The 144,179-nt window shown below is 38.7% G+C and overlaps 3 protein-coding genes across 3 annotated transcripts; 1 reads left to right on the top strand and 2 right to left on the bottom strand.

Moving 5' to 3' along the window:
- Positions 1 to 69,275: 69,275 nt before the first annotated feature.
- On the bottom strand, positions 69,276 to 95,096 carry LOC127441383 (aspartate--tRNA ligase, mitochondrial-like). The gene is made up of 17 exons (XM_051698743.1): positions 94,351 to 95,096; positions 94,115 to 94,214; positions 93,949 to 94,015; positions 92,650 to 92,751; positions 92,446 to 92,541; positions 91,462 to 91,585; positions 91,331 to 91,377; positions 88,106 to 88,212; positions 85,067 to 85,136; positions 84,186 to 84,365; positions 83,780 to 83,887; positions 81,653 to 81,715; positions 79,754 to 79,906; positions 76,270 to 76,488; positions 76,063 to 76,173; positions 74,715 to 74,790; positions 69,276 to 73,299 (listed from the first exon to the last, which is right to left on the bottom strand). The coding sequence occupies exons 1-17, from the start codon at positions 94,538 to 94,540 to the stop codon at positions 73,103 to 73,105; spliced, it is 2,010 nt and encodes a 669-aa protein (XP_051554703.1). The 5' UTR covers positions 94,541 to 95,096; the 3' UTR covers positions 69,276 to 73,102.
- Positions 95,097 to 95,155: 59 nt separating this feature from the next.
- On the top strand, positions 95,156 to 102,656 carry cenpl (centromere protein L). The gene is made up of 5 exons (XM_051698747.1): positions 95,156 to 95,200; positions 96,077 to 96,236; positions 96,347 to 96,598; positions 98,581 to 99,132; positions 101,286 to 102,656. Exons 1-5 carry the CDS (start codon positions 95,184 to 95,186, stop codon positions 101,358 to 101,360), a joined length of 1,056 nt encoding a protein of 351 aa, XP_051554707.1. The 5' UTR covers positions 95,156 to 95,183; the 3' UTR covers positions 101,361 to 102,656.
- klhl20 (kelch-like family member 20) lies at positions 102,328 to 115,790 on the bottom strand. The gene is made up of 12 exons (XM_051698746.1): positions 115,463 to 115,790; positions 112,339 to 112,705; positions 111,623 to 111,829; positions 109,722 to 109,880; positions 109,400 to 109,494; positions 109,125 to 109,240; positions 107,864 to 108,047; positions 107,504 to 107,647; positions 107,220 to 107,353; positions 106,625 to 106,833; positions 106,424 to 106,530; positions 102,328 to 103,861 (listed from the first exon to the last, which is right to left on the bottom strand). Exons 2-12 carry the CDS (start codon positions 112,672 to 112,674, stop codon positions 103,777 to 103,779), a joined length of 1,776 nt encoding a protein of 591 aa, XP_051554706.1. The 5' UTR covers positions 112,675 to 112,705; positions 115,463 to 115,790; the 3' UTR covers positions 102,328 to 103,776.
- Between the last annotated feature and the right edge of the window lie 28,389 nt (positions 115,791 to 144,179).

The following is a 144,179-nucleotide window of genomic DNA, read 5'->3' as shown; positions in this document are numbered from 1 at the left end:
TTTGGGTAAAAATGCAAGAGTTCTGAACAAATGATTAATCTTAAAGCTCTGTGATTTTCAGCATGTCATGAAAAAAAAATATGAATCACTGAGAATAGATATATTGCGAGTAGTAGAAACAAATCACAAATCACTTTTATTGTCACACAACCATATACACAAGTGCAATAGTGTGTGAAATTCTTGGGTGCAGTTCCGAGCAACATAGTAGTCGTGACAGTGATGAGACATATACCAATTTACAATAAACATGAGAGATAATAAGATTAATAAAGTGCAGTGCTGATGTATTTTAATCATGAGAGATCAAGAGTTCAAAAGTCTGATTGCTTGGGGGAAGAAGCTGTCATGTAGTCAGCTGGTGCGGGTCCTGATGCTGCGATACCACCTGCCTGATGGTAGCAGTGAGAACAGCCCATGGCTCGGGTGGCTGGAGTCTCTGATGATCCTCCGAGCTTTTTTCACACACCGCCTGGTATATATGTCCTGGAGGGAGGGAAGCTTACCTCCAATGATGTGTCTGGCAGTTTGCACCACCCTTTGCAGGGCTTTGCGGTTGTGGGCGGTGCTATTGCCGTACCAGGCGGAGATGTAGCCAGTCAGGATGCTCTCTACAGTGCTGGTGTAGAACCGTGTGAGGATGTGGCGGTTCATTCCAAACTTCCTCAGCCGTCTCAGGAAGAAGAGGCACTGATGAGCCTTCTTCACAACGGCCTCAGTGTGGATGGACCATGTGAGTTCCTCAGTGATGTGGACACCCAGGAACTTGAAGCTGCTGACTCTCTCCAATGGTGCTCCATTGATGGTGATGGCGCTGTGTTCTCTTTCTCTTCTGCTGAAGTCCACCACAAGCTCATTTGTCTTACTGACATTGAGGGAGAGGTTGTGCTCCTGACACCAGTGTGTCAGAGTGTGCACCTCCTCTCTGTAGGCTGTTTCATCATTGTCAGTGATCAGACCTACCACTGTCATATCATCAGCAAACTTAATGATGGCATTGGAGCCGTGTGTTGCCACACAGTCATGTGTGTACAGAGAATACAGGAGTGGGCTGAGAACACAGCCCTGCAGGGTTCCAGTGTTGAGAGTCAGTGATGAGGAGATGTTGCTGCCCATTCTAACCACCTGGCATCTGCTTGACAGGAAGTCCAGGATCCAGCTGCACAGCAAGCTGTTTAAGCCCAGAGCCTGGAGTTTCACATAAAGCTTGAATGCTGAGCTGTAGTCTACAAACAGCATTCTCACATAAGTGTTCTTTTTTTCCAGGTGGGAGAGAGCAGTGTGTATTGTAGATGCAATGGCATCATCAGTTGAGTGGTTGTTGCGGTAAGCAAACTGCAGTGGGTCCAGTGATGGAGGCAGCACTCAGCAGATGTAATCTCTGATTAGTCTCTCAAAGCATTTGCTGATGATGGGGGTCAGAGCAACAGGACGCCAGTCATTTAAGCAAGTGATTTTGCATTGCTTTGGAACAGGCACAATGGTGGACGTTTTAAAGCATGTGGGGACTACAAACAAAGAGAGAGAAAAATGTTGAAAATGACCATAAAAACACCAGCCAGTTGGTTTGCACATGCTCTAATGACGCGGCCCGGAATGCCGTCTGGACCCGCGGCTTTACAGATATTCACCCGTCGGAAGGATCAGGTTACATCCGCCACAGAGACGGAGAGTGAACTAACCTCTGTAGCTTCGGCTGCGAGAGCTCTCTCCGTGAGGTCGGTGTTATTTCCCTCGAAACGAGCATAAAAAGTATTTAGCTCAGCCGGGAGAGAGGCAGCGGTGTTCACGGCACATTTTTTATTCCCTTTAAAGTCCGTGATGATGTTAATTCCCTGCCACATGCTTCTAGAGTTGGTGGTGTTGAACTGTCCTTCAATCTTGTTCCTGTACTGACGTTTTGCTGTTCTGGCTTGTTTATGCTCCTCCGCTTTCCCAGAATTAAAAGCGGAGGTCTGCGCATCAAGTGTCGCGCGAACATTGCTATTAATCCAAGGTTTCTGGTTCAGGTAGATCCATATTGTTTTGGTCGGAGCAATGTCCTCTACGCACTTTCTGATGAAACACGTTACGCTATCAGCGTAAATCTCGATGTCATCATCAAAGGCGGACCGGAACATCTCCCAGTCCGCGTGATCAAAACAGTCTTGTAGCGTAGAGTCTGATTGGTCCGACTAGCACTGGATCGTTCTGAGGGTGGGTGCTTCCTGTTTCAGTTTCTGCCTGTAAGCGGGCAGAAGCAGAACGGAAGAGTGGTCCGATTTGCCAAATGGTGGGCAGGGGAGGGATTTGTAGCCATCCCGTAAGGGAGAGTAGCAGTGGTCCAAAACCCGGTCCCCTCGTGTGTTAAAACTGATGTGTTGGTGGTATTTTGGTGCAACTGATTTGAGATTGGCTTTGTTAAAGTCCCCGGTCACAATGAACGTGGCCTCAGGGTGTGCGGTTTCCTGCTTGCCTATAATCCCATACAGTTCCTCGAGTGCCCGGTCTGTGTCGGCTTGTGGCAGGATGTGCACAGCAGTGATAATGACCGTTGTGAATTCCCTCGGTAGCCAGAATGGTCGACACAGAAGAGAGAGAAATTCCAGATCAGGAGAGCAGAAAGACTTGATAGAATGTACGTTCCTCTGATCACACCAGGATTTGTTGATCATAAAACATACACCACCACCTCTGCTTTTACCTGAGAGGTCTTGCGCTCTGTCCGCTCAGTGCACGGACAACCCCACGGCTTCAAAGGCTGAGTCTGGAATCTCCGCAGACATCCAAGTTTCTGTTAGGCAGATAATGCAGCAGTCCCTCGTCTCTCGTTGGAAAGAGATCCGTGCTCTCAGCTCGCAGAGCTTGTTGTCCAGAGACTGAACATTTGCCAGTAGAATACTGCGTAGTGGGGGTCGATTTGGGTGACGTCTTACTCTGATGAGAACGCCGGCTCTGTTTCCCCTTTTCCTTTTGCGTTTCCGTGGCCGGGCTGCCCAGACAAAGGGCTCCGCTGGCCTGTTTGTAAACAGCGGTTCGGCATTGAGGAATTAAGTCCGGTTTACGGTGTGTAATTGCAGAACCAATGTCCAAAAGTGTTTGTCTGTCGTAGACAATAAGGCAGACAACATCCAAGACAAAAACCATAAGAATTGTAAACAAAACAAACAAAAAACGACAATGTTGTGTTGGAGCTCACAACGCAGAAGCCATACTCGCCACCATCTTGACTCCATCTTGAGACCTGTTTTTAAAAAAATCAACATTATGGATATTTATTAAATAAATTATCATTTTAAACTAAATAAATATATGAATATACATATAAAAAGTGTATATATATTATGTCCTGTCAACACTTCAAGCTTTTCACCATTTTTAAACACCCAATTGCCATAATTTGTTCATTTTAAATGGTCCTGCGGTGAAAAGTACAAATATTCCATGCAGTCTCTCAATTAATATGAGATTATAAAAGCTGCATGCATAATAATTATAAAAGAAATTTTGCTGTATACTGTAGTTTTTGATTGAGTAAAGCATAGTTAGACAGATAGATAGATAGATAGATAGAGCAATAAATAAATATTTCTTTATCCTTCCAAGGACAGACAGACAGATAGATAGATAGATAGATAGATAGATAGATAGATAAGGTGGATGAATATATAATAAGTAGAGTTTTAAAGGTCAAAAGCAGGACCAAGTGTGGCATCTGTTTTTAAAATGAATTGTCCTCCCAATCACGCTCATATTAAGTGATGAGTAGAGGAATATTCATGACAGTGACTGTTGCCGGGAAGCGATGAAGGGTCCTTCTGTCTTTCATTACACGCACAACAATGAATTCATTGGAATTATCATGGAAGCATGACCTTCACTTTCACCTGTGTTCATTTCTGGCAGAGCCAGGGCCCATGGTTAGCAATTACTTCACACTGTATAAGAGAGCAAGCCAGAGTGGAATGCACAGACCCCATCAAGAGGTGACGGGCTACAGAAAATGAATATGAAATGGAAATGCAATTTCCTTTCGGCCAGTTGGCTGACTTGGTATTCCTGACGAATGTTAGGAGATCAAGAAGTCCTATTAGTGCACTCTGATAACAACCCAGAGCGACAGAGGGAGGGGTTGACATTCTGCCAGAGTTCATTTTACAAAGAAAAGCCTTGCAACAAAGTATATATATGTTCTAAATGTTTATCTGTTCTCTTATAGAAAAGTACAGCCAGTATTTTTTTTGAAAGAGTGGGAGCTTTGGGATATTGACAATCAAATGTTCTTGTCTGAGCAAAGAGTGACTTGAGAGTCAATATTCCTTTAATACTGCATTGGTCGGTTTCTTGAGTTAGACTTCTTAGAGCCAAGGTGATATCTATCAAATGCCAAGAAGAATATAAACTCTAGGAGGAAAAATAGAATAAGGGATATAGGCAACAGAGGACCTTTCATGGACAGAGTCCCAGACTGAAGCTATTCCCCATCTTTTCAGAAAGTGTAATGAAGGGAGACGGAATCAAAGAGGTCCAATATTATGCCTGACCAAATGGATTGCCTTTGCAACAAACAAACTGGGGACAGGAAGACAGGGCATGCTTGCAAATTGTATGTTTTCTCTTTCTTTCTTTCTTTCTTTCTTTTTTTTTCTTTTTTTTTTTTTTTTTTTGGCCCTTACTACTGCTCAGATTTTGGCCCGAGTCTCATACTAAACTCATAACCATTGTCTGTTCACCTAAATAATTGCTGAAACCTAATTTAACCTTGTTCTTTGCTAGGGTTGAGCACAAGCCATCTATTTTTGAAGGTTTCTTTGTGATCTCTTATAGAGAAGGTAAATGTGAAACTCTAATTACTTGAACTTGGAGCATTTACATAGTGTATTAGAGAAATTTGTTCTGATGAGAATTTATAATGTGCATTTTGCTCATATGCATTTAAAAAAAATAAAATTTTAATAAACAAAATTTTCTGTCATACTTTGTGATTTAAAGGAATATTCCAGGTTCAAAACAAGTTAAGCTCAATCGACAGCATTTGTGGCATAATAGTGATTACCACAAAAAAATATTTTTGATTTCTTGAATTACTTTTCTTAAAAAAAAAAAAAAAAAAAAAGCAAAAATCTGGGTTACAGTGCAGCACTTAACAATGGAAGTGAATGGGGCCAATCCATACACATTAAAATACTCACTGTTTCAAAAGTATAGGCACAAGAAGTAAACAATATGTGTGTTAACATGATTTCTGTCTGATAAAAACACTTACTAACCTTTTTGGTGCAAAGTTATATCCAATTTTATAACTTTGTTTCCATGACGATGTAGTCAACAAACCCCAAAACGACTCTAAAAATGACAATTTAAACAACTTTACAGCTCAAATAACACACCAGTTTTTACAAAAGAATTAATGTAAGTGCTTTTATAAAATTATAAGCTTCTTTTTTTATGCATTTAAACCCTCCAAAAATTGCCGCCATTCACTTCCATTGTAAGTGCCTCACTGTAACCTCGATTTTTGCTCTTTTTTTAAAGAAAATGAGGGACGAGTCGAAATTTATTTTTGTGGCAAACAACATTTAGCCACAAATGCTGTCAATTGAGCTTAACTTGTTTTAAACACAGAATGTTCCTTTAATGTCATTTTTTTATTTTTTGCACACAAATTTTATGTCTGTGCATCCCTACTTTTCACATATACCATTGATAAAGCTAATTTAACCTTGTTCTTTGCTTACCATTGTGATTACAAGTTTACAATGAGACAAATTTCATCCTGTGGGCCTTGAAGACTAATACAATTAAAGTATACTGTATGCTTTAGGGTGAGCTTGGCCACATTCAGTCAAACAACCTCTGTAATTAAGGTGTCTGCTAATTTGTGAATCTAACATCCACAAATTCTACTCCACACCCTGATAGCACCAATATTTACTCTATGTTGACAGATATTAATTCTTGGGGTGGGGGGGTCACTGCAAGGCTTCTTACTGAGAAGAAGGCTGATGAACTTGTCCTGGATTATCCCGACTCACCCTGTCATCTGGTGAATACAGAGTACGCTGAAATATGGTGTTTTATTAAAAAAGTTCAGGAGGAGCATGTTCATTTAATCCAACCAATCACACAGACAGAGTAAGAGTATATAAAAAGCTGCTTACCTCTACGTAGCATTGAGAGTTTCCGGCATTCAGCCCTGCCCATTGTCCACGAACAGACCCATACAAGTGATTCGGATAATCTGATTGCAACTCCGCTGCAAAGCATTTGCCTTCATCAGAACAGCTCTTCCATCTAAATCATCTAGTTTCAACAGATGCTGCCACAGCAGCTCTTTTGTTTCACAGCATCGACTGCTACCACTTAAGTGCTACTTTTACTCTGTCTTTCCTCCTAATCTCTATTCGCCGGAGCAGATCGTCGCGTGAAGCTGCTTCCGCAACTGGCTGCTTCAACGCTGTACACATGTTAAACAGCTCACTACAACTGTTCATATGTTCTCATCTAAACTTTCCACCCAGAGTGGCCCATTCACATAAAGCTGCTTCCGCAAACCAGCTACTTCGGTGCCTCATACATGTGAAACAGCTTTCTACGACTGTTCATATGTTCTCATCTAAACTTTCCACCCTGAGTGGCCTGTTCCCGTGAAGCTGCTTCCGCAAACCGGCTACTTCGGTGCCTCATACTTGTGAAACAGCTCTCTACGACTGTTCATATGTTCTCATCTAAACTTTCCACTCAGAGTAACACTGTTCACATGAAGCTGCTTCTGCAAACCGGCTACTTCGGTGCCTCATACACATGAAACAGCTCCCTGCATCTGCTCATATGTTCTCTCATCTACTTTTCCACACACAGCGGTCCGTCGTGAGAGCTCGCCTCCGTGAACGGGCACTGCTCCTTTTTCACGTTATTAAAGCTCTATTACAGCTCTATTCGAATGAGTGAAACAAAGATTAGGTTTTTAATTCAACCATCATGTTAACACTCCCCAGCGTTTCAATCCGGTTCTCCCACACAGGTGATTCCTGTCAGCCTCAGCAGATCGTTTAGGGCATGATCCATTCAGCAATTCCGTTCCTCATCTTTTAGCATGAATATTATGATTGTTCTCCCTTCGAGGTGCCCTTCGGAGTGCGATTTATTCCATTCGAACGCAGGGGCAATCATGTAAGAGCAAACTCCTTCTAATCGACCGATGCTCTAAATTACAGTTTCTTTCCAAACCAACGCAGACGTTTTTAGCGCGAGCTTGCTGCCACAGCAGCTCCCACTCTGACCACTCTCAGCTCACCACAGCTATTTACTGCCTCTGTCCAAACAGACACGAGCCAAATTCGGCTCCACAAGAGATGGATCGCACACCACATCCAACTCATTCATAATCAATCCACAAAATGTCTCGCTTCCTTATAGCATCAGAGCTCGCCTCGCCGCGCAGCCCCGTTAACCATGAAGCAACCACTTCAAAAACTTCTATTCATCTCTAGAACATAAAATGAATTCACTCCTCCTGCCCAGGACAAACACTTCATGTAGGTAAACATCTATTTTATTTTACAGTCTTTACCCAAATCATTGGATTTCAAACTCTTAAAAAGCTCGACCATAGAACATAATTGCTCATGACTTTAAAAGCATTCAACAATATGTCATAATCTTACGCTTCACCCAAGTTTTAAGTAACAGGTTTAAATCGATGCCGAATGATTCAGCTTGGCACCTTTCTTATACTGCAATATATTTTAGTTTTCTGTAGTATTTATTGCGAGTCAATATAAACAAGTCATTTTATTTCAATCGTTCTGTAGCATTCATTACAAACTTGTCAATATAAACAAGCCGTTTTACTCACCACACTACTGCAAACTGTGCTCTTATAGTATCTATTAAAACCAACTCTCAGGCACAAACTCCTATGATTTCATATGTCCTTGTCAAAACAAGACTGCAGTAGTCATCCCATACAAATAATACAGAGTCATGAAATTTACATTTATGCATTTGGCAGACGCTTTTATCCAAAGCAACTTACAGTGTACTTATTACAGGGACAATCCCCCTGGAGCAACCTGGAGTTAAGTGCCTTGCTCAAGGACACAATGGTGGTGGCTGTGGGGATTGAACTGGGACTGTGGGGACTTCTGATTACCAGTTATGTGCTGTAGTCCACTACGCCACCTAGTCCACTACGTCTTCCCTAAACAGTCCACCACAAGCTGACATCTCTGCATCAATCAATTTCATTCAAATATCACCTACTCTATGCCCTCATTTCGAACGTTGCTAGAATATACTCACACCAATCACATGCTCTCCCATGGAACGCTGTGCGGTCCCACACCTGAGGATTCAGCCCGTTCATATCACAAACGCACATGCAAGCATGTACCCTGACATTGCCTCTAACGAGGGCATTTTAATTTTCAATCTGCCAACTCCCATCCAGCCCTTCCAATCGCTAGCACACTATCTCTGTTACAGAGGATCGCACTTAAATCCAGCATCTCAAAGAAAAGTAAACTATACTCAAGGCAATCCATCCATATCGGCACCGCAACCGCAGCAGCCTAAAGGCTTGCTAGAGCACCAAATCTGCTTACTTGGCCGGTGGTCACCTGACACATTCAATAGTTACATACAGTTGTGCTCAAAAGTTTGCATACCCTGGCAGAAATTGTGAAATTTTGGCATTGATTTTGAAAATATGACTGATCATGCAAAAAAACTGTCTTTTATTTAAGGATAGTGATCATATGAAGCCATTTATTATCACATAGTTGTTTGGCTCCTTTTTAAATCATAATGATAACAGAAATCACCCAAATGGCCCTGATCAAAAGTTTACATACCCTTGAATATTTGGCCTTGTTACAGACACACAAGGTGACACACACAGGTTTAAATGGCAATTAAAGGTTAATTTCCCACACCTGTGGCTTTTTAAATTGCAATTAGTGTCTGTGTATAAATAGTCAATGAGTTTGTTAGCTCCAACTTGGATGCACTGAGCAGGCTAGATACTGAGCCATGGGGAGCAGAAAAGAACTGTCAAAAGACCTGTGTAAACAAGGTTATGGAACTTTAAAAAGATGGAAAAGGATATAAAAAGATATCCAAAGCCTTGAAAATGCCAGTCAGTACTGTGTGGTTATTTCAAGGAGCACAATACGACAATATTGAACAAAAATTAGCTGCATGGTTGAGTTGCCAGAAAGAAGTCTTTACTGTGCCAATGCCACAAAAAAGCCTGGTTACAATATGCCTGACAACACCTTGACATGCCTCACAGCTTCTGGCACACTGTAATTTGGAGTGACGAGACCAAAATAGAGCTTTATGGTCACAACCATAAGCACTATGTTTGGAGAGGGGTCAACAAGGCCTATAGTGAAAAGAATACCATCCCCACTGTGAAGCATGGTGGAGGCTCACTGATGTTTTGGGGGTGTGTGAGCTCTAAAGGCACGGGGAATCTTGTGAAAATTGATGGCAAGGTGAATGCAGCATGTTATCAGAAAATACTGGCAGACAATTTGCATTCTTCTGCACGAAAGCTGTGTATGGGACGCTCTTGGACTTTCCAACATGACAATGACCCTAAGCACAAGGCCAAGTTGACCCTCCAGTGGTTACAGCAGAAAAAAGTGAAGGTTCTGGGGTGGCCATCACAGTCTCCTGACCTTAATATCATCGAGCAAATCTGGGGAGATCTCAAACGTGTGGTTCATGCAAGACGACCAAAGACTTTGCATGACCTGGAGGCATTTTGCCAAGATGAATGGGCAGCTATATCACCTGCAATAATTTGGGGCCTCATAGACAACTATTACAAAAGACTGCATGCTGTCATTGATGCTAAAGGGGCAATACACAATATTAAGAACTAAGGGTATGCAGACTTTTTAACTGGGGTCATTTCATTTTTTTCTTTGTTGCCATGTTTTGTTTTATGATTGTGCCATTCTGTTATAACTTACAGTTGAATATGAATCCCATAAGAAATAAAAGAAATGTGTTTTGCCTGCTCACTCATGTTTTCTTTAAGAATGGTACATATATAACCAATTCTGCAAGGGAATGCAAACTTTTAAGCACAACTGTACATACAAACCATCTCCAAATCAAGCAAGCGCACCTTGCCCTAATAAAATAAAAGGGGAATGGGTCGCTCACTGTACCTTGTCCATATTTCAGGAGCCTTCCCTTTCCAATGCTGCAAGAGTCCACCCCGGTCGGACCGGAAGCCCTGCCATTTGTACCACTGTGAAGGCCCTCCCACTTACATACATTCAAGGGCTGTCCTGTTCAAATAACAGTGAGGGTCCTCCCATTCGGAGCTGCGAGGGTCCACCCTGGCCGGCCCGGAAGCCCTTCAGTCTGTAACGCTGAGAGGGCCCTCCCACATACAAATATACAAAAAGGGCTGTCCCGTTCAAAATGCAGGAGGGTCCACCCCGGCAAGCCCGGAAGCCCACCCATCCATACCACTGCAGAGGCCCTCCCACACACATACATCAAGGACTTTCCCGTTCGAATCGCAGTGGTGGTCCTCCCATGAAAATGCTAGTGACCTTACTCACATTTATTTGTATCGTGGGCTCTCCCATTCATACTGCTGTGAGGTCCTTCCAGTTTCAGATGCAGTGAGGTCCCCCGTTCGATTGCAGGATGGGCTCGTCCGCTTGAGTGGCAGCTGAGCCCCACACATGTGGGGTTAGCCTGTTAGCTGCGCAGGCCCCTCCCATCGAATGAATTGCATCTGGAGGGATGCTTCAGGTGTGGTCCGGGTGGCTCAGGTTCTCCCATGCCTGGCGAAGCCCTCCAGTTGCAATTACAACAGCTCTCCACGAGAGCTCATTTCTATGTGGCCACAACCACCACAGTCTTTCAGTGTTTCAGCCTAATTTCACTCTCTAATTACTCCCTATCCTGCACCTATTGGTTTCCTATCCCCCAAGTGGACCCTAGTGTGAGGCTTCCTCTGCAAGCGGCTCCGTTTGTTCTCTCTTCTTGGCACCTCTGCCCATCTGGCACACAAGGCTCTGCGACCACCCCCCTTCCCTTCCAGTACGGAAGGGAAGGGAAGTCATTTCAGACTCCATTCTTTTGGGGGGGATATTGTTGTTAAAATCAATCAGTTCCTCTTATTCCTTCCAACACATCACTTGCGCCTCACAAGGCTACGGTGCCAAAGAATTTCTGTTCCGTTTCTTGGCTTCTTTTGGGGGGCATTCGAGCTCAGGTCAAGTCTCGGGCCTCGAGCCCTCCGCCAGGGACCGCAAGCCACATATGTTTACACTGTCCTCACTGCAGAATTACATTAACTTGCAAAGTACTGAAATGGTGTTTCATTAAAGTTCGGGAGAAGCAAGTTCATTTAATCTGACAAATCACACAGCCAGAGTAAGAGTATATAAACAGCTGCTTACCTCTACGTAGCATTGAGAGTTTCTGGCAGCTCACCACCTCTCCATCTCCTCCTATCTATTCTATCAATACTAATCCAGTCTGGGAGGGCATTCGAGCTCAGGTCAAGTCTCGAGCCTCGAGCCCTGCGCCAGGCACAGCAAGCCACATATGTTTACTCAATCCTCACTGCAGGATTACATTAATTTGCAAACTACTGAAAAAACCAAGTGATAAACAGTATAGCTGCAAGAGCATGAAGTAGTGTGACCTTCTCTATTAACAAATAAACTAAGGCAGTAAGCTGTGAATGCCTTCCAAGCAAACAGTCCTTGACTGAGAGGCAATTGAGATTTATCGATTTGCACGATGCTGTCATGCCATTAACTAAGACTAAAGATTTAAGTCATGTGATCTATGAAATGATCACATGACTTAAATGATTTTGCAAGACCCACAAAGCTACCACTTTAACGAAAAATGTAAATGTTATCCAATTAAAACTCCAGCACAATAAGGCAGTCATTAAATAACTTTTTCAGAAGGGAGTCATTAAATGAAATCTGGTAAATGACACTTTATGTATGCCAAAGCACAGATCTCTAATTAGTCATAACCTAATAGCATTGTGGCAAAGTGCTGAAAGGCAGAAAAGTGAATTTAAAGACATGTAAATCAGGATTATGAGAAAACAACCATGTCTTTCTTGTTTTCTACAGATTTTAATGAGAGTTGCAGTCGAAAGTGTCATATCACATGGTGATTGGGTTGATAAGGCTGCCGTATTACCATGAAGTGTCGAAATCACATTATCTCCCTCATATCTCATTCATGACATACAATAGCTGTGAGCCCAGGGGCAGTCATTAAATATTATACAGCCATTTGTCTTCCCGATTTTGCATTGGCCATGTTCTCTCTGTAACGTTCCCCTTGGCTCCTTCCTCATCCTCAATGGCCTCGCTAAAATGGCAACTTCACAAGCCGTAATGATGTCACTGAAGTATCACTTGTTATTTGTAAGTGATAGCAGGCACAGAGTTCAGATGAGATAGATGATTTCAACACTACTTCAGCAATACTAAAGGTCACACCAAACTGTTTGTTCCATGAAACTGTCTCTGCACTAGCAATGTGCTTTCCACCCTGGCATCTGTTTGAACACAGCTCTGTCGATAGACACAGTACTACGATAAGAAGCACAAAGAATGAGTTTCAAAAGGCTAGGCTGAACTAGAGAGATTTGCTAATAAGGAATGTTAAACACTGTAAGATAAAGGTCATTCCTTATATTTTAAACAATTTGAGTGGAATTTGCTAAAAATGAATTTGAGCCTGATTTACTGATTTGGCGTGTTGTTTAGGCACCCGCCCACTAAGACTGTCTTAGTGGGCGGGTGCCTAAACAACACGCTAAATCAGTAAATCAGGCTCAAATTCATTTTTAGCAAATTCCACTCAAATTGTTTAAAATATAAGGAATAATAGCTATCAATCACACACTGCTTCCAAATATTCATACTTCCCTACTATATAGAATGCCAAAAACAGTAGGCCAATGGAGAAGTATGTCCAAATCCTCAGTTGTCATAAAACTGTAAGCAAGAAATACCTGAAATATTTTCATCCACAAATCAGCGCTTAACCACACACATGCCCTGCCCCCACCTCCACAAACCTCCATTGCCCAACTCAGGCCAGGGTGCCATCCAGCCTGCCCACTACTCCCCACCCCCCATTTCTAGAGAGGAAGTCAGCGACAGCCATCTGTGCACCTGGCCTGTGGACCACCTCGAACTTAAATGGCTGAAGAGCTAGATACCAACGGGTGATCCACGCATTGGTATCCTTCATGCGATGGAGCCACTGGAGCGGGCCATGGTCTGAACAGAGGGTGAAGGCCCGTCCCAGGAGGTAATACCGAAGGGTATGGGCCACCCACTTGATGGTCAAACATTCCTTCTCAATGGTGCTGTACCTCGACTCTCTCACTGAGAGCAACGGCTGATGTACAGCACTGGGTGCTCTTCCCCCTCAACCACCTGGGACAACATGGCTCCCAACCCCTGTCCGACGCATCGGTCTGTAACACAAAAGCAAGAAAGAAATCAGGAGAGTGTAATAACGGGCCACAGCAAAGCATAACTTTCACTCGCGTGAATGCCTGCTGACACGGCTCCATCCACTGAACCGGATCTGGTGCCTCCTTTTTAGTAAGATCAGACAGAAGGCTGGTGATGGTTGAATAGTTAGGCATAAACCTACGATAATAGCCAACCCCAAGAACTGTCTTACCTACTTTTTGGTCTTAGGTCTCTGGCAGGCTGCAATCACTGCAGTCTTGTCAATTTGGGGCCACACCTGTCCATGACCCAAGTGGAAGCCCAGATACCGTACTTCCACCCATCCAACTGCACACTTCTTAGGGTTTTCCGTGAGTCCCGCCCGTCTCAAAGACTTCAGGACAGCGCTCAGATTCTGCAGGTGCTGCTGCCAATCATTACTGTAAATGATGATGTCATCTAGATAGGCAGCGGCGTAAGCAGCGTGCAGTCTGAGGATTCTGTCCATGAGCCGCTGAAATGTAGCCGGGGCCCCAAACAAACCGAAAGGAAGGGTGACAACTTGGTGTAAGCCAAACAATGTGGTAAATGCAGTTTTTTCACGGGACATGGGATTTAAGGGGATCTGCCAATATCCCTTTGTCAAATCCAGTGTCGAATAAAAGCGAGCCACACCTAACCAATCGAGCAGTTCATCAATCCGAGGCATTGGGTACGCATCAAATTTAGACACCGCACTGACTTTTCTATAATCCACTCTTCGGAACCAGCACCACTGGGCTGGCCCAGTCACTGTGGGATTCTTCTATTACCCCCATATCTAGCATGGCCTTTAATTCTTCCTGAACCACTTCTTTTTGTGTTCGGGTAATCAGTAGGGATGACAGCGTACCAATACCCCATGGGTAGTTTCGATATGGTGCTCTATGAGATTCATACAATAGGAAGAGGCGACCGAACACATCCGAGAATTCTTTTTGCAACCTCCGTGCACTGCGACGGTGAGAGGTGGTCTCCGCAAGTGACCGAGTGACCCGATCGGTGGCTTTTAAGGTCACCTCCAGCCCGAGCTTCTCCCTCTCCAGAACAACCATCACCAAAGTCACGGGGACCACCTCTCTCCACGGTTTTAGGAGATTGAGGTGGTAATCTGATGTGCTCCACCTCTATCCATTTGTTTGACCTCATAATCGATTTCCCTGATTTGCCATGTGACCTCAAAGGGCCCTTGCCACTTTGCGAGTAATTTAGAGCTTGATGTGAGGAGTAATACTCTTAATGGTGGACTCTATCTCCCGGTGTAAATTCCTGTAGTCGTTCTCCCCTGTTATACAGCTGAGATTGACATTCTTGAGCCTGTAGCAAATTCTCCTGTGATGTGGAGATTCGCTCTCAGGTCAAGAACTTTTTGAATTTAATTTTTATTGTTTGAAGGTCCCTCCTCCCAATTTTTCCTCATAACGTCTAAGACGCCACGAGGCTTACAACCGTACAATAATTTGAATGGGGAAAATCCTGTGGAGGCTTGCGGGACCTCTTGCACTGCGAATAATGGGTTTGAGCCACTTATCCTAGTTCTGAGCATCTTCATGCACGAACTTACGAATCATGTTTTTCAGGGTCTGATTAAACCGTTCAACCAAGCCGTCTGTTTGCGGGTGGTACATGCTTGTCCGAATCGATTTAATCCCCAATAATTTGTACAGCTCGTGTAGTGTACATGACATGAAAGTAGTGCCTTGATCAGTGAGGATGTCTCTCGGAATCCTCACTCGGGAGATAATTCTGAATCCGCAACACCACGTGCTGAAATGTTGTGCAGAGGCACTGCTTCTGGATATTGCGTTGCGTAGTCATTCTAATGGCCTGACGAGGTCCATGACAATTCTTTCAAAGGGGGCCTCGATCAAAGGAAGATCTTTCTTCTCGCCCTAAGTGACCCGTCATTGGATTATAATGAGCCATTTGGAATAACATTTCCGGATGGCTCTTCGGTACTAACAATTGGGTTGTATCCTCCTTTGTCTGAGCATCCTGCGTAACTCGATACAACCAATCCTTAATAATTGAAAAATACGGATATGTGAGCATGACCATCAATCACTTTCACTTGATCAAAGGCGTGCCTAAGGGTCTCGTCTCATGTCTGCTCCAGAGGGAAATCCCCTGAAGGAAATCCTCTAAGGGCTGGGGAAGCGGAGAATTCCCCTTCCCTTACGTCATTCTAATGCAGAAACAAATTTACACACCGAGTAACTTTGTTAGAGGACCCATCCACACAAATTTCCCTCAATAAAGTAGTAAATGCCAGCCAATTTGTACCCAAAATTAGTGGATGGGTGAGGCGGGGACTAACTGGCACCTTGACACTATGCTTTTGTCCCCGAAATTGACTAATGGGTAATCATGAATATCCCCGAGCACACACCTCACCTTCACCCACCTACTTGTATCCAAAGCCTCGGATTGAATCAAGCTTTGGTGAATGGAGGTTTGATTACATCCACCAAGGCTTGATATGTAACCCTCTTTGAACTCATAGGTATCTGGTATGCTCCTGCTCGATCGGGGGCAGCCCGTGGCGTGTCGGGGACCCGGACCAATGTCTCCACCTCTCACGTGGGGCATCGGTCCTGGAAATGCCAAGGATGCCCCCGCAGCTCCAGCAGACCGGCCCAGACTTCGCCTACACATGGGGCAGCAGATTCACCAGCCTGTGGGGGAGAGAGGAGAGGGTTAGGGGAAGGAATTCCCCAATTCCATGGATCAGGAACAGAGGAAGGGGAGGGGCTCGTTGGCCGCCAGATACACCGCTAGATGGTCCTCATCCAACTGGATCACCTCCTCTAGTGACACCAGGCGGTGGCACTGGACCCACTCCGCCGTCCCCTTTGGCAGCCGGGAAACAAACTGCTCCAGCACCACGAGGTTCATGACATCATCAGCGTCGCTCTCATCCTCAGCCAGCACCCGCTGACAGCAGGAGTCACAGAGCTTTTGTGCAAAAGTGAAAGGACGGCCGACCTCACTCAGCGTCAGAGAGTGGAACCACTGACGGTGCTCTTCTGGACTGCAGCTGACCTGTTGCAAGATGGCTTTCTTCAAATGAGTGTAGTCCAGGAGGTTGGCGACAGGCGAGGATTCTGAAGACTACTTCCAGCAGCGAGGTCTCCATAGCGTATCCTTCATCCTTCCTGGGTTTCGGCACCAGTGTGACACATCACTAGCTTTCTTCTTAAGGAGGAAGTGGGAGCCGGTTAAACAATTCAAGTAAGTTTTTATTTTCCACACTCTTTTGCTGTAACACATGCACTAATGGCTTTTCAGCACAATCACACACAGTCAGCTTTGTGTGTCCTTCTCTCTCTCTTTTTTTGGTCTGGACTGCCCCTTTTTATCCCTATCCACTCTCACTGCAAAACACAAACAGCTGTTAGAGATAATACCCACAGGTGGGACTCCTTCCCATTCTCATCTCCCGATCTCGATCTCCATTCACAAATCGGCGCTCGACCACGCCCCCACCTCCACAATAATTTTCACGGTTGTTGTTATTACGTCAAATATTCATGTTATTCCTGGATGAACTCTGTCCAGAATCTATTCATGCCACTCACATGCATAACTAAAGAACATACTCTTTTACCGGCTGAGAAGTGCAGCCTTCATCAAATGCAGTACAAAAAGTCTTGGCCAAAAATGTTAACAGAAATTAAGCTTTAAAATCCAGTTACAGAAACACTCACATCGAGAAAAAGCATGTCAAATGATTGCTCTCTTGGTTATTAGCACATTATAAAAGAGTGTTTTCCAGTGCTCCGATAAAGTGTGTTATTGTGTGTCATAGCGGTTACTTTCAAGCTCCAATATGACATTAAAGAAGCATAAAGGCACCATTAAAGTAGTTCATACGACTTATATTGAAAGTGCATTATACTGAAAGCCATACAATAGTTTTGTGAATCACAAAGGATGCATTTTATTAAAGCAATATCACACGAGCATTAGTGTGATATGGCCCTACATCAGCACTGCTGTGATTCGGCCGCAGGTAAGGCCGTAGGTAATCACAGCAGTGCTGATGTGTGGACATATAGCATGACTGCGAGTGTGATATTGCTTATATACAACAGTTCAATGAACAAGTAAATGTAAAAAAATTAGGGAAAACTGAGAATGGTCACAAAAAAATTAATTTGTCCATGGAGCTACTTTCTTACGTGACAGATCAGAATCTGCCTTTGTTGGTTGAAACCAAATGATGCATCCAAGCCTCTCAAAACTTAACTTTAGAAGTATGTGGGTATTTATCACTTTGTGGGGACCAAATGTCCCCATAAGGATAGTAAAATACGAAATATTTGACATTGTGGGGACATTTTGTCAATCCCCATGAGGAAAACAGCTTATAAATCACACTAAACAATGTTTTTTTGAAAATGTAAAAATGCAGAAAGTTTTCTGTGAGGGTTAGGTTTAGGGGTAGGGTTAGGGTTAGGGGATAGAATCTATAGTTTGTACAGTATAAAAACCATTATGTCCATGGAAAGTCCCCATAAAACATGAAAACCAGTGTGAGTAGTATCACAGCTTGGGCTGTTTCTAACAAGTTATTGGAGAAACAAGGATGTGTGTGTGTGTGTGTGTGTGTGTGTGCATGTGTGTGTGTGTGACAGAAAGAGAGAGAGAGACGGAGCGTGTGCGATTACCTGAGTTAGTCACAACTCTAAAGCAGAGATGCTGCAGCGTGTTAGTCAGCTTTCTGAAGATAATATCATTTTGGTCAAATGCATCCTATGTTCTCAGTGGGAAAACAGCTGTCTGAGCAGGGGTATTCCTCCCTAATTCGCAGCAGCCGGTGCATAGGAGTCATTCGCTATAGAATCCGCAATCTCTTCCACCATTTTGAACAGTATGTCCTCTCAAATGTGGAAACTCTAGTAAGAGGTAAGCACTGGATCGCTTCATGCTGAAGTTGTTAGTTTAAAGCTGTTTAAAGCTATTTCCCAGCTTTAATATTGTAGGAGTAATCCCAGTGATCACAGACAGTAGATGAATGAAAACACTGACGCTGACTCGCACATCACCTCAACTGTCTCATATTACACAGGAAAAAAAATGAAAAGACACACATAGTAGCTCTTTTTACATCTGTGCTGCTCTTACACTTTAGTCTAGAATGCCAAGAACACGAGCAGAGTGATACAAACAGTGAAGCGTCCGAGTGCTGATGTGATGAGACATTAGTACTCATGGAATGTCTCTTGTCCAATCAGATTCAAAGACTGGAACTAACTGTTGTATATAAGTAAATATACAGTCTGCATGCCCACTGCACTTAAGTGAATGAGCGCTGCTCTGTAGTTGACACATACTCATAGCTTTAAGTGCACGCACGGCTCGTGAAAAGATCTACTGTTTTTTTTTTAGCTCAGCTCAAAATTTTATGGGAATGTTCCAACAAAATAAAAGCCAGGGGGTATAAAAGTTGAGGAATTACGAGTGAAATTGTATTATTGTATAATATAACTTTTTTATCATTATTATAATTTGTATTATTAAATTAGATTAATATTTAAATTGACATAGTAATGTGATATCCTATCACCACTAAAATGAACACAAATGATATCCACTATAGAATAGGTGTGTAACAATCCATCGAACTAGATTGATGCATCGATGAAATCATCAATGGTGCAATGTCATCGATTCAGTGCCTAAACATCGATGTATATTTTTTTAAGATGCACCTTTATTTTGATATTCTTATGCCAGCCACATCCGTACGCATCAGGCGATTCAGCAACCTTATGATATTCATCTCGCTTTATAAGCACTAAATATGCTTCTCATGTGGGACACGGATGTGATTTGAAGTGATTGAGTGATTGAAGCCTGAAGTTGCGCTCTGGTCTATCCATGCACACCCATCAACAGGGCCGCAAGCTACGGTGCCAGGTTAGAGCAAAGTGGCTCACATGCATGCTTAAACCGGGCTTCCCTCGATATCGTGGCATAGCCGTGGGAAGTAGGGGTGCTGATGGTGCTGCAGCACCCCCTGTCGGCAATCCAGCCCACCCTGTGAAGTGCTGTCAAAACAGTGTATGCAGGAAAAATGTATGACAATTCTTTAACGTTATTTGAAAACCGTCATGTTCTGAGTTAATCTCGTTAACGAAAGTAATGAAGAAAATTTATAGGGGTATTTTTATGACATAAACGATAACGCAGACAACAAGAAAAAGATTTAGACAAAAAGTTTATGATTTTAATTTAATCTTTTTTACACTTTACAAAAATGTAAGGAGAAAATAATATTGAAAGACATTAACAGTGCACTAACAATGTTTTCAAAAAGAATAATCGAGAAAGAATGTATTAAATAATCCAGGCAAAGTGCTGTGTGAATTGAGCTGATCACCGATAACCTGTCTAAAACACAGAAAATTAATAACAGTCCATAAAATGATCAACAACACCATAACATCTAAAAAGATAATGCTTGCTAATACTTTATACTCTTTAATGCAATTATTTCAGGAGCGCAGGTTTTCACAAGGACAGGTTTCTATGTTGTATATTTTATGATCATTAATCTAAATCTGTAAAAATAGAAATGTTTCAATAAATGTTTATTTTTCTAAATGTATAAATAATTGGTTAAAGTGTTTTATATTTGACTGACACGTTTTTTTCTATAGCGGTTTTATAGCGTTACAGGATATTATAGTGCAAGATTGATTTTATGTCTCCACTCCCCCCCACCCCCCTTTGCAATTTTCTGATTTGATACATATATATACATTATGTGTGTGTATCCTAGGTTCCCACCATGAGCATGTCAGGACTGTAAGGAGTGTCATGGGAACTATTCTATCAAACTCAAATACATGTTATCAGCCACAAATAAATTAGACGGCACAGTCAATCAATGGAGAATGTCATCAGATGTGAAAAGCAATTAAATACCTGGGACCTTTTGAGTGAGTGAATGTTGCTGAATTTTAATGTCCCTTTTTTATCCTACTGGATACCCATAATAATAGCTGTACAAAACAACAAATGTGAGTGTAATCAGCTTATTTTTTTGTCTCCAAAAAACTATTAAGCTTTGTTATACTATTCTTTGACAAAGATTAATTGTGTCATTGATGCTTATTTGACGAAATTGATTTTAAAACTTCACCCAAAACATTTTATTTTATCATCATTTACTCACCCTCATGTCATTCCCAGCTTGTTTGATTTCTTTCTGACGAGAAACACAAAATTAGTTAACTAGCAGAATGTCCATGCTGCTCTTTTCCATACAATGAAAATGAATGGTGGCAAACAGGTGTCATTGGTCCCCATCCACTGTTAAGAGAAAGGAAAAGAGCAGCTTAGACATTCTGCTTTATATCTCCTTTTGTGTTCCACAGATGACAAAAAAAAAAATAAAAATGGAAAGGCATGAGAGTGTGTAAAGGATAACAGAAACTATATTTGGGGGACATATCTCTTTAATCTGTGTGAAGGTGCAGTTCACTTTATATTAAGAAATGTATCTTCCATTGTTGTTAGTCGCAAAATTGCTTTGCTTTTATTTCCAAAATTAATAGCGTGGGATTGGAGGAGTCACATGTCGCTAAAAGGGTTTTATTTTATTTACCCTTTGTGATCCTGGTGATAGCCTAGTACGCATTGTCTGAGACAAATAGTTTTGGATTTCAATGTAACTTTTCAAAAGGGTCAGTGTCAATGTCAGAATTTCTTTTAAATTTTTTTTTTATTAAGGGGCAGTATTTGCCCCCTGAAATCAATTTCAAGAGGCGTTTTTTACTTGCATGTGGGCAGTCTTTTTTTACCTATATAAAACTACACAGTGTCTCATCTATTTATGCTGAATACCTTAACAAAATTGTAAATAATTTAAATAAATTCTCAATCAGAACAGTTATGGCAGTTAATATTAAAATCAAATGAATATCAAATACAAAATACAGTATCTGCATATAATGCACAGCATAGACAGTGCATTATTATATAATAACTGGTGAAGCCATATATTGCGCATGGTTTTTGTTTACATCAGTGTGTTTGATGAGCATTAAAAATGGATTTTCCCTTACCAACAGTAACTGAAAAGATACATTTCATCTCAAAAAGTAGCCTATTTTCTCCCCAAGTTATACTTAAAGCTATTATACTTTAAACAAGTGTTTAAAAAATGTCAAAATTCATCCAATTCCATCATCATTTACTCACCCGCAGTTGTTTCAAACCCACACAAAGCTATCATATGGCTTCCGAAAACTTGTAGCCTAATATAGTACACAATTCATAGAGACTTTTGTTGTGTTTTTTAGCCATTTTATGCCAAAGACCTGTGAAAATTCTTCAGAATATGTCATATCTACTAAACATAAAGTCATACAGGTTTGGAATGACATGAGGGTTAGTAAATATTGACAGAATATTAATTTTTGGGTGAAATATTTCTTCAAATGTACATTAACCTTTACACAATCATCACAAGCTATAAATTGTAGTTTATAAAAAATGTGCAGTTCCATGTGAGATTTATATTCAAGGATAGATTGTATCAAGATGTGGACTTATTAGCACCATTTGCACATGCTTCATGCATGGAAATTGAGTATGGATTAGCCTTGTCAGTCTATTAGTGAAACCTTAATATTAGTGAAACTGGTAGATGTGTATGTAATCCATTATCCGGATGATAATGAAAGTACCCTGGCATGTTTCTTTTTGCCTGGTTGAGAAACTGGACTGAGTCTAAAGTCCATTTCAGTAGCAAGACCTCTATTTAAATTCAGAGGGTTGGAACAAAATGCAACCAACAATATTATTAATGATGTCAGTTTACCCTTAGTGCAGCAGTGCACGATAAATGATATCCCTCCTTTCTAATTTATTCTGTCTGGGCTCCACGGCGGCTCACTGTTTAACACAACATGGAAAGATCTCCCCTGGCTTACTTACAGCCCTGTAATAAAGGTCATTTTTACCTGCTGTATGTGGATTGAATTTGACTCGCCATTTTCCGCTCACAACTCTCAATGGCAGCGCGCTTCTGGGGCACTAAGTGAAAATCGATAGCACAAGCTAAATAAGGTTTAAATCAAGCCTTAATATCTATAATAATTCACCACACCAGCCTATATTATCCGGCAGAGATCGGAATGGGGTGAAATATGCTCAGAGTCAGTTTGTAAGTGGTCTCCCAGTCAGCAAGTGATTGGAACAAAATGGCATCAGTGGGCGTTCTTCCATGAAGCAGTACTGTTCAAACACCATGTCAGATTAGAGCAGGGAGTTCTCTGAATGAATTCAGTCTCAAAGTCATGCAGGGGAGAGCTCAGTTTAAACTGGTTTACCACTGTAAACTTGTAAGTATACCACTGATTCTTGAGATAAGGCACAAAACATGTCTTGCAAGTCATCTTTATGTTAAAAATCAAGAAATTCATAATAATACAAATAAATCTAAAGGAAATGTGTATACTCAGGGCATTTTTTACTTATATTTTTAAATAATTTCATTAATAAATATTTAAATGCATGCTCTATACTTGGAAGCACATGTAACTTAAAACTGAACCTGTCCTCAGCAAGAGGTCACAATGTTAAACTGCCAAACAAAGTGTTGTGCTGAGGCAAAGACACCTCCTCCGCGCTCTTAAAAGGGAAACTTTACATTTGTGAAGGGCACCTTTAGATTTGTGACTGAAAGGGGCAGGGGCTTGCGCCCCTGTAACCCCCGTTCTGTACACATCAGTGAGAGACAGCTTCAACTTAGGGGAAAAAATATTTCCAGAGTACAACACATGGTAAAGATTGAAAAATACTGAGTTTTGTCAACTCCATCATAATTATCAGAATAGTGTGAAAACAGAACAAAACATATTTATCTCTTAACCTCTTAACTGGCAGACCCACCTGAGGGACGGAGTGGACACAGCTATTATAGAGTTAACCCTGAACTATAAAGGGTTAACCACTCCTTTACTGAACACTATTATTAGATCATTAAAGACTTTGGATGGATCAAATTAAAAATAGTATGCTTTTTAACCTGTCTGGTGGAGTTGACACAATTCACAGTAAGATGTAAGTTATGAAGTGAATAAATGTCAATTTTCAGAGAAAATCATTTTCATAAAAACCTGTTCCCTTACATGGTTTGTTTGCTGAGACCTTTGTCTACAAATATATCCATTTTAAATTAATTTAGTATTAAATAATAAAAACTCAAAACATGTTTTGTCCCTTATCTCAAGAATCAGTGATACATTTAATTAGGAAATGTTTCAAAGCGTACACATTAATTTGAAATGAAAATGGTGTTTGATATGAAAAGAAGCTAAATCACAATGGCAGTTATTATTTTCAGGGCTGTTCATCTGCAGGGTGAAGATGACTATTTAAAACAGTCTACCTTATATCATCCTTATAATACATCTGTTACATTTATCATTTCTGGTCTGTAGGTATTTCAGGTATTTTTGTTTTTGTGCTTCGCATATCAGTCACTGTTGGTCTTGTTTGGGTTGTCAGATTCCATGTTTATATCCACATTCTTAATTCACAGATTAGGCAAAATGTACAATATATTACACATTACAACCGATTTAGTAGCAAGATCTTTTCTCTCAGGTATGCTTATGTTTCTTACATTCAGCCAGTAGTCAAATCTCTAAATCAGAGACTAAATAATTGATCCTGCTTCTGAAAACATTACACAGGGCCCAAAAGTTGACAACATGACTAAACGGGTGACCGCAAACCCATAATTTGCTCCACAGAACTCTTTGCTTAAAAACACATGTAAATGGCAGGACAGCTGAGGTTAATATGATGTATTTATGAATTTATATCTGCAAAGCACTTATATGGGATTACATAATGCATAAATCATATCTTGCAAATTATAAATATGATACAATTCTGGGTAAAATTGTCTTAAAAACGTAATATGTAAAAAAAAAAAAAAAAAAAAACACATTTAAAAAATGTTTGTCATTTTCATTTTTATGTTGGGGCCATTGTAAATTTGGGTAGGGCAAGTAAAAAATCTGAAGCACTGGCCCAACCAAGCCAGTGGAAAGAAACCTGCAATGAGCCCTGCGTTAAAAAACTGAAAACACATTTTTCAAACAAAAACAAACATATGGACATTGTCTAACAAAAATAGACATGGGGCCCTCACTTTGAATGGGGCTATGTGAAGACGGGGAGTGAAAAGAGATAAGGTCCAGAAATAATGGGAAATAAGGGTTCGGCAGCCGCGCTTTGCTCCCCTCCTGGATCCAGACGCAAAGGGTGGCTTCCTCTGAACGGCTCACCATCCCTGGAACCGCAGCGTGCGAAGGAAGTAGAGGTCTGCACGGGCCTTAAAATGAAACCCGAACCCGAGCCATACCTGAGACCGTGTGGCCCGACCCTACCCGACCGGAATGATACCGTCAGATTTTAAGCCTGAACCCGACCTGAACCTGAAATTGCTTACTATCTCATTTCTTCTCCTAGCAAGTACTGTTGCAATAGGCTGTATTTTATGTAAGCATATAGGCAACATTCGTAACAGTACTGAAACATTAAATATTCACAGTTTTAACAAGGCACGGCAGCCCCTTAGTACACTAGAGCAGAAGTGAAAAAAAGCATTGCCTTACCATTTATGCGCTGAAACTTCACCTGGAGCAGAACAATCTGAAATAATATGAAACACTTCAACTGTCCCCTCTATGCAGCCTGAACTTGTTTAGAATGTTGAATCTTTGTGACAACTGCGCTGAAAATAATCTAGATGTAGCACAAAGAATGAAACAACCCTGGTGTCTCAGCATGTGTTTTTGACAATTTGAAGTTCTTTTTAACTTGACTGGTGTTTAAAATATGCCAGTCCTGCGCAAAACACTGAAGAAAAAGTGAGACGTGGTGCAAATGTCAAAGACATTCGTCCAGCATGTGTTTAAACAACAGGAAAACAGAACAGATGAGCACAAAAACACATTTGGTGTGAACGGCGCCTAAGTCGTCCAGTTGCACGTGTCTGTGAGTGAGAGCGTGTGCGCGAAACAAGTTCGGTAAGCCTATTTAATTTTTCATTAATTACAAACCTTACCTGAACCTGAAGTCCTACTTGAAAAACTGACCTGAACCCGGCCCAAAACCTGTCAGGTTCTTGAGTCCCGTTGGGCCCAGGTCGGGCTGCAGACCTCTAGAAGGAAAGGCGGCTCAGCATCCTGACCTGTCGGCCGTGACACGTGCTCAAATCCAGTTCTCATCGGGGGTCCGGGGTGCAGGTCCGGCTATGCGTCTAACTCGCACCAGACCCTCCCTTCTTATGGCAGTGGTGATGAGGCTACAATATATTCACATCAGGTGCACCTTATCATCCGCTGCCCAAATGAGGCTTATTAAATTGCACCTCTCCTCTCTCCCACCCACACCCATTGTGAGGCTTGCTAAAGGACGGCCTTCAGAGGCAGGGCGACGATTACGAGAGGGAGGAGTGGGTCGTTCCGGCACATTTTGAATTGTAATCAAATCAAATTGTGAGGCCAGTGAAGATTCACACATCAATAATAAAAAATGCATTCCTGTTGACTGCATTACATTATTTACTTTTGGTGCCACTCAGACAGACACGTGCCGTGAGCTTTGAGACTGGGCAAGCATCAAAGATTTTTAATACACATTATTAAAAGTTGTGCCCAAAACACATTATACGGGTGAGTGTAATGTCACTGAAAAGTTATTGATGTAAATTGTTGCCCTAGAACCCCTCAGTCAACGGAAACAACTGTGTTACAGTGGCCAACTTCATGACCAAATTGTTTTAAATTCAGGACAGTAATATTGCTCATATCACACATACTGTCATATATTGCCGAGCATGTTCATGTCCATTAAATTATACAATGAACCATACAGTACTGCAGTACTGAAGAGCTTGTTTTGACATACAGCAAAAAGAAAAAGAAAAGATTGGCAGTTTCTAGCAGGCTATATGTTTCAACATCATCGTCCTCACACGTCACTCTTCCTACAGGTCAGAACCTGTGGAATGGACAGCGGCAATTCACTAATCTGACAACCAAATACAACAATTTTAACCTGAATGCACAATTCAAATGTAACGTCGACACATACTGTGCATCCCTTAATATTTTTTAAACAGACACTGCGCCCTAACGTTAGAACTATAAAACAGGCAGAGCATAACATTGCCTCAGACTAACCAGAAACAATGACCTATGACCCACAGTAGTATCAATAACACAGATTTGTAATAAATATATTAACTTACCTTTACTTGAACACAAAATCCATATGTCTCTCCTTGCAAATGAAAATCTCCGTCACTTTGTTGTAAAAGTCGCCCTCTTGTTGAAGTTTCGATAGCTTCTCTTTCTCGATTCCCAGTAGGACACCAATGGTTACACTATTTCCATTTTAGCGCTTCATAACGCATTAGTTATGTGAACTTGAACGTGTTGATGCAAAACACAAATCTAGCCTATCAGACAGCGTGACTGAAGGAAGGAGCTTCTGATTGGCTTACACATTATGGTAAGCATGCTTACCTTGGCCCTTTGTAGTTGCATGATTGTAAAGGGCGTGATTCAATTTAAATGAAGGTACAGTGTTGAATGAAAAGACAGTAAACAATGCTTTCAATTTAAGTCAGAGAAAGCATAACATGAAGTGCTTATACCTGAGGGTGGCGCCAAAGTGAATAAAAGTATAAATGTCTGTGCTGCTCTACTGAGATGAAAGATGATGAATTTGAATGAAAATAGTTGTTTATTTTTACAATTATATTTAAATATTTCATAGTATCATTTTTTTTTCACCCTTCTGTTAGGTAAGCAGTGATAACGTTCCTTATATGGACAGCACGTCCCTGCACTCTGTGGACATTTTACCCGAAAACTGGAGCTCACAATTGCCCATACATTTAACAACACTTCCAGCTTCAGTCTTTGAGGGCAGTGGTTGGAATTTCAGTAAGCACTGACTGATTTCAGTAGCAGAAGTTTCGATCTGTTGCCGAATTCACAGTGCGATCACTTATGTTTTAAAACCGCACAAAGTTCACAAAATTAATGTTTTAGGTATGAATGTGTGAAATTTATGTTGTAGAAAACAACAGGAAAGTCTTCTATTTTAAACACAGACCTTATTTTACCTATATAAATTGAAAACTGTTCTTTTAAAAAACATTAGAAATTCCTGAGGAAACCTAGGGCTCAAAAATATTCATTCTCTTCTGGGTTTTAGGATAATGGGAACAAAACTTGAAACGACTCCGTTCCAAGTTTCCAGTGCTGTGGGTTCATTCAACTATAGGATCTGTCATGTCTGCTTTATACTTCAGTACAAACATATAGAATTCAATCTGCTTAAAATAAGCTACACTCTGGCTCTCTATAATGTACCCCACAGAGCCAATTAAGCTGCTTTAACTCTGATGGATGAATGCATCTTATATTGAGATGGGAGGGAGAAAAAAAATCAACAATGGCAGAAGCATTTGCGCCTAACCAATCCCCACTCCCTGGAGTCAAGGCCCATTGAGATCGCTAAATATTTCTCTCCCATCAGATCCCTAAACATCTTAAAAAAAAAAAAAAAGCAGACGGCATCTTTGATTTTCAGCCTCAGAAGGCTTTTACTCCCCCTCGCTCACACCTGTCTGTCTTGGGTTGGAATGAGGGGAGCTCTGAAGTAAATGCCTAATGAGTTAATAGCTCACTTTGTACTGTATATCATGCTTTTAAAGGCTTTCTCTAGCTCCAGGGGCGAATCTACCGGGGTGGTATAGGGTGGCAAATGCCACCCTAAGAAAAAGCATTGCCACCCCATCTGCCACCCCAACATAAGTATTCAAATGTATTAAATATAAATATATTATAGTTGATGTTGACATTGTGTAGGGGTTTATTCATGTCAAACTGCCTTAACACTCACCGAATGCACAAATGACTACAGAACCATAGCGTGATTGATTCATGAGCTGTGTCATCTTGTTCACGGGTGCTCAGGTGCATACTGACGTTTTTTTCTGAATTTGTGGTTGTCGCTGTCTGAATTTTGGAGTTTGCTGTTTTTTTTTTTTTTTTTTTTTTTTTTTAACCAGTCATTAAAAAAAAAAAAAATCTGTTGCACTTTATTCTGTTTTGAATACTATTATGATGCTAGTGATACTTTGTAATACAGCATTTTTCATACCACTGTCTCCTAAGATGATTCGCTTATGTTTTCCTCTTTTGTAAGTCGCTTTGGATAAAAGCGTCTGCTAAATGAATAAATGTAAATGTAAATGTTTTCATATACTGAATTGTCAATAAATGTGTCGGATGTTTCCGCTACAATCATCTCAGTAAATACTGCTTCTCTGTGTAAATGACTTGTCTACGATCGGTTCTGGAAATTACTAGAGGAGTTATTCTGCGAATTTGGCGATAACGCTTTATCTACTTACCTGGATTATCCTCACATGTTTATCTACGATCTGTTCTGAATATAACCAACATATAACCCTGAGAATACGGCTTTCTACTCTCCAGTGCACCTGTCTGTCACCTGTTTGTCTGCGATCCTCCCCAGACACACAAGATAAGTTACTTTGTGATATTCAAGTTTACCATATATCTAATGACCTGTTTGAAACTTACCTGTTCAACTACGAGCTTCTCTGCATGCTCAGGAAATGTGACTTTGAGGACACTGAGAATACTTTGTGTTTGGATATACTTACCTGCTCCACTGTTTATGCACGTGACTCACCTGTGATCCTGTTTGATGTTGAAGTTACCTGTTTGGGCACATGTTGTTTTAGTAATCTACTCTAGTAGATCTGTGCCTTCTACCTTGATTCCCTGTCTGATCCTAGACTGTCTCCAAAGACTGTGTGCTATACCTGAACACTCACCTTGCCTGCTTGCCTGCTTTTTCAGTGTCCTGTCCAATAAACTCCCGCACCTGGGTTCATATCAAGTTTCTGAGTCTATGTATCCTTACAATCCCAAGACTGATAGTGGCAGATGTAGAGATGAAATAACCATATGATATGAAATATTTGGGTGTTTGAATCAGTCATTAAGAATGACTGTTGAACAAAACAGGTAATTTAAAAGAATATTTTACTGTGCATAGCATAATTAATATTGATGAGCTTTGCAGAACTGCCCTCAACAGTACAATTTTCTGTACAGTTTATTTTTATGTAGACCTAACTTTGTGTTATTCTTCGCTTTCAAGTGACTTATTCCAGCTGTTACAAAGGTGATAGGCCTACAGGGCTTTATTAGCAGAATAACATGGGATATGCATGCATTTTCCATCCATGTGTACACTTAATAAAATAAAAAAATTGGCCTGCATAAGGTGGTGACGTTGAGTCCAGATTGCTGGTTCTATATGTGAAGCTTATGAACAAATTTGTAGGTGTGTTTAATAGACAGTGTTTTGGTGCTCTGGAGATATACATTTGGTTACTTTTTTTTTAATTATTATTATGCAAAAAATTATTATTATTTTTTGTTACAAAATGGTTACTATGTGGTTCCTGGAAATGCAACTGTATCGCAAATTCATGGACATTTGTAAAATGATAGTGGTTCCAATTAATGATCTAGTACTTCTTGCACTGAATCTTGGTACCTTAATCCATAACAACTACACATGGGTGCTTGCATTGGTGTTGCCACCCCTCATAGTCCCTTGCCACCCCATAAAAACATTTCTAGATCCGCCCGTCTAGCTTACTAGCTAACAGATGCCAGTGTGGACTGTAGTCGCTCTGCAATAGATTCCTGAATAAATAAAATCTTAAATAGAGAATTGTGACTCAAACAATTAGAATAAACATTTGTGATAGTAAAAGATAATAATGATTAATTATCAGTGCCCCAATAAACTGTGTTGCTGAAAATTATCAGCCAGTGGAAGAGAGCGTGTTTGTTAAGATTTGTAAGATTGTTTTTTTTTTTTTTGTTTTTTTTGTTTTCATTGAAAAGGTTTGTAACGGGAAAGGTAGATTAAACTTATCAGTACATACATATCTAAATATTTAATCAGTTGTCATGAAATGTGTTTGAACAGCTTACCAGCGCCTGAATGGATTTTGCAAAGGACTATTAACGTAAATTTAATAGAGAGGTTTAATTGGCTACAAAATTATTGGACAATTAAAGCTATTGAATTTCGACAACTACATGGCAGAATTGTATTATTATTAATATTATTAATAAAATTATTATGATTATTTTTTTTATTTTAAAGGCTCACTTGCCAAAATTGAGTTAGTCTACACTGGAGCATGGTATGTTTTTAATCTGCTTAGAAAATTGTTGAAAGGGCTGTTACATTCTATAAAAACAAATGTATTCCTCAGAAATTGTCAAACCTATAATTAATGCTTTCTTTAAATCACAGCAAATTTAAAATGAGTAACCTCACCTTTACAACATCCAGTTACTGCAGTGATGTCAGATAATTATTTACAGCATTTGATGTAGTTTTAATATAAGCAGAATTAACCTAAATGAGAGATTTGTCCATGCAGCAAGATAATTATCTCGGTCATGAAAATATTTAGGACCTTTGGATCTCATTACTCTCTCTGCTCTCACCATTTGCCCTTTTACACCCTGGGTTGTATTCCCCTGTCTGCCTCTTTCTCTCACCCTCTACTTTAAATGTTCCTTTTATTCTGTCCAAGCAACAGAATATAGGGGAAAAAAACTTTCTGCAGCTTACCTCAAAACTTGAAATTACATTCTGCACCATACTGAAAATACATTTTATTTTCTGTTTGTGTTCGGCTTTCACCTCATGGCCAGTAAGTTCCTAATTTTGGGGGGTTTTATTGTGAAACTTACAATTCTTTTTATATACTTGCATGAATGTGTGCATACAAAAGTAATAATACACAAAAAAGTTCAGAAAACTACTACTAATAATGACTATTTAAAACCTAAATTACATTGCACTCATTGTCTCAGACTTGTCTATAAAAATGTCTAGAAATTCAATATATGCAAATGCTGTACAATTCTTGTATCATATTATTGTCATTCTCCTTTTAGTCCTATGCTTAGTGTATGACTTGCATTCTTATGGACCTGGGCCTCATTTCCCAAAAGCATCGTACGCCTAAGTAGATTGTAGAATCCATCATACGATTCATCTTAGTTTTGTGGCCTGTTTCCCAAAAGCATTGTAACTCAAGTAGTACTTAAAAATGCTTGTAGATTAAACGAGTGCTCTGGAGTAATCGTACAGCGCTAAGAACAACGTAACGACACAGACTTATACAGACACCTGCAGGACAAATGTGAAATTACACCTGATACAATTTAAACACCTATAGCTACACCTTGTGCTCATTTAATATCATTATACATACGTTTTATTTTATTATTATTTTTAACTAACAAGGCTACTAATAATAATAATAACAATAATAAATGCAGAAATGGTTAATCAATATTGGATGAACAGATAACAAATAAAGTTAAAGCTATCAGTCGAGCCACGAGGGCAAGTAATTGTTGTTGAGCCGTTCCAAATATGTCTGATGGGAGATAGGGCATTCAGTGAGTCAGCATACTCTTGCTGATCCTAGGGTAATTAAACTTTCGGAAACAGCGTGCCGACTTCCTGTGTGATCAACATGCAGATAACACAACTGACTGCATGCTTAATGACAAAAGCTGTCTCACTGTCTAAACTACTGTGCAACCTGTCAGTGATCGATTAGCTCAGTTAACACTTCTGATGCTGTCACTGGGAATTTTGGTGGTTCTGCTTTATGACACAACCTATGCATAATGCAAACTCCATTAAGTAGAAGCTTCTCCCTCAAGATATCAAGCTTGTGTTTCATAAATAGTTGTTTATGTGACTCAACATTGAAAAAAATGTGCACCCAAAAGATTTCCAATTGTCTTAAAAATTATCAAGCCCTCACAGCCTGGTTTTAATTAATGGCAGATTAAATATTTAAAATATCTACCTGAGGGTCCATAACCCTAAGGGTTCTATTCCCATTTAATGCCACGGAAAATGGCAGGAGGATTAGATATGGAGATTAGGCCATAGAGTAATTGCAACTCAAGGAAGAAAAGAATACATAGGCTATATGCAAAAAAAAAAAAAAAAAAATCAATATATGAGGTGTGAGTAAGCTATGGCTGTGGGCTGCACCTGATATAATGTGAAAATTAGTCAAATGAGTCTCCACCACCTGAGAATTCCTAAAGAAGAAATTAATTAATTTTGAACAGTGGTTCTCAATTGGTGGGTCACGACCCAAAACGAATTCACATATCTGTCCTGATATGGTCATAAATGGCAGGGAAGAAACAATGCTAAATTAAAATAATAAAATGCAACTTAACATATAATCATGCATAGTAAGGATAGCTAAATAAACTTTTGAAAAGGAAGGAGGAAATGCTTTCTTTTCGTTTGCTGTTGACGTAAAAGGCAGTGAGTTAAATACAAATTATGTATTGTAGTGAAAGTGTTGGCTCTAATAAGTCCCAAGCCAGTTTTGGAGTTTATTTTTTATGTTATGATGTTGCACCTGTTATCTGTGGCATTAAGTGACAGCGGGTGTCGATGTTCTCTCCTGCATCCAGACACATGCTCTATTCGCTCCACACCTTGCGCTTCTTTCCAGTTAAACAGCAAAGCAAAATGCGAACAGAATGCGCTCATGATATACATCCACTAACATACAGATGCAATCTTCGTTTACTCAAATAAAAAGTTATAATGTTGCGGATAAGAATCCAGAACTTGTAGTAGAGGTGAAAACTTTTCCATGGTACCTATCAGTCATTCTGGCTATTTCCTTACTGATACATGTATTTATCCACTGACTTACAAAATCCTACTGACAGTGTTAGAGATATGGATCTAATACTACTGCATGACGCAGGCAGTGACAGTTTGACTATTTTTACTTGAATTTAATGAGAGTAATTTTAAAATTTGAAGGTCTATGTATTTAAGCTCATACTGTAGCTCAATGTGCATTTTATTCCCTGCAAATTTGAGTCGTGTTTGACGCATATCCACTGCAATAAACATCTCGACTCCTGATGAATAACTGAATATCTTTTTGTGAACCCTCTTGGTTAACAAAGTATTACAAATGGTTACATTGCACATCCCAATATATGTTTATGACTGACTCTTATTCTGTGGCTGGGCTGCTTGTGAGGTTTTTTGAGGCACACTTAACTGCCCCAAACTGACACGGCTCATAAAAACACATTGTAGCAGGGTGAGCAAGTGACAGACACATTGGGTGTGGCGTCAGGCCTCAGAGAGGCATTTATTTGAAATAATCATTTTGGAAAATAATAGGAAAATAAATAATGTTCATAAATGGGTAAAATAGTGTCCAAGGGGGAAAGTGTCCAAAATAAAAGGAGATCTGGCACCCCTGTGGTGAATGGGGTATGTGTAGGCAGGGGTAGTGACCATAGGATGGTCCAGGACGTGGGCGGGGTTCGACAGTCACATGCGCTCCCCTCCTACCGGGACACGAAGGGCAGCGGCTTTTCTGCTGACCTGTCTTCCCAGGGGCCGCGGTGTGTGAGGGGAAGGGTGGCCCGGCATCCTAACCCGTCAGCCTCAACGTGTGCTGTCATCCCCGGCGGCACATCTAACTCGCGTTGGGGGTCCGGGGAGCTGGTCCAACGATGCATCTAACTCGATCTGTACCCTCCTCGATCTGCTCTTGAACCTACGAGGGTGCCAGTGTGTACACACAAGGAGATAGAAGCCAGCTTCCTGAGGAGAGATGTGCTCTGCGTTTTGATGGTAGCATTAATGAGGCTTCACTCACATCAGGTGTGCCTCATCATCCACTGCCTAAACTAGGCTCATTAAGTTGCACCTCTCCTCTCTCCAGCCCACTCCCGAGGTGTTTTTTATTTCCTGAATTGTGCATCCTCATTTCCTCGCTCCCCATCCTCGAGCCCTTGACCTGGAAACCAATCAAAGTCTACCACCATTAAGGACGTATCAATTCTCTAAATGCACCAATAGGAGGCGAGGATAGAGGATGGAGGAAGCTTACCGTGGACGCTTGAGTGAGGAAGCATGGAAGCTTCCTATGTGGAAGCTCCCATGCACCTAATTGTAGGCATACAAAATCATTCTGGTCTCAAATCTCTTTAATTGTTTTTCAGATTTTTCACAAAATTATTCAAATAACTGATTCAGTGGTGTTGTTTTTGGAATGTGATAGCGGTTTATTGGAGATTGACAACACAATTAAAGGTTTTGCTTTGTTTGGGAAATATCACATACACAAAGCAAAGTGTTTGTCAAATGTACCAAATATTAGACTTCTCTACAATGACCTTAAGATTTTTTATAAATCTTTACATTCATTAAAGAACAATAGAAAAGCTGATAAGACATCTTTGCTGTTGAAAAAGATTATTGATAGAGATTCATAATTGTATTTTGGTGCTATAAGTCAGAAGGATATTGTATGATATGTATATTAAGCTGCAAATGATTTATGTATTTGTATTCCCCTGTTATATGTTCCAATAAAAAAAAGAATAAAAAAAAAAAACAAACAAAAAAAACCATTTACTATATATATATATATATATATATATATATATATATATATATATATATATATATATATATATATATATATATATAAAGCTCCCATGCACCTGATGCAGGCATAAATTCTCCTCCCCCTTCACATCTGACACAACAATTTTAATTCATGCTTCACCTTTTCGGTTTAAATAAACCATAATTGTCACATACTTCAACAGTGTATCTTGAATTATTTGGATTTATTACGAATATATTAATAAATAATGTTTCATTAACAATGGCAAGTGCGCCGAGGTACTGCAGCTGTGCAAAAACGTGCTCTGAAGTCATACCTGAGTGAGCAGGACATTTCAATTTACAAATCCATCTAGCTTCGATTCCTCTGTCCTCATTTCCTTTCCTCCATCCTTTCATCTTTCCTAAGAGGGTGGAGCAAGGAATCCATGTAAATCCGTGTGTCATTTGTTCATTTCATATTCAATTAGGGATTCAAAATCGGAAAAACTAAAAACGGCTTATTTCATTGTTCTTTTACAAAACCAGTATTAAAAAACAAATAATGACTTGTTTTTCATAATTTCGATTTAATGCTCAAGTTAAAATAGAAAAATTGGAAAAATAGCCACGGAACACTGTTTGTTTTGTTTATTTGATTTCACTAATATATGGCTTGAATATTTGATTCGCACATATGGGTGGACCTGAAACACCCCTTTCTTCTGATTGGTCAACCTGCTCCATCGTCTTCTCAATGCTGTGAGACAGAATAAAAGTTCTCTGCTGTTTAATTGTTCAGATGAATTCGTCAAAGTTAATATAAAATATATTCTCCAAAACACACACTTATTAAGGTGTTTATTAATCCCTCTCTCTGTATGCCAAAATGTCTTTCACAGTTATCCTTCTTTGTGCCACACAACTTGTTTTATTCATTTATAAGTAGTACCATGCAGTACAGCTGATAAATTGAGCACTGGTGGTCCACACTGCACTGGAGAATCGGCTGCATTTGGGTATGGCATTCGCCGTTAGGGTGACCAGACGTCACTTTAAAACCAGGGACAGTCCCGATTTTACAAACCATGTACCTCGTTACGGTGGACTTACAGTCGGGACACCTTTTGTCCTAATAATAAGTCGAAGGCAGCTATAGATTGATTGCTTTAAATAAGCATTTTAAATTGACATCAGTGTTTCGTGCATTCTTTAAATGAGAAATCATCAAAGAGTTTTGAAAGAATCAAGATGTGGTTCAGGGAACATACAGACTTAACGTACTTGTTTTGCCAGTGAATTATAACAGCTACAACAGTAAATAAAAAAATTATAAAAAATTATAATAACAACAAATAAACTGCAAGATATTATTACATTTAATATTTAATATAAGACAATAAGTATTTACATGGCAGCGAAGAGTACTAATTTCAAGCTCAGATCATTCCGACATCCATGATTTTGAATAGGAATAGGCCTATGCGTAGCATTTACCTACTGGGTCGTATATGCGGCAGTTTTGTGTGCCTTTTATTATTAAACAAATGTGAAGGCTATGTGCAAATGCAGATTTTACATTCACTGGTCGAGCTTTTGAGAGACCAGCATTCATGAACTTCCTTTAGCATAATTTCCATGATGAGCAAGTCCCTCACACCTAAGCTCCCAGAGCCGGGTAAAGTTAGTTTTAGGTTCGATATTTTTTGGGATATTCAGTTTCTCCTACCCACGCTCTCTGCTGGCAGCAAGTTAGTAAAGATTTCGCACACTTAGCTTGATGTTATGGTATATAAATATAAATGTTATATAACTATAATATACAGACATAAAATACTGCACTCAGAACCAAGGATGTAACCACATATTCAGGATTGAGGGGGACCAAATGTAATAATTTAATAATCAACCATGGACAAACCCCATATCAGTAGACTACTATTATGAATATTGGGAGGGGACATGTCCCCCTCAGTGTCTATGGTGGTAAAGACCCTGCTCAGAACTGTCAGCTGGTGTGGCTGAAGAATTATGACTGAAAATGCTCCGATGCACTTTCACTGCTTAGAGTACTTAAGGGACAGTCTGGAACTTCCACTCACTATTAAACACAAACGGTGTCCAATCACTCATTCAGTTGATGTGCATGTTAAACATAAAACATTAAAAGTACACTTTCACATTCCAAAGGTTGTAGTAAGTTCCCAGTAGATAAACTAATTTACGACAGGTGAGATAATTACAGTAAATCCGATAATATGAGTACAGTATTAGGTTATTTTAGGATAAACATAAAAAAAACTAAAATTGTTATTTTCACATTCCAACGGTTATTGTAACTTCCCAGTGAATAGACTGACCACCTGTAGTAAGTCGGTATATCTACTGGGAACTTACTACAACCTTTGGAATGTGAAAATAACATTTTGGTGAATTTAAGTTAATTAATTTTTAAAATAATCTAATGCAACTCATATTATTGGGCGTACTGTAAAAATCTCACCTGTAGTAAGCAGGGTTGGGAGAGTTACTTTTGAAATGTTTTCCACTACAGATTACAGAACACATGCTGTAAAATGTAATTTGTAACATATTCCGGTAGATTACTCAAGGTCAGTAACGTATTCTAAATACTTTGGATTACTTCTTCAGCACTGGTAGATTTTTTCACTTGTTTTGACTATAAAAACTCTGCCAGTACAGTAAGACAAAATACACATGTTAAAAATACATTCTCTGAAAAACCTAAATATCTTATGCAGTGTTGTTTCTAAAACAAGATAAATCAAATCTGATGTTGTTTTAAGGATTTTTAGATATTTTTACAGGAAAACAATACAAAAATTATTATAAAGAATAAGCTTTTTGCCCTAATATCAAAGGTCTTACTAGAAAAAAAGAAATTAAGATCCAACGTGAATTTTCTTGATAAAAAAATATGATCGTGCCTGGTAACGTGCATGTAAAATGGCTAGAAATAGCATTTTAGCTTAGCGTAAAGCTGACAATTTACACAAGGTTTATTTCTATTTCTTTGCTCCAAACTTACTTCTCTGTCTGCTCGTATGAATGTAACACATCATAAGAAAGTGTTTCACCACTGTTCAAATGCACTTTGGATCACATCATTTATATGTATAAATCTTTCCATCTGAAAGGACTAAATATTAAATGAAACAAATGACAATAAAATGCAAAGTAATCTCTTCAGTAATCAAAATACTTTTGAATGTAACTGTATTCTAATTACCAATTATTTAAATTGTAACTGTAGTGGAATACAGTTACTAATATTTTGTATTTTAAATACGTAATCCCGTTACATGTATTCCGTTACTCCCCAACACTGGTAGTAAGTTAGTCTGCCCACTGGGACCTTACTACAGCCTTTGTTAAAATAATGTTTTCGTTAATTTTAGTGATCTTTTTTTTTTTTTTTTCAGAATATAAGTGAATACTGTACACTCATCTACACAGTCATCACTCTGGCAATCTACTACCTGTGAATTTATTTTTATTTTTTTAAATAACAAAGTTTTTTATGAGAACATGCAAGTAAATGGTCAAATAAATGACTGCACTGGCGCCAGTGACGTTTTAGTTGTGGGTGGAGTTTTCAGACGGTCCCATACGCACCATATCCTTTAGACGAATATCCAATGAATATCGAACCTAAAACTAACTTTACCCTGCAGTTAAACATAAGCCTATGTCTTTACAATGTAGGCATATGCTTCAGTAATCTTATGGATGTACGGTTATTTTCGTCATCTCATTTAAAACCATGCCTTTTAGGGTGTGTTCACACTTGTAGTTCGGTACTTTTGGTCCTCTTGGACTTAGCATTCACACTGGCATTTTTAACACCGAACATAAAGATACGAAACAAAAGGCATCAGGAAAAAGTCACAACCTGATTGGACAGCTTTTATGACGTATATTTTGCAACGGAACTTGCCGAACATCTAAAACAATGCTGGCTTCTGGTTGAAATGTGCTCGTTAGATTTATATATGTATATATGGTGGTATTTTTACCAGCTGAGAACAAATAAAGAGCTAATAAAATGTGTAAAGGAGTCAAAACAGCGCCAGGAATTCCTCCGTTGCACACACAAACGAAGATATGCAGCAAGGATGGCTGACAGCGGTTCCGGCGCCTGTACCAAACTGTAATGGGCAACATAGCTCCTATGATGAGAAGAATCAGGTATGCTTGAGGTCAGTATAAGGCAAATTACGTCCTGTTTTTGGTCCGTTTAGACGTCTTTGGTCCATGTTGCATTCATATATCAATCGATCTGCACCAGAGTTCGTTTGGAAGCGGTCTCTGTCTGCTTGTTTGGTGCGCACCAAGGTTCGGATGGCAGCGTTCACACTTGTTCAAATGAACCGCACCATCAGAACAATCGCACCAGAGTTCGTTTTAATCGAACCAAACCTGCCAAGTGTGAACGCACCCTTAAACTGGAGCAATGTCAAAGACAGCAGGTTTATGTGTACTAGGGCTGTCTGATAAATCTGGCTATTTGATGAGTGAAATATCTCAGCTGTAATAAACGTGGAAAGTTTTGGAGAATAAATGGTAAAGAATTTAATATTAACTGAGACAAATTCATCTGAACAATTAAACAGCAGAGAACTTTTATTCTGTCTCACAGCACTGAGAAGACGACTTTGAATGTTGGCCAATCAGAAGAAAGGGGTGTTTCAGGTCCGCCCATATGTGAAGTGGCGTCTTTTCACTAACTGGTGTTCTTCCCGTGGGGAAGACCCACAGAGATGCGCAGTCAGGTCTGTGCTGTCTTTCCTTCAGGAAGGGCTGGAGAGACGGCTGTCTCCCTCTACCCTGAAAGTGTACGTAGCTGCCATAGTAGCTCACCACGATACACTGGATGGGAGACCCTCACGACAGCGCGACCTGATCAGCAGGTTCCTCAAAAGTGCGAGGAGGTTGAATCCTCCTAGAACGCGCCTGATCCCCTCTTGGGATCTCTCTGTGGTCCTACCTGCCCTACAGAGAGCACTCTTTGAGCCCCTGGAGCAGGCCAAGCTCAGCACTCTGTCCCTGATGATGGCCCTCCTGGTGGTGCTCACTTCCATCAAGAGGGTGGGGGAACTGCAGGTGCTCTGTTACCAGCGAATGCCTGGAGTTCGTGCCGGCACACTCTCACGTGATCTTGAGACTCCGGCCCGGTTACGTGCCCAAAGTTCCCACCACTCCTTTTCGGGACCAGGTGGTGAACCTGCAAGCGCTCCTTCAGAGGAGGAAGACCCGGCCTTGTCGTGTCCGGTTCGCGCTCTGCGCATCTATCTGGACCGCACGCAGAGCTTTAAATGAGAGCTTTAGCTCTTTGTCTGTTTTGGAGGACAGCAGAAGGGGAAAGCTGTCTCCGAGCAGAGATTTGCTCATTGGATTGTGGATGCCATTTTCCTCGCATACTAGTCTCAGGACTTGCCGTGCCCCTTGGGAGTCCGGGCACACTCTACTAGAGGTGTTGCATCCTCCTGGGCACTGGCAAGGGGGGCCTCTCTTGCAGACATATGCAGAGCTCTGGGTTGGGCTACACCCAATACCTTTGCGAGGTTTTATAACCTACGCATAGACCTGGTTTCGACCCGAGTGTTATGCGGTAACAGCAGGTAGACCAGGCAGCCAGTTGGGTGTACCACTTGCATTGCGCCTTTCCCCTTTTTCAAAGGTGATAATGTGCGCTTTTTGTCCACAACAGTTCCCTGTTTCGGCGAACTCCAGACACCGCTTTAATTCTTTAGCACTGTTCAGGTGACGAACTCGTCGGAGGAGTGACGCCACCAGGCTCAGTACTCGTGGAATTCCCCTTTTCAGGTGAGCCTGTGTGCTCGGGCTCAGTGCTCCATGTATGGTGATTCCCCCTTGTTAATCCCGTATGATGAGTTTCCACTGTTCGGTTCCCCTTAGGTGGACCCTGTGTTTCCCCTCGTCAGAGCTTTCTCTGCCTCAGCCACTGTACTGCGTACCCTCTCTATAGATAGGGTCCTCCTGTGGTATCATTCCATATGTGAACTTCCCCGTTGGTAAGTCCATGTGAGGCATTCTCCACATGCTAACTCCCTTCGGCAGGATGTGGTCTCTGTAGTGCTCTCCTTCTTGGAGAGGGAAGAGTACTTCCCAGCGCTTTTCTAGAAAAGTGCTCAGTGGGACATTGCTTAACAGCAATCAGTTAAGACACCACCTGTAGCCTCCTTGGGTAAGTGCTTCCACCTCCCATAACGGGACTAGGGAGATGCCTTACCTAACTCTCTGGAAGATCACGACGTGGTTGAGCACTCACTGCAAGGCACGCAGCAGCTTGCCCGTGTCCACTCTTCTGTACATCGTGACAACGACACAACGTCGAGTGAGTGACAGACAGGGAACGTCTTGGTTACTGATGTAACCTCTGTTCCCTGATGGAGGGAACGAGACGTTGTGTCCCTCCTGCCGCAGCGCTGAACCAGTCGCTGACATGGCCGGGACTCTCTATCGGATCCTCAGCATAAATCTGAATGAGTGATGCACGCCATCTCCTTTTATACCCGTATGTCCAGGGCAGAGAGTGGCATGCAAATTCCACTCACCAATTTTCATTGGCCTTTTCTATTTTAAGCAAAGGTGATTGGGGCTCCCAAGATCTAACCCCTAGTGTCACTACATCGACACAACGTCTCGTTCCCTCCATCAGGGAACAGAGGTTACATCAGTAACCAAGATGTTTTCGCTGCTTCTTTCAATGGATCTATGCAAAAACACTACAATCTAGCTAGATTTGAGTACTTTGGAATAAGTTCTACACAGTGTTGAGGTGGAATAAACACCAAACCGGCAGGAGTGCATATTCTGTGTTTGGACTCTTAGCAGCTATAGGGCTAAAGCTAAATGCACAGGCGCTGATCAGTGTGAATGAATGGGCTATTTGGATCATTTATTATTTTATTTAGTGGTTTTAACAAACTATTATATAATTTATGGCAGAAAAATATGATATGTTTGGCTTCCACTGCTTACAATACTTACAATGTAACCATGCATTATACATGAATTTATAATCTGTAATTAATTTTATAGAATGTTTTGCAATAAGATGAGTGACTCCAGCCAGGTCTCCTAAGCAACCAGATTGGCCCGGTTGCTAGGGAGGGTAGAGTCACATGGGGTAACCTCATCGTGGTTGCTATAATGTGGTTTGCTCTCAGTGGGGCGTGTGATGAGTTGTGCGTGGATGCCGCGGAGGATAGCGTGAAGCCTCCACACGCACTATGTCTATGCGGTAATGCGCTCAACAAGCCACATGATAAGATGCGCAGGTCTCAGACGCAGAGGCAACTGAGATTCGTCCTCTGCCACCCGGATTGAGGCGAGTCACTACGCCACCACGAGGACTTAGAGCGCATTGGGAATTGGGCATTCCAAATTGGGGAGAAAAAGGGGAGAAAATAAAAAAATGCAAAAATGTTTTGCAATAAAATAGTGTGTCCTCATATGTGGTTTGAGTGGTGTTTCTGAAATTCTTTTTTTTATTTTTTATTCTGAAATTACTTTTATTCACTCTTGAAACAATGGAATTTTTATTTTGGTACTTCGCCTAGTAAATGTTTGATAAATTTGGTATTTTATCATTTATTTACATGAAATTTGGGACACAACTTGGATTGATGTATGGCTTTAATTTTCTGTAGTTTGTTTGGGTGCTATATACATATATTTATATATTTCTTAATAAATGAAATAAAAGTTTAGTGCATTGCATTTTCATTTCAATAAACTTAAACTTCTATAACTTTTTTTAAAATTAGTTTAAATAACTGATTTTACTTGCACAATAATCTCCCAAGTGTCATCTTTAAAAAGTGCCCAAAATTAGGTCTGTACACTAAGGCTTTTCAAAATGACAGGCATTTAAATCTGAGTATGACACTCTTGAAACAATGGAGATTTGTTGTCATCTTGTTGCCACATTTGGTACTGTGTCTAAAATAATTCTAAGAAATCTGGCATTTTATAGCTTATTTACTTGGTTTACACAACTTCGTTTGATATATGGCTTTAATTTTCTATAATTTATTTTGGCCACCACCTATATTTTTATATATATTTTTTAAATAAATGAAATAAAATTTTAGTACATTGCATTTTCATTTCAATAAACTTACACTTTTGTAACTTTATTTGAAATTAACTGACACTTGCACAATAATGTGTCTTCTTTAAAAAGAGACCAAAGTTAGATCTCTATCCCAAGCATTCAAGAGTAACAACCATTTAAAGCTGTGTGTCAGTTAAGGGGATAGTATACTGAACATTTGTTATTTTGAAGTCAGAGATGACAGAGTAAAGAAATGCATTAAGATGTTAATTTATTAAATGTTCTGGGCTGTGTTTCCCAAAAGCTTGATCGTAGGTACCATAGGCACCAACGGTCTTTACGAGCAACTTGGGCAACAATGCTTATGGTTAACACAGCCCTGAGTGATTCCATTCATTCAGTTGAACGGTTTATCAGACTGAATCAACATGCAAGTTTGTGAGTAAGAGTGAATTATTTAAAGAGGCAATGCTATAGAGTAATTTTTTGAATCTGAGTAAATTTAGCGGAATGAGTGAAAATGACAACAAGAAAGAAGTATTTTTTTTTTTTTTTTTGGTATTATTTGGTGGTACATGTTTTTTTGGTGTTGTTACATTCAGTTTAGACTGCAAGCTCACAAAAACTTTTGATTAGCATGGTCTGAAGATGATCTGAGCAAAATTTTGTGAAAATCGGACCAACCGTCTAGGAGTTCGAAAAAGTAGGTGTAACAAGTAAGGACACCGGGAACTGGATTCTTCAAACACAGATAGGGAACTTTTAATTGACCACTTCTCTGGTTTACAGCTTCACAATAACTCATCAGCTTCACAATAACTCATCAGCTTCACAGTAAATTTCTCAACCCAGTCTCTCCCTCCCGATCTGGCACTGGCATGGTCCTTTTATGCCGCTCTCCCCAATCTCACTACAATTAGAGACAGGTGTTAGTCATAATTTGGCTCAGGTGTATACACCCTTCCCGCTCTCTCTCTCTCGACGGACGCTCAACCACGCCCCCGCTGCCACAGTAGGTTTTCAATTAAATTAATAATGGCCGACAGGAAGTTTGGCCGACCATGACAAATGTGGTATCGTTGAACTCGGCTTGACCCAAGGTACATATCAAGACCAGTGGCATAATAATAGGCTAAATTTATCAAAAGTAATTTTTGACCACAGTGTGGCGCTGCCCTGAAAATTGTTGAGCACCTTCAGGGCATCGTGACAATGACACATACTGAGTTTCTTAACAATATGCCAATGCGTTTGTAAAATACAGCATTTTACAACAAAATTCAAAATGGCCAACATAGGCAAAAATTTGTATAATTCGACACAGTATGCCCCACAGAATCTAAAGAGTCCAGTTTTGTGATATTAGGACAAAACGTTCAGAAGTTATAAGCAAAAATAACCATTTTTTATATCTCCTGACCCGTAGGGGGCACTGCAACGAAACTCTGCAGGAGACCTCATGGCACGTCCGTCAAAGCGTTGTGGAGATACAGCCTCAAATTCAATTTGGCACGTTGTTCGCTGAATTTGTTGAAGCACCATTCAAAAACGGTTTAGTTTATCAAAATTATTTTAATATATTTTTTCCTGAGTGTCTCCAGATGACGCACGCCAATTTTCGTGCAATTCGGATGTACGACCTAGGACGAGTTTGAAAAAGTAGGTCTTTCTGAAAATTCAAAATGGCGGAAAATGTAGTCGGGCAGAAATTGAAACCATGGTATGCCTTCAATTTGGCATGAGCACAGAAATCAGGTGAAAAAGAATAGGACTTATGGTTCAGAAGTTATTAGCATAAACATGAGTAAAATTTTGAACTGTTGGGGCACTAGGGGGTTTGAGATAAAGAATTTGAGATGATATCACTTCAGACTGTCCTCTAACTGTGTGCAACATTTCATAACTTTCCCACAAATGGTTCTATGGGCTGCCATAGGAAATGTATACAGAAGAAGAAGAAGAATAAAAAGAACACTAACAGAAACAATAGGTGCCTACGTACAGTGGTCAATTTGTAAAAATATTTTTAAAGGGGATGGTGTAGTCAAATTATATTTTTTTGGGGGGGGGGGGGGGGGGTCTATTACTTATTAATAAAATGAGAAACCTTTTAAAAATCTAGTTTAAAACACTTATGTCATATTCTCAGAAATGTAATCTTTGTCTAATTTGCTTTCATACATTTTTGAAAAAACTTTATAGCATTTTCTAAAAAAAAAAAAAAACGTTTTTTGTTTTTTTTAAATCTTTCAAATTGTCAGGTGGTGTAACCATTAAGTAAAAAGTATTATAATACTATCTTTGCACCTTGAATACATGAGAGTATAAACAACTTTTCAAGGATTTTTTTAAATTATAAATATTATGAATTTTTGAGTCAAATATATCAAGAATTTTTCTCAGGGTTACACCACATGAACAAAATGTGCCTTTTCATAAACATGTCAAAATAAATATCAGATGTTTTTTAAACATCTTCCTTTCTACATCCGTTGACTGCTGGCATTCCAATTTCTCCCATTCATTTTAATAGAAGTGGCCCACCTATATTAAATAGTCTCAGTACCAGTGTTTATCTCAGCAAACTAAATACTGACAAAACACTGTTATACTGTGTGGTCAACATAAACAACAAAATGGTTACTTACATGTTGGTTACACCCAAAGATTTTGATTTGGTAGACAAAAAGTGTTTTAAAATATGAATCATATTTTAAAACAATTGTTTCACTGTTTATTTTTTTAAGAAATAACAATAAAATATTATTCTGCACTAGTCATGCCAACATTTCCTTTTTCAGGAATTTCAGATTTTAATGAAACTTTGACTTTTTTTTATTTATTCATTTTTTTTACTGTCTCTGGACACCACATCACATTTTTTACTTTAAGCCCCAGAAAAAAATATCAATATGACTTTAAACTCAGCAAATGAAACATTTTCATCATAGAAGAGGTGTATTCAGTAAATGGTTTGTGTGAATTGCATTTTTTATGTATTTTTAATTTAACAGATCAGGACAAAAATGAGCATCACTTCATTGACCCTTAGGACACATGGCCATAATATGCACCCGTTACCCTCTGTAATTGTATTTTATGATGAATTTTGTGAAAAGAATCCACATTATAATCATGGAAAATGGTTTTTATCTAGATCGCTCGCCCACTGCAGACACACATGTTTTCTACTCCATTCTACTACTTGACCATGTTTGAAAGTGCGTGAAACATTTGAAAACTTGTGCCGTAAGATTCATGTGAACACTAAGAAGAACGTGTCAACCCATCACAAACTCTGACATACCTGCCAGTGTTTTCAGAAAACCGGTGTCTTTTTCCGCAGTGGAGAGAGAGCTCACAAGCTCAAGGTTGCCAGATTGCGGGACTAAAGCATCACCCTGGCAGCATATATACACACTGTACAAGTGTCCAGATCTGATTGGGGTATTTCACCTATAGAAATCTGGCAACCTCACAAATGTCGAAATCTAATTCTGACCTGCTAAACGCCATTATTTAAAGTCTGTTATTTATCAAACTTATTAAAATTAAATATGAAATATTTTACTTGCATGATTAGTTATAAGTAATACATGACACAATTTGTCTAAAGGGGTTTGCTTTTTGGTATTTTACAAGGGGTATGCTTTTTGGTATTTCTTGCAACAAAGGGGATGGCATCCCCTCGCATTCCCCCTCAACTCGAGCCCTATAATTAATTGCGCTAAATTAACATGTTAAATCGACAGCCCTAATATATATAAAACAACTCAATACATGATATGAATGTGGGAAGTGTGCGGTGCTAGATATTATGAAAATTGTTCTTAGCCAAATTAGTCTCCACCAGTGGTGTAGTCGGGGCCATACGCACGTATACGCCATATGCTTACTTTTTCCCCAGGGCTGTTTGCGTATAACAACTTCTAAGGATCAAAATTTGCATATACCCTCATTATACCCACTTATTTTGCTGCTTCAGAAGTCCATAATCTACTGTCATGTTAGTTTCCCTTTAACTGTATTGGATGCTGTTTTGTGAAACTGGAGATTCGTTGTTGTAATTGGTGCATTATCACTTGAATTCTACCATTCCCCACCCCTGACAACTGCTGTCACCGCCGTCGTCGACTGAGGGAATTCATGCCAGTGAGTGGAGAGATTCACCCTCATGCTGAAGCAATATCAGGTAAAATTCATTAAAGAGCACCTATTCTGGTTTTTAAATGTGCCTAATTTTGTTTTAAAGGTCTCATACAATAGATTTACATGCATCCAAGGTCAAAAAACACTTTAATTTGTTCATAATTTAAATTGCAGCATTACCTTTTTTTCCCAGAGTCAAAAACGACTCGTTCAATGATCCGTTCTAAAGGATTCATTCTAAACTCCTCCTTTCAGAGAGCCTACTCTGCTCTGATTGGTCAGATGTCCCAGTCTGTTGTGATTTGTCTATCGCTTAGTGTAGTGTTTGAGGGCAGTTCAAAGCTGTTCACGAGCAGCCAATGAAGACTAGAGGCGGGTTTTTTGTTACCAAATTACATAGGTTAGTACAGGAAGTAAGTCTGGAATTACTAACGACTCGTTTCAGGTGTTCAGAATCGGTTCTTTCTTTTGGAAGTGAATAACTCCATTTGTCGTGCACTTTGATTTTTGACTTTTTCACATTCACAAACAGCTATATAACACACTACATGACAGGTAATATTTGAAAAACCATAATAGGTGCTCTTTAACAAAATATGCCAAATGTGCTGTAAAATAAGGAATTGTTCTATAATTAAGGGAAAATTCATACGCGATGCCGTTTGTCCCATATTTTAGTGTTTAGTGTCTGCTAAGAATGTTTCACAAATTGAGAGAAATGGACCTGAAACACACACACCTTTTGTGTGAGTTGTGTGAGATATTGGATGTTGCTTACACGGACGCTACACTTGACAAAAACGGCTGGGGGAAAGATCAGTGACAATCAGTGGACGTCTTCTGTCATGTTTTCTGTCAGAAGCAAGATCATTTTGTCAAAATCATATAGCATTCGAGTGCATGTTAATTGTTTTCCACCATTGGGATTTTAAAACACCAGTAAATGCACCTATTCATGACATGCCATTACATTTTATTGCATGTGTCAGAGCTTGTTCAGGTAGAGAGAGAGAAGAGAGAGAGAGAGAGGTAAGGAAGACTGCATCACTGCATTATTTCAAAATAAAAATACAGTAGTACAGGTTTAGTTAAAACACTTAACATGATTTTCTTACATTTCCCTTATGATAAACACTATTACTGCCAAAACAATGACAATAATCCAATGAGAAATACACTATTTTCATGTTAAGCCTTTTCTCTACCTTTCTCTCTTCTTCCTGGTTGATATATTAAAGCGTTTTAATAGGGGACGTTCACACTGAATGAGTTTTTGCGTACGTCCGTGCTGTTTTTCAATGTTAAGCAGCATCTCGCGCAGGAACGCCTGTAAATATGGGTAATTATGGGTAATATATATACAATATATTTTCTCCACAATTTGGAATGCCCAATTCCCAATGCACTCTAAGTCCTCGTGGTGGCGTATTGATTAACCTCGATCCGGGTGGCGGAGGACGAAACTCAGTTGCCTCCGCGTCTGAGACAGTCAACCCGCGCATCTTATCACGTGGCTTGTTGAGCGCGTTACTGCGGAGGCATAGCGCGTGTGGAGGCTTCACGTCATCCACCGCGGCATCCACGCACAACTCACCATGCGCCCCACCGAGAGCGAATCACATTATAATGACCACGAGGAGGTTACCCCATGTGACTCTTCCCTCCCTAGCAACCAGGCCAATTTGGTTGTTTAGGAGACCTGGCTGGAGTCACTCAGCACACCCTGGGATTCGAACTCGCGAACTCCAGGGGTGGTAATCAGCATCTTTTCTCACTGAGCTACCCAGGCCCTGGTATTTATATTGTTTAATTTCACCCGATTACAATTTTGATAGGCTTGTTAAAAAGAATAAAGACTTTTTTATAATGTTATACTCATCTGTGGTCTTAAAAGTTACATTTTAAATAATTTCCTGTTGCACTGTGTCACTTCCTCATGTCCCAAAATCTGCACATCAAATATCTTTGACAAAAATAAATGCTAAATAATTGGATTTCAATTTTTTCCCCAGATACAGTTAAGAGTTTAGTGTTACATTCTCTCACTAACATATTCATTTGTTGTAAATGTGTAATTTTAACACTGATAGTGGAGGTTTTTTGTGTGTCCCTTGATTTATTGAGCACCCTGTTATGTCATGGTACCATGACCTTTCACTGAAGATATATGTTAGGAAATGACATCACACACACTGGAGGTGGACATCAGCGATTCTGCAAAATTACTTATTTATTACTTAGTTATTTGAAGTTTATAACTCTATTGTTTTACTTATGTTTTCCTTTATTTTCTGGTGTTAGTCATATGTGGTCAAGCATAATGTCCACCCTATTATGGGAAGATATAGAGGAAATTAATATAATTTTAAAATTTCAGTACACAGTATTTATGTTAACATAAAATAATAAATATTAATTTACAAATATGTTTCCTAGATATCAATCACTGACCATGCAGTGGCTCATTTATTCCCTGAATGTCCACCCTGTTATTGTCCACCCTGATGCTGCCCATTTAACTGGATGGACATCTGAATTTTTTAGTAATTTAGCTTGACCGGTATGACTAATACAATCTTTAATATGTCCCTGTAATGATGAAACATGAAGAAAAGTATGTTTTATTTTTCAAAAGTTTCAAAGCCGGAATGTAACCGAATTGTAGGAATGACCATTTACGATATGTACAGAGTTGCAGTTCTGCAGACCACCCCCCGCCAAACACATACTGTACAATTAAATGAGTACTGAAGAAACACTTTTGTCAAAAGTAAATTATAAACAGGCAAAATGTGACCAACACACGTTCACAATTTAGCTTGCTGTTGAGCAGTTTTCATTAATGGTAACCAGAATGGTGAGGAAGATGACACAAGCTCAAGGTTAACCCAGATAAGGTGTGACGGCTTCTGCAGAGTTTTAGTATTGTCTACTATGCCATTCCTGCTGCCAGATTTATGGTGTGAATAGAAATCCGGCATGTCCCCAGGGCTATCGCTCTTACTGTTTTTATATTTTTATAGATTGTCATCCCATTGTAAATCTCAATGAATTAATGCACCTCTCAAATCCTTCCACCGACAAATCAGACCAATATGAAAAATGTCCACTTATTACAGAGAAATAGAAGAGGATGCCTTTGGCAGATGGAATCTCACTGAACTCGTATAACGGATGTCTGGGGTGTTTTCAAAGTCTCCAAATAAATCTGCCATCCATCATCGAGAGCCAGAGAGAGTTGCAAGCGGTAGTAAGGACTGCAGTAATAATTCTTGTTAATCACTGTCAATGAATGGCTGAACTATTAACTATTCATTACCCTTTTCCACACCTCTGAAATTAAGTATTGATGTATCTTAAAACAAAAACATTGCTGCAGGACATAATCTCTGATGGCAGAGCAACGATTCCAGATGCACATCTTCAGTCAGCACGTCCTTTTGGCCTCGTCATGGCATGTGATACACAGAAATACGTTGGCTGATGAAAATACATTGGATGTATTATTTATGCAACTTCACAGAGTAGCACAAGAGAGGCAGAGATTGAAAATGCACATTGTCAGCTGCTGGGATTCCTAGGTTGAAATCAATAGAGAGCAGCACTAACCTGCCACCAGCCCTGATGACTGATTGAATTCAAAGAGGCTGTGAGGCTTAACACACTTCAGAAAGGAAACTGCAGTCTATTGGAGGCATGCAGCGGAATAATATTCCAGTTCTGGTGTGGATGGTTTTCCTTCCCAGAGTGCACCACTCTTACCCATCACTGCTCAGGGACTGCTATCAATGAATAGTCATCAGGATTCTGAAGCGGAGGCCACTTGTTTGCAGGCACCCTGCGCAATCTCCATCTCTTCCCTGCAGCTTTTTTTTTTTCTTTTTTTTTTCAGCTCAGTCTGTTCATGAGTGAACAACCGCAAAAGGCTAATTAAATTACCTCAAACAGCTTTACCAGTCTGAACAGAAGAAGCAGCTTGCATATTAATAAATCTTTTTCTCAAAGTATTTGTGAGTGTATAGTGTATGCAAAACATGGAACCGTCAAGGACAAACTGAAGACACATCCATTTCTCTTTTCTGTCATTCATTTTCCGTAACATCAATGCCTATGCTTTGGCTGCCTTTTGCAGAATGATCTTTCATGTGCTACATATGGAAATTCTCCTTAACATCATAGTAAATTGGACCTTTAGAAATTAAAAATTATTTAATTGTAAATATGTTCCAATACTTTTCAAATGTAAAGTCAGAACCAGAGGCAAAGCTACATGACAACCAAACCAAGCAATTGCTTGGGGCCCCCGTCAAAGGGGGGCCTCGAGCAACGGTGAGGCTGTGAACGTTGTTCATTTGTCCTGGGCTTACAGGCTGAAGCCTCCCTGATGTTCATCTCATATAAATGACATGTAATCTTGACGTAAAACCAATGAATTAGAGATTGCAGCTATAAAAATAAAATAATTTTGTAGTCTATCATCTTCTTTTCCCAATAGAGTAGTCATGTCATTGCACAATTCCCCTACCTAGGCCATTTAAGTCCCCCTTAGAGGAACCCCACTCCTCCCTCCCTCATACAGATTTCTTAACCTGTTGCAGCTGGCTATCAAAAACTGTTGGACAGCTTGTTTAAATGTGAGCCAAATATTTAGATTTGGCCGAGTAGATTAGCCTACCTCAGAGGCAAAAAAATAAATGAATAGATAAAACATGAAATTACACTACAAAAGAGAAGCAGCAAAGCGCAAAGTCTTCCAAAACATTTTTATTTTTATTTTATTTTTTTATAGAAAGAAACAGACAAACTTTGGCAGAGAGTACATCACCCTCTCATGGAGGCTGGTTGCACCAGCTGTGCGTAACAACTTAGACTAGTTTTAGTGTACATGCGTAAACAACTAAATATTTGAGCGTTGCACCATTAAACCATACGTTTAAACTTAATATTCACAGAAGCCTCCGACCGTAGCAGTGGGTACGGCATCACTGTTTATGTGACAGCCTCCAATCCTTGAGATATTCAGATGAAATATACAAGAGAAAACATTGTTTAAAAAAGACTTCTACTGATTCTTCAGCAGGAAACCCATCTAAACGATACACTTTTCCTGTGTGCATCGTTGGGTGTCACTGGCAAGTTTCAACACATACAAAATATATCTGATATTAAAATGAATAAATGCCAGTTTTTCCAGTCTGTTATGTTAGTATTTTTTTATTCTCATTTTAATTTTGCATACAGTTCCTGAATGTTTGCAGATTATTTACATATTTAAATATACTATGTAATATATTTACTGATTTTATTATGAATCATATTTTAATAAAAACTTAATTTATTACCACTGACACTTACGTGAGACAAAAAGGGTTGCACATCAACAGCAACAAAATAAACCTAAAATGCACGGCATTTCAACTCTTCTGTTTACACATTTTAAGGATACTGGATCAATAAATGGATCAATATAACATCATATTTTGCATCTACACATTGCTTTACACCTACAGGTAGCTTACAACCTACTAGATAAGTCATCTGCAACCAAATGAAGTAATGAATTAGTTATAAACTAAAGAGTAGCTACTAAGCTCTTAGTTTGAACTTTACATTCCAACTTAAATGAGACCTTACACAAAGCTGGTGCAACCCTACAGTTAAATCCCCAAACCCGGCCCAGAATGCTCATTCTCAAGCACAAGCTCTCCCTCCTGTGAGCTAAATTTACCGATCAGAGACCCACGTGCAGACTTTGATGCTGAAGGTGAGACTACGATGTTTACAAAACTTCCTGGTTAAGATACTCTCTGATGTAAAATGAAATATTGTCAAAGTATAGGAACACACTACGATAAATGTTGGAATTTAAATTGAATTAGCCATACCTATGGTAATGGGGTAGGTCATTTTCTTGGGGCATGGATGGTGTGTTGTGGAGGCGGATGCCACAAAGGGTGGTTTTGCTTAGGGCCTCAAAATCTTCAGAAATGCCACTGGTCAGAACAAAGGGTCATATTAGAACATACATGTAATGATGCTGGCAATGACAGGCAGATGATGATGATGAAGTGTAAAACCCAAGTGCAGTTTAATACAAATGTGATATCCAAAAACAGTAAATCCAAACATGAACAAAACATAAACATGAACTTGACTTGACTTAACATAACATAACATAACATGACTTGACTTGACTTGACTACCAAACAATGTTACAAAACACAATACCTGACAAAGGACCAAGGCAAACATGAGGGTATAAATACATGGACAAATGTAACAAGACAATCAATGAACAGACAGAACTATAAATAAGATAACAAGAAAATAAACCAATGAAAACAAGACACATGAACATGGAGGGAAACAGGATGATCACATGATTTTACATGGAAACAGGGAATCACATGATATGGCAGGGAAACAGGAAATAACATGACATGGAACACATGACTATAAAACAGGAACTAAACTTCCAAAATAAAAGACATTAACACAAAACATGAACAAAAACACATAAAACCATGACATATCCCCCCCACTAGGGGTGGCTCCCGACACCCCTAAACAAAAACACAGAGTTCAAGAGGGACCTGGGGGGGACCGTGGTGACTTGACGTGGTTACATGGCATGACATGGTAACATTGTACGGCAGGATCCTGACTTGGCCGTGGTAGGCATGGATGCTGACTCGTTGGCTGTGGCAGGTGTGAGTGCTGGACCGTGGAGCAGAGGCAGGCCTGGACCGTGGAGTAAAGGCTTGCTTGTGACATGGCATAGAGCAGTCTGGGGCTTGGCTGAGACATGGCATGGAGCAGACTGAAGCATGGCTGTGACATGGCATGAAGCAGACTGAGGCGTTATTGTGACATGGCATGGACCGTCAAAACATAGTGTGGAATTTTGGACACTTCATGCACTCAGCAGTCGTGGCTTGCTGTAAGTAGTGGAAGAGGCAGAGTTATCTGGCTGTGATGATGGTCTAAAAAAGTTTACACAGAATGGTGCCAAAAACAAAAAACATCCAGTGAGAGGCAGTTCTGTGGTGTGTGTTGATGAGAGAGGTCAACAGAGGATGGCCATACTGGTTCGAGCTGACAGAAAGTCTGTGGTAACTCAGATAACCACTCTGTTCAATTGTAGTGAGCAGAGTAGCATCTTAGAATGCACAACACATCGAACCTTGAGGCGGATAAGCTACAACAGCAGAAGACCACGTCGGGTTCCACTTCTGTCAGCCAAGGCCAAAACTGAGGCTGCAGTGGGCCTACCATCTGTGTGGATTTATCAGACTAGGCTATGTTTTTCCAGTCTTTAACTGTCCAGTTTTGGTGAGCCTGTGCCCACTGCAGCCTCAGCCTTCTGTTCCTGGCTGACAGAAGTGGTCTTCTGATATCACAAATTAGATATCACATTTCTAATAATAAAAAATGTATAAGTACAATTGATATGAGAGAAACTGACTTTTCACACATCAAATTGATTATACAAAAGAGAACACAAATGCAATATTGCACTTTTACAAGTATATAAACTCTTCACAGAGTAACACAGTGTGAAACTACAGCCATGTAGATGGCAAGGAATCATTTTTTTCATAGAGAAACGCAAATGAACCGCACATGCAGAGGTGGTAATTACCCGACATCAAACTATGGGTCTGTTCCAAAACCTAGTAAGCCTCCTCGGGAGGCAGCATTTTAAGACATCACTGGCGCGCTCCCGATGTGAAGGCTGTTCCAAAAGGGAGGTATCTTATTTATTCTCTGTAAAGGAATTTATGTGTGTTAGGAATTAAATTAAACTGTCTGCATGTCTACGCCATTATAAACAGGGAAATTTGGTAGTATAAATGTACACAGTATGGATTAAAGTGCCCACATACCTTCACCATTAATATGTAGGAAAATTAGCGACTTTGCATATCTCCAACAATAATATGTAGGAAATTGTGTAATGGAATTAGCCACGTTCGACCACCATTATAAGAAGGATAAATGATCAGATTAGAAATCTGAATAAAATTCTCCACCATTAAAAATGTAATACAACAGGCTCTTTGTATCCACTCACAATTTATATGTAAGGAATTAGCTTAATATGGGAATTATGATTAATTCACTTATTGAAATAATTAAGGTGTACGTCTGATCACTCGGCCACGCTGAGTTGATATGACACATCTGTTAACCGAGTAATACTATTCTCATGACTTATTGAAAATAATATCACAAATATGTTTAGATATGGTTCGAGCTTCGGAGCGCAGATCTTTTAAAAAATCAAGTAACAAGATTATTTATCAAAATATACCACAGTCAAACTATCTTTGAATACAAACAAGACTTTATTCCTAATCTAAACACATAGACAACATAAAAAACAGGTTGGTGAGTAAATTGTAACAGAAGGTAAATGAAATGATCAGTGCAGAGATATTTAACTTTATGAAGTCAATAGACAATGCCTTGAGAACCAGCGATACTTTTAGAATACATACCTCGATTTTCAATCGGATTACTCAAATGACATTAAAGAGACACCAGCACTTTCAGCAAAAGTTGGAGATGTACTTTGGTTCTTTGGCTCTTTGTAGAAAGTTTTGGTTGTTCTGTCGATGTCTTGAATCTCTGTTAAGATCGTGGATTGGAATGATGAGGCAGGGCTTTGAAGTGAGGCCTCCCGCAAGAGTCGTAGCGCAGAGAAGAGCTTCCTCTGAACTTTACATTCAGAAATTTCCTGGACTCTACATTGTGCGGATCCTGGGCAGTGGGGTGCCAGAGCGAAGCCAGCCGAAGAATGGCTAAGAGCCCAGAGGGAAGAGGGCAAGAGCGTGAAGAGAGGAGAAGAGCGCAAGAGAGAGAGTTCATCCTTGGTGGGAAGGTTTTTTTTAGTTGAGGTTGGCCACACCCTAAAGGTGCCTTGAGCCAATCAGAAGTGTCTTCTTCTGGGTCACATGGTCACCTCTTTCCCTCCTTTTCAAAGTTGCTTTACAATCCTTTGTGTAAAGGCTTCTTGAAATTTTTTGCTCGGAAATCTACATGTTCTTATCATACATTTTATATAATGAAATCAGTGCAAGAGACATGACATCTGTTAACATCAACATTCTCTACATAAACAGGCAAGCATTTACGTATGAAACATGACATTCTTATTAAATTACAGTTATAATTCAGTTATAATGCATGATAAAAATTCCTACTAATTAGTTTGTTTGTTTTAAATACGAATAATATATTTTACATTATGAAAAACATAATTGTCAGGATTATTATCAGGTTAAACTTTGAATGAGCATTCTAGGCACTTTGGCAGATTATATGCAGGATAAAATTACAGTAAAGTCGGTTTTGCGGTTGTGTCAAAGTTCCTGGAATAAGATGAGATGTCCTGAGATACACTTGTATACACTTGAAAAGTTCATTTGTACATTTGAAGTTATGAGCATAGCATTAGTTTTCTGTTCTGCTAAAAAGATAATACAAACAGATCATTTCAAAGAAAGCCTGTTTTCTTCAAGTCTTCAAGCTCTTTTTGTCTTGGGTGAGTTTTTAGCATATGATGGTCAGGCATTCCACAGGAAAAGTCTCATGCTCCCTTAGTCTATTTTTGAAGTGTAAATAGGTTATTTCGAAGGACAAAGGAGTGTCTTAGATTTGGAATCTCATGGTTTCCATGGGAGTTTCTTCAGAAGGCCTTTAAGTCATGTGATGATCATTAATGTTCAGGGCATTCCTGATTTACAACATGGACGAGGAGAAATCTTGGTGTGTCCACAGAACTCTCTTTGTTCTCAAGATGGTTGACACTCAACAGAGCAGCTTTTAATGGACTCTTTTCAGGCCTCTAGCTCGTTTGATCGGCATTAGCAGAGCAGAGTCTTTAATTTATGATGTTGAGGAACTTCCGGTGGTGATCCTGAATTCAAGTAATTTTGCATACCAATTGTTTGTTCTTCTGCCCATAATATACTACAGATGCCTTTTAAGATATCTCGTTTTGGCCACATTTTAAGGTAGCATCATATGTATCTTTCCCCATGTAGGCAATTCCAGAATGCACCGTGATGAGCTTGGCAGAAAAATAAATCCGAGATGGTGGACGAAGCGAGAGAAATTTAGATTATAAATAGATTTATAATCCATTCAATACTGAAAAGTATAGATAACAGTTTAATATGACACAAAACCGACTATTTTACCCAAAATGTGAGTGTCATGCGTATTTAGACTCATTAGAGGATCGCGTAGTTTCCTCTTGTGTCACCTGTATTCAGTATTGGGCAAGCTACTCAAACAATTTAGCTAGCTAAACTACCAACTACTCAACAGAAAAATTAGTTAAGCTAAACTAAAAGCTACACTTCAGAAAAAGCTGTGATACACTACAAGCTATATGCCAGAAGTAGCTTGCTACATTTAAGCTACTTCATTTTTTCCAACTACAGAGCATAATGTCATAGACAAAGCACCTAAAAGACGCATTCACATGATGTTTATCAAAGCCATGATACAGTATATTACAATTTAGTGCAATACAGTATAGGAGCAATACGTATGTGCACGTAAACCCCCCCCCCCCCAAAAAAAACATGTAAATTCATATTTAGACATGCTACCTATACAAACCCATGTGTTCAACATGTAAAATTACTATTTTTGGTAGTTTAGTTTTCATATTTATACTACTACCTCTACAAACCCATACCCGTTTAAAAATAATTTCATTTGTACATTTCTGTATAAAAAAAAACCTCTGCATACATACAATATACTATTCATCTAATCCTGTAATTCTATGTCTATTTCTGTGCTGTTGTATTTCTGTATGTACTGGAAGCTTTTGATAAGAGGCCAAATCCCTTCTGGTGGTATCAGATGGTAATACCATGGTACTTTGATATACAACTATTTATGCACCATTCTGTAGTTGTATAGTGCTTCAAAGTACTTAAAAGAATACCATGTTACTACCACAGTAATTTGATATATGATTACCACATTCAGTGTTGGGGAGTAATGGAATACATGTAACGGGATTACGTATTTAAAATACAAAATATAAGTAACTGTATTCCACTGCAGTTGCAATATAAATCACTGGTAATTAGAATACAGTTACATTCAAAAAGTATTTTGATTACTGAAGAAATTACTTTGCATTTTATTATCATTTGTTTCATTTTATATTTAGTCCTTTCAGATGGAAAACATTTATACATATAAATGATGCGATCCAAAGTGCATTTGAACAGCGGTAAATCACTTTCTTATGATGTGTTACATTCATACGAGCAGACAGGGAAGCTTGAAGTAAGTTTGGAGCAGAAGAAATAGAAATAAACCTTGTGTAAATTGTCAGTTTTATGCTAAGCTAAAATGCTATTTCTAGCCATTTTACATGCACGTTACCAGGCACGATCATATTTTTTATCAAGAAAATTCACATTGGATCATAATTTCTTTTTTTCTAGTAAGACCTTTGATATTGGGGCAAAAATCTTATTCTTGATAATTTTTCTGTTGTTTTCCTGTAAAATATCTAAAAATCTTGTTTTCTTGTTTTGAAAAACTAATTTTTTTCACAGGACATGGGAGTTAAGGGAATCTGCCAATATCCCTTTGTTAAATACAGTGTCGAATAAAAGTGAGCCGCGCTAACCAATCGAGCAGTTCATTGATCCAAGGCATCGGGTACACATCAAATTTAGACATCGCACTGACTATTGATCTTGTTTTAGAAACAACACTGCATAAGATATTTAGGTTTTTCAGAGAATGTATTTTGTCTTACTGTACTGGCAGAGTTTTTATAGTCAAAACAAGTGAAAAAATCTACCAGTGCTGAAGAAGTAATCCAAAGTATTTAGAATACGTTACTGACCTTGTATTCTGTAATCTGTAGTGGAATACATTTCAAAAGTAACCCTCCCATCGCTCACCATATTTATTACCATATACTATTGTATTTTCATGGTGCTTCAAGGTAATTAAAAAAAATACCATGGAACTTCGCTATATTACCACACTCATATACCATTGTATTAACATGGTGCTCCCAGGTAATGGTACATGTTCAAAAAACATGGTAATGTCATGGTATTTTTTAAGTGTTTTCATGTAGGCTAATAAGTGTTTTGATACTCTTTTGGTTGGAAAATTTCTTTACCTGCAAAAGTCGTTCACAAGCTGCACATGTATTGAAATTTCCATCTCGTTACTCAAAAATGTAGTTAAGCTAATAGCATCAATATCTGTAGCAAAGCTACTGCCCATCACTGCCTGTATTGAAATCAGTTGCAAGTTGAGTGTCCCATGTGCTGCACGTGTCGAATCAACTAAATTGCAGAAACTTTCCCTGCTGATTTTTTATTTTATTTTGTTCACCTTTAATAAATATAGACATAAATGATGATGAACAGCAAAATATTTAATGCCATGGATCAATATTTATGGAGTAATCCATTGCGACAAGGTTCTTTTAACTCTCTCAAGGAGGAAGCAGGAGATGGGTAACAATTCAACGTGCATTTTTATTTCCCACACAAACTTCAGAATGCTTTCCAGCTACAACACAATGACCACACTGCTGCGTGCAACTCTCTCTCCCCTCTGATTGTCTGGATTGCCCTTTAAATCCCTCTCCGCTCTCACTGCATACACAAAACTGCTGTTAGAGGTGATTTCCCACAGGTGTCAATCCTTACCATACTCACTCTCTCTTCCTCACTCTCCACAGACATCACTCGGCCATGCCCCCATCACCACATACTCTCATCGCTCGACACAGGCCGGGGAGCCATCCAGCCATTCACTTACTCTACCCCCCCCCCCATTCCTGTAGAGGAAATCCGCAACAGTCATCTGCGATCCTGGCCTGTGGACAACCTCAAACTTAAACTGGAGAGCTAGATACCAATCACCATGCATTGGCATCCTTCATGCAATGGAGCCACTGGTGTGGGGCATGGTCTGAACAGAGGGTGAAAACACATCCTAACAGATAGTACCGGAGGGTGAGAACTGCCCACTTGATGGCCAAACACTCCTTCTTGATTGTGCTGTACTTAGTCTCCCTCATTGAGAGCTTGCGACTAATGTACAGCACAGGGCGCTCCTCCCGCTCCACCATCTGGGACAGTACCGCTTCCAACCCCCTGTCCGATGAGTCCGTCTTCAAGATAAAAGGGAGAGTGAAGTCAGGAGAGTGTAATAATAGCCCACCGCAAAGTGCAGCTTTCACTTGTGTGAACGCCTGCTGACACGGCTCCGTCCACTGGACCGGATCTGGTGCCCCCTTTTTAGTAAGATCAGTCAGCGGGCTGGTGACGGTCGAGTAATTATGCACAAACCTATGATAATAGCCAGCCCCAGGAACTGTCACAACTCCTTTTTGGTCTTGGTTTTGGGCAGGCTGCAGTCGCTGTGGTCTTATCAATTTGGGGCTGCACTTGTCCATGACCCAAGTGGAAGCCCAGATTCCGTACTTCCACCCATCCAATTGCACACTTCTTAGGGTTTTCCGTGAGTCCCGCCCATCTCAATGACTTCAGGGCAGCCCTCAGATGCTGCAGGTGCCGCTGCCAGTCATAACTGTAAATAATTATGCCATCCAGATAGGCAGCGCCGTAAGCAGCGTGCGGTCTAAGGCTTCTGTCCATGAGCCGTTGAAACGTAGCCAGGGCCCGAACAAACCGAAAGGAAGGGTAACAAATTGGTGTAAGCCAAACGGTGTGAAAAACTCATTTTTGTCACGGGACATGGGAGTTAAGGGAATCTGCCAATATCCCTTTGTTAAATACAGTGTCGAATAAAAGTGAGCCGCGCTAACCAATCGAGCAGTTCATCAATCCAAGGCATCGGGTACACATCAAATTTAGACAACGCACTGACTATTCTATAATCCACACAGAACCGGACTGAGACATCACTCTCGGAACCAACACCACCGGGCTGGCCCAGTCACTGTGGGATTTTTTGTGCTCGGGTAATTGGTAGGGACGACTTCGTACCACTACCCTTAGGGTCGTTTCTATATGGTGCTCTATGAAATTTGAACGACCGGGAAGAGGCGAGAACATGTCAGATAATTCTCCTTGCAACCTGGCAACCTCCCTGACTTGTGACGGTGAGAGGTGGTCTCCGCAAGTGACTGGGGTGACTCGATCGGTGGCTTTTAAGTTCACCTCCGGTCCGAGCACCTCCCTCTCCAGAACCACCATTGTCAAAGTCATAGGGACTACCTCTCTCCATGGTTTTAGGAGATTGAGGTGGTAAATCTGTCGTGCTCCGCCTCTATCTGTTCGTTTAACCTCATAATCGATTTCCCAGACTTGCCATGTGACCTCGAAGGGTCCTAACCACTTGGTGAGTAATTTAGTACTTGATGTGGGGAGTGATCTCCCGGTGCAAATTCCCATAGTCGAGTACCCCTATTATACAGTCGGCTTTGACATTCTTGAGCCTGGAGCAAATTCTCCTGTGTTAATTGCCCCAGTGTGTGGAGTTTTGCTCTCAGGTCAAGAACGTATTGAATTTCAGTTTTGCTGTTTGAAGGTGCCTCCTCCCAGTTTTCCTGTAGGACGTCGAGCACGCAGTGCGGTCGATGCCCGTACAATAATTCAAATTCATTCGAAGGGGACCTTGATCAATGGAAGGGGACACAATGGTGCTCTTGGGGTGGCCGGCAGATTCACCAGCTGACATTCACGGCATGTTGCACACCATTTGCGAACATCCCCGTGAATGCCCGGCCAATAGAAATGGGCCATTAGACAGTTCAGTGTTTTTTCATGCCCAAAGTGACCCGCCATCGGATTATAATCTTCGGTACTAACAATTGGGTTGTATCTTCTTTTTCTGAGCATCCTGTGTCATTCGATACAACCGATCCTTGATAATTCAAAAATACAAATATGCGAGTGCAACATCTGGCTGGAGACATTGACCATCAATCACTGTCACTTGATGAAAGGCGTGCCTAAGGGTCTCATCTCGTGTCTGCTCCAGAGGGAAATCCCTTGCAGGGAATACTTTAAGGGCTGGGGAAGACAGAAATTCCCCCTCCCTTATGTCATTCTGATGCAGAGCTGATGTAGACGGCTCCAACTCCCCAGCCAGTGAATCACAAACCACACACCGAGACACTTTGTTACAGGACCAATTTACACAAATTTCCCACAATAAAGCAGTAAATGCTGGCCAAATCTTACCCAAGATTAGTGGATGGGTGAGGCGGAACTAACCGCAGCCTCTACACTATGCTTTTGTATCCGAAATTGAATAATGACTGTCACTAACAGGTAATCGTGAACATCCCCATGCACACACCTTACCTTCACCCACCAGCTTGTATCCAAAGCCTCGGACTGAATCAAGCTTTGGTGAATGTAGGTTTGATTACAACCTAAACACACAAAGGTGAACGGCCCATGGGACCGGGGAATGGTTTTGGAAAAGGAATTCCCCGTTTCCGGGGAGTGTGAACGGGATGAGGAAAAGGGGAGGAAATTGAGAAAGAGGGAGAGAGAGAGAGAAAAGGGCTCGCCGTCCCCCGGATATGCTGCTATATGGTCCTCAGCCAACTGGATCGCCTCCTCCAGTGACGCCGGATGGTGACACTGGTCCCACTCCGCCATCCCCTTCAGCAGCTGGGAGACGAACTGCTCCAGCACCACGATGTTGATAATGTCGTCGGCGTTGCCAGCAGCCACCACTGGCAGGCATCACGAAGCTGTTGTGCGAAGGTAAACGGGCGACCGACCTCGCTCAGCGTAAGTGTGCAGAAACGCTGTGGTGCTGTTCCGGGCTGTGGCCGACCTGTTGCAGGATGGCTTTCTTCAAATCGGAATACTCCAGGAGGTTGGCAACCGGGAGTTGTTTTGCTGTGAATTAGGCTTCCCCAGACAGCAATTGTAGTAGATGGACCGCCCACTGTGATCACGGCCACTTCAGGGCTCTGGCCGTGTGCTCCAAGGCTGTGTGCTTTAGCTCCAGGAAGGCCTCTGGGTCATCCTGTGGTGTCATCTTCGCAAGCATCACATGGGGTCCTGCTGCTGCTGGGGTTATGGCTGAAGCCCGCTCTTGGGGCAGCATGCTCCGCAACACCCGCCGTTCCTCTGCTTGGGCCTGGAGGAGCACCTCGAAACGCTTCTCCTGCTCCTTCCGCAGCTCCATGAGGGCCTGGTGTTGTGCTTGGTGGATGCTGGCGAGGGACTTGAAGACTTCTTCCAGCGGCAAGAACATCATGGCAGCATATCCTTTCGGCACCACTGTGACAAGTTTCTTTTAACTCTCTCAAGGAGGAAGCGGGAGACGGGTAACAATTCAACATGCATTTTTATTTCCCACACAAACTTTCCAGCTTCAACACTAAAGGTAAAAATGTGAATTGCCTATAAATCCAGAAATATTAAAGATAACTCAAAATCTGGTAGCAATTTATTTTACAGTATTGTTCAACATTTACATAATGTAGAATTACATCAACTACAGTAATTATCAATCAATCAATAAATATTTATTTATAAAGCACATTTAAAAACAACCAAGGTTGACCAAAGTTCTGTACAGTATAAAAAGAAAAAAATTGCTATAGGAGATATAACTGGAAACAAGGTAAAAACACATCAAATATTAGAATTGAAAATTCACAATGATTATGGGATAGCCAGAGAAAACAGGTAAGCCTTTAGGACAGATTTGAATGCTGAGATTGAAGAGGCTAGCCTGATGTGGAGAGGAAGACTATTCTATAGTTTCGGACCGGCGACACTAAATGCACGATCACCTCTTTTTTTAAGTCTAGATCTAGGCACAGAAAGTAGGCCAAGATCACAAGATCTCAGATTTCTCAATGGAGTATATGGATGGAGCAAATCAATCAGATATTTGGGGGCCAAATTATTAAGGGCTTTATAAACATACAATACAATTTTAAAATCAGTTTTATTCTTAACTGGAAGCCAGTGCAATGCAATTAAAATAGGTGTGACTGACTCATACTCATGACTCCCCGTGATAAGTCTGGCAGCAGCGTTTTGCACTAGCTGTAATCGGGAAAGGGATGATTGAGAGACACCATAATAAAGCGAGTTGCAGTAATCTAGATGAGAAGTAACGAAAGTAAGAGTCATAGTTTGAAATTTTGTTTTAGATAAAAAGGGTTTAACCTTAGTGAGTAGCCGCAGGTGAATAAAGCATGACTTTACGACTGTACTAATATGTTTATCAAAATTTAGATTGTTATCAAACTGAACACCTAGGTTTTTGGCACAGTCAGTTTTATATGAAGCCAGAGAGCCTAGTTCCAGGTCTACAGCACAATTTTCCTTGGGCCCAAATAGAATAATTTCAGTTTTATTTTCATTTAGGGTAAGGAAGTTACTTTCAAGCCATAACTTTAATTCATTTAAACAAGCCATCAGAGGTTGTAAGGGGTGTTTATCATTATGTTTTATAGGAAGATATAATTGAGTGTCATCAGCTTATAGAGGAAAAGACACACTTATTAAAAATCTAAGCCAAAGGGAGCAAATACAGAGAAAACAACACCGGGCTGAGTATTGATCCCTGCGAAACTCTGCAATTGAAAGGTATACTAGAGAAAGTGTGATGACCAAAATGAACAGTGAACCACCTATTAGACAAATAAGAGCGGAACCACTGTAATACTTTGCCTCGAAGTCCCACTGATATCTCCAAACATGTCAGCAGGACCTCATGGTCAACCAGATCAAATGCAGCACTCAAATCTAAAAGAACTAAAGCCATGGATTTCCCAGAATCAGTCTCAGTAAAAATATCACCTGAGACTCTTAAAAGAGCAGATTCAGTAGTGTAAAGCTTTAAAACCTAATTAAAAAATGTCATGGATAGAATTCACAGCCAGATAAGATTGTAGTTGAATCAGTACAACTGTCTCATTGATTTTGGAAATAAAAGGTAGATTGGAAATAGGACGAAAATTGTACAGAGAGGATGGATCAAAGTTTTTTTCATTTAATTTTTTTTAGATATGCTGACACCACAGCATGTTTAAGGCAGTTTGGAAAAGAACATGTAGATTAACATTTGTTGACAACCAATAACAGACCGGTACCAACCATGTCAATGATTTGTCTAAGGAAATTTGGAGTAATGATATCCAGGGAACATGTGTTTGGCTTTAGGTGACCAACAACTTCTCTAATTACTAGATACTAACCCCTAACCTTAACCCATATTAAGTACACTGTAAGTATACTGAAAGTGCACGTACTGTAATCTAGAGTACTTGTTTACAAGTATTTAAGGTCTTTTGACCTGCGCAATTCACATCAATCAAGCAAACATCATAAAGAAATTGAAAAATCTCTGTTTCCATCCCTCTATTTTCGACATAATGTATTCGAACTGCACCGTAAAACGGTGCATCTGTGAGTCTCTGCAAGCAAAATCTTGCTTTCTTTATTGATCCTCATTCTATTTTGGTAACATGGCTCTCACTGATCAACATTTCTCCTTTCTTACCAAACCAGTCAGCATCTCTCCAAATCAGACATTTTGGATGTATTTGTTGTTGTACTCAGATTAATTCAGCAGGCATGCACTGAGCAGCAACTCCCTTAGTGTACCACGAAACACAAACTGCTTCATATTGATAGAAAATGACATCAGGAGGCCTGACAGACAATCTATTATTCAGGTCACAATGCAACTTGATGGATTTATGGACAGAGGACAAATACTCAATCTCTTTTGCCAGAAAGATACACAGCTGATATCACTGACTCCATGTCAACAGCAGTGCTGCTAGTCTTGTTACAGTGGAGTCAAGTGTCACTTGGGAAGCACGATCATGACTGCAAACATTTTGGAACTTACATTCAGTCCAGTATTCCAGAGTACATTTCGATATTTGCATCTTAATCAACTAACAGTGCAAATTGCGGAAGAACTTTTAAAGGGATAGTTCACCCAAAAATGAAAATGATCTCATCAATTACTCAACCTCATGCCATCCCAGATGTGTATGACTTTTGTTCTTCAGCAGAACTCAAATGAAGATTTTTAGAAGAATATCTCAGCTCTGTTGGTCCATACAATGCAAGTCAATGGTGACCAAAACAGTGGTTAAATCCAAATCTTCTGAAGCAATATGATGTTGTATGGGTGAGAAACAGATCAATATTTAAGTCCTTTTTTGGGGGGTAAAATCTCCACCTTTGACCAGCCCCAACCAGTAGGTGGCTGAATGTGAAACTGAAAGTCAAATCAACACCACAATGTGGAAGTCAAAATGTAGATTTACAGTAAAAAAATAAAAATAAAAAGCATCTGGAATATTTTTTATATAATTGTATCTAATAATATTATATATAATATTGATCTGTTTATCACCCACACCTATCATATCACTTCTGAAGATGTGGATTTAACCACTGGAGCCTTGTGGATTAATTTTATTAAATTATGGATTAAAGTGCTGGTCACCATTCACTTGCTCTGAGGTCCAACAGAGCTGAAATATTCTTCTAAAAAATGTGTTTGTGTTCAGCAGAAGAAAGAAAGTCATACACTTCTGGGATGGCATGAGGGTGAGTAAATTATGAGAGAATTTTTATTTTTTTGGTGAACTAACCCTTTAATTTCTGAGAACTGCCTCAGAATAGCAGTATGCTAAAGCTAATCTGGGACTTTTCAAGGCTACAGTTAACTTCCTGAGACATCATTAATGCAATCTTCTTCAGTCCCTTGGCAATCTGCCAGCAAGCCTCCCTTAATGAGTTTTAATAAATACTGGATGGCTTCACACTGCACTGCACCTTTAAATAATTCTCTTCTATTGCCTTTTTGAACCTTCATGAATTTGTTCTCTCCCAAAGGATATGAAACATACGAAATCTTCCATATCACTGTAACATCATGAGTCAAGCCATCAGTGCTGAACCATAGTGAATGTCTCATTTTCTTCTAAAATACAGGATAATACTAGTGCTACACTGCAAAAGCATTATCTTAACAAGTAGCCTATCTTTGTCTTCTCTCTCTCTTTTTGATTTTCTTTTTTTTTTTTTCTGGAAAAGAAGACAAAGGCTTGTTCAGAATATTTTTGTAGTGTAGAAAGCTGGCTAGTTTTTAGACTTTCACAGATTAAATCCTGTGTTTTTCATTGATAGGTGCTTAATTGCAGCCTGATATATCAGCAGTACACTTTTTCTGCTCACAGCACTAAAGTGATTTCTGCTGTGCCTCAATGTACTGTAAACCCCTGAATCAATCTAGGATATCAGCCTCAAAGACCTCTAAATTTATCTCATCTCTACTAATTAAAAATTCTACAGGGACACTGCTTTGAAGGCCAATTTCGAAATATTTGAAAATTTGATACAGGTTCCTGGAATTTTTCAAAACAAGATAAATTCAGTGATAACAAGAATACCTGCCTGAATAAACTAAGGGGTCAGGGTTTGGCTTTTTAGCTTCAGCAGTAATCTCCTGCAGGACGATGTAGTTACTACACCAAAGCATCTCTCTCCATTACTGGCCATTCAGATGCAGGTTTTTTTTGTTTTTGTTTTTTGCAAAGAAAATAATTTTATTATAGGCTAGTAGATATTTTACTGATTTTTAAAAGCATGAAATAGGCTTATGTTTTTCCCTGTCTGCTGCGAGGAGTTCTAATACAGAGTGATCAGTCACATGGCATCTACGGCCAGGGTTGGGTTACTTTTTAAATGTATTCCACTACAGATTACAGAATACATGCTGTAAAATGTCATTTGTAACGTATTCCATTAGATTACTCAAGGTCAGTAACATATTCTAAATACTTTGGATTACTTCTTCAGCACTGGTAGATTTTTTCACTTGTTTTGACTATAAAAACTCTTAACAGTACAGTAAGACAAAATACACGTTAAAAATACATTCTCTGAAAAACCTAAATATCTTATGCAGTGTTGTTTCTAAAACAAGATGAATCAAATTGATCTTGTTTTAAGGATTTTTTGATATTTTTACAGGAAAACAATACAAAAATTATCAAGAATATGATTTTTGCCCTAATATCAAAGGTCTTACTAGAAAAACAGAAATTATGATCCAACGTGAATTTTCTTGATAAATATGATCCTGCCTGGTAACGTGCATGTAAAATGGCTAGAAATAGCATTTTAGCTTAGCATAAAGCTGACAATTTACACAAGGTTTATTTCTATTTCTTCTTCTCCAAACTTACTTCAAACTTACTTCTCTGTCTGCTCGTATGAATGTAACACATCATAAGAAAGTGTTTCACCGCTGTTCAAATGCACTTTGGATTGCATCATATGTTTAAATGTGTGGCAGGGTGGGGCGGGGCCATGATTCCGCACACCTGGCCCCTAATTAGGCTGTTTAAGCCCTAGAGGGATAAAGGCCACCGAAGATGGCAGTGCGTCAGAGAGGGTGTTATGGGCAGCTGCCCGACACCTGTGTGTGTTTGTCTTTTTGGTTCAGTTTCTTATTAAACTATTATTTATATTATCAAGCCGGTTCTCGTCACCTCCTTTCCCTCAATCCCATTACAAAATGTTTTCCATCTGAAAGGACTAAATATTAAATGAAACAAATGACAATAAAATGCAAAGTAATCTCTTCAGTAATCAAAATACTTTTTGAATGTAACTGTATTCTAATTACCAATGATTTAAATTGTAAATGTAGTGGAATACAGTAACTTATATTTTGTATTTTAAATACGTAATCCCATTACATGTATTCAGTTACTCCCCAACCCTGTCTACAGCTCAGGTGATACATTCAAAAACAAAAAATATTTCCGGAACGGAGAGCATATGCAGCAAAGATGGCAGCAAATATGTCGCATACTTCCATTGAAGCATGCACCAGCTGAGCAACTGCTATTGAGATGAATGGGAATGCTAATGGATTGCTCTTGGATATACCAACTTGGATTGAACCTTCAAGATATACAAGATGCATTTTTATTATATTGACTCATAAATGCATAGCTAATAACGACTAGTTCTATATGTTCAAATATAGAGGTTGAACATGTGCAACTCAATTTCCAATGCATGACAAAACACGTGAACTTTGACTTCGAAGCCACTAATTGTTTGTTGTTCAAAAAGTCTTTGTGTTGACTTTCAAGCTAGGGGCAAAAAAAGGAACAAAACAGTGATGAGACCTGTGAGTCACACTTTCGTGGAAATAAATTATGTGTATCTCATGGGCAAGGCAACCTATATTCCTTGATTGACAAACAGCAAAAAGCACAAGCCAGTTATTTCTTTTGGATCTAGTCTGAGTGCTTTGAAAAACAGCCGTTTGAAAACATAAGGTATAAAGGCAGAGAGCTCATTATCCCCCACCATGTTTGCGAGTTACCTAAAGGGTCTTCCCTTCAAATCATTTGGTTTATTCTCCACAGAGCATGGTCCCCCAAGATTACAAAATAGGCAGAATTACACAGAAACAAATTAGGGATGCCTAAAAGCATCCCAGCTGGATTCCATTATAATTATCCTTCTTCCATAGTCACAGAGAGTTACAGTACTACAAGACTTGCAAACTCAATGTAGAGGGGAAATTCAGTGTCCTTTATGTGACCTTTTCTGTGTATTTGTATCATGCACAAACTAATGGCCATTTTGGCTATTTAGGCAATCAGAGAAGATGTGATACACCAGAAGGAAAGCTCATAAGTTTCATGTTAATTTACACTAAAAGGGAATGTCCACACACACAATCAAATCACATACACAGCTACTAGACTTTCTGTTGCTTAGTCCGTGTAAATATAGTTATATGGACTTTCCACCATATTTTTCAACGTAACATGGGCGTGGCCATTTACAAACTTGGATGTTGGCCGCTTGAGCTATCAGCCATCTCCAGCTAGTTTAAAGATTCAAAAATACTAAATTTAGCAGCTTTATGCTGCTGGCAGCCAATGAATGTCATCATATTATTTTCATTCATTATTATTTTTTATAAACACATTGGTATGTAGCGCATATTGTTTTACAGTTTATCGCTTTTTTCCATCCATTCATCACGTGCTGTTGCACAGGCAGACAACTGCTAGACCATGGGAACTATCAATGAATGAGAGATCAGGTGCTAAAATGGACAGTCATGGCTACCACAAATTTAACACAACCAGACGAGAAATAAAGAGAGCAGAAAACAAATGCAAAAAACATCTCGACTTAGTGTGCACTCTTATTGCTTCTTCAACAATAACTGCACCAAAACCGCACCTTGTTTCATCTTGGCAAAATAATAAACTCCTTATTTTTCCAGAGAACATTCTCTCTTTCTTTCATGGCTATTTTAGCTTTTTAGGCAATCAGAGATGTGATACAACAGAAGGAAAGATCAGAAGTGTCGTCCATTTAGCAGCTTTTGATAAACATGCAGATTTTGCATTCATGGCTTGTGAAAACATCGACTTTGAAAATAAAGAAGGTTTTTGGACATAAATATGAATGGAGGTTTACATGGAGGCATGAAAATACTGCAAATACTTGTTTACTTCCCTGTTGCAAAATAGGGTGGATAAATATAAGAATATTTATGACCATCTTTAATATAGATAGTTTACTCAACATTCTGAACACCATTCACTTGCATTGAATGGACCAACAGAGCTGAAATATCCTTCTAAAAATCTTCTTTTGTGTTCAGCACAAGAAAGAAAGTCACACACATCTGGGATGACATAAGGGTGAGTAAATTATGAGAGAATTGTAATTTTTGGGTGAACTATTCCTTTAGGCTTGCATACAGTACATTTAATTTTACTTAGTAAAAAAAAAGTACAGCTAGGCCTATACAACTCGGTACATCAATACTGATTATTTTAATGGCTTTGCAATGTAAGCATCACAATAAAGTACGTAAATACATTAGTATGGTATTGTACACATTATTAAGCCAGTCTTAAAACGCAACACTCAATTTCAAACAATACGTTATACATCCTTGCTCTCTCTCTATCCATCAAGTGGTCTTTGGACTGAAAGAGCTTAAAGACCCCTGTTCTAAAGCTTTAATCGAAACATCTACCTGCATCGCTGTTGGATGTGGGCAGTTATTTCAAAGTAAACATGTCCATGACTGGAAGCGGTGAGTGGGTACCTAAGAGAAAAAATAATTAGTTGAACAGCAAAAGCTGTATGTCATACACAAAGAATGGTGTTCACAGCTTGGCGGCCTTTTTCCAATCCAACACAAATGTCTGCTTCAAACTAACACTACCTGGGCATGAAAAATGAGAATCTGCTTTTGCAGATAAGGCATCACTGCAAAAACTGAAATTTATTTGGTATGTCTAGTGTTGGAAAAACATGTAAGATATGGTATGCGTGCACGCTGCCTCCACCGCAGGTCATCTGGATGGGGGGAAAGAGCATTGAGCAATGTAAACACTTGCAATGGAACAATGCTGCCCTCTACTGAAATATTCACCCACTCTCACAACCCACCCTCTCTACGAAACTAAAGCATAGAATGCATGGAACACATTTTCATACATCAATGAATTTAATGAAAAAAATTATACTTGAAAACACTAATTATAGAGCATGTTTTGATGAGGATGTACACCACCGTTCAAAAGTTTAGGGTCACTTACTCATTCTTTATTATTTATTTTATATTAATAGTAAAGTCATCAAAACTATGGAATAGTAGAAATGGAAATATGGGAATTATGTTGTGACTAAAAAAATCCTAAATAAATCAAAACCATGTTATATTTTAGCCTCTTCAAAGTGGCCACCCTTTGCTTAGAATTTTCAGAAATGTACTCTTGGCATTTTCTCAACCAACATCTTGAGGTATCACCCTGGGATGCTTTTTAAACAGAGTTCCCATCTATAGGCTGGGCACTAAGTGGCTGCTTTTCTTAATTATTCGGTCCAAGTCTTCTTTTTTTTTTTTTAAATAAAATACTAGTTTTGTAATTAAATAAATTAATATGTTGGCACAATTATATTTTTGTCTACAAAACTAATTTCAAACATTTATGCATATGCCTTCAGATCAAACGTTTTTTAAGAACATGAGAAACATTTCAGTCAAATGACCCCAAACTTTTAAACGGTAGTGTACATGAGTCATCTGTTGATACAGCACAGAAGACAACTCTGGATCATGAAGCAATAGGGACTTAAATATCACATTCACTCAGAAGACAGTTCAATTCTCACAGAAACGTAAGTAATCCTGCTTCCTCTGTTGTAAAGGAAAAAAGTCCATCACAAGGCATGGGCACAAATGGTGATCACACGTTCCCAATGGAATTCATGAACATCATACACAAATTAAAGGAAAGGTTCATCAAAAAAATTAAAATTATGGCATAATTTACACACCCTCATGTCGCTTGAAACCGGTTTAACTTTCTTCCTTTGAAAACAAAAAGAGTTATTTAAACCAGAATGGCAAAGCTGCTCTTTTCCTTACAATTTAAGCTAATAGGGACCTAGGCTGTCAAGCATGTCAAGATTTTCGATGAATTATTTAAATTTCAGTCTGTTACTAAAACAAAGTTACTGTATGGAAACAGAATACTTGGAATACAGTGCATGAATGTTTATAATTAACTTTTATGAGTTTAAATGCCCCTGGTCACCATCCATTTTCATCGTATGGAGAAAACAAAAAATTACTGTAAACATTCTGCTAAACATCTACTTTTGCGTTCCCCTCAAGAAATAAAGTGATACAGTTTGGAATTACATTAGGGTGAGTAACTGATGAAAGAATTTACATTTTTAAGTGCTTATATAGAATTGTCCTGTTTTCCCTCTGTCTCCTTGTTAGGCCAGATCACAGAAATATGGTACGGCTTCAGGTCATCTTCAGAGACAAAGTCTGGGGAGCGACTCATAAGGTCGTGGCCTTTGAATGATTTTGGAAAAGCTATGACATCCCGTATACTGGGAGCTCCTACAATGATGGAGACCAGTCGATCCAGCCCTGTAAAGTAAGAAAACATTTAGACTCCACACATACCTGTAAGTTTTTTTTTCTGTTAAATACTTTCTCCTATCCCAGCTTAATATGCATAGACAACTATAAGTAAGCCATTCATTGATTGATTCCTTTGAAAATTGTAAACACTGTGGCTCTGTGGTGCAATCAAATCATTGCCCTGTTTGTTAGAGCATCCCGAACAGCCCGACACAGAAACATTGGCAAATGGAAAAGTTTGAGGCAGAAATACCTGTTTGTCACCCAATGGTAGACAAAGGGAGTGTATTTCTTTTTCTGCAATTTTGTTTGGTGATCCAGAAATTACACACTGCATCTCTAAAGATATCTTTCGTAATAACAGTAATTTTGTGCATCTTAAAATATGCAAAATGCTCTAATGCTGCCACAGACAAGCCCAAACAAACAGAAGTTCTTGAATAATCAAAGGCTTTCTGCAGATAGAAACAAAGCTGCCAGACATTCTTGGCTGGGCAAGCAATAGGCCTGTCATGATAACTACTTTTGTTGGATAATATATTGTCCCAGAAATAATTGCGATAAACGATATTATTGTCATTTTAAGACCATTTTATGCCACTGATATAATGATAATATAACAGCATAATAATGCAAGTACAACCTTTCAAAGGGCAATTAACTTTTAATTCTTATGAATATTCAGACATTGGAATTGGAATGTCAAAAAAATTTAAGTCGGGATTCGGGAAGGCCCCTCTCCATCTCCAACTGCGGTATTTGTTCCCAGCTCGGAAAACTGGATGGGATGGTTATGTTTTAGATGAGCTTTAGGTTAGCTGTATTGCCACTTTTTTTAAACAATGTTGACATACTGTTCGTTCACAATAATGGGCTCTCCTCTCTCATTTGGCTTAAAGCCAAAATGTTCCCACCATGGAGCTGTGGAATGTGGCTTTGAAACCAATAAATCCATTTGGATCTATTCTTCCAAACTTTCTCTGGAATTATGCAGTCGTCTGGAAAAACACCTATAAAACACCTATTAGCCTTGAGTTACATGTAATCTTCACCTGTCGCTGTCCGCTCTGTGTGTGTGGAGGAGCTGCCTGAGCCCCGCCTCTGACACAGAGAGCAGACGAGAGGACAGAAGCAGCACGACTGGCTAAAATGTTGGTGACATTCATTATTATGTAAACAAATATGCATGTAAACAATGCGCAATATCGAGGTCAGCAAAAATGATCGAGGTCATGTCCATATATCGTACGATAAGTCGATAACGTAATTATCGTGACAGGCCTAGCTAGCAATTTTAGTTTTTGATCATGATCGTTCCACTTTAACCAATAGCAGAATGGAATCAACAAGGCCTTCAGTCACAGTGGTACTTCTACAACCTTGCAAACTTCCAAGGTGGCATGTGTTGAATGCTTGCTCACCTAATGCAATTCCACCATGTGGAGGGGCTCCGGAGTCCAGAGCCTCTAACAGATGAGAAAGAAGGGATGGGTCTTCCTACAACACCAATGAATATGAGAAAAGAAATGATCTAGTGCAGTTGTTCACAACTGGTTTTGCTTCACAATCTAGATTTTACATTGGATGTTAAGTGGCAACCCAACACAATACCAAAATTGGTTATCATACAAAATGTAATTAAAATCAAACACAAACTTTTCCATTATTTGCAAAGGCCAAATAATAAGTAAATATTAGCAGGACATGTTTTACAATTTTCTAAATGCCTAAACAGCAGGACTGTGATTTACCAGCCTGGTAACATATGGACCAAATACTGAGCTAAATATTGGAAAGGGAAAGTTCACCCAAAAATGAACATTTTCTGATTATTTACTCCCCCTCATGCCATCCCAGATGTGTATGACTTTCTTTCTTTTGCTGAACTCAAACAAAGTTTCATAGAAGAATATCTCAGCTCTGTAGGTCCATACAATGCAAGTGAGGGTCCAAAATGCTCATAAAGGCAGCATAATAGTAATCCATAAGACCCCAGTGGTTAAATCTATATCTTAAGAAGCAATATGATAGGTGTGCTTGAGAAATAGATCAATATTTTAGTCTTTTTTTAACCCTATAAATTCTTCTCCCTGCCCAGTAGGTGGCAATATGCACGAAGAATACAAATTGCCAAAAATAAAATTAGAATGTGAAAGTGAAATTGTTTCTCACCTACACTTACATCGCTTCTGAATGTATGGTTTTTAACACTGTATTCGTATAGATTACATTATGCTGCCTTTTGTGCATTTGGAGCTTCAAAATTTTGGTACCAATTCACCTGCATTGTGAGGACCAAGTCACTGAAATATTCTTCTAAAAAGGTTTGTTTGTGTTCAGCAGCAGAAAGTCATACACATCTGTGTATTTATTTATATAATATATATCTAATATATAAATTGTACAAATCCAAACAACTACTTCAATGTCAAGAGAGTAGATAGATATTCTAAACGATTTCCATTGTAGAGGCAAATCTTAAGACACCGGGGTCCATATAAGTAAAAACTCCTTAATAAGATGTTCCTTTTCCCTTGCTCTTAGAATCTAAAGCATTTGTTTTCTTTAAAGTTGATTAAATATAGCTTGATGGATTGCCATAGCAACTAAGCGGGTATTTTGAGATGTGGGGGTGTTAGGAGTCACAAATAAGAAAATGGTTCAGCGGGAAGTCTGGACATGTCCATTACAAGTGTTGTATTCGCAGTCAGAGTAGAATTAAACGATGCTATTTGCTCTGTATGTAGTCTTTCACTCTTGTTCCATTACCTTGAGTATGGTCTCCAGGACATACAGCTGCTGAGAGGCATTGTGGATGCGGATAGAACCTCCCCCAATCTCACAGCCGTTCAGAACCAAGTCATAATGCTGGCCACGCACCTGAGAGTGAAGATAAACAGGTGGGGGAAGTGTGTGAAATTCAGAGCGAGACACCATAACTTTCCTATATGAAAGAGACTGTGAACGTGTGCGTACCTTGTGTGGTTGGGTATACAGCAGATGGGCGTCCTCAGGGACTGGAGCAGTGAAGGGATGGTGAGCAGACTCCAACATCTCTGGGTCATCCTCTTTGGGCAAAAAGAGGGGAAAGTCCACCACCCACAGGAAGTGAAAGAGTGAGGGGTCACGAACAGGCATGCCATAGTCCTCAAGCAGCTCAGCACACTGCAGTCTCAGCTTCCCCAGCAGAGGGCGCTAAGCATGACAGAAGAGAGATTTTATTATATTTTTGCATCTTATTAAACCTGTAGATGGTCAAGAGTTACAGGTTTTCAATGGGAGAGAAAGGGGGAATTAACACGTACTGATGCGCTACTGATCACTTGAGGGTAAAATCGAACCTTTACACGGACTTGGATTCGAAAATTAGAACATTTAATTACAGCAAATCTCCTTTTTATTTATTCATGGAACATCCAAAAATTTAGCTTTTGTTTACTGCGGTAGAGTGCACATACGTACTATGGTCAAAAGTATGTAGCCACCCAAACACCACACCTATATATGTGCTTGTATATTGTGCATTTCATTTCAAAACATTGGCATTAATAGGGAGTTGGTCTTCCCCTACACTTTTCTAGTAAGGATTTACATTAAATGTTAAAACATGGATGTCAGGATTTGCTCTTTTATGTACATCAGTGTACATGAGGTCAGGCACTAATGTTAGCAGATGGGGCCTGGCTCACAGTTGCCATTCCAATTAATCTAGAAGGTGTTCAATGGGGTTCACATTTAGATTTTGAGCAGGCCAATTAGGTTCTTCCACATCAGTAAACCATTTCTTTATGGATCTTGCTTTGTGCACAGGGGCACTGTCATGTTGGAATGGAAAAGGGCCTCAAACTTCTGGCACAAAGTTGGAAGCACACAATTCTCTAGAACAGGGGTCGGCAACCAGCATCGGCACGCGGAGTGGTAACTGGCACGCCAGCAACGGCGAGAGAGGAGTAGACTATTTTTTTCATGTGAAATTCCGCACCTGCAATCCAGTCTACATCTTGATGTAATCCTTCCTCATGATCACGCAACGTGTTTTCATGAGCTGAATGGGAAGCTAAACAAAAAGTTAAAATGTGAAGAGACTGCAGTATACCCAACAGACTCCTGCAGCGCGTGCAAGCCATTAGCACATCACGAGCCGGCAGCGCTTCACTTTCGGTTAATCGCGTGAGTAAACGCACCCGCTTTGCTTCGGTCAGGCTGCGCGGATGACAGCCTACATTCCATGTTTCATTTGTTTCTTCTTGCTTTCAGAACAACACGTCATGTAATAAGGAAAACACCACTATTAATCCTTGAGATTTCCAACCCAGCATACAGGTACACCATCCTTAAACCATGGTCACATTCAAAATTACATTAAAAGATTAAAAGAGAATACATAAACCCACATCGTGGGGTTCAAAAATCAGTCTATTCAAAATATAAATTAAATCTGGAAATAAAGTTTTAGGATTTTGAAGGTGTGATTCACCGAAAAGGGCTAAATAGTTGATAGGCTTGTGATGCGTGAAAGGCTTGCATGAGTCTCGTCACACTTTAATACTGTTTAGTCTCCCATTCAGCTGATGAAATCATGCTGCATGATCATGAGGAAGGATTACATCAAGATGTAGATTGGAATAAAGGTCAGGTGCGAAAAACTTCATATAAATAAAATAGCCTACTCCTCTCTCGCTGTTGCATGCGTGCTAGAGATTACCCCTCTGCGTTATTTTGAAAAATGTATGACATAATAAAATAAATATTTAAGATTCCACACAGTTTCATGATCAGTAATCAAATAAGCACATTTTTGACATTAACTGTGTTAACTCATTTTGTACAAAAGGACAGGATTTCTTTCATTAAAGCACTTAAGATGTTCTGTGAAAATTCACACGCAGGATCGTGATTATATCATAATCATCAGGATTTGCACAAATTTTACACTCAAACTGTTATGCTGATAATATAATTTGTAATGAAAAATAAACGGCGCAGCCAGAAAAATAAAAAAATGGCACTCCATGTCAAAAATGTTGCCGACCCCTGCTCTAGAATGTCATTGTATTCAGTAACATTACAATTAGTCTTTAGTGTATTTACTGGAATAGCCATATTTATTAATTAGAAGGGGGTGTCTTCATACTTAAGGTGTTTGAGGTAGGTTTATGTAAATGAATCCAAGAGCTCTTGGGAAAATCTACCTTAGCACTAATTTCTCTGGCTCTCTGCACTAGCATCACCATTCATCCCACAACCTCAGTACACAAAGCCTGCCAGTTATCCCAGGCCATCTCCCACATCTCTGTGTTGTGACTAAACAGCAGTCTAACTTTGTGCCAAGCCCACCATCTGCGCCGGCCGTGAGCGAGAGCTGAGGCAAGGAAAAGATGAATATTCTTTTAAAAGTGATTAGATCACGTCAGCATTCTTCGGAAGACATATTTTCGATAATCCTTAGTCATCAATCACTTTATGGTACAATATGCTTTTCGAAATGACTGAACTGATGGGAAGCTACTTGAGGATTGGAGGATATTAAATGGGGATGCTGAGCATTGAATTATTCACCCCAATTTGACTGAGAAAAGATAAACAACCTAAAACGTCTGGTGTATCTGTGGTGCAACTGTAGTTTGACATAGGTTTTTCTTCACTGACCGTAGGTTTTTCTTCAACCCGAACAATGAGTTAATGATACAGAATAAGCATATTATATGGGTCTGTGTAGGTGCTGAACCAGGGTTATTATAATACACAAAAACTAAAACTATATGTAAATGTTAATTTCCATTTAATGAAATAAAATCTAATAAGAGTTGAAAAACTGAAACTTAAATTAAATACATTTTCACAAAGATTTTTCAATTTTAGTTTCAGTTTCTGATTCATGGTTAATAAAAAACTGAAACCTTGAAAACCCTGCAGCTACTGTATATGTCCTTCTTAAAGCCACAAAACAGAATTAAACTGTTAGTTATAATATCAAATGTAAATAAAAATTAAATATAATTTAACAGCACTAAACGTTTTAAATAATGCCAGACCTCCCAAAAATCTTAATTAAACATACTAAAATTAAACAAACTAGAAAATAAAAAAATAAAAAAATAAAAAAAACTAACAGAGTGAGAACTAAAAACTGGAGTTACGAATTGAAAATAAAATAAATAAACACTTATTTAAAAATTCAAAACTATAATAGCACTACATTAAATCCTTTAAAACCCTTCTACTACATACCCTTCTTAAAAAAAGAAATTAGGTTAATGTTTCAAGTGTTTAACTAATTTAACAGCGCCATGCTTTGAGTGTCGAATACATTTAACAGTGCTAAAGATGTAAACTAAACTGAAACTAGAAAAAGCTGAAAAAGTGAAACTAGAAAAGCTGAAAAAAGTGAAATTAGAAAAGCTGAAAAAATAGAAACAAACTAATTAAAAAATGTTAAAAAGATGGGGGCATTACGCACCACATTCTCTCGGGGTCCGGCTGTGATTAAGATCAGGTCCCCAGCATTGGCCTGGGCCATCTGGAGCAGCTGCTGTCTGGCCTCATCCGAGAGCAGCCGGCTGAGAGAGGATTTCATTGAACCATCTGCCCTTACTGGAGCCACACTCACCTCCTGTACGACACGCGGAAATTATCATCCATTTCCTCCACCAGCCCATATTAAATTTCCACAGACAACATAGGGCACAAACTCGTGAGAAATCATCAGTCTCCTGAACAATGTGGGCTGGTTTCCCAGACACAAGTGAAGCCAACTTCTGAACTAAAATTGATTGCAATGGAGAATCACCTTTGACGATGCCATTTAGTTCAAGCCTGGGACACTGGCCCAAACTTCACTTTCCATTTATACAAACAGACAGAAGACAATGTTTTCAATATGAAAAGTAGAACAGACAGTATTCAGAAGTAATAATGAACACATCACTTAATAGAATCAATAAGTTGTGTTCATCATTATTACAATTACTCTTTACATCTACAAGACACAATATTAACATAATGTTCCCCTCAGACAGGAATAAGAGAGTTTTATTGTTACTTTCACTGAAGAAAATGAGTAGTGTTTGCCCAAGTCAAGATGCTAGGGTGGTTCCCAAGACATTGCTATGTGATTTCAAAGGTTTTGAGTGTTGCTATGCAGTTGCTAGGGTGTTCTGGGTGGTTGGTATTTTGATATAACTTCCTTCTGTCAATGCAAGTCTATGGGATTGTTTTGCCAGTTTCATTGTCCACCATGCGAAAATCTGATCAGAAAAGTAATAGCACACCTTCCATTAACAAGCTGCATGATTTGTATTAACAACACGAACAGTGAGGCAAGTTTAATACTTAAAGGATTAGTTCACCCAAAAATGAAAATTCTCAGAGTGCTCAGAACACTGCATAAGCTGCTTTTGTGTGGAAAAAGTATTGTGGTCCATAGAAACAGCTGCTAATAAGGGATCTACGTATGAATAACTATGCAGAGGAGGCTTATGTGCTTACGTCATGTGAGAGGCAGTTTGAACTCCACCCTCGTCAACATACAAACCTCATGCTGGCCTGAGGCGAACATTTTTAGTAAATAAAGTTTTAAATATTGATCTATTTCTTACACACACCAAGCATTCCGCTTCAGAAGACATTAATTGGACCACTGGAAATGTATGGATCATTTTTATGATGGCTATATGTACTATTTGGCACCCATTCACTTGCATTTTATGGACCTACAAAGCTGAAATATTCTTCTAAAAATCTTTATTTGTGTTCTGCTGAAGAATGACACCTTGGATGGCATACGGGTGAGTACATTTTGAGAGAATTTTCATTTTTGGGTTAAGAGTTAGAGGTTTACCCTAAAAGGAGTTAACCCTAAAACTAGGTTTCTGTTAGGTAGGCAGTGTGCACAAGACATAGCAGCATGCAGAAAACCGAAGTATACTTTTATGTGCAACAGTAATAGTGATGCTTGCTTTAGCAGAGCAGACTCAAAGCAAGACGACTGAGACAAGACTCAAATCACCTCTTAAGTATTCATTTTCATCTCATTACAAAACTAAATATTATGTTAACATGTATCACATCAAATGGGTACTGCGTGGAAACAAAAATAATATATTTAATATTCCCTTTATTGGACTAGACAGCCTACAACACAAACACAGAGCTGTGTCCCTCTAGTGAAGTCTATCCTGCCTCAGGGTGAGTATGCTGTGTGTTACATTTGACTTTTTTACTGCTAAATCATCCTTACTTATTGATAACTTTTCAAATAAATAGATCAGTAGTCTTCCTGTGATGTGCACACACTGACTGGTGGTGGCATTACATCAGCAGACTAGAGCAGACATAAAGAGAAAGAGACAGAACTTACCTGGCCATACTGTGTCTTGGCCGCTTGTTTAAGGAACTCTAAGTCTTTACCCTTCAGGTGTTTCTGTGGATAAAACACCACACACAGTTAGCTTCAGCTGCTTGCTCACTTCATCCTCACCTTCAGCCATTTCTGAGGCCAAACTTGTTTGGAAATCTGTCCCTGGACCTAGTCTTGTGTAACCAGACCTTTGACAAAACAGTAAATGGTCCATATTGCAGCTTAATCTGGTCAAGATTTGTTTGCTTAGATGAAGTGAAACTATCAGATCAACATGTGAAGACACTAACCACAGTTAATTTGATCTGTGTGTGTTGTTTAGGGGCAGGTTTATCTGAAATAGATTACAGTTCATTCATGAAGTATTCAGTATTTATTTATTTTTTTCACATTTTGTTATGCTGCAGCCTTATGCTAAAATGCTTTAAATTATAATTTTTTTACATCAATCTTCACTCCATACCCCATAATGACAAAGCAAAAAACAGATTTTTGATAACTTTTCAAGTTTATTAAGAAAAAACTGAAATATCACATTGACATAAGTATTTAGACCCTTAACTCAGTAATTAGTTGAAGCACCTTTGGCAGAGATTACAGCCTCAAGTCTTTTTGGGTATGATGCGACAAGCTTTGCACACCTGGATTTGGGGATTTTCTGCCATTCTTCTCTGCAGATCCTCTCAAGCTCTGTCAGGTTGGATGGGGACCATTGGTGGACAGCCATTTTCAGGTCTCTCCAGAGATGTTTGATTGGGTTCAAGTACATGCTTTTGCTGGGCCACTCAAGGACATTCACAGAGCTATCCTAAGCCAATCTTGCACAGTCTTGGCTGTGTGCTTAGGGTCATTGTCCTGTTGGAAGGTGAACCTTCGGCCCAGTCTGAGGTCCTGAGCGCTCTAGACCAGGTTTTCATTAAGGATATCTCCATATTTTGCTGCGTTCAGCTTTTCGTCAACCCTGACCAGTCCCCCAGTCCCTGCTGCTGAAAAACACCTCCACAGCCTGATGCTAGCACGACCACACTTCACCGTTGGGATGGAATCTGTTTCTTACAGTCTGAGAGTCCTTTAGGTGCTATTTTGCAAATTCAAAGCAAGCTTTTATTTGTCTTGCACTAAGGAGAGGCTTCCGTCTGGCCACTCTGCCATAAAGCCCAGATCGGTGGAGCGTTGTAGTGATGGTTGTCCTTCTGCAAGTTTCTCCCATCTCCACATATGATCTCTGGAGCTTAACCAGAGTGAACTTCGGGTTCTTGGTCACCTCTCTTACCAAGAACCTTCTCCCCCGATTGCTCAGTTTGGCTGGGCGGCCAGCTCTAGGAAGAGTCCTGGTTGTTCCAAACTTCTTCCATTTAAGAATTATGGAGGCCACTGTGCTATTGGGAACCTTCAATGCAGCCAAACTTTTTTTTGTAGCCTTCCTCAGATCTGTGCCTCAACACAATCCTGTCTCTGAGCTCTGCAGGCAGTTTGGGTTTTGCTCTGATATGCAGTTTCAGCTGTGAGACCTTACATAGACAGGTGTGTGCCTTTCCAAATCATGTCCAATCAATTTAATTTGCCACAGGTGGACTCCAATCAAAGTGTAGAAACATCTCAAAGATGATCCAGAGAAATGGGATGCACCTGAGCTAAATTTCAAGTGTCACAGCAAAGGGTCTGAATACTTATGTCAATATGATATTTCAGTTTTTTTCTTCTTAATAAATTTGCAATGTTATCAAAAATCTTTTCTTTTTTCTTTTGCTTTGTCATTATGGGGTTTTGAGTGTAGATTGATATGAATTTTTCTTTTTTCTTTAAAAAAACAAAAAATACAAATAAAAAGCATTTTAACTTGCTATGAATGCCTCAAACTAAATTCTAAATATAATTCGAAGCTAAGATGCCTCTAACCTGGGAAACTTTGGCAAATGCAGTGAATATTTAATCCTCAAAAGTGCTTGTTTTATCACCTTGGTACCTTTCAAACACAGCTTTGTTTACAGGAAAACTGTGAAAAAACCCTGTGTGCCCTTACTACCTAAAGTTGCATGAAGTCAGCCAACCAGTTCAGAGCATTCCAGATCAAGAAAGTGCTCTCCAGGATGGAAGAGAATCAGAATCACCATGTCTTGTTCTTACCATTCCCTCTGGAACACAGATGGCCTGAACGCAGCCCCCTGACTGAAGGAGTACATCCTTGATGAAATCGATCTGTGTACCTTGGAATGCTGTTGTGACATCCACAAGCTAAAATGCAAGAAAGCACTTTGAAATTAACGACAGTGGAACTCATCAAACAGCATGAGAAACATGGATGTTCTAAATCATAGTTAGTTATGGATTCAGGACACACGTTGTTGCATGAGAACTTGTTAATATGAAGGATTCATTTTTAATTGTTGAGCACCGTATGAGAATCTGTGATGTGTGGAAAAACAGCATGCCAACACAGCAAGACGCCAAGGACGGACAGCATGCAAATAACCTCACTGATGTCTTACGTCCAATCTAGGATGATGTGTACAAAGTAAGAACGAGCGGTCACCTTCATCCCAAATCTAGTGTCTGGTTTGTCAACTCCGTAGTCTCTCATGGCCTCCTCATAAGTTATGGTGGGAAAGGCAACATTAATCTGTCCTTTGTCCTCTGGCCAGGAGTATTGGAGCAAGCCTTCAATCAAATTCATGACTCCAGCTTGGTCCACAAAGGACATCTCAATATCAACCTATGTGAGGAGAAGATGTGTCAACAACATAGTCTAATTGTGTCAGGGCTCTTATGGGGAGTTGCCAACCATAACCCAGGAACAATTTCCACTCTGTGCCAGTGATTAAAGCTGAAGTGTGTAATTTCTGCACCACTGAACAGAACTGCATTAAAGGGATAGTTTACCCAAATATGAAAATTGACATTATTTATCACCCTTATGTTCTTTCAGACATGTGTGACTTGTGTTCAGGAAAACATAAAAAGACATGTTAGGCAGAATGATAGCCTCACCACTAACTTTCTTTGTATGGAAAAAAAGATGCAATGAAAAGGAAGGTGACTGAGGCTGACACTATGCCAAACACGTCCATTTGTGTTCCACACAGGAATGAAAGTCATACAGGTATGCAACAACAAGATGGTAGGTAGATAATTACATAATTTTCATTTTTGGGTGAACTGTCTCTTTAACTCTAATATGAATAATATAGAAAAAAAAAGCAAAAAACTCAAAATGATCTTTTTGGGTTTGTGATTACTAATCTGAGTGAGAATCCTGCAAGGCCTTTTAGAAGATCTCATACTTCTGTGTGAGAGTAGGAGCAATAGACATAATTAAAACCTCAACATTCATCTGCATCAGAACCGAGCTCTGGTTCTGCAATATTGTCAGGCGTGCTGTAGCGTATTTCTTCCCAACCGTTAACATATCATTACCTGTGTGAATTCAGGCTGTCTGTCAGGCTTGGAGCCCTCGTCTCTGTAGCAGCGAGCAAGCTGAAAGTACCTGAGATTGCAGAAGATAACCAGTACGTTAGCGAGTGTGGGCCAATATTGACTGACAATTTTAAATCATGCATACAGTATTATTTACCTTTGACAGATTTTTCATAAAACTAGCTTGCAGTCTTGGCTTAGCGCAACTATTCGTTCAAAGAGATGTGCTGCCAAAATTGAACTGAAAATGTGACTGTTGTGGTCAATATCCTTTTTAAAATTGTAATAGAAACTAGATTTTTCATTTTCTGCTATAGGGTTTCTGGGTAGTTGTCAGGGTGTTCTGCATATTTGCTAGGTGGTTACTTGGCCCAAGTAAAAAAAGCCCACCCTCAAGGATATTCTTGTCTCTAGATATGGCCAGTCCCCCTTCTTCAATGTAAATCTAGGAGTATTTTCATATCTGTTTTAATATCTGTCAGGTAAGTTTGATCGCTTAGTTAAGTAATAGCTTTCCTCAACAAGCAGCAAAGTATCATTTATGTATCATTCATGCAGACTGATAGCACTGTGAATTCAGCAGCAATAGATCGAAAGTTGCTGCTGAAATCGGTCTGTACTTACAGTGGTGAATCTATAAGTGTTGTAAAACTGTATGGGAACATAAGAGCCCCAAGTTTCCAGATGAAATGTCCACAGAGTAGTGTCAAAAGCGAGTTGTACTTTTAGTCGTGAATGGTGTAATAAAGTGAACAGTGCATATTTTATTAACCTTACTCAACCCAAGCCCCAACCCTAAACCTAACAGTCAATGGAGTAAAAATTTAATTTTAGAGTGAAAATGCAACCTCTGAATCACAGTCACCATTGTTTATGTAAACATGATTACTTCCTGGTTTCCATAGGACCAGAACCCCTGTCTCCTAGGTTAGCACTACAGCAAATTGTGAACTCATTTGAATTGATGCAAAAATGTGCGAGGGAGGTTGCGCTTGTCAGTAATTCTGCTGAATGGTGATTTTAGGGTAAATGAACATTTGGAAGCAACATGTCCATTTCCCATGTGATCATGGTTCATGACAAGTTACAGGCTAAGCTTCAAATCTTAGATTTAGAGGTCTTGAGAGAACACTAAACCAAAGTATGACCAAAAGTAATAATGCTGCTTGTCTAGTAGCCTTTTGTTTGAGCAGAAAAATTTTTATTATTGAAGGACAGGACAGCACCAACAATATTGGACATGACAGCAAGCCCACTACCAGTAAGCAAGCATTGTTACTAGGACTGTCGATTTAACATGTTAATTCAGTGCAATTAATTATATAAAAAATAATGCTTTTTAAAAAAAAATAACACAATTAATCATGTCCCCGGACCGTAATAAGTCATATTCCTTCCATCTGAGCAATTCAAGCTTGAAGTACCACCTGTTTTCTCTAGGGGACAGTAAGCAGAACTTCAGCTGTTTGGACAACATGCTTATACAGAGAACAAACTACACTCACCGACAGCAGACATCACAAGATGAGAACAGGTTCTTGTAATCAAACATAGCTTGATCAAGCGCAAATCAAACGCAGGGATCTCAAGATGTGTTTAACTTGACACAGCAACCAAAAACGGTATGTTTATGACACAACGTAACCAAGACGCTCCAAAAGCATCTGACGCAGGTGTACATTGACGCATCCTTTGACAAGCCCTAAATCTATCTCAGACTGATTGACAAATTCAATTCAAAATGAATTGCCATGAACTGTTGGCCAATGACAGGCTTATGTTCAATAATATGGAAACAAACAATATATTGCTTTTTGAATTTTCTTTTTGGTAACACTTTACAATAAGGTTCCATTCATTAATATTAGTTAATGGGGGCCTGGGTAGCTCAGTGGTAAAAGACGCTGGCTACCACCCCTGGAGTTCGCTAGTTCGAATCCCATTAGTTACTGAATTAGGTATCATGAACAAACAAATTGTTTACAGCATTTATTAATCTTTGGTAATACTAGTTAATCAAAATACAATTGTTTATTGTTAGTTCATAGTGCATTAAATAATGTTAACAAACACAACTTTTGATTTGAAAAATGCATTAGTATATGTTGAAATTAACATTAACTAAGATTAATAAAAGCTGTAAAATTATTGTTCATTGTTAGTTCATGTTAACTAATGTTGTTAACTAATCTTAACAAATGGAACCTTATTGTAAAGTGTTATTGTCTTTTTTTAATGCTTTACTCTTGTACCACAATGATGTAATACATTTCAATTATCTATATTATTATTATTTTTTATAATACATGTTTAATTTATAATTATTAAAATATATGTATTCATTTTTAATCATTATTTATTGAATTATTGTTATTTGAGGGGCTTTCTAGCAATTATTTACATGTGTGATTAATTGCAATTAATTTGATTAATTAATTAATTGCCATAATTCATTCGATTAAAAACTTTAATCAATTGACAGCCCTAATTGTTACTCATCTAATAAAGAAATCACTTGATGAAAATAGTGAGATCAAACAACTGTTCAACAAGAAAAATATTTATCAACAATTCTTTAACTGAGCATAAAGTTGACAATTCGTTTCGCCCCCAGACTGCTTTAATACATAACCGTGAACAACAAAGCTAGACATGGCAGCACCAACCTACACAGTATCTGATATGCTAATACCACCACACAAATATTTTCTTTGCATTTCAAATGTGAAAAAAAAAGAAGAAGCTAGGATCCAAAGTTGCATTCTAATCCATGTCAGACTGCACCCTCCACATACATGTCATTGTTTTAGCATTTTGCATAGCATTGGAACAAATGCAGTTATGCATATTTAAGAGCTGCTAAAAGCTAAGAATAATACAGTCTGAATGTGAGCCTATGTTGGCCACCAAGATGTATCTTTGTTTTCAATGTGCTGTCAGTCAGTGAAAGCAGTGTTTAATAAATGTGCCAAGCATCTGACAAAAATCTGTGAATATCAAGGAAATGGAAAATTGCAAGAAAATGTGATTTGTTTTTACCGGTCTATGCCAGCCACCATAAGAAGCTGTTTGAACTGCTGTGGGCTCTGTGGAAGAGAGTAGAACTTCCCAGGGTCTCCAGATGGCACCACAAACTCTTTGGCACCCTGAGAAATGCAGTTATGGCTGAATAAACTTTGTTTACTGATAACTCAATCAGCCAGCATATCTCAAGCCAATAAGACACATGAAACACTCACATAAAAAAGAGAGGATCAGTAACATCAAAAATACCACATTCTAGGACATAAAAACACATTATTCTCAAAAGCACGATATCGCACAGACACAGTCAACCACTAATTTCTAATGGACACACTGGCAGACACTGAAACATTGAAAAAACATCTTTCCAAGAAATTTTAGTCCAGAAATCTAAGTTGTGGAAAATTAGATGTGATCTAGGAGCTTTAGACAGCAGTGGATGTAACTGAAAACCTAGTTTTTATTCATGTCAAAAATCAAGTATGGCGCTACTGTGAATAAGGTCTTTGGCTGTTTGCCATTTATTCTCAGCATTATATACCATAACAATCCTGCCTTTTTGCACATTTAGACTATTCTCCATTTACGACCATGACGTAATTTGCGTCATGATCACCTGCTATTTACACTACAAAGATTTATTATGTTGGAGACAGTGTGGGTATATAAATGCTAATTATCATCATATTTTTGGAGTTGTAATATAATTAAATCCTTTTGTCAGAATATCTATAAAACTATAGAAAGAGTATTGGATCTTAAAATTCCTATGAAGTTTGAGGTACTTTATTTGGGCTTAATAGCCCCAAATATTGGGTCAACGGGTCATCAATATCTATTTACAATAATGTTTACAATAAAGCTGCATCTAAGAACGTAATTACAAAAAAAAAAAAAAATGGCTACAGCCTAAGATGCCAACCATGCAAGAATTTATAGAAGTTATGAATGATATTTTTGTAACACAAAAAGTTTTATAAATTGATTTTTTTTTTTTTTTTTAAACTTCTTTTATCTCCCTCCTTTTTTTTTAATTTTTTTTTTTTTATGCTTGGTTGTTTTTTGTTTCTCTTGTTTGTATAACTTTGTTTTGTTTGAAATAAATGGAAAAGCAATGATGAAATGAAGATGGGGTTTATTTATTTTATGCTGTATGTTGTTATTTAATTTGGGTTTTCCAATAAAAATAAATAAATGACACCTCATTATCACTGTACACAGCACCCTCTCTATTTATTTTCCTCTTTAAGAGGAGAACCTCTTTCCATCAGTATCTCACAATTTTTGGATTTGCACCATAATATTTGATAATTTATTGCTATTTGATAACATATGGTACTTTTGGCTAACTACTAACTTTATTTCATTTGCCTGTAATTGTATTATGCACAATGACAGTTAATTTAAATCTAATCTAATAATGGATTACAAGTATGTTCAGATAGAGTCATGGACATCAGGGAAAGAACAATGCCAGGGTACTTCCTCCACTGAAAATCTTTCAGCAGCCGCAGGTTTCTAAATGTGTTTCGGCTACTATTTTCTCATAACAAATACTACAACTTCGTTTCTTTTAGAAAGACGAGCTAAGTTGACCTAACCACAGTAATCAGGAGCCATCCATGGTCTTATTATGTTTGATATGAGGAAATAAACTGGATAATAAATACTGTATAATAGGCTCATATACTGTAAATAAATAGGCTCATCAACTTTAAAAGGGGAGAGAGAAAACTTCCTGTATCATTTGTTGTTGACATCAACAACAAAAATAATGTCACTTGATACATACTTTTATACTTGAAAACCATAAACAAAACTATGCAAGATAAAATAAAATGCGATCCAGGCTACATTAAATACAGGTTACATTTTTTACTGTGTTGTGTCGCCACTTGATGTCCAATGTAAAATCTGGGTCCTGAAGCAAAACCAGCTGAGAACCACTGGTTGTTATACAACACATTCTCCCCAGTTCTCTATATTTACTTGCAGATCAGAGCCCATGTAAACTACACTAGTACATCATTAAAAACTGTTCATCATAAAGCTAAAAGTGCTAAGCAAGTAAAAAAAAAAAAAAAAAAAAAAGAAAAAGCTATGTAGCACAACAGACATACAGTAAATGAAAACACTATATATACTGATTTTTTCTGTAAAAAGTCAGAAAGACAAATGATTAAAAAAAAAAAAACAATATTCAGGAACCAACAACCAAACTAAATTTGTTTTATTATTATTTGAGAAATAATATGTCTGACACTCATAAATATGTTTTCAAAGTTTTAAAATCTATTCACTGGAAACAGATGTAAACATTCCTAACACAACAAAGCCAGAAGGAGGAAGCCAGAGTAATGTGATCGCTCACAAAGTACTGGTAAAGATGTGGCAGCAATATTTTGCACCATCTGTAGATTCTGTTGGTGTTTGGACAATCCATTAAAAAGTGTCTTACAGGAGACAGAAACAGAAGCATGAGTCACCACAGACGCATTCTACAGTTTAAGGGATGTTCTTACTGATGCAATGTCTCTGCCATAACAGAAAGTTGTATTGCTTAGTCTTTTGAGCTTGAGCCTAGATTTGACTCAATAAGGATTAGAAATATATTTTGTTGTTTGGTTGGTTGGTTCTCTTTCTTCCATATGCATTGAAACAATTATTAGTCTAATTTACATTTCTGAAATGTTATTAAATGTAAAATATCATAGTCACTAGGAGTAACTATGAATCATTAGCACAGTTGTGGAAGTTAATTAACTGAACATTTCCACATGGAAAAGGTTGCACCGCAAAAATATCAAAAACACCACATTCTAGCACATAAAAACAAATAACTTTGAAAAGAAAGACATCCTTGCTCTCTGTTAGGATTGTCTCAAATCTGTCTGTTGTATGGAGAGTCAACCGCTAATTTCTAACTGACACACTGGCAGAGATGGGCGTATATGGATCTCTGTAATCCTGGTGTGTATCCTACTTGGAATTACTTGGTACTAACAAATTGGCTGTTGACCAGCCAACAGTTTTTTTTTTTATTATTTATTTTATTTTATATTATTTTATTCTTAGCAAAAACAGCCACTTGGAGTAACAATAAATCATAAGCAGATTTAATTAATTAATTTAATTAATTAATTAGATTCATACGAAACATAACATTTTATTGTGTATCTTAATTAGCAACCGGTGTTATATTTTTATTCTAAGAGTGACACAGTAAAAAAAAAAACCTACCCCAGGTGTTCTTTTAAACAATGTTGGTGTTTCAACGTCCACAAATCCTTGGAAAAAGACAAGTAATGCTCAGTGAGTACTGAGGTCCTATATAAATAAGAAAGTATGGAATAATCAGACTAAATCCTTACCATGAAAATTGCAAAGGTAATCCCTCATTTTCATCACCATTTGTGATCGTAGTCTTAAATTGTACTGCATTCTGGATGATCGAAGATCAAGATAGCGATATTGCATCCGTAGGGCTTCTGATTTCTTCAAGGCAAACATATGAAGATAGAATAGAATCTTAGCAGGGGAATTTTTTTCTGGATCGTGATCAGTTTTAGCCAGTGAACCTTGTATAAATAGCCATACGCTGGAATGAAATTTATTGGCTATTCCACAGCAAATGACAGAGGGAGAATCTCACGATGCCAGTCAAGAAACATTTCCGGGTCGTATTTCACCTCAAACTCAAATAAAAACAAACAAAAAAATTATTTTTACATAAATAATATGAAACCTATTATAGAACCACTAAAAATTTTTTGATTGTAACATTATTGTGATTACTAAGAGCATTCACCCTCCCATTTCAGATGACCATAATACTTTAAAGTACTTATAAAATACTGCCTGTAATTTTATGCTGATCAGAAAAAAAAAAAACACTGCATCTGGACAGGATGTATTACAGTAGTAAGAATCTAATCAAAATGGTCTTTCAGAATAATAAGAAATACAAACAAAATTCAATTAAAAGGAAAAAAACATCCGGACGCATTACGATTTAGGGAGGTAATGTAATCTTTAATATTATTTATTTAAGATTAAAAGACATTACTGCATAACTTACGTAAAACTGCTTTGAAACTATGTGTATTGTGAAAAGTGCTCCTCAAATAAAAATGACGACTTATAGGCTTCAATTTCTTTATGCAAAATATAATTTCTTATTTACTGTATTTATTTATTTTATTTTGGGGCTAAATATAAGATCCGAACAAGTTCTTCATGGAAGATTCACTCAGACTGTAGTGTATCCTCTATTCTGCCACAGACTGAAGAAGCCTATTCTAAAGTGCAATGCATACAGTGCTTTCTTTAGATATTCAAAAATCACATACACTTACTTTGACAAACTCTTTAATTTCAAAAGGCAGTTTTCGGCAGGCATTCAACACTTCCATGCTCTTAGCGCAGACCTCAATTTCTCCAGTAAACATTTTCTAAAAATAATGAAAAGAACATGACATAACGGTTTTCAACACATATTATGTGTGACATCTACAGTGTCAAAAATGTCCCTTTATATACATTGTAATACGTAGAACAACCTTATTCTCCTGTCCGTCTGGTCTACGCCTGACCCTTCCTTTGACCATGATGACAGACTCCACTGTGAGGCCAAGAAAAGCATTCTTCAGTTCAGATTTGGACTAAGGGATTAAAATGGTGAAGAAAAACAATAGGCTCAAGGTGAAGATATACAACCACAACAACAACACAAACAAATGTGACAGGATCTACAGTATATAGGACTAAAATTAAGTTATGAGACACAAATTAAAGTTGCCCTCAGTAATCTTTTCAATATATAAAAAAAAGCTGTACTCCTAAAGAAATGTATTGTTATTTTGAAACAGATGTATAAAATAATGAACATTCACATGATATTAAGACGCCGGTCATATCAGTAAACATAGAAAAGCTGTTTTATTCTACATAGAGAGGGTCCCCTCAGGGGGGCAGCCATGTTGGGATCACATGACCAGCCAAATACTTCTCGCCTAATCTCAGTAACTGCCCTGTTACTGGACAATTTCACTCATGGATTAAATTAATCGAGACTGACTGTGAATAGTGAATTTCTACAATTGATAACTGAAAACATATGCATCTGAATGATGCTTTATCCATGTCCCTAGGTGTCAGTGTAAGTCCAAGAAAACATACATGAAAAAAATTACTGAGTGCACCTTTAAAGGTGCAGTATGTAAGATTCCGAAACCCTTGTTGTTAATGACACCTGTGGCCGTTAAATGAACTGCAGCCAGCTACCTGTTGCTCGTGCTCGTGCACACACTCCATAGGGAAGCCAGCGAGCATCGACCAACATAATGACGTAACGTACAAAGAGGCTGAACGTGATCCACCGACATCATGCTGACAGATGAGGTGCATAATTAAAATTACACAGTTATGAATGTTTTACTACAAACTTTGAGACTTTGTACTATATAGTTTGTAAACTTTTTATATTATATTTGACTCTCCAGTGCTGGAACAGGGCTAAAAAAAGGGTCGATATAGGTCTGACTATGCGAGACTGTTGACGCTGTTAAATAGCGGAAGAGAAACTACTGTCTGAGGCAAGGCTCTCGGGAGTGCGCATAAACATCACATCCTTTGGATTTTCCCAGCAAAAGCGACGCGCTCCCTTCGCATGAAAATCAGTCTACAGGCTTTAATAGGCAACCTAGGAAGTCCGGGAAGGGCTCATTTTTTAAGTCGCGTTACAAGCCATTCACACATTGGCCAAAAAAAGGCGAATATTACATGAAAAATGTTACATATTGCACATTTTAAGTAAAAAAAAAAAAAAAAAAGAGAGAGAGAGAGAATCATGCTGCTACCTCATCCTGTGGGATAAAAATTTGCACCAATCCGCTGAAGTCTCTCAAGATCACAAAAAGATCTTGTCTGCAATGTTGACAATACAAAATTTGTTTATTAGAACATCACCGATATAGTCATGTGAATGTAATTTAGGAAAGTACTAAGCATCATGTTATGCCAAACCTCAAGTACTGAATCCAGCCGCATAAAGTAACCTCTTCGTCTATATGACTGGAGCACAATTCTCCACATGTGTGGGTCCTCAAAGAAAAACGGCTTTGACCTACAAGACAAGGGAAAAAAAGGCATAGCCATGCTCAACGGTTTTATTTGACACATAACACTCTAAAACTACCAAATGGAGATATACTTATGGACTACTATGAATACACTGCCGTATTCATTAAAGGTCATCTTACCTGAAGTATAACTTGTGCAGCTTCTAGAGAAGTTATAAGTCCATGCCAGGGTGGGGAAAACTGGTTTTATGGCATAAAAATGGTTGGTGGCAGGCAAGGAGCTTTTGCTATTCATACACACCACACAGGGTGAATACCTGAAGACCTGTTGGGCTGATCTTAGAAATAATGATCTGTATTTGTATGCCATTATAAAGTCTTTAAGTTCGTGGAGCCTCAATCTCTATCTAGCTAAATTAAAGCTTGATGAACTTGAAAAAATCTCTAGATCTCTAAATTATTTTGTGCGTGCATGTTTATAGCCAATGTGGATTTATATATAATTAGCCCAATTACACTATTGCAGTAATGTAGGACTGACAGTCACCTTCCCCTTTACTTCCCTTATCCGTCCATTGTACACAACCGCAAATTCCACGAACCCATAAATAGAAATTCATAGGGCATATCAAAATAAACGCTTTCGCATGTTTTCATTCATAATACCGTTTGAAATGTACTATCTTGTAGCATAGATCACTATAGTTGTGGACTTTCTCCAGCTCGGCGCACGTAACGCTTCGACACGACTAGTCAAACTCAACTTAATCGATTCTGAATTTTTAAATATAATAATTAATAGTGCGTATTACACGTCAATATCATAATATTTAAGTATTTGACACAATTTACTTATATTTCTGAATTTCATCAGGATACGATTTAGTATAGAAATAACTCTCCCCACCCACATCAATCGATTCGTATTCCTGTTTGGCACCGTTGCATGATGGGAAAGCGGGATGTTCAAAATCCACTTCCTGTATTTTTGGCTCGGTGTGTTTTTGTTCGTCATGGAGGGGAGAGGCAGGTACGGTGAATTTAAGAGTTATATTTACAATAGAGACGTTTTTTTTTTTTTTTACTTTTACCACACAACATTATTCGCGAAATTCATTTAAACGACTATTTTGTTTCTTATTTATTAACACAGAAAATGTCTTTATGGTTGTCTTGACTTTCGCTATCCGATATTAGTAGCCACTGTCTGACCTGTCTTTTGTTTTCTGATCAGGTTGGGTTACTGAGTCTCAGAATTACCTTTTAAGTTTATTCTCACCGTGAAATTACGATCATGTGCAACAGCATTGATTCATTAACTACGGTGGCACAGGGATGCACAACACAACAAAATTAGCAAAGCAAATAATATTGTGATGTGGTTTTCCATGGTGCTGTGCCTTAATATTGTTGTGCTGTGCCTTAATATTGTTGTGCTGTGCCTTAATATTGTTGTGCTGTGCCTTTATTTAGATTCCATTGTGTTGTGGCTTAATTTTGTTGTGATGTTGCTATTTATTTTTGTTGTGTTATGGCTTTATCTTGTTGTGTTGCACCTTTTCCATTGTGTTGTGCCTTAATTTCATTGTGTTATGGCTTTTCTGTTATGTTGTAGCTTACTTTTTTGTTGTGCTTTTCTATGGCGCTGTGAGTTAATTTTCATTGTGTTGTGGGCTTGTGGCTTAATTTCGTTTTGTTGTGGTTAAATTTCATTGTGCTGTGGTTTATTTCCGTTGTGTTTTCAGCTTTTACTTGCTTAGCTAATTTTGTTGTGCTTTTAGTGTGCACCTCTGGGCCACCGTGATTAACAGTTACATTTTAGAACATTGCGAAGCAGAGGATTGGCCAATTCAGCTGTGTTATTTTGAGTACATAACGTTGTCTGTTAATTATATTGTTCCTACAGCGCCGTCAATACTCCGGTCAGCAGGCCTGTTACTCGCAGAAGCAAGAGTTATGGTCGGAGCTGTGTGGAAGCACCCTCATATTTCTGGCAGACAACAGGGCATTTAACAGTCTTGAAGGTCCCAGCCAGCAGAGGGGCTGCCAAATCACAAATCATCACAGTAAGCTATCATGGAAATTATTCATTTAGTCTCATATTTAGAAAATATCTAAATGTAATAATCTGCATACTGTGTCTTGAAATGTCTCTGTCTATGTACTCTTTCTACAGAACAAGGTTGACCCTGAGCACATTGCCCTCTTGGTAAAAAATGAGTGGAAGCTGTCTTATGTCACCCCTTTGCATGAATTCAGACACACGCAGCTGAAGTTGTATTCCAAACATCTCTCAGCCTTCATTGTTGCGGAGAAACAACAAGGAGTTGCAGTTGCAGTGGGGTTAGAGGTGGGATTTAAAGTTACATTTACTGCAGTTCTTGGAATGGCCGAGACTGAGGAGGATGCTGAGACTGTTTTCATCCAGGTGAGTTTGAAAAGGCATCTTAGTAGTGGTCGACCTATATTGTTTTTCAACAACCAATGCCAATATCTAGAAAGCAGGGATGTGCCACGGTGGTCAAATAATCGATTAATGGGCACTGGCTTGACTACTAACATTAATATTTTTAGTGGTGGTTGTTTTAATGGGAGATGCATTTCTCAAATTAATTGAAAGACGCAACTTTTTAGAAAGCGTTTTTGCATTATTATAGCTTGCTTAGCTTAAAAATGAATAATAGTCAGCATCTTCTGCAAGAAGTTTTGTCACTTTAATGCATTAAGTTTAGTTTATTTATGCATCGCTGCTGCTGTTCAGCCATCAAAGCGCCGCATCAATAATACATTACAAGACAATCACTGTTGGACATTAAATCCTGTAGGGTTGCAGCGGTATACCGGTTTCACGGTATACCACGGTATGAAAATTGACGGTTTTCATACCATGTACATTTGCTTATCTACGGTATTGAGAAAAAAAATGCACCTGGACGGATAATCTCACCTGCGCGTGCGCATCGCCTTTCCTCCTAGACTGCCTGTCAGACTCGCCAACTTGCGCCACACCCACACATGCAGCGGAGAAAATGTCAGAGAGAAGCGAGGGGGTCTAAATTGTTTCACGATTTTACATGAGTAAAAGTAACTGTTATATTTTGACAAAATGTTATAGTTTCTTATGCAATAATCTAAAGGTAGAATCTATTAGACCTCATTTTATATCAACAGTGGCAGTTGTAGTTAAAGTTTCAAGATGTGTTTCAGCTAGTATTTATTTTTTCATAAATACTATAATTTGTTGTTATTATTACTATTATTTAAGACTAGCTACACTGACCTAACCATGGTAATGAGGAGCCTGTGTAATATATATAATTTAACATGCTATGCTAACATGCTTTTGTTATATAACATGTTATAGTTACATGCAATTTTATCATGTTTATAATTCGGTTTATTATAATTCTGTTAGCTTTCTTATTTATTGTATTTATTTTCAAAAGGGAGACTTTTTTTTACACATACTTCCATTTAAAAAAAAAAAAAAAACTGTTTTCACTCCTAACTAATAATAATTGTGTAATACGGTATACCGTGAAACCGTTATATTTTCTGAGACGGTTATTGTACCGTTAAAATTTCATACCCTTGCAACCCTAGCTGTGAGTAATATTCCCGTATTTGTGAGGCGTTATCTTGCTGTTTTACGCTGTTGAATGCGTAACGAGGATCACCCTGAGACTCCCAAGTTCCCTGGTCACACTGAAGCGAGTCATTCTGCGTCCAGCATGCGCAAGCAATTTTGTGCCGCTCTGTATTGGAGCCTTTCTTAGTTCTTCCTTCTCTCACTTTGATAGTTTTGTGTAATATGTTATAGTTGTTTATCCTAGAGTTTTGTTGAATATCTGTTAGTTTCCATGTTGAAATGCAGCGTTTATCATTCATATATTCCTCTGTAACGTGTCTGATCGGGGTCACGTGAACATAACTGAACCTAATTATTATACAGTATTGTCCTCAACACTGACTTGTCGATTATGTAAATTGGCAATTTTGCACATCCCTAGTAGGGTGGTTGATGATGGCAGACATAAGGCTTATACTGTATATACATAAATCAACACATTACAAAATACAATTTGATGTTATGAACATTAAATTAAATTACTTTGCTGACATTGAATGAACATCTTTTGTAGCATTTACTCGTGTATTTGAAAACAGAAAATAATTAATTGACAAAGTTTTCTCAATTTCCATATGTAAGAGGAGTAATCGGCTTGGAAGATATATCATTCTAACACTAGTTTTTATTACTTGAATTTATTTTTATATTTAGATAGAGGACAGACTTGTTATTATTGTTTAATGTTTGGGTGAACCAACACTATTTGTGGTTACACTCTGTGCAAGGAATAAAAGCAGTTTAAGCCAAATGTAATTTTGATTTTTCTTTAATTTTCTCAGATCCAATCCAAACCTGTGTTTGCTGCAGCGGGAGATGCACCGAAAGTGGTTTGGCGCGGTTGGCTCACGTGTGTCAACGGTGATCCTGAGTACCTGAGGTCACTGCCTCCTGATTTTATCAGCTTACCTTTGTTCTGCACCAGTGGGCCAGAGTCTCTTACGGCCCTGGTTAAATCCTGGTTCGAGAGAGCTTTTGACTGTAACTTTGGCTCTTTGAGTTTGAATTCCACTACTCTCAACTGGCTGGCTGCTTTGTGGACTGGCTGCCATCCCACCTGCAATATCAGATACCTGAAGTTGGCCTGGAGCCTTCCCACACAGCCACCCTTGGATATCTCATATACAGTAAACCCACAGGATGCGTGGGAGCTCTGGAGCGGTATTCACCCAGATGAGATTACAGATGACAGGATCGATATTAAGGAGGTCCAGTCTTTCATGGCTGGGCTGGAGACTCATTTCTTTAGACATTTTAAGATCTTCTTGTCTGCTGGCAAGCTTGTAAAAGTATCTACTGCTATTGGATCAGCACATCTGGATGGGAAAATTAAGGTAATCCTTATGGAAGGGACGATATATTGAATTTCGATACATCACAAACCAAAAAAATGACAAGCCATATTGAGGCAAAACTCTATTTCGAAATTTGAAACATTGTTTTCTGTCCATGTGATCATAAATGCAATGTCCCGTCAAACATCGTAATCTCTTTATTGCTTGATTTTACCCCTACTGCGCTTTTTTCCTACACTTTTTACAGGGTTCGTACAAGGAATATGAGAACGTAGTTTTGGTGGTGGCGTAGTGGGCTAAAGCACATAACTGGTAATCAGAAGATTGCTGGTTCGATCCCCACAGCCACCACCATTGTGTCCTTGAGTAAGACACTTAACTCCAGGTTGCTCCGGGGGGATTGTCCCTGTGATAAGTGCACTGTAATTCGCTTTGGATAAAAGCGTCTGCCAAATGCATAAATGTAAATATAAGGAATAGTTCACCCAAAAATGAAAATTCTCTCATCATTTACTCACCCTTATGTCATCCCAGATGTGTAGGACTTTCTGTCATCTGCTGAACACAATTGAAGATTTTTAGAAGAATTTCTCAGCTCAAGTGAATGGGTACCAAAATTCTGAAGCTCCAAAAATCACACAAGTCAGCATAAAAGTAATCCATAAGACTCCAGTGATTAAATCAATATCTTCAGAAGTGATATGATAGGTGTGGGTGAGAAACAGATCACTTTCACATTCTTCTTCTTGTGTTTTTGGTGATTCTCATTCTTCATGCATACCACCCCCTACTGGGCAGGGAGAAGAATTTCAAGCAAAAAAGTACTTAAATATTTATCTGTTTCTCACTCACACCTATCATATCACTTCTGAAAATATGGATAAAAACACTTGAGTCGTATGGATTACTTTTATAATGCCTTTATGTGCTTTTTGGAGTGTCAAAATTTTGGCACTCATTCACTTGCATTGTATGAACCTGCAGAGCTGAAAAATTCTTCTAAAAATCTTAATTTGTGTTCTGCAGAAAAAGAGAGTCTTACACAACTGGGATGGCATGAGGGTGAGTAAATGATGAATTTTCAATTTTGTTGGTTGAACTATCCCTTTAAGTGCTTAAAGTGCTTGAATTTATCTAAATTTAAGTACTGGAATACCTGGAAAATCGCCTTTAGTTGAAAAGTGCTTGAGATTAAAACGGACCATTTCTTCCATGTACTATGTATCCATCAAAGATGAGATCCCGCACTCCACTTTCATTGAGTAATGTGTCTTTGTAATATCCTCTCTGTTCTTTACAGTCAGATAAAAAAAAGAAAAATAAATATTCATTTTAACAACAACTAGCACGGATGTGCTAAAAAAAAAAAAAAAAAAATAGACTTTCGACTCTCTCGTTAATAAATGCACCACAACACTTGTGTGAGTCTGTGATATGAGCGGTAAACTCTTAAAGTGACAGTACCATTATAGTGCTTGTTACACATGAAGGTAAAGTTGTTGTTATTACTTTACACATTATTTCAAACGTTGACAGCTCATATCATTATTATATATATATATATATATATATATATATATATATATATATATATATATACAATTTCAAGAAATAATATTCATTGATACAAAGTAGTTTTTCTATCTTTTAAAAAGTTACTATGTGATTATAATAATCAAGACAAACAAATTATAAAAAAAAAAATAATAATAAAAAAAAAGAGAAAGAAAGAAATACACTTTCACATAATTTTTCAGGACAGGTTCTGTTCAGTTCTATTGTTTGTCCTGCACCTGGTCAGCCTGAATGTAGCCCACTATTTTTGAAGGCTCATTTGTTTGATCTTTTCTTACAGTGAAAGGTAAATGAGAAACTCTTATTATTTAAACTTTTAGCATTTATATTTTGTATTAAAGAACTTTACTTTGATGAGAAATTATAATGTGCATTTTCAAAAATAAACACAATTTTCTGCCATACTTTATTTAAGTGTTACCATATCCAATCGAGACAATATCAAATCGTGAACCTTATATCGTATATCGAACCAAATCGTGAGAACCATTTCGTAATCATACAACTGTCATTATATAAATTATTTGTATATTTACCCTATGTTGCTTCTTATTGTCTGTTAGTATGACTATTCATGTTTCGTAACTTGTTTTTGACTTTTCTGTTTCTCTCTTTAGATTGGAAACAGTGACTACATTACCACCTTACTAACACTGCTGACGGAGTGTGCCCTTTTGAAAATGCCAACTTGAGATCTGCTGCATATTTTAGATTTTGTAAATACCTTTTTTAGATATATGTGAAGCCCCTACATTTTTAAATCTTTTAAAGCTTTTTGTTTGAAGTCTCGTATATTTTTTTGAAATGTGCTGTAAAATTTGTTTGTCATTTGTTTCTTCAAACTTTAAACATGTAACTGTTGTTTTTATTCTGACTGTTTTCTTTACATCCATGCAAATAAAATGTATTAGTCCACAAGGCTTTAAGTAATGTGATACGACTAATTTATCACAAATAAGTACAAACGATATGTAAATAGTATAGCTGTTCATAAGTATTTAGAGTTGAGACATTTATTGGTGTTTATATGTCTGTTTTCGAAATTTGGTATATTGTAACACGTTGCTGTTTTACTGACACGTTCTACCCTTGACAGTATGTTAAACACTTAGGGAAGGTTCTGTATACAGTGAATGAATGGTAACAGACACCAGTTTAGATTTTTATGTATCCTTTGACTCATGTAAACTCTCTGGCTCAAAGTATTTTCAGTAGGTCCTGTGGAATTACCCCATTACATTACTGAATCTAACAGTTTAGGAATTAAGTATGTAGGAAACCTCAAGAGTGAGAGTAGTAAAAGTTATTGCATTGAATTGCAAATGGTTGGTTTCTCATTTTGTAAATGATATACTTTGACCGTTTATGTTTTGGGATTTTAATTTGATTCAGTAACACTCGACACACCCTTCATTTAAATATTTCTATCATTAAAAGTACATAGGATGTGAATAACAAATGCATTTGAATTGAACCTCTAGTCTCTCAGTAAAGCACAAACCTAAATTGAGTTTTTCTATTTGTTTTAACAAACCCCTAGTTTGTATGGGGAAAAAATAAAGACATTTTGATGAAATATATATATAAATTTACTTCTCTGATTTTCCGTACATTTGGTTGATCGCCCATAAATAAATTTTCCAGAAGTGATATAATAACTTTGTATTATTTTCATGTTTTATTTCAAATTTTTGAAATGTACAGACAGTTGGTGAACATCTTTAAAATTAAATAAGTTTATGAAAGATATATGTAACCATATTCTAACACCAAGATTACAGCTCATAACTGTTCTGTGAGAAAATAATGGTGTTCAGTTGACAATTAGGGCAGTTTCATGTCATTTTCAGCAACAAGCTCAACATTTAGTATCTTACCATATGTGCAGGCCACTATTTGATACCTTTTTTTCTTTCTTGAATGTAAAAAAAAAAAAAACAATTAACTTGTATTTTTTCTTTCTTTACCATGGCTCTTCAATGATAATAGTAATAATAAAAATGAATAAGACAATATATCAAACAATTGTTTTCTTGAAGAAAAAAAAATACAAACTTTAATAGAAAAACTCAGTGGTTTAAAGTGCATGGACTTGATTCATTGATGCATTCTGTTATAGAAAAGTAAACAAACTGATAATACATCAAACCTGTTTTGGACTGCTTCAAAAAAATTACTTTTTTACTTCTGCACAGCCTTCATTACATTGCAAAGGGAAATGCATTTTCAGTACACCAAGGAAAGAAAAAAAATATTGGATCAACTAATCCCCTTACATCTGGTAAGAATGCAGAGGAACAGATAATAAGTAGTGTAAAAACTAAAAATAAATAAAAGGAATAGTTCATCCAAAAATGAGAACTCTGACATAATTTCCTCACCATCATGTTCCTAACCCGTGACTTCTGTGGAACACAAAAAGATATATTAGGAAGAATGTTAGCCTCAGTCAACATTCACTGTCATTACACCTTTTTCAATAAAATGACTGTGAATGGTGAGGCTAACATCTCTTTTTGTGTTCCATAAATGTCACAGACTTGGAACAACATGATGACAGAATTTTAATTATGGGGTGATCCCTTTAAAGAAAAAGAAATGGTAGAGATATCACAGTGCATCTAATACATAAAGCAAAACATCGATGAGTTCATAAAACAAGAGGCATTCACACCACACTAGTAATGCGTTTCAGATTACTGTAGTCATTCTTCAATGCTGTCAAACAGACCAGCAGAAGCCTAGTTCCTTCCAGAAAAACAAATGCTCAGTATGGCCTCCACGTGGCCTTGTAAGAAAAATAAAAACATTTGTGGTGAGGGTTGATGCTTTTCCCGACTATTGTTTCTCTGTCCAATAAGAAGTTGCCTGTGGCTATGCTCAAGTATGAAAGAAAAACTAAATAAACAAAATGGAGTTATGGCAATGTCTGTCCATACAGGGGAGTCTCCTCAAAGCAGCTACAGGAGATGGTGTTCCTTGGCTTTGCCATCTCAGTAACTAGAGACAGAATTCAGTCTTAAAACAGGCTTTTCTCTTGCATGATGCACAATGTCTTTATGAGGCACAAGCTATGGTGAGGCATCTGTGGGAGGGATGCTGAAGGTGTTACCATATATGCGATTCACAGTGAGTCATTTTTATTACACCAACTCCACCTCCCAATCGCCTATAGTTCATTCCACCATACAGCCTACAAAACAGAAACAAACAATTAGTGAACGGCCAATCACGTTCAATGTGATATAAAGGGGTCATTTACATTTTTCCTTGAGGTCCACTTATAATGTTAGCCAAGTTTTTTGCTTCATTTTTTTCGACTATTTTCCACCCTTCTCTCTGACCCTTAGATTTAAATGGGCCATTTTTTTGATGCTGTGCTTTAAGAACCCAATGTAAACGTTGTCTTCACATGAGAAATGTGATACAGCGCTTTCATGCACTTTTACCCACAAGCTGCTGGTTTACTGTTAAGTCCAATATATCTTTTAACTGTCCACCATATACAAACGGCCTTATTTGGCTGGCCAAGTTTCTGAATATCAAACGGGTAGGAATGTCTTAAAATATCGATACATTATTGACTGGCACATTGTTTTCTCAATACGTTTTTGAGGCATCGAAATATGAACATAAGCTGACATTTATATTAGAAGCCTAAAATGCGTGCTTTCCAATTCACTGTTAGTTTGCCTTCTGTTTAATTTAGTCTGGTGCAATAGCTTTGGGAGAGCACATGGGGGTGATATAACATTTACTGTACTTAATACTGAAGGACTCATCGATACGGTGCAGGTGGCAGTCCAAAGTTGTGAATCTAGTCACCACCATACACAAATGTAAGGGTTTTGTACTTCAAGAATGATCAAAGTGACGTTTAGGACTTTGCAGGTTAGTGTATGAAACCGGCGCAACAGCGGAAAATAAATGAGTAGAAATGGAGACTTTTATTATGCAATTTCTCTGCATGTACCCTTGAATAGGTTTTATTCATTCTGTCAAACCAAAAAAAATAAAAACAATAAAATGGCTGTTTACATTAGGGCTGCCCCCTGATATTCAACCAAATGTTAGTCGATTAGAAGAGTCTTGGTCGACCAAGTTTTGATTGGTCGGTTGGTCGCAGAAAAAAAAAAAAAAAAAAACAACTCAGCAGGAAACCGACGAACTACGTATACCGCTGGTTGGACGCTAGGTGGTACTATGGGGTACTTTTCGTTAAGCAGGGTGTGGCAGGGCGGAGGGCAGGGCCGGGTCGTGATTCCGCACACCCGGCCCCTAATTAGGCTGATTAAGCCTGAGAGGGATAAGGCCGACTGGAGACGGCAGTGCAACAGAGAGAGAGTTACGGACAGCCGTCCGACACCTGTGTGTGTGTTTGTGTCTTTTGGTTTAAGTTCATTATTAAAATATTATTTATATTGTTAAGCCAGTTCTCGCCTCCTCCTTTCCATTGATGTGTTACACTGGTGCTGAAACCCGGGAAGGAGGAGTGATACGCCGTAGTAGATTTCTCGCCGTTACCATCCACCCCATTGGAGCAGCCACGGCCATCCGCCGGGGGACAGAGGAGCCCGGCCACCTGAAAGCGGAGGAACAGCCGCCGACCACGAGGGGAGGAGGAGCTCTCAACCAACCACCTGGAGCGGTTACCACTGCCAGGGGCGGGGGAGACACCTACCATCCACCAAAAAACGCGGCAGGGCATTCCGTCCGCCAGGGGCCAGAGGACTGCCTCCGATCCATCCGGGAGGCGCGGCTGTCATCCACTAGAGGGTGGAGGAGTGGCCGAGGACCAGACTACGACGTATCGGAGAACCCGCAAGTAAATACATTTTTTTTCTCTCTCTCTCCCGCTGCCACTCCGTGTTGGCCTTTTCCCTCTCTTTTTAAATGTTTGTGTTAATTTGGCACCGTCGCCGTTACGGCATACAGGTGGCAATTTTTTTTTGTTTGTTTCCCTCCCCTTGTCCCCTCCCTGATCCAGGTAGACGGGGATGACCTGCCGGCAGACGGGGCGGAAGGCACGCCCAGTAGGCTTAATCGCAGTAGGCTATTTGTGTGTAGCCTACATGAAAGATACATATACACAACAGAAAATCCAGTGATGGCTAGAGTAAATAATCTTAGTCCTTTGATAATTATTTGGGTCAAATTTAATGGAAAACTATGCGAGTTCGTAGCTGGACTAAGGTCATAGCTGGACGCCACCAACAGATGCTGAAAGGTGGCGGCGGTGTGCGTACCTTCATTGAAAATAATTGTTTCTAATTTTAGGACGCGCCATGTCGTCCGACAAACACAACTGGTGTGCAACCCCCTTTAAGTTACCCTGATGCTGACACTTTACGCAAGTTATGCTGAGAAATATGTATGAAGAGACAAAAACTACTGTGTAATGATTAGCCTTATTTATATCTGAAAAAATGCAGTTATAGATCAATAAACATCGGGAAGTTTTCATTTATCGATGTGTGAAAAAGGCATTGATCCCAAGCCTACAGAAAGGCTTTGTTAGCATTTAAATGTGGGCAGTCATGAGTACATTTGTTCAAATTTATTCTAATTCTTATAACTATTGGTAGACTTCAGCAGTTTAGTTTCAATAAATGGTCTTTTTTTCACTGAGAAAGAAGTTGAGTTCTGAAAGTAACAGTATGTTTTAAATAAATGAAATGAACTGTTAGCCAAAATTTTGATTCCCTAATGATATGACCCCTTTAAGATTGTGTTAGTTTTGCAAGTAGATACTTACCTCCACGTGTTGGCATCAGGATCATAGACTTCTATAGTTTTCAGATATGTAGTACCATCAAATCCTCCTACTGCCATCAACTGGCCATTTACTACAGCTAAACCAACCTACAACAAAAGAGAGAGTTTGACTGCTGGGCTATTCTTGTACATGAGGCTGAAATAAGATCACAGCCATGGCCTGAGAATCTCAAACACGTACCCCGCTTCTTCTGGATGTCATCGCAACCACCGGGGACCACTGATTGGTTCTGGGATTATATCGCTCAGCGCTACTCAGTTCTGTAGTATCGTCTCTGCCACCCACAGAGTAGATCATGTCCTGGTACACAGCACAGCCCAGGTGTTTCCGTCGGGTACCCATGGGTGCCACCGTATGCCAGCGGTTCTCTTGAGGGTTATACCGTTCTACTGCAGAGATGCCAACAATTTAGTTGTAAATAAACATTATTTTAGAATACCTGAAATTATGTAATCCACACACAATGACAACATTATACTAATATTTTGGAACAATAATGCGTTTGATGGCACTAAACATTTCCAACAAGAATACGGACATTGACATAACTGGATAACATATTTGACACACTCAACATATTAGCAAAACAAGGCTTGTTTTCAGAGGTTAAAAAGTTCCCAAATTGTTAATTTCACATTCATAAAAATAAAAATCTGGGAGAAATTCCATGCACTTCTGCAGCATTTTGTTTCTTAGAGGGATAAGCACAAACTGCAAGAGTAGCAATATTTGAATGCTTTGGATTCATTTCAGTTTTACTGAGATTTGCATTTACCTGTATTTAGAGGAGAGGTGCCATCTGAACCTCCTACTGCATAAAGAAAACCACCTAATACAGCTACAGCCACACCCAACCGTCTAGTGCTCATAGAGGCAACTCGAGTCCACTTATTCTCTTTTGGATCATACCTGCAAAACAGCATATTATATTTAATTCTATTTACTATTTCTGAGAATGTAAAGCCATGCTCATACAGCTAACAGATGTAGGAGTTCACTTGTTCAGAAATAATAATTGACACTAATGACAGTTAGTAAACAATTTGACAATTTACTAACCTTTCTACAATGTTGAGACAGGAGACACCATCCTGACCTCCCACCGCATACAGGTAACCCCCTAGGACAGCAACACCCACACTGGTCCGGCAGGTGCTAGTAGGAGCAACATCACTGCTCCACTGGTTAGTCTTAGGATCATACCTGACAGAGTCAGCAAAGGGAAGCAGTTTTACAATTGCTTTAAAAATTTAACACAAAACTTTTTTTTCCAAAAGTAGTAGCAGATTCTGCCTTGCTTTGTTTTGACAGTATCAACCTCTTCATATAGTACATATTATATAGTATATAAAATCCAAGGAAGCACTATTTAAGTGTGATAAACGTATTTGTAAAAAGAAAAACTTTTTTCCAACACACCTCTCCACACTATTAAGATAAGACGAGCCGTCATGTCCGCCAACAGCATACAAAAGATCATCCAGAACACTAACACCAACTCCACACCGCCGTTTGCTCATGGATGCCACCATCCTCCACTCATTGGTCTGAGGGTCATAACGCTCAACACTGGAGATGGCATCGCCACTACACCAACCTCCCACTGACAAACAGGACAATACAGTCACACAAACAGGACTCACTAACACAGGAAGTCTGATATGCCACGGAAAATACCTGGATCAGGACTGATACCATTGGGATAGTTCACCCAAAATTTAGAATTCTTTCACTGTTTACTCACTATCATGTTGTTTCAAACCATATGATTTCTTCTATGGAACCCAAAAAGTGATGTTAGGCAGTTTGTTTGTCTTAGTCACCTTTCATTACATCTTTTTTTCCATACAATGACAGTGAATGGTAACTGAGGCTGTCACTCTGCCTTACATTCCATTTGTGGTCCAAGAAACAAGTCATATAAATTTGAAACAATATGAGGGTGACAGAATTTTCATTTTTGGGTGAACGATCCCTTTACCCAAAAATGTTTCTCTCATCATTTACTCACCCTCATCCCATCCCAGATGTGTATGACTTTCTTTCTTCTGCTGAACACAAATGAAGATTTTTAGAATAATATCTCAGCTCTTGTAAGTCCATACAATGCAAGTGAATGGTGGCAAGAATTTTAAAGCTCAAAAAGTGCATTAAGAAAGAATAAAAGCAATCCATATGACTCCAGTGGTTAAATCCATAGCTTCAGAACCAATATGAAAGTTGTGAGTAAGAAACAGATCAATATTTAAGTCCTTTTTTTTTTACTTTAAACCTCCACATTTGACCAGCCCTGAACAGTAGGTGGCAATATGCACGAACAATGTGAAATGCCAAAAAACAAGAGAAGAATGTGAGAGTGAAAGTGAAAGAGGAGACTGATAGTAAAAGGACTTAAATATTGGTCTGTTTCTCACCCACACTTATGGATGACTTTTATGCAGCCTTTATATGCTTTTTTTGAGCTTCAAATTTCTGGTAACCATTCACTTGCACTGTATGGACCTACACAGCTGAGATATTCTTCTAAAAAACTTAATTTGTGTTCTGCAGAAGAAAGAAAGTCATAAACATCTGGGATGGCATCAGGGTAAGTAAATGATGACACTTTTCATTTTTGGGTGAACTATTCCTTTAAGACAATTGATTCAATGATTTAAGAAAAGTTCTTTAAAACACCCACCAGCGAATAGCACCTCTCCACAACGAATGGGTTTTCTGGGACGGGTTCGAGGTCCTTGCATGAGAGGCCGCTCTTGGGGTAGCAGGAGATAGTTCTTTGCTTCATCCACCAAGTCCCTATAAAGTAATAAAAAACATTGTCTACTTTCCATGAACTGTGCTGGAACATCATTAGGAGGTAAAATTGACCATCTACCAATGGATGCATTAGGTTGATTTGCAAGATAATTCCATGCATCTGAAAAATAGCAAAGGCAACTGGCTGTATACACGCACCTGCACTCCTCATCACTCTTGATCAAAGGATCTGAGCCCACCGTCCCAACTAAGAACTTTGGGCTCAAAAGGGGAAGACGCACATGCTGCAAAACCTGTTGCCATGACAAAACAGACAAGAGGTCTCGTTCATTACTCTCATTCATCTCATTGATTTAAGCCACAATCATAACATCAATTTGCATGTAACAACATAGAAATACAGTTAAAACAGTTTTAAACCTACTGACATTTTCAACACAATAGATATAGAGTTTTATTTACCGTACTCTGAATTATGAGCATCTATGGACAGTATGTGTACAGTATCTTCATATCTGACCTGTGGAAGCTGAGGCCTTCGTTCCTGAATGCTGTATTTAACCCAGGCCATTACAGCATTAAACACCTGCTCCTCACTCCGAACATTGAGCTCATCACTGGAGATGATGTCGATGAGCTGATTGGCTGGCAGCAGCATGAACTCTTCACTCTCCATTACCTAAGGCCAGGAACAAACACACATCATGAGATGTGAAAAAGGCAAGACAGTCACAGCAGATGTTTTGGGGGGATATTTTTTGTAGATTCGAGTATAATCTTAATGTGCCCCTTTCAAGTCATTTTAAGGATCAGAACATAGAAAATCTAATCCAACAATCTGGGCAAATCGGCTTCAAAAAGGTCATTTTAGGAGGTGTTTTTACCTCTCATGAAAATACATGAAGGATGCACAATGATAAAGATAATACTAGTGGTCTATCGATATGTCCAATACCGATATTTAAAGAGCAGGATGGCCAATATAAACAGCGGAAAACATCATACATTTACCACCAGCAAATCAGATGTACACAAACTTTCTGAACGGAAATGCAATGTTTTCTCAAATTTGCATAAATAAATAAAAAATAAAAAACCTGAGAACAGAAAGTGTTGACTATCCATTGATAAGTCTACTGGTAGATTTTGAATTTGACACAAGGGAAAGTTTTCACCTCTGTTAAATCAGCCAAGCAAACACAGTTATCCCCTGATAATCGCAAAATGGCCAAATACTGGCCGATTAATCAGCCTTGCAATATATCGGTCTATCACTAGACAACACTTCAGTTATATGCACATTTTATAATGGCATTATATATTAAACATCCATGTTCCACAGATGAACATGACATTGCGCCACTTCTCGCGCAGTGTACCTGTGCCCATGCTTTTTTCTACTCAAGCATGCTATTGGCAAAGCAAAAGCAATAACTCTGGGAGCATTTTTACATGAGGATGACATTAACATGGAATTCTTCTTAACAAAAAAAAGAATAATTAAATAATCCTTTTGTTGTTTATGTTTATAATTTAACCTAAAAAATTGCGACCAAAAATAACTCCTCGGATGTGCACAAATCACAAATGAAATCTTCTGGATTCAAAATTGCATATTTCTCCAAAAGAAGAGTCGTTTTAACCTATTTATTTTATTTTGCAGGTCCCATATTGTTTAACCTCTATCAATAACTGGGAACAGAATCTTTCTCTTTATCTGACCAACTAGATTTCTCCTCTACATTCTATAAAATCACTCTGCTCTACATCCACAAAATTTACCCAATGAAGTTAGCCGTTTTATTATCTAATTCCCCCTGAACACTAAAGAAACTAGAGGAGGTAAAAGTCAAGGACATTTCCAAGAAGGTCTAGTCCTCCAATAGGATTGATTACTGACTGAATAATTTAGACTAACTGTTAAGAAATTACTTAACTTTGTGTTCAGGACACTGGACCAGCTAAGGGTCTAACCAGTAGCTGTAGAAATGCTCTTAAGCTCTAGAGTGCTCAGGACATTGTAGATATGAGGAGGAGTAAATCTGATACCACCAAAGAGGGTTCTTTCCCCAAGACAAAAATAACAACGTTGCACAGTCATCAGGGAAACCCTATACTAGTTGATGGAAAAAGGGAATCAAGTAGAGTGTACAACTAAAATGAGTGAAGGGAAAACCACACATTAGAGCTTGGTAACAGAACAACCAGTTGAATTATGTCCCCTTTTATATCAAAAATCATGTAAGATAAAAATACAAATTAATTTAAAATTCATTTATGATACCAGACAGGGGGCACTTACACCTGTGCTGCTTAACCAGAAGGGAACAAAGACAAAAAATTAAAACAAAGGGTTCAAGATCAAAGTCAGAAGACATTCTGAATCAAAACAATGGAGGGTGTGTGGAGAGTAGCCATTACCTCCTGAAAGTTATGCTGAGTGAACTTATCAGCTATGCGCAGCAGCTCTCTGCAGGAGTGAGTGTCGGCAAAGGCCCTGATGCCCAGACAGTTGGAGGGGTCCAGCTGCCGCTTGAGGAATTCACAGCAGGCCTCCTGAATCTCTGCCAGCTGCAACAGGCAAGCAGCGGGCAGCAAAGTCTGCACATTTCCCTCCTCCACAGTCACCTGCAGGCCACCCAAGAGGTACATCAGCTTGTTAGAACTTAAATATTAAACATCAACATGCTGCAAAAACAGTAGTAATCATACAGTGGACCCAAAAAAGTATTTGGACCTGTTTGGACACTAAAGTCAACCATTAAAATGTCTGAATTTTATTGCGTGGGGGGGGGGGGGACATCAACCCAAAATGCATCTCTAAACAAATTATGCTAAACTTTTTCCCAGAACTAACTTTTCTTGGCCATTTTTTCCCGCAATTATTATTAACCAGCCGAAGTCAGGTGATTTCTACACAATAACTATGGCTTGTTCCACTGAAACTGACACCCACAAAATGGCCTAATTTGTTTCTTTATTTTGAACAATGTGTCTACAGTTGTGTCTATAGTTGTATACAGTGTCTAAGTGTGGCTTCATTGTCCAAATACTTTTTGGGGTCACTGTAGGACAATCTTCTGTAGTTCACAGCACTACTGAACAATAAGACTGTTATTGGAAGGTATGCTCTATACCTGTGATGTGTACGCAAAGTCAATGAGCAACTCCATGGCGCGCTCATCGATATCCCGGATGATGACTTCCGTCTGCCTGCTTTCGGCCAGTTCCCCTGTGAACATGGCTCTGAAATAGGGGCTGCAGGCAGACAGGATCACTCGGTGGGCATAAATCTTCTTGGCTCCCACCACCAAAACCACATCGCACAGCTCCCGGTGCTTGCGGAGGAGGTTGATGACCTCCAGGGTCTGCCGAGGGTGCTTGTCCGAGATGTAGGGCATCCTGGCAGGCTGGGGCACTCCCTCTGGGAGCTTGTTGGGGTCACCCAGGGTGCAGCGACTTGTGATATCCATTCCTGTGGTATCTAGGCGTGCACTGGTACCCCTTAGAAACATAAAATGAAAGGCATGATTTAACAACAGAACTGGTTAACACTTGGTGCAATGATTTGTACAGAAGATCGTAACAATTTTATTCGGTTTGATTCCTGCAAGGAGCAAGCCATGAGCTATCACCATTGTGCCTGTAAGTAATGCGCTTAAATATGTGCACTCTCAAGTCAATTTGGATGGAAGAATTTGCTACATCACAACTAAATTGCTCTCTTTTGACTCGAATACAAAAACTACTTGTTATACAGTTGTGCTCAAAAGTTTGCATACCCTGGCAGAAATTGTGAAATTTTGGCATTGATTTTAAAAATATGACTGATCAAGTGAAAAAAAATAAAATAAATTTAAGGATAGTGATCATATGAAGTCATTTATCATCACATAGTTGTTTGGCTCCTTTTTAAATAATAATGGCCCTGATCAAAAGTTTACATACCTTTGAATGTTTGGCCTTGTTACAGACACACAAGGTGACACACACAGGTTTAAATGGCAATTAAATGTTAATTTCCCACACCTGTGGCTTTTTAAATTGCAATTAGTGCCTGTGTATAAATAGTCAATGAGTTTGTTAGCTCTCACGTGGATGCACTGAGCAGACTAGATACTGAGCCATGGGGAGTACAAAAGAACTGTCAAAAGACCTGCGTAACAAGGTAATGGAACTTTATAAAGATGGAAAAGGATATAAAAAGATATCCAAAGTCTTGAAATGCCAGTCAGTACTGTTCAATCACTTATTAAGAAGTGGAAAATTCAGGGATCTCTTGATACCAAGCCAAGGTCAGGTAGACCAAGAAAGATTTCAGCCACAACTGCCAGAAGAATTGTTCGGGATACAAAGAAAAACCCACAGGTAACCTCAGGAGAAATACAGGCTGCTCTGGAAAAAGACATTGTGGTTGTTTCAAGGAGCACAATACGACGATACTTGAACAAAAAAGCTGAATGGTCGAGTTGTCAGAAAGAAGCCTTTACTGTGCCAATGCCACAAAAAAGCCCGGTTACAATATGCCTGACAACACCTTGACACGCCTCACAGCTTCTGGCACACTGTAATTTGGAGTGACGAGACCAAAATAGAGCTTTATGGTCACAACCATAAGCACTATGTTTGGAGAGGGGTCAACAAGGCCTATAGTGAAAAGAATACCATCCCCACTGTGAAGCATGGTGGTGGCTCACTGATGTTTTGGGGGTGTGTGAGCTCTAAAGGCACAGGGAATCTTGTGAAAATTGATGGCAAGATGAATGCAGCATGTTATCAGAAAATACTGGCAGACAATTTGCATTCTTCTGCACGAAAGCTGTGCATGGGACGCTCTTGGACTTTCCAGCACAACAATGACCCTAAGCACAAGGCCAAGTTGACCCTCCAGTGGTTACAGCAGAAAAAGGTGAAGGTTCTGGAGTGGCCATCACAGTCTCCTGACCTTGATATCATCGAGCCACTCTGGGGAGATCTCAAACGTGCGGTTCATGCAAGACGACCAAAAGACTTTGCATGACCTGGAGGCATTTTGCCAAGACGAATGGGCAGCTATACCACCTGCAAGAATTTGGGAACTCATAGACAACTATTACAAAAGACTGCACGCTGTCATTGATGCTAAAGGGGGTAATACACAGTATTAAGAACTAAGAGTATGCAGACTTTTGAACAGGGGTCATTTCATTTTTTTCTTTGTTGCCATGTTTTGTTTTATGATTGTGCCATTCTGTTATAACCTACAGTTTAATATGAATCCCATAAGAAATAAAAGAAATGTGTTTTACCTGCTCACTCATGTTTTCTTTTAAAATGGTACATATATTACCAATTCCCCAAGGGTATGCAAACTTTTGAGCACAACTGTATATCATCAAGTCATTAAAATGTTAAATCATACTTAAAACACATTCAAAACATGCCAACATGATTACATGAGATGATCTTATTCATGCATTGCTAATCTGAACGTTGAGCCAAAGATTTTAAGATACCTCAAACAATTAAAAACAGAAAAACAACATCTTAAAATCCAGAGATCAAGCAATCTGAACTCTACTCAAACAAGGTTGAAAACAGCAAGAGCAGCAAATATGAAAGATAAAAGATCCTCTCAGAAGAGCAACACACGCCCATGTCCTGTGTAAACAAAGTAAAAATCACAATAAGCGCAAATGTATTCACTCGCCTGTACCGGAATGCGCCACACATAACTTTACTTTTTAAATAAAGAGAAACAAGTATATGTGTTGTTTCTTAAAACTGAAGTTCTATACATTCTGTCTCAGACAGCTTTAATGAAGTTAAATTACAATATAACCTCTTTTCATCCGACATTTGGTTGCTCTAAACTGTGAAATTTTGAATTAGAAAGATGCAGCTTGCGTCAAGCAGAAATATTATGTCTGCACAAATTAACTCAATGTTGTTATGGACATTGGAATGACACCGTAGACAATTATTAAGCGATAAACTTCTGCAAGCTTGCTCTGGTGATGCTGGTAACGAATCTGACAGGGCCCATTGGATTCCAAATGCCCAGCTTCCACATAAGAAAATGCATTCTCCTTTAGACAGTTTTAAACTATAACTCTCAATTTAATTGTACACATAAATTCATGGTCTCTACATATAATCTATGAGCGAGATTTGGAGCTGGCTAACCGAGTGTCAACTAGCACTAGCTTAGCTTGATTCAAATGTTGGATTTTTACAGTTGTTGCAGTTTTTTAATTGAGAAAAGAGGCATGACTCCCTTACCTTATTTGTCCATTAAATCGGTCCAGAGTGAATTTTAAGTCGTCGAGTGACAATAAGATAATATGAGGGCAACCAGTGGCTTTGCGGGACTCCGTCCACTTTTATTTTTTTTATTTTCTAGAGGAATTTCCTGACAGTAAACGGAAATTCATTTTTTAAGATAAAAGTCCTATATCTCACTCTCTCATTTATGGTGTGCAAGTTTAAAATGATAAAACGTTTATATGTTATATCTTTTTATATTTATGTGTGGCCTTACTTAATGGCCTAGTATGATAAAGAGTGTGAAACACATTAGATTTCTTTAACCCTTGTGCGTCAATTTAAAAAATGTACTCAGAGGTAGGGTGACCATACGTCCTCTTTTTCCCGGACATGTCCTCTTTTTCGGACCTTAAAAAAGCGTCCGGCCGGGATTTCTAAATTTGCGAAAATGTCCGCGATTCAGCTTAAGTTGCATTATGATGTGCATCTGGTCACTTCATTGTGTGCGCGCGCATATTTGCTTTGCTTTAACCCCTCTTTGTAATTCCCGCCTTCTCGCACACCAATTGGTCAATTATAAGCGGCTTGCAGCAACTATTGGCCAAATTCCTGCCTGTCAATCTCTCCGCGAACGCGCGAAGCGCTGTTGTTTTCGGCATCAAACAGTTGCTTGACAGTAGCAGCAAATGACAGCTGAGTGGAAACAATGCTCAAACGAAAGTGCAAATTTACAGAAGATTTGCACAAAAAATTCCCATGCTTTCGTCCAGGTCGAGATCCGTGAGAAGCAGAATGTATGACATGTAAAGCTGGCACTTATGTGCCAGTTGCTAATTAAGGTGCAAGTGATTTAAAAGCACACATTAGCTCTGCGAAGCATAAAGGGTCAGCAAAAGGTGAAAGTTCATCAGGTAAATTAATGGACTACTTTTTGTGAGCAGGTAAAATTGTTATCACATTGCTTAATTTTCCATGGCCATTCAAAATAATAGTAATAGTAAATGAAGGTACACTCATGGCATCAATTATTTTATTTTAGTACATGGACATTCAAAAGAATGTTGGAAATGTTTATTTATTTATATATATTTATGTTATGCTAATAGAGTGTCTTTTTCACTATTAAAGTTTGCATTCATAGTAACACTGTTTTGAACCCTATTATTCCCCCCAAAAAGGTGTCCTCTTTTTGGAAAACCAGAATATGGTCACCCTACTCAGAAGTCCTTAGAGGACAAAAATGTCCACGTCAAAAAACTACCATAATAATATTATATATTAATATTATTTTCATTATAATTTTTCATTATGAGTTAATCATCAGTCCTGATCATAACTACCAAATATTCATTCATTTTCAGGATTTTAACTCTTTAAATGCCAGTTTGTTTATATAATGCCACTGTTGTTTTTTATGAAAAAAACAAAAACAAAAAAACAAAACAAAAAAACACTGTTGTTTTTTACACACACACACACACACACACACACACACACACACACACACACACATAGCTATAACAAGTTTACGGTATTGGCATTACAACTACACCATTGCCAGTGGCAGATAGGTATATATGCTATAGACCTATTATAACACATTATTAAGCCATAAAAGTTTTTGTTGTTGTTGTTGTTGTGCGTGTGTGAGTGTGTTTGTGTCTTTCTCTCTCTCTCTCTCTCTCTCTCTCTCTCTCTCTCTCTCTCTCTCTCTCTCTCTCTCTCAGCCTCCCCCTCCTTTTTCTGTTCTGTGGCATGTTTTATTGTACTCTTTTTTTAAGTGTTTTACTTTGTGCAATGGTGGCCCCCAATCTAATTTGTAAGAGGCAGTGCCTTGGAGGTTGATGTGGTGAAACCACAACATTAATAGGGGTAAACAAGACTTTCTCAATAGGCACTGATTAATCAGCTCTAGCAACTCAGATATACCAAAAATAGTACTGATGACCAGGACAGAGCCTTATATGAAAAATTATGTTAAAAACAACAAACATATTTCTCATGATGATAATCAAAATGTCAGACTTTTTCACATTATAGGGATATCGAGTTTTATAACTCCTTTTATTTATGTTTATATTTATACGTTTAATGTTTATAATGTTCAGCATGCACATGGTGAAAATATTTTTATCATAAAATACATTTATAGCACATTATCATATATTCACACCTAACTATAAATTAGCACATTTAATTAGATTCAACTGAAATATTCAGAATATTGTTTTGCAAAACAGGCTGGACATTCTATTTTTTATTGTTTTTATATTATTTTTTATATAAAAGCACATTTAGATGCAAAGGCACTTCAGTATGCTGCAAATTACAAGAGGAGCATTTCCAACGTTGTCATTGTAGTATACAGTTTGTGAAAGCTTGCTAGCATCCTAAAATGGTTTGTCTCCACACAAAACCTCATTTAGGACCATGCAAAGTATACCTCTCCTAGCCCAAATATTCAGACTTACTTTGTAGTGCTGCCAGCACCCAACCCTTGGATTTTAGTTTTAGGGAGTGGGACAGGCAAAGAGGGGGCTTGAAATAGTGTGAATGGTACCAGGTGGATACCAGCATCAAATGAAACGACATAGATTCTGCTTTAGTCTTGTCTTGCTTTTTTTTCTTGATAGCAATACACATTAAAACACGTATTACTCAACATTGGATGTCAGCCGTATCAGAGCAAGACCTCTCGGCTACTGAGATTGATATCAGAGGGTCTGTTTCTTCAAATATGTCCCCCCCCCTCCTGGGAAAACAGCAACAACAAATTAGCCTTCTTTTATGTCAGAGCCTAAGGACGACACTTGGACAGCCCTGAGATTGTCCGCCCGAGTTCCCATGAACCTCCCTAACCTTCTCTTTCAGTGCAGAAGGAAGCGACCATTGTGCCAGCACCTGTTTCTGTGGAAATTGGTGAAATGATGGCTTTGTTAGGCATTGCCTAGGCAACCAGGAGAAAAGAGCATGAGGGTGAGAGGGAGGAGGAGGTGGGGCCACTGAGGATTGGGGGGGGGGGGTACTGGACCTGAAGGGTCCACTCTTGGGGAGACAATTGGAGAGGTCAGGATTATGTTCTAATTAGGTGAAGAACTTATAACCAGGGTTGGGAGGGTTACTTTTGAAATGTATTCCACTACAGATTACAGAACAGATGCTGTAAAATGTAATTTGTAACATATTCCATTAGATTACTCAAGGTCAGTAACGTATTCTGAATACTTTGGATTACTTCTTCAGCACTGGTAGATTTTTTCACTTGTTTTGACTATAAAAACTCTGCCAGTACAGTAAGACAAAATACACGTTAAAAAATAAATTCTCTGAAAAACCTAAATATCTTATGCAGTGTTGTTTCTAAAACAAGATAAATCAAACTGATCTTGTTTTAAGGATTTTTAGATATTTTTACAGGAAAACAATTCAAAAATTATTATCAAGAATAAAATTTTTGCCCTAATATCAAAGGTCTTACTAGAAAAAAAGAAATTATGATCCAACGTGAATTTTCTTGATAAAAAAATTACGATCGTGCCTGGTAACGTGCATGTAAAATGGCTCGAAATAGCATTTTAGCTTAGCGTAAAGCTGACAATTTACACAAGGTTTATTTCTATTTCTTCTACTCCAAACTTACTTCTCTGTCTGCTCGTATGAATGTAACACATCATAAGAAAGTGTTTCACCGCTGTTCAAATGCACTTTGGATCGCATCATTTATATGTATAAATGTATTTAATCTGAAAGGACTAAATATTAAATGAAACAAATGATAATAAAATGCAAAGTAATCTCTTCAGTAATCAAAATACTTTTGAATGTAACTGTATTCTAATTACCTATGATTTAAATTGTAACTGTAGTGGAATACAGTTACTTATATTTTGTATTTTAAATACCTAATCCCATTACATGTATTCCATTACTCCCCAACCCTGATTATAACCACTTATAGAGTATCAGAGTAATATAACCTATTAATATAAAGCCTATTATTGACAATTATATTTTTCTAAATATTTTATTATGTGTATGTAATAAATAGTAAAGATGTTACTAATACTACTCAGTCCTAATCCCAGATATGCTGCTGGGAGAGAGATTAGGCTATTTATTTTGGTAATACACTTAAAATTTAATGGGAGTACAAAGTTTATTGAGTTTAGAGCATAACTGTGAACTGATCCTCAAATCTGGTCAAAGCAACTTAAAAGTGGACCTTCTATGAGCATAGCCCGAGTCTCCCACCAGAGGGCAATCATTAATCAGTAGTGACAGCAATGAGTGGACCAATGCTGCAGTTTAGAACAAGTGTTCTTTGATGAAAAATCAGACCTACACGTGACTGATATGGTAAATGACAAAGGAGCATCAAAGCAGCGTCAGTGTCAATTAAACAAAACTAGATATGCATATTGTTTACACGTTAGTATAATACATAATGTCCAGCCTGAACTAGAACAAGATACTCGATATAGGATTTTTTTTTCTCCTTAATAAATTGTTTTCCAATCACTCTCAGTTGATGTGTATTATATTGTCAAATAGGCTATACCCAGACTTTTGACTCTACAGTATGGTATCTTGGCAGATCTGAGGACCATCTGAGATGTTGAAATCTCTTCTGAAACTCTAGAGGAGACACATGTGAGATTACCAGGGTCTTTGATACAACTGAGATATTATAAAGTGATCTCATTCGTGATTTTTCTGTCCGATGGATAGAATTACAAAAGAATAACCCATCTTTAATTCTGTATAGAGTTACCTTTAATGAGCCAAAGGTCTGGTAAGGCAGAGAGAGCAGCATTAGTGCAGTATGGTTAGATCTGGAAAGTCCCCACCACTTCCTCTAATCTAACCAAATCCACCTTCCTGAACTGACCACATTTGAGCCATTGATTAGATGACCATTTCCACTAATGACAGCCTGTAGTCTGACCTTAATCAGAAAAAATGCCATCTGTTTCACCACTTTGAAAAGATCATGATTCTTTGGATTTTCAGGAACCATTTAGTAACCCACAAAAAGTATATTTAACTTGTACAAACATATAAATGAAATCCTTGGTGGATGATAACATGGACATTTAATACCTCATGTCTTCCACTTGGAGACAATTGTACAATTTGTGAATTGTAAATGTGGTCAGTTAAAGCAAATAATATATTTTACAGACCCACTCCAATGTTTATATTGCCCAAAACTTGGCATCACTCAGCTGAGCAAATGTTAAAATAAAAGTCTCTGAGACTGTGAGTTCATCATCAATGGAAGAGCATACATAAAGTTTTAATGCAGCTAATTTGCATAATAATGGTGAAAGCTGGGGCCTGGGTAGCTCAGTGGTAAAATACGCTGGCCGGCTCTCCTGGAGTTCGCTAGCTCGCTAGTACGAATACCAGGGCGTGCTGAGTGACTCCAGCCAGGTCTCCTAAGCAACCAAATTGGCCTGGTTGCTAGGGAGGGTAGAGTCACATGGGGTAACCTCCTCGTGGTCGCTATAATGGGGTTCGTTCTCGGTGGAGCACGTGGTGAGTTGAGCGTGGTTGCCGCGGTGGATGGCGTGAAGTCTCCACACGCGCTATGTCTCCATGGCAACGCGCTCAACAAGCCACGTGATAAGATGCGTGGGTTGACGGTCTCAGACGCGGAGGTAACTGGGATTCGTCCTCCGCCACCCGGACTGAGGCGAATCACTACGCAACCACGAGGACTTAAAAGCACACTGGGAATTGGGCATTCCAAATTGGGAGAAAAAGGGAAAAAAAAAAATAAATAAATAAATAATAATAATGGTGAAAGCTAATTAGATCACTTTACTTGTTGAGCCTACTTTAAAGTCACACAGCCCACCCACATATGTCAAAATAACTAACTGGTCAGATCAAATGGTCCCCCAGCTTAAGGTTTTCTTTTGTATTTACAGTCGACGATTTAAATACAGTAAGTTATTATATAATATTATTGTGAAGAATTAGTGAGAGTCAGTGTAGCATTGATAGCAATTCCATCCCTTTACTGTCATACTATTCTGTAGTCCAGTGTGTTAATGAGTATGTATGGCACAGGGGTGGTGCACTGCACTGGGGTGGTCTCAGTGCTACTCCCATTGGAATTAAGTCAATGAGGTGATGGGAGTGTTGTTGGCATGCCAGCTGCCAAGCAAACCCACTGCACCCTGCTCTTGTCTATTCCCTTGTGCCCATTCAAGAAAGAGAGTGAGAGAGAAGGATGGTCGGTTCCTTTAATCAAAAATTGGACTCTGTTGCATCAGTAAATTCACAAGTTTAAAGGTGATATGTGTTTATTTTATTTATTTATTTATTCATTTTTTATAAAAAAACATTTGAGAGGCTGGGGGAGGAGCAATGAGTGAATGGGCAAAATTTCTGATAAAACTATTGAAAATTAGTTAATTATTGAAAATATTTAGACCATTTTACCATGAGGCAAATGTTCCTATCTTTTCAATGTTATTTTTATGCATTGAAAAAGCTTTAAAAACAACAACAACAACAACAACAACAAAAAACAGCAATATTTTGAAGAAAAACATGAAAATCATTAATATATTATATTACTGAGGCCCTAATGTGTTGAAAAATAGCACTAAAGACAAACAAATTTTCTTATCTTTATGTTATTGCCCTTTTAAGGGTTTACTGCTTTGTCCTATCTTAATAAGAAGATACAACTATAGGCTAGGCTGCTTACTCTGAAAAGTGTAATGCTGTGATTCTAAGGCACTGTTAAACATTGTTCTGTTTATTTGAACATCCATAACCTGCCTGACTGTAACTTTAGCTCAACCAATGACATACGTTTGGGACGGGACAGTCTGTTTGTCCATCCAATAGCGTTTCATTTGGTAGAAATGTCACCATTAAATACCTGCCATAAATATTCGATTTTGACAGGATGTTTTTGTGCAATCCAGTTGCAAGATCATACATAGGTGAAAAGATCAGGCCTTTAAATTGTGATGTGATTTTTGTCCCTCAAATCATTGAAACAAAAATTTTACATTTGTCAAATTCAGTGAATTCAAGATTCAAAACGTTCACTTAAATTTTTTTTTCAAGATTCAAAGCATTCACTCTTAAATCTTATAATCCAGTACCCATGCATGTAAGATCCATGGGTGGCTACATGTTTCCAGGTGTGCGTGCTTGTCATTGACTGAGCTCTTTTTAAATATGGCACAGAGGAACTTTGCGAATAGCTACATGCTTACCAAAGCTACTAAAAGTGTCCTCACCACTGTCACGCATGTGTTAATTGTAAGTGTGGGGCTCTCCCTCTTTTTAGGCCAAAGAGAGAGAGAGAGAGAGAGAAATAGAAGACCATATGGGGTATAAGTTGTAAGACATGGGCAGTCGTGCAGTATTCATTCACAAGTTTCTGTAAAATAGCCCTGCGTAGGAGAGGAATATTACTCCTGGGATTTTAATAAAACATGGATCCAGCTGCATAGACACACACAGACACACACAGGTTAACACAATAGTGCATACCAACACTGCCATATGTCTAAAGAGCACATATGCGCACACACACACACACACACACACACACACACACACACACCAACGCATTCATTGCACAGGGTTGAAACAAATGCCTGGTTCTCTGGACTGTGCTGCTGTATGGTGTGTGAGGGGGCTTGTTAAGAATGATTTATTTCCGCATGGGGATTCACAGGATGGGTCCAATTCAACCGATTTCCCAGAGTAAGCGGAAGCTGCTACCAGCCATAGCACGCAGGAATTCTCATTCCTGGGCCCCCCTCTATGGGCCCCCTCAGTCCCCGGGTCCAACAGCCCATGCGTGAGTAGAGACCCGTGAACCTGGACACAGATCGTTGGAAATCACAACCTGTCTGCCTCTCATCAGGCACGCAGATAACTCAGTCAGCCTCACAACTTTGTGCAATATGTGCGGCGACCACCTAGAGGCGCTGTGCAAATAGAAAATCATTTAAATCACCACAGCACTACTAAACACTCAATTGGAATGTGGCAATCTACCTCCCCCCCCCCCCCCCACTCTCTCACTCTCTCTCTCTCTCTCTCTCTCTCTCTCTCTCAGTCAGTCTTGTATAATAAAAGTTTCCTAATTTCCACAATTGCTTCCACACATTTTATAGTGTTGCGTTTACAGTCTCAGTGGAACTTTCTTACTTTTACATATGCAAGCACAAGTGTGATCTGTTTGCATGTTAAATAGCCATAGCCTATATTATAATGGTGAGTCAAAAGTATCTATCTATCTATTTACAGTAAGTCTAGATATTTTATTATTTATTTTTTTAATTCTTTATTTCTGTCTGCCTTTGTTTCGTTCTTTCTTTCGTTCAGTCTTATAATACTGAGAATTTAGCATATCTAAAAGTGTGTAAGTGCACTGCACACACAATTGTACAGTAAGTGCTAAAGCAGATGTTTTTTTTTTCTTTCTTTCTTTCTTTTTTAATTGTGGGTGTGTGTGTGTGATAGTGCGTGTAAACTTTGGTCAAAAAGTTATGGGACTCATGTGCAGACGTCCTCCCACACACATAGACTCAGACATAGTTCTCTCCCAAATACATACGCTTAACCACACACAGGTAAAACAAGCATGCTCACAGAAACACTCTTTTACGAGACGCCCCTCACTAGGTGCCGACAGGACCACACATACTGTCTCACACAAAATGTTTGGAATGCTGTAAACATTTATTTCAACAGAAACTTACAGTAAATGGTTCCATCTCAAATAGTCTTCCGGGGACATCTTACTGCACCTGAACTCAATAATAAACATAAAGGTGCACGACCACAGCAGAAACATGAAAACATTCCTTGGGTGGCTTTACTGTAGTTCAGCTATGATTATTTTAAGATGCACGTCATCCTGAGATACTTTCCAAACATCACCCTGTGTGTTTACAGTGAAAGATTTGCCAGGAGAGGAGAATTCTCATAAAAAAATTGCCTCTAAATCTAGTGTTTGCTCATGTATGTGTTTAATAAAGAGTTAACAGTTTGTGTTTACTGTGATGGGAGAGAGCTTTGTTGAAGCATGAGTTCAGATATACACAAATTTTATGGTCATGGCCTGCACTGTTATAGGAACAGCACAATTTTTCTTACAGTAAAGTCAAAGTGTGTAATTTTTCCCTATGTTAAAATACTAGTTTGAGATGGTACTATCTTTTCAGACTGATCACACTGTGAATTCAGCAACAGGTCGAAATTTCTGCTGCTGAAATCAGTCTATGCTAACCGCATAGCTCATTTGCATGTGAAAATAATGAGTAGTGAATTTGCGGCAAGTTTGCTCTCCATTGTTTATGTTAACTCAATTACTTCCTGGTATCCATGGGACCAAAATCTCTGATGGGACCAGAATCTCTCTCATGTATCTAAGATTACTCGCACAATGCGCTATCAGTAACAACACAGGGAAAGGTCAACACGATTTAACTGATGCTTAAATGTCTGATCGGGGGTGGCACTTGTCAGTAATTTAGGAGAATGGGGTTGATTATAAGGTACATAAACATTTGGAAGCAGCATTTCTCATCTGACCATGTTGATTTGTAGATATGATCTGCTCAATCAATGAAAGATGGGAGTGTTTGGGAAACCTATTTGAAATTGTAAAATGTATTTTGGTGAAACTAATGGCGCAAAAATTACACAATTTATTCACACTTGACATTTACTGTATTCCATAAAGTCAAGATGTCTGATAATAGGATGGCTTACCAAAATAAAATCATTAGTATTCGGCTGATCATGTAATCTCAACATTGCTCCCCAAATGATACGACCCGATCCATGAAAAATAAAACAGCTTTTACTAGGCTACTGATATTCATTCCTTCATTTCATGTGAGTGTACATCAAGGTTATTATAGTTTTGCATTTTCAAATCAGTTTTTATTTTATATCGTTTTCAAATTTGCCATAAATTTCAGTTTTAGTTAGTTTCATTTGTGATTTTGTTAGTTTTAGTTTAGTTTTTATTTTGTAAACACATTTCTGTTTCGTTTTTATATATTTTAGTTTCAGTTTTAGTTTTTAGTAATTATAGTTTTGAGAGTTAACAGAACTCTTCCAGAGTGTAGACCAATGCAAGACATTTGAATTTAAGCTTGGCAAACTTACAAAGTATACTTAAAGCAAAATGAAACAGTTGAATATTTGCACAGTTTACTTAGACTCAGCATACTTGTGCATAATAACAATAACATAATGGTTTGAGATTTAACAAAGTCATAAAGACCCAAACAAAAGCAAATCAAAAGTATAAAAGTTAAATATATGAAAATTTCAAATGAACTCAAATTCATGTTAAACATGAAATCTTGCTAAACTGTTGGCGGGCGCTCCGTCACTTTATTTATGTATGTTTAAATTTACTGCTTACGATATAATAAGTGTCTCGTATAATCTTGAAATCCGTGGTCATCTGTTAAATATAGTGTGTTATCCATTCAACCACGAAACCAGAAGCCGCTGCAGCGCAGAAATGATCCAAATATGGACATGAAGAAAAAAGTGATTCACATCAGAGACCACATGAACAGACTTCCTCATTCGGATCTATATGTATAAACTCTGTGTAAAGCAAAAAAATAATGTTTGGTCTGATAAAAGATGTCATGAATATATAGATGACTACGAAAATTTATGGTTTGTCAATAAGTGATCGCTGGTATTTGTATAGGTTTATTGAACAGTTTTGGATCTGGCACTGGACTCCAGCTACAAATTCTAGAAATATTATGCTTTCTGCTTCATTCTATGAATGGAATCCACATGAAATCAGTAAAAGAATCTGTTATAACAACTCGATAATGATTGAAAGGTATTTGCATTAGATTATGTGTCATTTGTAATGTTTACATGGGCTAATGCTAATGCTAACAAGCTAACACGCTAGCGCCTTTGCCATAGTACTGCACCTGTTACCCCAGTATGACAGTCTTCGCCACAGTAGGACCTGAACATATTTATAGATGAAATTACTCTGACGTCACACCGCAGGAAACCATGCTTCCAGGTTCTTTCGAGCAGCAGATTTCAATGGTGGAAATAGGCAGCGCTGTAGTTTTAATAATGTTTAAGCTTTATAGAATGAAATAATGCCTGTTAATTTTAATAAAATTTATTAAAAGGAATATCTATGATTTACAGTGAAGACATGTTGTGGGTTCTTTTCTGAAATGTCATCAAAACAAGTTTAAACTTGGTTTATTGAGCCTATATGATTATGTCGGACATGTAACAGGTTGATGAATATACATCCTCGCATGTTTAACACACTTCTAAAGCCTAAGAATTTGTGTACTTAGAAATGAAAACTACCATCAGACATACAATATGTGTCTTAACTGTTTAAATTATTAACCCACATACAATAAATAATAATATTTTACTTCAGTATGATCCTATTCCATATCAAAACTTAATGCTCCATTTCGATAGAACAATATTATATTCAAAATAAATGCAAAGACATCATTTTATTCACTTATCCTTTCACAAACAGTAGTCCATGCGCTGCGGTGGTGGAGATGGGTCCCATTTCTACATCTGGTCATGTAAGATCATCGTTAGATTATATTTGACCTCATATCTGTCACAGCGACAGCATTTTGGAAATTAAAAACAGCCATTTGCGTTCAGAGTTTGCGTGATTTCTTAGATAAAAAAGTTAATATCCACCAGCAGCTGCTGCGGGTCATTTGTGTCTAATAGAGCAGATGCGATAACAATGATGGTGACCCGTGAAATATCATTTATGTAAAATCCTGAGTTTTTCCTGATCCAACAATCAGGTGGAAATTTGATGAAGCCCTAATCTCCAATAATCTGTGGAAAACAGCATGTTTCAACCCCACAAACAGCACTTTTTGGCCAGTTTCAGCGCAATTTGAGTGCCCATAGACAGCAGCTTTTTTCTGGGCAACCAAAAGAAACCGGAAGTGGTGGAGTGGAGCGTTTGTTTGTAAACAGTAACTTAATCTATAGAAGATCATGAAAAATGTTTTCATACTTGTTTTTAAGTAAAGACTTCCTACCAGGGAGTCACGTGATGCCATACGAGGATCACAGGTGTGAACGGCGAGCTCTGCGCACTTTACTAATTTTAACACTTTTAATGACATAAACCGGTGAGATTCGATACACTCTGTTCCATAACTGTTTCTAGGTAGACAATATGTAAAAGAATTCAAAATCCTCAGGCTCTGGAGACATTAAAAGACACTTACGTGCTCAAGCTGACACCCCTGAGCAGGCCGCGAGCCTGGGAGTTGACTTAGTCGGGGAAGTATGGGAAATGCGGCGAGAGATGCTGAACATGTCGGCAATGCTGATGAACGTCGTTGCTGACTTGGAGGATCTTGCTGTGATACGTCGATCGATCACTGCCATGGAGGTGAAGTTCACTGAGGTGGTTACAAGAGTGGGGGATGTCGAGAAACTTATCGATTATCTAGAGTCATCGGAGAGGGAATTATCTGCTAATCCGCTAGAGACCAAGGTGGATTTGGAGCGTGTCTGGGAGAAGTTGGAGGACATGGAGGACCGTAGGGCGAAGAGGTACAGGATATGGTGAAATTCTTGGATAGGCTCCTTCCGAATCTGCTCAACATAGCTGGTCATAAGCTGGAAATCGAGCAAGCTCACAGGGTTCCTGCTCAGCGATCTGCAGAGGGAGGCTGGCCCTGATCAATTCTGGCCAAATTTCTGAGATCATCCGATAAAGATCTTGTGTTACGCTTTGTACTATTTTTGGGAGTAGCATACACTCCCCTAGAGTGGCAGATACTCTGGAGTGGTGATTACTGCTTTTGGAAAAGGTCATGAGGCATCAGTGTATTACTCCCTGCTAATTCAGAGTCTGGGGGACAGAGCTTCAACTTCTCTCAAGAGATTATGGGAGAAACATTTAAACTTGGTATTGGAGGAGGGAGTGTGGGCTAGGATTAAAAAAAATGTCAAGTCTACATCTAGAGATGCAAGGGTGCGCCTTATGCAATTTAAGATTGTACATCGATTCTATTGGATCCCCTTTAGATTGTATAGGCTTGGTCTTAAAGACACACCAACCTGCTGGCGATGGGGACACAATCCACGTTTTTTGGTGGTGTGTTAAGATTCAAGAATTTTGGTTGAGGGTTCAGAGTTTTATATGTGACGCACTGGGCATTCAAATTTCATTTTGCCCCAGACACTGTATTTTAGGCGACGGGGCGGTCATTAATATAGGGGATAAATGCATAAAAAATTGGGTCCTAGTCAGTTTTATTATCAGCAGACAGATCATTCTTAGGGGATGGAAGTCGGCTGGAGCACCCTCATTTCAAGAGTGGTGCACAGAGATGGGCAGGGTAGCGGCATTCGAGGAGATGTCATGTAGAAGGCTAGGCAAATTAGATTCGTTTAATAAAAAAATGGGGCTGCTATTTGGCCTTTTTGGAGGGCTCTCGGGGAGGGGCAGTGGAGAGAGATGTGCAATTTTAAATGTGTGTGATTATTATTATTTTATATATATATATATATATATATATATATATATATATATATATATATATATATATTATTTATATTTTTTTTATTTTATTTTATTTTTTTTTTTTTGTGTGTGTGTGTAACTCAAGTTGGGACCACAGGGATATTTGTTGAGGGTCATTTGTTGAAGTTTTTTGTGAGAGTTAGGTTTAGGGGTAGGGTTAGTGTTAGGGGATAGAATCTATAGTTCGTACAGTATAAAATTAATTAAGTCTGTGGTGAGTCCTCATAAGGATAGCTGCACCAACATGTGTGTGTGTGTGTGTGTGTGTGTGTGTGTGTGTGTGTGTGTGGCAAGAAGTCCCACCCATGTTTGTTCTGCCAGCAGACTACTCGCACAGTGAACATGGAAGATCGTGTTTGATGTATTGACTGTGCGTATATGAGATGTAAACTTTTTATCGTGGTACTTTTGTGATGAGTTGGTGTATGTATATAAAATAAACTTATTCTGTGGTTTAAAAGACTGTATGAGTAACTGTTTAGCGAATATAAACTATAGACACTTGACCAGCGCAGCTTGTGTCGGCGGGAAAGCCAATTTGAATCTGGCAGCTTGTAACGTATCTGGCTGTTGCAGAAACACATATGTGTGACACTACTCTGCCCAGTTATTAACCGTCACATATGTGTATGTATGAAAGGGTTAAATTACAAGACATTATTGAGATAAAGCATATTTAGCTGGTCATGCAATTTCAACAGGTGGCACTCATAAATGTTTACCCAGCACCATATACAGAATAAAGCAGCTTCTTCTCAGACTTATATGACTAGTGTCTTCATCTCATGTGAGTGTGCATAATTTTAAACATGTTTTTCAAAAATAGGCTATTCTACTATTACTATGTCTTTCTGTTTAAAAGTTTAGCTAGTAGCAAAAAAAAAAAAAAAAAAAAAACAAAGCTGAGATGTTTTAATTCTGCCCCATTGGCGCCACTGAACGGAACTGCACAAATACATAAACTTTCAGAATACCCTGTATTGATTGAACAAAAAGATAGTCCCGCCCTCAAATCATACCATTGGTGGAGTCATAGTTGTTGTGTCATGCTGAACTGATAATTTAAAACAGAGGAATTTTTATAGCGCCACAGAGAGACAGTGCTTAGTGTTTTCTAGACAATGAACCTACAAATGGCTTACAGTAACTTGTCTCTGCATTTTAAGCTGGGATTGAAGAAAATATTTTAACAATGAAAAAGTTACACACTTTAGCTTTGAATTTATTTTTCAAATGTACAGTTTGTTTCTTTCGTGGTAATACATTTTATTGAGGAAAAACTTACTGAGTGCAACTGAAGATGATAAATGTGATTAGACTAAATGTGTATTAAAGCAAATCCGTAACCGAAAGCGGACTTGAACACAAGTTCCACAGAAAAAGGAAGCCTCAGGTTTGAATGGAAGTGTAGAAAAGAAGCAGACGTTTTAGCCATGACTCAGTCTGAGCCCTGGCCTCATTAACCTACTAAATAAAAGTCCAAAAGTGTGATTTCAGTAAGCCTGTGTTTGTGTGTGTGTGTGTGTGTGTGTGTGTGGCAAGAAGTCCCACCCATATTTGTTCTGCCAGCAGACTGCTCGCACAGTGAAGGTGGACCTCACACAGCGCTCAGCCAAAGCCACAGCGTTTCCGACAGTGTTCCGAGCCTGGCAACTGCTGCAGGGAGAATGAGGAATTCTCTAAGAATGAAGGAGATTCTGCCAGATATCAGTCCAGAGGCCGGTGCATAAATCTCTTAGGAAAGCCAGCTGGGTGTCTGCATCTGACAGCTCAAGCACATCTCCTTCAAACCACAATGAGACACCAAGGACGAGTCTGACACTCATCAGTCTAATTATGATGAGATAGAACCAAAAGCCCTTCAGTGTGGTGTGTTTGGGACAAAATACCAGCACTTTGCCCAGAGGTACTAGACATCCAAAAATACATAACAGTATATCTATAATTATTGTCGTTGAGGCCGTCATTATAACTGTAACATTATAACATTTTGTCTTCCTTAGCCACCCTCTGTTTTCAGATCCAAGCATGTTAAGTAATTCATTACAGACACATTAGAGAATGTATGCATGACAGTAAAGCAGGTGAAAGATGCTATAGTGATACAACAAAACTCAAACCACACATAGAAAATTTATCACAAAACCACACAAGTATTATGTCCGCTATGTTTGGCATGGAATCTGCATGCTATTCCCTGTCTTGTCATCCAAATATAAATCAAATCTTTAGAAATCTGGTCAACACTTTTTTTTATTTCTCAGGGGCATACAGAAGACTTGTATTCAAAACCCAACTTAAAGAGTTGAAAATTCTGTCACCATTTATTCACCCTCATGTTGTTTTAAACCCATATGGCTTTCTTTCCTCAGTGAAACTCAAAAGTAGATGTTTGGCACAATGTTAGCCTCAGTCAGCATTTACTTTTTGTGTATTGGTTTTACCATATAATGAAAGTCAATGGTGACTGAGGCTGTAATTTGCCTAAATCTTTTCATCGAATAAAGAAGGTCATATGGGTTCAAAAATATGAAGGTGAGTAAATAATGACAGAATTTTTATTTTAGGGTGAACTATCTTTATCCTTACTATCATATAAATGAATAAATTGAAAATATATTTATCAATTCTGAATACCTGTATGTAGTTAAATCCAAAGTTATAAATAAGAATATATAATTATAAATCTGAATATATAGTTATAAACCCCAATATATAATTGTAAATCTTAATTTATAGTTACTGTATGAATCTTAATATATTGTTGTAAATCCCAAATATATTTTTATAATTCTGAATATACTGTATAACTGTAACTGAATATATAGACATGAATCCCAAACATATAGTTGTAAATAGCTGTGTTGAACACTATATACAGTATGTGTATATATGAACCAATCAAACTTGACAGCCAGTGATCACCATGCATTTCAAAGAATTTCTGTGCCTCTAACGCCATCAAACAGAATTGCAAAAATAAATGTTGCTTTCAAAACAGTGTTCTGACTACGCCCCCAGCTCACGCCATTGGTTGAGTAACTTTGTTGGGGCAGGTATAAGCGGGTCAACAGTGCTAACAATTTTTGAGAAAATTGACCTATGAATGGCTTACTAATAGCTGTCTTTGCAAATTAAGCTGGAATAGGAGAAAGTATTTCAATACAGGAAAAAGTTACATACTTCAGCTTTAACTTTATGAAAACTATATAGTTTAACATATTAATACCAAATCCTGCGGAAGGTGACACTCGATTGGACTGACCAAGAATATAAATTTAGAAATATACATACGTATATATGTATATATATATATATATATATATATATATATATATATATATATATATATATATATATATATTATTTTTTACCTATAATAATTGTGTAACTTAATTATCAAAGTTTCAAACAAACCACAGTCTGAGACCTAATCTTATCCCATTTAAAAAAAAAATGGACTTGGGCCAGCTGGACAAAATTGCCACAATCTATATAGAATTCAGTAACAGACACACACAGAGAGCAGACACATAAAGCAACCAAAGATCAGTTCCTGTCTCATCAGACATATGGCACTTATCAACTGCACGTTACGGTTCGACTCGACTCGACTCTGCTCGCTTTACTTTTCTGAGCTTGCTTTTCCACTGCAGTTTAGTGCAGCCTCAACGTGGGTGGGATTATAGGCTGATCGTCATAGTTGCGCCACCTCTACTGCCGTGACATCATCTTAAACGCGACACAAACATTACTGACCATAAACAATAACACAACCGCTAGCTGTTAGCTACTAGCTCATTGTGCTGCATAAAGCAGTTGTTGCATGGTGATTTTACACAAGTGTTACAGTTAATTTGGCCCAGTTGTTTTAGAAGTAAGCTTTCCAGTAGCTGGTCAACTAAATAAAGTGAAGCTTTCAAGCAGAATATAGAGTTAACATAACAAAAGGTACCATCCTCCGTCGCAGACTCCAACAACGGCAAGTCCAGGGCACTCTCCCTCCCATTGCTCGCCGGTCTATTGCCATAGATAGCGTCCATTTGGTCGAACCACTTCCACTTTCTTCTGTTTGAACCACTCCGGCTGTTGTGGTCCTTGATGGTTCTGTAGTCACTTTTAACTTTTCCCTACACTGTTGGTAGGTCCGGTGGTAGCCGTGTACAGCCAACAGCTGAGACACTTCCTGAAAGACTTTTTCGTTTCGCGTCGTTTCGTTCGTCGCTAACAAGAGGAACGTCTGCACCTCGTTTATTGACCACGGCGTGGTTTTACACACAGTCATTTCTTTTTACAATTTGAAAGTCGCGTGAACAAATGATATTGCTGTCGCTGTTGCTAACTTTAAAACTAGCGGGTTGATGTCCCGTGTCGCAAATCCAGTGACACTGGTAGTGTTGATTCTCTCTGACCAATCAGTGATCTGCAGGGTTTTGACATCACATTTAGTATCTGCTCGGCTCGCTTGGAATCTCAACCGAGGTGGTACTAAAAAAATTATCAGGTACCAGGTACTATCCACAGTGGAAAACCCCCAAAAAGCGAGCAGAGTCGAGTCAAGCTGAGCTGTACCGTGCAGTGGAAAAGCCCCAATAGTGGCAGAAACATTTAATAAGATGCCTAGAGTATGACAAGTTGGCCATAAAATGAGTTGTGATTAAACACTGCTTAGATGTGCCAAAATCAAAATTAACAGAAAATTACCTAACCTTAATGAGCCATTGTGAGATACATAACACCCATGTTTCCAAAGAAAGTCCCAGCATTGAGGGCAAAAGATCCAAGCCAAGAATGGCAATGTTCAGTGCCTGAAGGCAGGCTCCCCACGTGCAGAGAGAGGTAGTGTGGGCACGGTGTTGGAGACAGTCGAGATGTTTGAAGCAGCGTGGGGAGCATGTGTGGTTAACAGACCTCACAGACTGATGGGTTCAGGGTGGACACAAGCAAAACAGACACACACAAAGATCACAGAGACTGGGTAGGGTGATGTGAATGTGTGTGTGTGTGTGTGTGTGTGTGTGTGTGTGTGTGTGTGTGTGAAAATGTCTGTGTAAGCTTACATATCTTGCTTGCCTTTCCCCCAAAAAATCATTTGCCCAAACTCAGTGAAGGAATTCCTCCCGTAGCCATAGACACAGACAGATTGAACATGCCTGATCCCTCATAAATGCATTCTATTCAGCAAAGATAATTACACTGTGACACACAAGCGTGCCAAATGTTGAGATGAATACATAAGAATGGAGCAAAAATGAGGTTGTGTGTGTTAATCAAAGTGAAGAGATAAACTCAGGTTATGATCAATTCATTATCGCAAATGATCTCATTAACACTATGCCTAGTGGAGCATAAATGCAGTAGATTAGATCAGATTAGATTGGATTCATCTTTATTTTCATTGTGCAGTGTACAAGTAAAAGGCTAATTATATACAATTAGCATCTAATCAGAAATGCAAATAGTAATGTAGTTGAAAAAATTATACAAGGTAAATTGCAAATTAGTATGAGGTACAATGTTCGTATAGTGCAAGTGATAATTGCAGAGATGGTTTATCATGAAATGGTCAGAATAGTAACATGCAAAATGGCAATTATTATTATACCTACTTATTACACAGTGTGCTGGAATACTCGATTCTGATTGGTCATTGGCATCATCTAGTGGTGTTGTTTCTGAGTAACAACCGCACATCTGGATTAAGACGTATCAGACCAGTCATCGTGGAGTCATCTTTCCTGCTTCTCGGATCACTGTGCGAACTCTACAAGACAGCTAATAAAATAATCTCCATTTATTCATTATTTGGCAAGTAGCTTTGTAATAGACTGGGTAATGAACAGTCAGACTGTTCTTTTTCACAAAATAAACACCAACAGAACTCTGATGCAAACCTGAGATGGATTTCAGATGCTCATCAATTTATTTCTTCTCACATAATTACATAATTTCAACTTAAATCAATATTTTATGTACATTTATATATTTATTTGCATAGTAGCTGTGTCATAAGCTTATGTTACATATGTTACATACAGTAACATATAGTAACACAGTATGATGTGGGTAAATATATATATATATAAATACACACATCAATAAATATGCATTGTGTAAGTACAAGTGAGTGATTTATAGTATAAGGCAATATTAGAAGAACAAATAGTACATAGTAAAATACGCAAAATGGTAAGGGATTTTTTTATTACATTGAGGGAAAGCAGCAATGTGCAATATAGCAATATGTACAATCTATGGCAATATGTACAATTGGTGCAAAATTTTTATAAACAGAATCTTTTTTGTTAACAATTTTTTATTGATTCCATATACAAATTTAAACAAACAACACAAGAATACATGAAATCAACTTTAACAATTATGTGCCACCCCCCTTATGTGCCCGCACCCTTGCATCTCTAGATGCAGACTTGACTTTTTTTATAATCTTACCCCATTCTCCATCTTCCAGTACTATATTCAAGTCTCTCTCCCATAACTTCTTAAGAGATGTTAAAACCCCATCCCCTAAACTCTGAATTAGCCAGGAATAGTACACTGATGCCTTGTGACCCTTTCCAAAAGCAGCAAACTCCATCTCAAGAGTGTCTGCTGCTTTAGGGGGCTGCTGTAATGATGCTGGCAATGACAGGCAGATGATGATGATGTGAAGAACCCAAGTGCAGTGTTTATTTACATCAAAGTGGAATCCAGAAACCGTGAACAGAAAACATGGACTTGACTTGACTTGACTTGACTTCCAAACAACATTACATAAACAATATCTGACAAGAGACAATGGCAAACATGAGGGCTTAAAAACACAGACATGGGTAACAAGTAAACAAGACAACCAATTACAAGACTGAACTAATAATAAGACAATGAACCATGAACCAATGACATAAGACTGATAATGAGATAACAAGACAATGAACCAATGAAAACAAGACACATGAACATGGAGGGGAACAGGATATCACATGACCAGGAACACATGAGGAAACAGGAAATCACATGACATGAAACCACATGACCTGAACAGGAACAGGAACTAAACTTATGTATAAATAAAAGACATGAAAACAAGAACAAAACACATAAACGTGACAGCTGCATGCTACACCCAAAGATGGTGCAAAGTAGATGGCGCAGCAGTAAGTACCTGAAGAATTGAGATCTGGGAATCCCAAACCACTATATAATATTTTCAAAAGATCTCAACGCTCCATTTTCCTACAGGTCACCCAGCGTAGCAATTCCCTTCTCAATCCATTCTGTCCAGCACAAAGTGGACTTGTTAATGCACAATTTAGGGTTTAACCAAATACTTGCGGCAACGTTCAGGGAAATGTATGAATTGAACACGTGGGAAACTTTTGTCCACATTAAATGCATGTGCGAGATAACAGGATGTGTCTTAACTTCTCTGAGCAGCTTGGTATAAAGATTTTGCAATGGCAAGATAGGGGCAAGGAACTCCTGTTCAATAAAGAGCCAAGGAAGGGCTCTCTCAGGCGGAACCGACCAATGCGGCAAATGTCTGAGACCAAAAGCATAATAGTAAAACAAAATCTTGGGGAGACCTAACTCATCTTTGTCAACTGGCTTGTGTAACTTATTAAAATGCATCCGAGGATGTTTACCATTCCAGAAAAACATTTTGCTATACTATAAAATTGTTTCAAATAAAAGAGGGGAACTTCAGTGGGGAGAGACTGTAGTAGGTAGTTTAATTTTTTATAACATAAACCTTTCCAGTCATAGATAAGTGTAGTGAAGCCCACCTGTCCACATCGCTCGAAAACCTTTTTATTAAAGGGTCAAAATTAACTCTGACTAAATCACATAAATTAGCTGGGAATAAAATACCCAATTACTTAATGCCCTGTTTGGGCCACTGAAAGGCGCTCGGCTGAAAAGTCGTTACCGGGCAGTATGCTGTCAGAACCAAATCTTCGGATTTAGACCAATTAACTCTGTATCCCGAGAATTTAGGAAAGGAATTAATAAATCTGTGGAGGCAAGGCACAGATCTAGTAGGGTTGGAAATGAATAATAAAATATAATCTGCATAAAGCAAAAGCTTATGCGCCATACCTCCTGCCACCACCCCTGGAAAATCATCTTCCCCTCTTATCGCGGCTGCTAATAGCTCCAGGACAAGACAGAAAAATAATGGGGAAAGAGGGCAACCCTGCCAGGTGCCCCTATCCAGAGTAAAATAATCTGAAAGTAATCCATTTGTTTGTACTGCTGCTACCGGGTGTCTATAAAGTAACTTAATCCGTCCAATAAAAGTATTCCTGAACACATATATTTCCAAAATCTTAAAAAAAAGATTCTCTCTACTTTATATATCTAGCCAAAAGCTTCTCTGCTTTGTCCCCTGACTCAAAGAATGACTGTCTTGCCTGAATAGCCAAAACTCCACCTTTTACGACAAAATAGTATTATATCTGTATTTCAATTGGGTCAATTCTCTGATTCCATCAGACGACATTCGGTGCTTCAGCTACGCCTCTGGACTTTAAATATTCTCTTCCAACTCCACGAGTTCTCGTGCTTTGGACTTTTTGATGAATGAGGCATATTGTATGATCCGACCCCTAAGAACCGCCTTAATTGCCTCCCAAGCCACGCCCACAGAAGATACTGAGGACCAATTGGTCTCCATATACGCATTAATTTCAGCCTTTAACATTTGTTGGAATTGAGGATTTTGCAAAAGGGATACATTAAAGTGGCAACTATATGATTTATTTTTCTCCGTATGTGGCAACACCTCTAAACTCACCACAGCATGGTCCGAGACTAAGATGTTTCCAATTGAGCAATCCACAACAGATGAAATGAGGGACTTAGATATAAAAAAAAAAAATCTATTCTAGAATAAATCTTATGGAATGATGAAAAAATTTATAGTCCCTACCAGATGGGTTCAAAAGTCTCCAAATATCTATAAGACCAAGATTTTTACACATCTTGTGAAGCATCAGTGTTGCTCTAGGGAGCTTGCACACTTTTGCTTCACTATGATCAATGACTGAGTCCATCAAAAGATTAAAGTCTCCTCCCAATATTATATCATGAGGGGTGCCAGCGGCTTGCAACATCCCTTCAAGATCCTTTATCATCAACGTTAGGTGCGTAAATATTAACCAAAATCAACCTTTGCCCCTGAATTTGTGCTAAAACAATAATGACTCTTCCTAATTTATCTTTAATCTGTTTGAGACATTTGAATTGTAGATGCTTACTTATCAATGTAATGACTCCCCTGCTCTTACTTGAGCCAGCACTAAAGAAAACATGTCCACCCCATATCTTCCCAAATTTTTCAGCTTCCTGCAGGGAAAGATGCATTTCTGGAAGAAACACTATATCATATTTCTTACGTTTAAGAAAATAAATAACCTTCCTTCTTTTTATGGGGTGCCCCAGCCCATTCACATTCCACGTGGAGAGAGACAATACGCTCATAATAACATTTGACATTTTGACATATCAGAAAAAATTTATTATGTGTCAAAAACAAGATTATAAAGACCACATTCCAACATTAGTGCAACAATCAAACCCCGAACTTTTCCCCAAACCAAACAAACAGAAAAAGAAAAACATGCGCATTAACCCCGTGCATGACAGCGCCAACTAGCATCCATCCCTCTAAACTCAAAGAGTCCATGTGCGCCTACGAGAGCCCCCGTGATAACTTTGCCATCGGATTGCTCAAGTCCGGTGTTTCTATACAAATTTTGTGAGACAGAATTACACAACAGAAAAAATCTATAAAACAAACTCCAGCCAATAGGCAGAATAAACACAAAGAACGTGTAGATTCATCCACATACTGTCCCGAGGGTGTGTTCCTCCCCAAATCAAGCTCCAGCCTCTAGCAGAACCAACACACAAAAATATAAAATAAATAAATAAATAAATAATAATAATAATAATAATAATAATAAAAACGTTTAAATAAATAAAAATATAAATTAAAAAAACGTTCAGTTTCCTCAGGCAGTCAAACTAATGTTTAGTGATCCGGCTGTTATATAAGTGCAGCAGATGACCTAATCCTTCCAATGTCCTCCAAAAAAATATTCCACAAAACAAACTCCATCCAATAGGAGGTATAAGCACAAAGAATGAGCAGATTCATCCTCAACTGTCCCGAATGAGTGTTGTTCCACAAAACAAACTCCAGCCGCTAGTTGGAACCAGCACAAAAAGAAACAAAAAGGCGCCCAGCTTCCTCGGACAGTCAAGTGAATGTTCAGTGAGTCAGGCTCACTTGGAAGCAACGTGAGAATCACACCATGGCTTACTCACTCCAATGTTTTTATGAAGGACAATGCTTGCTGGGGACATGTAAATACTTTGCGGCCATCCTTAGTATCTATTCTTAGTTTGGCCGGAAACATCAATGCAAAAGCGATCTTCTGTTGATGTAAGAGTTTCTTGCGTTCCTTGAATCGATCACGTTTCTCTCTTGTCGAATTTGCAAAGTCTGGGAACAAGAAAATGTTGTGGTTCTTCCAAGAAAGTTTTCCTTTACTCCTCACCTCGTGTAACACGATATCTTTATCGGATGATCTCAGAAATTTGGCCAGAATTGATCAGGGCCTCCATCAGCGTATCTCTGAGCCGGAACCCTGTGAGTTCACTCAATTTCCAGCTTATGGCCTGTTATGTCGAGCAGACTCGGGAAGAGCTCGTCTAGGAATTTCACCATATCTCTGCCTTCTTTGTTCTCAGGAATTCTTCTAACAATTCGGACGTTGTTTCGCCAGCTACGATTCTAAAGGTCTTACAGTTTTTCCAAAATGCATTCCAAGTCTGCCTTGGTCGCTAGCGGGTTAGCAGCTAATTCCCTCTCTGATGACTCCAGATAATCAATCCGTTTCTCGACGTCCCTGATTCTTGTAACCAACTCAGAGAATTTCAACTCCATGGCCGTAATCGATCAACGTATTACAGCAAGATCCTCCAAGTCCGCTACGACCTTCATCAGCATCACCGACATGCTGGACAGTTGACTTTGAATTTTTCCCCCCACACCGTCCAAACTTAGTCCATGGTTTGCGGCCCTGTCTGGGGTATCAGCTTGAGCATGTAAGTGTCTTTTAATGTCTCCAGAGCCCAAGGATTTTGAATTCTTTGACATGTTGTCTTCATGGAACAGTTATGAAACAGAGTGTATCAAATCTCACCGGTTTATGACACAAAGAAAATGATAAACTAGCAAAATGTGCAGAGCTCGCTGTTCACACGTCCGACCCTCACATGCCGCCATGTGACTCTATGAACAGAATCTTAGAAAAAATGCTTCAAAGTTTTTTGATTGTCTAACTAAAAAGGGATTATGAAATAGTTTCATTTTGTTTTCACTGAATGTGATCTTACCTGAGCCAAATACTTCTGTCTCAGGAGAGATCTCTAAGAGAAAATTTTGCTCATAACTCAATATTGACCAAATGTGTAGTTTTGCCTTTCCTGGGGACTATAGGTGATGAGTATTTTTTTTCTTCTTCAGAATTCTTAAGTAAAAAAAAAAACATAACACAGGCCCATTTTTCACATTCACATCAGTAATCAAAAATTTTAAACCCTTAATCTGAGACTATATTATGGCTTTCTTACTCTCTCCATCTCTCCCTATGCCCTACTTTCCTCCCTTTCATTATTCAGGGCTGGCCTATGACTCTCTGCCTGGACCCTGGCCACAAATTAGGAGTTATAGCAATCATAATACAAGCGGGATATGAGTCAAGCCAAGCCCAGACAGCATGTAAAACAGTCAAAAGTCTGACACAGACACTCACCTAGCACAGGGAGCCTGGCAATTGCAGGGCCCCAGCAGTGGAAGGGAGTGGCCCGTCCAGACACGGCTGCAGCTCAGGGAGAGGACACTGGGATGTGTCTTACCTCTACCACCCTAGCACCAAGCCCATATTGATGTGGAGAACAGTCTACATGTAGGGCTTTACAAGGAATCTGTGGGGTTTTATGAAGTGTCACCCTGCAAAGCCTGTGTTTAAAGCCAGGGAGACTTTCAGTGCAGTTATCACAAATTACAAATCTCTGGGGAGCGCAGTCTTTTCCAACATCATCCCAGCATTAATGAAGCCCTTACAGAGCAATAACCAGCTGTAAGATCTTCTGGACAGACTGCCTCAATTCACCAAATAATTCTAAAGCTATATTAAAGTGCTGGAATAATAGCGCATAGTTTTTTTGTTTGTTTGTTTGTTTATTTGTTTGTTTGTTTGTTTTACTTTAAAATACCCATAATAATTTATGGGAAGCCAACTGAGCTCTAAAATGATTACAATTAAAAGTGAAGTGTGTAGTTTCTGTATCACTAGCCTCACCAAAAGGAATTGCACAAAAATAGTTTAAAAACAATTAAATTTTCCAGAGCACTTCCCTTGTATGCCGTTGGTCTGACAAAAAGACCTCTTGATATTGGCTGGTCTGGATGCTCAAACAAAACAATATTTAAAAAGCAACATTGTCACATTGTTAGCACAGTTTGGGGAAATCAACTTATATATTACTTACTTATAGTTGACTCTTTACATTAAAATGAAATAAAATAAAATATCACAACTTTTTGAGAAATTAGGACTGTTCTATCTATGGCGCTCCATGAAATTCAAGCAAGAAAATGTGGCTGCATTCCACTTAAAAAATGTTTGCCCTTCCCTCACTAACTTCCCTCAATCTCATGGACTCAGATGTACGTCCACTGACGGAACCCTTGCAATGGGTTTAACTGGAACACCCTAAGCCCTTGATCACTTGGAGCATGTTGAGGGCTGATGCCATTTTGTGTAATTTGAGAAGATAACACCTGAGTAGATAACGTTTTCAGGGATTGATGCAATCATAGATTTAGGTGAAGTTTAGTTGTAATTTCAGTGGCTTATGTATAAAACTTGCCTGTTAAGAAAAAATACTTTTTATTAAAATTAATTGTTAGAAAGAATTAATCAAGTTTTACACAAATGAAAATGGTAATATTACAATGAACACAATGGCTATGACTGTTTAACAAACAATCAGTTTAAAGTAGCTACAAGTATTATGATGTTAAATCTCAATATACATTTTCTAAACTACTTAACTGACCAAACTTGACTTCCATCCTACATTGTGTGGGCAGGGGTTAGGTTAAGCACGATCTGTGCTGTGACATCACAATTTAGTTGCATTGTGGGATATGGAGCTTCCTGAAGCGTACAACTGAGTAAGCTCTCTCCCTCGGTCATAATTGAGGGGGTGAGGGTCTGTCAACAGAAACTTCCCTCACCCACTTTAAGGGATAGTTCACCCAAAAATGAGAATTCTCTCATCATTTACTCACCCTCATGATATTCCAGGTGTGTATGACTTTCTTTCTTCAGCAGAACACATTGAAGAAAAATTGAAAAATATCTAAGCTCAGTAGGTCCTTAAAATGCAAGTGGATGGTGATCAGACTTTTTGCTCCAAAAATCACAGACAGTCAGCATAAACGTCATCCATCCAATGGTTACATTCATGTCTTCTGAAGTGATTTGATCACTTTTGGTGCAGAAAGATCAATATTTAAGTACTTTTTAACTATAAACAATTGTTACCCATAAGCTTCATCGAGTTCACATGGTCTCTCCTGTGGCGTATTCGCGTTGGCATGTTACTGACGTAATCTCATGTTCTTCTCTTGGTTGAGACATCCAGGATAAGCAGACAAATGCACCATTGTGAGTAAAGAAATTGATACAAATACAGATTTAAACCAAAAACCAATGAAGATTCTATACAGTGTTCCTCCTACTCAGTTAGCAGCCCTGCTCTTCTGGGTGTGTCGCACGTGCATCAGTTCTCGGATGTCTCACATGCCAATGTGATTACGTCACACACGCATACCGCTGCTGATCGGAATCGATAGATTGTAGTTAAAAGTACTTAAATATTTATATTTTTCACACCAAAAGTGATCGCATCTCTTTAGAAGACATTAATTTAACCGCTGGAGTCGTATGGATGACGAAATGCTGACTATGTGGTCATTTTGGAGCTTCAAAAGTCACATCACCATCCACGTGCATATTAAGGCCCTACTAAGCTAAGATATTTTTTCTGTTTTTTTCTTTAAATATGTTCTGCTGAAGAAAGAAAGTCATACACACCTGGGATATCATAAGGTTGAGTAAATGATGAGAGAAGTTTCATTTTTGGGTGAACTAACCCTATAACAAAGTGGAAAGGACTTCCAAAATGGCAGCCATGATTCCCCAGAGGAGAATTGCTTATGGAAGTTAGCAGAGGTGGGTAGTAATGCGCTACATTTAGTCTGTTACATTTACTTGAGTAACTTTTTGGAAAATAATTAACCTTTAGAGTAGGTTTAAAAGTTGGTACTTTTTACTCTCACTCAAGTAAATTTCTAATGAACAATTTTTACTTTACTTCATTACAATGGCCGGCGTTCCTGTCGTTACATTACTGGGTTTAATTTGAATTAATGCGGAATTTACTGAGAGATTATTGAATGGGAGTTTCACGGCAGCGGAAGTTCACACAGCTACAACTTAAGGCAGCACGTTGAGGTAAGTTGTGGTTCTAATGATAACGTGGGCTTTTCTGTGACATGGTGATGGTCATTTTCAGGTAGATTCTGTAAATATGGTTTCAGTTTTTAGTTTTAAAGTGTACATTTTTAAATCAGTGCAGCAATATATCAGTGTGCTTTGTTCCGCATCCCGCATGTCATGAGCAGTATTTACTCATTTACCCTGCACCCTCATGGGAGTACTGGAAACTATCGTAGCTACTTCGGGCTGATTAACTGTATAAAAACATGTAAACATCCAAGTTAAGTGTAAATGCTTTTTGTTCTGCCGATTGCATTATTGATAATTGGAGTGCTAACAGACAGCATTTCTGCGCGTGCACAGTGAGATGCACGCGTGAGAGATGTGCGGGCGTGAGGCGTGCGCGTGAGAGATGTGAGGCGCAAGGCAATCGTATGGCAAAGAGAGTGTTCTGCGACCGGAGTTGGTGTCCTACGCAGGCTACATACTCTGTGTTTAGGGAGCAGTGGTAGTTCTGTACAGAACTAATGATCTATATTCTTTCGACACTGAAAACTGTAACTACACTGAACGA

The sequence above is a fragment of the Myxocyprinus asiaticus genome, chromosome 5 (genome assembly GCF_019703515.2).
Source record: "Myxocyprinus asiaticus isolate MX2 ecotype Aquarium Trade chromosome 5, UBuf_Myxa_2, whole genome shotgun sequence".
In the NCBI taxonomy this organism is placed as follows: Eukaryota; Metazoa; Chordata; class Actinopteri; order Cypriniformes; family Catostomidae; genus Myxocyprinus; species Myxocyprinus asiaticus.
Note: the sequence above shows the minus strand (reverse complement) of the source record. Positions and strands in the feature narration are given on the sequence as shown.

Excerpts from the sequence above, each read along its gene's own strand:
- LOC127441383 (XM_051698743.1), bottom strand. The coding sequence starts at position 94,540 with ATGGCATACAAATACAGATCATTATTTCTAAGATCAGCCCAACAGGTC. Across the intron at positions 94,016-94,114 it reads GGCTGGATTCAGTACTTGAG|ACAAGATCTTTTTGTGATCT; the intron begins GTTTGGCATAAC and ends TCAACATTGCAG. Across the intron at positions 92,752-93,948 it reads TTTTTATCCCACAGGATGAG|TCCAAATCTGAACTGAAGAA; the intron begins GTAGCAGCATGA and ends TTAATCCCTTAG.
- cenpl (XM_051698747.1), top strand. Across the intron at positions 96,237-96,346 it reads CCAAATCACAAATCATCACA|AACAAGGTTGACCCTGAGCA; the intron begins GTAAGCTATCAT and ends CTCTTTCTACAG. Across the intron at positions 99,133-101,285 it reads ATCTGGATGGGAAAATTAAG|ATTGGAAACAGTGACTACAT; the intron begins GTAATCCTTATG and ends TTCTCTCTTTAG.
- klhl20 (XM_051698746.1), bottom strand. The coding sequence starts at position 112,674 with ATGGATATCACAAGTCGCTGCACCCTGGGTGACCCCAACAAGCTCCCA. Across the intron at positions 108,048-109,124 it reads TGGAGAGGTGCTATTCGCTG|TGGGAGGTTGGTGTAGTGGC; the intron begins GTGGGTGTTTTA and ends CCTGTTTGTCAG. Across the intron at positions 103,862-106,423 it reads CCTGATGCCAACACGTGGAG|GCTGTATGGTGGAATGAACT; the intron begins GTAAGTATCTAC and ends TCTGTTTTGTAG.